The sequence below is a fragment of the Zophobas morio genome, unplaced genomic scaffold (genome assembly GCF_036711695.1).
Source record: "Zophobas morio isolate AGI-343-1 ecotype UQ-CSIRO unplaced genomic scaffold, CSIRO_AGI_Zmor_V1 ptg000026l, whole genome shotgun sequence".
Classification (NCBI taxonomy): domain Eukaryota; kingdom Metazoa; phylum Arthropoda; class Insecta; order Coleoptera; family Tenebrionidae; genus Zophobas; species Zophobas morio.
The window spans coordinates 1,719,238-1,863,416 of record NW_026972131.1 but is presented as its reverse complement, the minus strand read 5'-3'; the positions used below and the strand labels follow the sequence as shown (position 1 = coordinate 1,863,416).

Below are 144,179 nucleotides of genomic sequence, written 5' to 3'. Positions count from 1 at the left end.
AAAAATACAAGAACTCGTTCTAGATTTGTGGAATTTGTATAATAATAATAATATCGAAAAATTGAAAAATCGAAAAATGAAAAAATTAAGAAATTGAATTGAATAACTGAAAAATCGAAAAATTGTAACACTGGAACATCAAAAAACAAAACAATTAAAAATCGAGTAACTGAAAAATCGACAAAAAGAAACAATTCTGCAATTTTTCGATATAAAATTTTTCAAATTCTCGATTTTTATTTCATTTTCTCGATTTGTCATTTTTTAATTGTTCAACAAAAGGACAAATTTATTCAAACCGAAATTTCGAATTGAATTGAAAAATCAAAAAATTGAGAAATCGAAGAATTGAAAAAATAAAGAAAGCTTGAAAAAAACGAAAAAATGAGACTTGAAAAATCGAAAAATTTAATAATTCAAATATCGAAAAATGAAAAAATTGAGAAATTGTACAATGGGATAATTGAAAAAACAATTGAAAAGTCGAAAAATTATAATATTGAAACCTGAAAACCCTGATTAATTAAAAATCGAGAAAGTGAAAAATTGAAAAAACGAAAAACAAAAACTTTTATAAATGAAAGAATCAAAAATACAAAAAAAATTATTTCAAAATCGAAAAATTTTAAAATGAAAACCGGAAAACTAAAAAATTAAGAAATTGTAAAAAAGAAACATGGAAACATTGTAACATCAAAAAAACGAAAAAATTAAAAACCGAGAAATACAGAAACTGAAAAATCGGATAATTGAAAAGCCAAAAATTGTACACTTGAAAAAAAATCCTAATAATAATAATTATTTGAAAAAAGTAAAAAATTAAAAACCGGGAAATTTAAAAATGAACAATTACAAAATTGTATATTTGAAAAAAAAAAAAATAATAAAAACGTAAATTGAAAATTTGTAACACTGAAACCTTAAAAATTGAGAAATTGAAAAATCGAAAAAAGATGGAAAATCGAAAAGTTAAAAAGCAACTTGGAAAATCACAAAATTAAAATATGTATCTGCAAATTAAAAAATCTAAAACAAAAATTTTAGTGAAAAATAAAAATCATAATGAAAATCGGAAAACTAAAAAATCGAGAAATCGAAAAATGTAAAAATTTAAAAATTTCGAATTGAGAAAATAAAAAATTGAAGAAACGAAACAACTTGGAATTACATACTTGGAAGTACTTAATTTTAAATTTTTCAACAAAAGGACAAACTTATTAAAAGTGAAATTTTAAAAAATCAAAAAATCGGAAAATTGTAAAACTGAAAAATAGAAAAATCAAAAAATTAAAAATTGAAAAATCGGAAAAGAAACATTGAAAAACCGAACAGTTTAAAAATTGAGAAATCGGAGAACTGCAAAACTAAAGAAACTCAAAATCGAATAATTAAGAGGTCAGCAATTGGAAAAGGAAAAATTGTAACCTTAAAAATGAAAAAACTGAAAATTTAAAAAATAGAAAAATCGAACAATTGCAAAATTGAAAATCAAAAATAGAAAAAACGAAACTTGGAACACCGAGAAATTTAAAAATTGTAATCTTAAAACTTGGGAAACTGAAAACTTCGATATGTAATTGAAACAACAACTGAAAATTTGAAAAATTTAAAAAACTGTACAATCGAGAAACTGATTAATTAAAAATCGAGAAATAGAAAAATACGGAAAACAAAACTTTCTAGAAATAGAAAAATCGACCAATTGTAAAATTCAAAAGTTGAAGAATGTCAAAATAAACATCGAAAAACTGCACAATTAAAAAATTGAAAAAATGAAACATTGAACAATAAAAAAATTTAAATACCGAAATGTTGAAAAAATAGCGAAAGTAAAAAATCGGATAACGAAAAAATCGACAACAAAAAAATTTAAAAATGCAAGAACTCGTTCTACATTTGTGGAATGTGTATAATAATAATAATATCGAAAAATTGAAAAATCGAAAAATGAAAAAATTAAGAAATTGAATTGAATAACTGGAAAATCGAAAAATTGTAACACTGGAACATCAAAAAACAAAACAATTAAAAATCGAGTAACTGAAAAATCGACAAAAAGAAACAATTCTGCAATTTTTCGATATAAAATTTTTCAAATTCTCGATTTTTATTTCATTTTCTCGATTTGTCATTTTTTAAATGTTCAACAAAAGGACAAATTTATTCAAACCGAAATTTCGAATTGAATTGAAAAATCAAAAAATTGAGAAATCGAAGAATTGAAAAAATAAAGAAAGCTTGAAAAAAACGAAAAAATGAGACTTGAAATATCGAAAAATTTAATAATGGAAATATCGAAAAATTAAAAAATTGAGAAATTGTACAATGGGATAATTGAAAAAACAATTGAAAAGTCGAAAAATTATAATATTGAAACCTGATTAATTAAAAATCGAGAAAGTGAAAAATTGAAAAAACGAAAAACAAAAACTTCTATTAATGAAAGAATCAAAAATACAAAAAAAAAATAATTTTAAAATGAAAACCGGAAAACTAAAAAATTAAGAAATTGTAAAAAAGAAACATGGAAAAATTGTAAAACGAAAAATTTAAAAACCGAGAAATCGATGAATTGAAAAAATACAGAAACTGAAAAATCGGATAATTGAAAAGCCAAGAATTGTACACTTGAAAAAAAATCCTAATAATAATTATTTGAAAAATGTAAAAAATTAAAAACCGGGAAATTTAAAAATGAACAATTACAAAATTGTATATTTGAAAAAAAAATAAATAAATAAAAACGTAAATTGAAAATTTGTAACACTGAAACCTTAAAAATTGAGAAATTGAAAAATCGAAAAAAGATGGAAAATCGAAAAGTTAAAAAGCAAAAAAAAATAAAAATCATAATGAAAATCGGAAAACTAAAAAATCGAGAAATCGAAAAATGTAAAAACGAAACACGGAAAAATCGAAAATTAACAATTAAAAAAAAACAAAAATTTGAAAATTTCGAATTGAGAAAATAAAAAAAAAAGAAACGAAACAACTTGGAATTACATACTTGGAAGTACTTAATTTTTAATTTTTCAACAAAAAGACAAACTTATTAAAAGTGAAATTTTAAAAAATCAAAAAATCGGAAAATTGTAAAACTGAAAAATAGAAAAATCAAAAAATTAAAAACTGAAAAATCGGAAAAGAAACATTGAAAAACCGAACAGTTTAAAAATTGAGAAATCGGAGAACTGCAAAAATAAAGAAACTCACAATCGAATAATTAAGAGGTCAACAATTGGAAAAGGAAAAATTGTAACCTTAAAAATGAAAAAACTGAAAATTTAAAAAATAGAAAAATCGAACAATTGCAAAATTGAAAATCAAAAATAGAAAAACCGAAACTTGGAACACCGAGAAATTTAAAAATTGTAATCTTAAAACTTGGGAAACTAAAAACTTCGATAATTGAAAAAACAACTGAAAATTTGAAAAATTTAAAAAACTGTAAAATCCGGATAACGAAAAAATCGACAACAAAAAATTAAAAAATGCAAGAACTCCTTCAACATTTGTAGAATTCGTATTATACAGGGTTTCTATAAATGACTATAGAGTCACAGTAGGTCATGTAAACGTGCCGCCTCTCAGATTTGAACTTTACTAAATGCCCAAGGACGCATGACAAAACTAATTCATTACAATAAAAAGAAACAAATGTTCATCACTTTTTTCAATTTTGTTCAAATCATCAACAACTTCCTGAAGGTCTTCCACGAGATTTCTATGTGTTGACACTGCCAATTGTCATCATTCTTGGGACAAACAAACAAGACTAAACAAGCTAATAAATAAACTTCGAACAGGAACAATGAGACACATAATACTAATAAAATTACTTTTAATTAACAAACTTATTCTTATAGAATTACTTCATTATTTACTTTCTATTTGTTTTTGCTCAACATTATTTACAGTTGCAACTTCGCGAGTTCCAGTTCGTAGTGTAAACACTACTAGAGCATCAGATAATACAGGATTTCCATCTTTCTCTAGATGACGAATCCACGATAATAACGAGTCCTTAGTTGACGTTCCAGTAGCACACACTGCTAAAATCACCCCATCCTCCTGTTCATGAACAGACTGCATTACTTGCACTTGTTTTTCTATTGGTTTTTGAAAACTAAATATGGGTGTTCTGATATTACTAACATCATCTAAGTCGTCTTTGATGGTTTTAATATGTTGCTTGGGTTGTCTTTTCAAAACGAAATAATTAACTAGCTGATCTTTAACCCAAATTCTAAAACTACCTTCAACATACAGTGGTTCTTTTAAATCGTGATTTTTTAATAAACCTTTTTGACTAGGTGCTTGTGCGCTGACGATCCAAGTATCATCTATTGAACTCTCTATTTCTTTAGTTTCATACACCGTAATTTGTGACTGAACATCAACGCTGCTAATACGTTGGATCGCGTATTTTGCTAATTCGTATATGTTGTCTGGCAGGGGGCTGGGTACAGGCCAAGGTGACGAATTCTTGAATTTCGGCATCCAATACATCATTCGCCAGTATTTACGTAACGGAAACCCTCTATTTCCGAAAATATTTGACAATAAATCTTCCATTTCGTAATCTGGCATGACTCCATTGTCTTCCATTTGTTCGAGTAAATCGATTACGCATTGTTGCTGTTTTGGATAATGCATAAACTCGGCCTGGAAAACGTTCGTTGGAATAAATTTCCCCTTCGGTAAAACGTCAATAAGAGCTTTGTACACTTCTAAGTCTTTTTGTACTCCAAAACTTTCCATATTTTTTAGAGCGGAGTAAATGAATTCCACATGACCTCTGCGATAGACGTGGTTCCTATTTATAAAAATGCGAATCATATCTAGGTATGTATCTCTGTTCTTATTTTCAACATTTTCAAAGGACGTGAGACGTTGTAGTTCTTTAGATTCTGGAGCATTGTTGCTAAACCTTTGAAGGAACAATGGAGTTGTTGGCTGCATCACCCGTTGAGGGCTTGGAAGCACCAACTTCACGATTTTTTTTAAAAACATGATTCTTAGAACACACTAGAGGACTTAATCGAAACGCATTTTAATTTGAATTTCGTACTTGTAGCTGTTTTAAGCTACAAAGTTAGGTTAGGAACAACATAACACAAGTTTGAGGTTATGTACTTTTGCAAACAGATTTTCTTTTTTACCTTCGTTCGGTAAAAAGTAATAAATATAAACACCACAAGTAAACAAATTTCTATTTCGCTACAGTTCAGTTTGTATAATGGCTTTAAGTATTGAACAGTGTGATATTGTGCTGGAGTAATAATTTTTTTTACATGTACTTACATACATTCAATAACACTTTGTTTTAGTATTCTGGATGAAGGAAAAGTAAGATCACACACATTTGAAAGTCTTTATAATGAGCTACATAAAAAGTTTGACCCTGCTGATTATTTTAAAGGTGTGAAATTGAGTTAGGTTGAAAGATTGCTAACTGTTGCTTTTAGTTGGAACATTTTTGGTTGTACTACTTCAGCAAGATCTTTTAAAGGAAGCTGAACAAAAATTGGTCGCTATTACCCTACTGCATGAACTTTACAGGGGAGAACCATTACCAAATACCCCATTTGCTAATGTTTTCATACATCTTTTGGTTTGTTATATTAATATTTGTTGTATTTTTGTCTAGTATTGACACTATTTTTAGCACCCTCCAGAACATCAGAGTAGTGTAGGAGCACCAAAATTGGAATATCCAGGCCAACTGCCTAGACTGTCTGCACCAGAAAAATATTTCCTAACACAATTATTATCAGATGTCCCAAAAGATGCAGTGAGTTATTGCAGTTTCATTTATATACAAGAAATATTTTATAATATGATTTTTTTGAAGATCCTTAAAAAAACAGCAACACAAGTTGTCAATGCAGATGTAGGCAATTTTCAAGCTGCTGATTTTTCCATGATTGAATTATTATTGGCAGAAAAACAATCAGAACTGCCACAAACATGCAAAACAGGCATTCCTATTATACTGTCTTTGCCAGAAAAGACAAATAAGTAATACATATTCGTACTTTATTGGAAAAGATGCTGCTCACTTATGATGTTTATTTCAGTTATAGTGCAGACACATTGGAGTATGAAGTCTTAGTTAAAAAAATCGCGTCTGGTGAAAATGCATACATGAATAAAGTTTACAGACCTGAATTTGTAATACTGGCACCTCCTTTGTTAGATACACAAGATGAAGTAATTTAATGTAACTTACATTTACTGGAATGTTAATTCAAGTCATTTTAAGCTTGTGTGGTTAAACCCTACAAATCCTCAAGAACATACCATTGCTTATGATGTCACCATGTGTGTACCTGATACAGCTGGTCAGGAAGCCAGGCAATTAATGAATAAAGCTTACAAATCTGCACTCTCAATTCAACAACAACAACAATTGCTAGCTGAATTGGAAAGTGATTCTAAACTTGTGTACCATATTGGACTGACCCCATCAAAGGTAAATTTCCAAACCTTACTGTTCACGCTATTAATTTATTTTTTATAGTTACCTGAACTGGTGGAAAACAATCCACTGATTGCAATTGAAGTTTTATTAAAATTAATGCAGTCCAAACAGATCACAGAATACTTCAGTGTCCTTGTGAACATGGAAATGTCACTACATTCCATGGAAGTAGTAAACAGACTTACAACAACAGTAGATTTACCCACAGAATTTGTACATTTGTATATTTCAAACTGTATATCAACATGTGAGACAATCAAAGACAGGTACATGCAAAATAGGTTAGTCCGCCTAGTTTGTGTCTTCTTACAATCACTAATACGGAACAAAATCATCAATGTGCAAGAATTATTCATCGAAGTACAAGCGTTTTGCATTGAATTTAGCAGAATTAGAGAAGCAGCCGCTTTGTTTAGGCTTCTCAAACAGTTAGAATCTGGAGATATCGGACTGGTTTCATCACCCACCATCAACAGCAAAAGCAAACTAGAGGGATGACTATTTTGTATGACAAATTAAGATTCACGCTTTGTTTTGAATTTTTAATGAAATTGTATGTTACATCTCGGTAAATCGCTTCGCAACTGATTCATAACCTTTTCTTTGTCTTTAACATATGGTAAATTCACTAAAATTAACTCCTCTAAATGTCTTAACACAGTTAGATAAAGCAAACCCTTCTCTGTTATATTCATACATTCACTAATTCGTAGAGACCTTAACGAGTTTTCTAGCGGCGACAAACCTTTAAGAGCCTGATTTTCCAAATAACTACATTTATGAAAATTAATTTTTCTTATGTGTTTACATCCAACAAAATGTTCAAAACCGTAATGCATTACGCTGGCTTCTGTAGCGTCAACTTCAATGATGTATACTTTTGTTTCATCACACGGTAACTTATTATAGTCTGTTATAAAATCGTACTCGTTGACCCATTTGACGAAAGCCCCGTTCCTCAACAACCATTCCGCACAAGTTCGATCAGGTCCCACTTCCTTCCGTCTATCTTCATCTACTTGATTGAAAACTTTATTTAACCAATTGTAAAAAGTCTGCCGTCGTAAGACAAGAGGCGTGTAAACAGTCTTTATGTAATTTTGAAGCATATTCATAAAAGTGTACACTATTTTCTTATGTCAACGTTTCTCCTTTGGTGACCTTGAAAAATGTAAATATCAAGATTTGGACGTTCGAATAAATTCCGCCAGCTTACACAAGCTTCCAAGTAGTCAATTTTTCTTTCCAAAGTTGTTAACTTTTCATTCAACACTGCAAGTTTTGATCGACAAGATAGATCTAAAAACAAATAACTGTCAAAGTGAGTCAACATTGCGTACTTACTTACCGAACGAGTTAAGGAAATCGGTGATTTTTTTTATACTGACTGTAATTACTTCAATGTACTCCCTGTTTACCCAATCTTGTTGTATTGGTTTTGGCACTGTGTCTCCTCTTGGCGTTGCCATTTCCAGAAATAAACAAAGCACATGAAAGTTCAATGAAACGAGTTTTCAACGTTAAAAACAATGATACATTCACGACTTTTTAACGCTGTCAAAATGGAATTCCGGTCTGGTTATTTTATTTTATTACTAAATTTAGTAAATTTTAATATATGGGGTTTTTTCGTTTTTTATTCGATAGTGACAAACAGTGTTGCCAGGTGTCATGATTTTTTATGATCTCATGAATTTAGCACCAAATAGACCAACGTGAAATAGACTAATATATCTCATGACTTTTTATTTTATTTATGGTTGTGTAGTTAATTTAAAATATTACGCTCCGTAATACATTGTAATTTCTAATGATGTAAAAACTGTAACACAAACCCAGTGATTAGAACAATTACTTTTAAAAAGTAATGCATTACAGTTTATATTTTGCCTCTTTTTTCTTAATATACATAGCCATCTTTTCACAACAAGAAACTTAAAACTTGTTTAAAATGGTACTTTTTTGCAAGGAAATATGGGGCGGAGCCTAATTGCAAAATCAATATTTCCTTATTCAAATTTTCCATTTTTAAACATGTTTTAAGTTTCATGTTGTGAAAAGAAGTCTACACATATTAAAACAAAGAGGCAAAATGTCCATTGTGCTGATTTTTTTCCATTCGCCGTGAACCAACGGATTTTGCAATTAGGCTACGCCCCTAGGTCTGGTAACGAATGAGAACTTCGTTACTATTTAGATATATATTTCTTTCAAATTCTTCTAAAAATAGAAGCACCCGAGGCCACAGAGAAATTTTTTAAAATTCTATAAATAAAACACTTGAAGCTCCCGATATTCTTTCAAATTTTTCTTAAAATTGAACACCAGCGACACCCGAGATTCTTTAAAACTGTATCAACAATAAAACACCAGAAACTACCCGGGGCCACCGAAATTTGTTATTATTATTTTTGTTGAATAGACGATCAGGGACTCCGGAGATTCTTTAAAACTACACCAAGAACCCCCAAGATTCTTGAAAATTCTTCTAAAAATATCTTGCTATTGATATCCACACCCACGTCATTTATGAAAACTGAAAACAGCAGGGGTCCTAAAATTGATACAGATGAGCATATAATTAACCGCGCCCCCCACCCCGCCACCATTTCAATGATTCATTTTATCTGATCTGAATTAAATGTGGATCTTATAGTGAACAGAAATAAGATCGTTAGAATGAGAACAGCGCGGGTAAGCGGAGCTAGTACATGCTAGAATAACACTGATTTTAGCAAATGACACCTTCTAAGAAAATAGAGGGTGGGTGGGCGGGGCTAGTACCTGCTAAGATAAGACGAATTTTGGCAAATCACATATTTTATAAGGAAATAGAGGGTGGGCGGGTGGGGCTAGCATTTGCTAAGATAAAACTGAACAAATTAAAAGTTGGCACTAGCATGAAGAGGAGCTATTGCTTGCTTATAAAAGTCACTCCAGGAGAAAGTTTAAACTTAGCCCCGCCCACCCACCCGTTCTTTCATCTTTCTTCTAAAATAAGAAATAAATTTAAAGTAAATAGTAGGTACAATAAAAAATTATGGTTAGCTATTTTTTTTTCTTTTTTAACAGCCGCATTCCCATTCTATAGAAGAACATATAATTAAACCCACCCACCTACCCCGCCTCCGAAATACGGATTTTGCAATTAGGCTCTTCCCTAGTAACGAATGAAAACTTCGTTACTATTTAGATTTATATTTCTTTCAAATTCTTCTAAAAATAGAAGCACCCGAGGCCACAGAGAAATTTTTTAAAATTCTATAAATAAAACACCTGAAGCTCCCGATATTCTTTCAAATTTTTCTTAAAATTGAACACCAGCGACACCCGAGATTCTTTAAAACTGTATCAAGAATAAAACACCTGAAACTACCCGGGGCTACCGAAATTTGTTATTATTATTTTTGTTGAATAGACCATCAGGGACTCCTAAGATTCTTTAAAACTAGACCAAGAACCCCTAAGATTCTTGAAAATTCTTCTAAAAATAGATCCACCAGGAACCCCCGAGATTCTTGAAAAATCTTCTAAAAATAGAAGCAGCAGAGGTTCCCGAGATTCTTTAAATTACTTCTAAAAATAAAACACCAGGGGCTCCTGAGATTCTTTAAAACAATATCAAAAATAAAATACCAGGAACCCCCGAGAGTCATTAAATATTTTCTTAAAATACATCAGAGGTCCTCGAGATTCTTTAAAACTATATCAAAAATAAAACACCATGGGCATATTCTTGAAAACCATTTCTTCTAGAAATAAAACCACCAGGAGCCCCAGAGATTCTTTCAAATTCTTCGAAAAATGGAACTACCAAACCTCCGAGTCTTTCAAATTCTTCTAAAAATAGGAGCAGCAGGGGTTCCCGAGATTCTTTAAATTATTTCTAAAAATAAATTTTAGCTGCTCCTGAGATTCTTTAAAATTGTATCAAAAATACATAAAACACCAGGAATCCCCGAGATTCCTGGAAATTCTTCTCAAAACAGAACCATCAGGGGCCCCTGAGATTCTTTCAGATTCTAATATAAAGAGAACACCAGAAGCCCTCGTGATTCTTTCAAATTCTTCTAAAAATAGAAACATCAGGAGCCACCGAAATTTCTTAAAATTCTATAAATGGAACACCAGGAACCCCCAAGATTTTTTAAATTTTTTCTAAAAATAGAAACACTTGTAGCCCCCGCATTTCTTTAAAATTTTTCTTAAAATAGAACACCAGGGACCCTAGAGATTCTTTAAAACTATATTAAGAACAAAACACCAGAAACCTCTGATTCCTGGAAATTCTTCTATAAATAGAATACCAGGAGCCCCCGAAATAATTCCAAATTCTTCTAAAAATAAAACAACCGGGGACCACCGAAATTTGTTATTATTATTATTTTTTTAATAGAACATTAGAGGCCCCGGAGATTCTTTAAAACGATAACATCAGGAACCCTTAAGATTCTTGAAAATTCTTCTAAAAATAGAAGATCCACCAGGAACCCCCGAGATTCTTTAAATTACTTCTAAAAATAAAATACAAGGAACCCCCAAGATTCTCTAAAACTATGTAAAAATAAAACATCAGGAACCCCCAAACATTTTTGATAATTCTTGTAAAAATAGAACAACCAGGAGTCCCCGATATTCCTTAAAACTATAAAAAATAAAATACCATGGGCCCAGATTCTTGAAAATTCTTCTTCTAAAAACAGAACCACCAGGAGCCTTCGAGATTCTTTCAAATTCTTCTAAAAATAGAACCGTCAGGGATCCCAGAGATTTTTTAAAATTATCACAAAAATAAATCAGGAACCCCCGAGATTCTTTAAAACTATCGCAAAAATAAAGTACCAGGGACCCACGAGATTCTCGAAAATTCTTCTAAAAATAGAACTACGAGGAGCTTTCGAGACTGTTTCAAATTCTTCTAAAAGTAGAACACAGAGGCCCCACGGATTCTTTTAAACTTCTCAAAAATAAAACATCAGGAACCCCGAATATTCTTAAAAATTCTTCTCAAAATAGAACCATCAGGAGCCTTTGAGATTCTTTCAAATTCTTCTGAAAATGGAACCACCAGGAACCCCCAAAATGTTTTAAAATTACACCAAAAATAAATCAGGGACCACCGAGATTCTTGAAAATTTAAAATTCTTCTATAAATAGAACACCATCAAACTCCGAAATTGTTTCAAATTCTTCTAAAAATAGAATCACCAGGGGTCCCCGAGATTCTTTAAGTTTTTACTAAAAACAGAACACCGGATTTTAAAGCTATATCAAAAAAGTAAAATACCATGGGCCGCCAAAATTCTTCAAAATTCTTCTAAAACAGCAAAAACTCCGATATTCTTGCAAATTGTTCTAAAAAGAGAACCATCAGGGGTCCCCGAGAATCTTCAAAATTCGTTCAAATATAAAAACAGTGGCATCTGCCATTCTTTCTTCTTTTATAAATAGAACACCAGGAGCTCCCGAGATTCTTTCGATTATTTGTTAATAGAACACCAGGGGGATTCTTTCAAATCCTTTGGAAATGGGACACCACAAGCCACCGAGATTCTCAAAAATTATTTTAAAATCCAACACCAAGGACATATTAAAGACCCACAACCCGGAGATTATTGAAAATTCTTTTAAAAAATAAAACACCGGGCACCCCTGAGATTCTTAAAAATTACTTCTAAAAATAAACTTTAGCTGCTCCTGAGATTCTTTAAAACTATATAAAAAATAAAACACCAGGAATCCCCGAGATTCCTGGAAATTCTTCTCAAAACAGAACCATCAGGGGCCCCTAAGATTCTTTCAGATTCTAATATAAAGAGAACACCAGAAATTCTTTAAATTTCCTCTGAAAATAGAAGTCCCAGGAGGCGCGAGATTCTGTCAAATTCTTTAAAAATAAAACACAACGAGCTCCCGAGATTCCCTAAAATTACTTCAAAAATGAAACACCAGGAACTCCCATATTCTTGCGAATTCTTCTAAAAGTAGAACCATCAGCCTCTGTTATTCTTTCAAATTTTTCTATAAATAAAATATCAGGCACATCCGAGATTCTTGAAAATTCTTCTTCTAAAAATAGTGTCACCAGAAGCCCTCGTGATTCTTTCAAATTCTTCTAAAAATAGAAACACCAGGGGCCACCGAAATTTCTTAAAATTATAAAAATGGAACACCAGGAGTCCCCAAGATTCTTTAAAATTTTTCTTAAAATAGAACACCAGGGAGCCTAGAGATTCTTTAAAACTATGTCAAGAATAAAACACCAGAAAGCGCTAATTCTTGGAAATTCTTCTATAAATAGAATACCAGGAGCCCCCGAAATAATTTCAAATTTTTCTAAAAATAAAACAACCCAGGAGCACCGAAATTTGTTATTATTATTATTTTTTAATGGAACATTAGGGGCCCCGGAGATTCTTTAAAACGATAACATCAGGAACCCCTAAGATTCTTGAAAATTCTTCTAAAAATAGAAGATCCACCAGGAACCCCCGAGATTCTTTAAATTACTTCTAAAAATAAAATACAAGGAACCCCCAAGATTCTCTAAAACTGTGTAAAAATAAAACATCAGGAACCCCCAAACATTTTTGATAATTCTTGTAAAAATAGAACAACCAGGAGTCCCCGATATTCCTTAAAACTATAAAAAATAAAATACCATGGGCCCAGCTTCTTGAAAATTCTTCTTCTAAAAACAGAACCACCAGGAGCCTTCGAGATTCTTTCAAATTCTTCTAAAAATAGAACCGTCAGGGACCCCAGAGATTTTTTAAAATTATCACAAAAATAAATCAGGAACCCCCGAGATTCTTTAAAACTATCGCAAAAATAAAGTACCAGGGACCCACGAGATTCTCGAAAATTCTTCTAAAAATAGAACTACGAGGAGCTTTCGAGACTGTTTCAAATTCTTCTAAAAGTAGAACACAGAGGCCCCAGGGATTTTTTTAAACTTCTCAAAAATAAAACATCAGGAACCCCGAATATTCTTAAAAATTCTTCTCAAAATAGAACCATCAGGAGCCTTTGAGATTCTTTCAAATTCTTCTGAAAATAGAACCACCAGGGACCCCCGAAATGTTTTAAAATTACACCAAAAATAAATCAGGACCACCGAGATTCTTGAAAATTTTAAATTCTTCTATAAATAGAACACCATCAGACTCCGAAATTGTTTCAAATTCTTCTAAAAATAGAATCACCAGGGGTCCCCGAGAATCTTCAAAATTCGTTCAAATATAAAAAACAGTGGCACCTGCCATTCTTTCTTCTTCTATAAATAGAACACCAGCAGCTCCCGAGATTCTTTCGATTATTTTTTAATAGAACACCAATCCTTTGGAAATAGGACCCCACAAGCCACCGAGATTCTCAAAAATTATTTTAAAATACAACACTGTAAGGATCCAATTCGAATTTTTAAATTTCAAATGAATTTCGCGCGCACAAGAAACGGTTGACAAGAAGAAGAGGTTGGCAACCAACCACCCCAAAGAAACAGAGATGCGCAAAGCGAGGGTGGTATTGTCTTGAAAAACGGTCACTTCCTTCTGATCGCTTCGAACAAACGGTCGACTTCTTTTCGAGCGCTTCGAGCAACAGGTTGTATTTTTAATTGTGAATTATTCTGTGCCTTTTGCTGTTGTGTTTTGTTTTTCCAGTGTTGATCTGTTCCATTGGAAAATCTAGCAGTCCCCGTTGAGCCATTGGGTGTTCCTGATTTCCCATCGTTCTTACGACGAGGTTTTGTGTTCCTGTTGGCGGTAAGCCGTGTCGAAATCTTCGCACCTTTGGAGAGGTATGTTTTGAACACGTTTTGGACTGGATCCTGTTTGGCGGCGAGTTTCAAGTCCCGACGATACTTCTGACCTCGTGACGTAGCGACGCGTGCGCTTGTTTTTCCACTAATCTCGTTTTTTTATCTTTCATTTAAAATCCATCGCAGTAGGGCTTTACAGGAAGTGATTTTTATTTCGGGCCATGCTTTATTTAGCTATATTTGTGAAATCTGTATTTTGGATGGCGGCAAACGAGTTGTTATTTTCACCGTTCTTTGTTCAGGCAGCAGCCATTTTGAAGCGTCCATTTTCTTTCTTTTAACCGAGCACATGTTTTAACTGAACCTATTGCACAAATTAACAAACATTGTGGGTCATGGGGGGACGTGCCTTTTATTCCTTTTATTTAGCCCATCGTTTATAACAACGCCACAGGATTCATCGTATTTTTGCATCGCATATTTTCGACGCCTATTATTTGGAATGACGAATTCGTCCAACGCCATTTTGCAACTGCAGCTTGTCTGCCATGTTTGTTTATGTGTTTTGTTTGGGGAAATGTATGTGTAATAATGGCCCACAATGCAGCTAAATAATTTCACGTTTGAATTTTAACCAATAACTTGACTGGACACGAATTAGTATTAATCACATGTAAATCTGTTAACTTTACAATCTTTCACCTCATGCAATTTGTCTTTGTCTCATAATTTTAGCTTCAGTAATTTTCTTTGCTGTATAATTTGAATTGAACGTAAATTTCCATGCTCTGCAGTTCTGACCTAACATGATATTTAATTTGTACAAGCTTATTTCACACCAGATCTTTGTTTTTATAAATCTTTGCTAAGTTTTGATCTTGTAAATGTTGTGTTGATAAATGTTTCTATCATGTAAATTATCTGATGTCCAAATTTAATCTCAATTAAGAATTATTTGTTGTTGAATTTTCGTAAGAGTGTGTGGCGAATTTAAATGTTGTGTATTGCTCTTTGTTGAAACTTTAACACTTGTTCGGTTGTCATTTAATATTAGAGTCATAGAAATTGAACATTTAAATGAAATTGAAGGTAAATAACACATAACTCGTAGTGTACGTGGGGCGCGCGACTCCTTCTCAAACTGACGGGATTAATCGCGTCACCTGCACAAGTCCGCGGGTTTTGTATAGCTTCAGGGGGCGATCGCGGGTTTTTAACGCTGCCGGTTTCGTGATAGCCGGGACCCCACTACGGATCTGCGATCGTAACCGCCTCGTTTCGCAGGGCACGTTCGTAATGGAGAGATGCGTGTGAGCAGGCGTTGGTGTAGATAGAATCACCGTCGTGGGGGAGAACAGTGACGATCAGGAGTCCCAACCTCTACTTGCGCTACAACGCCCCCTCTGGGTATTTTGCTGTGCTCGTAAATGAAATTGATATATTTTGTTCTATATTTTGTTCGATCGCCACACTCTCATAATGATTCGGTTTCTGCCATCCAATTTACATATGTGTAGGTCTTGTGTTTGTTCGGTTTTCATATGTGTATGTCTGTCAATTCGCGAGTGTTTTTCTTTCACATATCTTAAGGTGTTTGACATGTAATATGTCGGTGAATAAAACCCCAGGGGGTTTTGGGGAATGAAGACCGATGACACCTTGGCCCTGCGGACTCGCCAGAAGGGCAAATCGAGCGTCTGTCGTTCTTCGTTTCTTTTTCCTCCTTAGGAAGGCTCCTAATTTTGTCTATTATTTCTTGCGCTCTCGACAGTGTATGCACTTGTATGAAAGAACGTCTTCCCGCCATTTTTCAAAAACAAAAAAAAAAAAAAAAACACACAACGTAGGTTCTCATTTGTTAGACGATCACAGCCAAGGCCAAACTTTGAATTTTTGAATTTTTCGCGGGCCTTTCAAACTGTTTCAAGGTCAAATTTTGAGGCGGGAAGCTTGGGTTATCACAACACCAAGGATCTCTGAGATACTTTCCATTTTTTTCCAAAAATATATTAAAGACCCACAACCCGGAGATTATTGAAAATCTTTTAAAAAATTAAACACCGGGCATCCCCGAGATTCTTGTAAAGTCTTCTAAAATTAGAAGCACCTGAAGCCTCCGAGATTCTTAAAAATTATTTCAAAAATAAAACACTTGGGTCTCCTGAAATTCTTTCAATTTAAAAAAAATGGCCAGTCATCTTTTCAGAACAAAAAACTTAACATGTTTAGAATGGTAAATTCTTGTAGACAAATATGGATCTTGCAATTAAGTCCCGCCCCTCGATCTGACAACGAATGAAAAATTCATCACAATTCAGAATTGAAACCGAGGCGGGGCTAATCTTTGGTTTTATTTTTTTCTTAATACACGTAGTATTCTTGGAACAACACGAAACTCAAAAGCATATTTTTAATTTCTTGTAAAAATATAAGTATTTTGCAGTTAAGCTCCGCCCTCTTGATTCACGGCGAATAAAAAAAATCATCACAATTGAGACAGGGTGGGTGGGCGGGCTTACATTTTGCCTTTTTGTTTTACAATGTGTAGACTTCTTTTCACAACATGAAACTTAGAGCATGTTTAAAATGGAAAATTGTATAAGAAAATATCGATTTTGGAAAAAAATAACCTCGACCTTCCGTCATTACCACTTTATTAAAATAAAAATACAGCACATGCATGTATTACATTAACACTCCAGAAGTACTTGGAGAATTTGTAAGAGTCGGAAAATTTCCCTGAGTCCACATAATCAAATTATGTTCTGACATTTGTGATGCTTGAAAATGATCATTCAGTAACATTTGTGAAAAATTAACATGTCGCTGATATGCTTCATTTTCACTTTGTGGGTCACTACACATCCTGTACAAATCTGAAAAATTGTTTTGAAAAAACTGATTATACAATAAAATAATATAAACCTTTAAGAATTGCAGAAGCCCACAACTGCACATGAACGTCTGGTATTTTACTAGCTAATTGCATTGCTGGGGTTACCATATTCATACTCTCTCTACTATTACCCAATGACAAAAATATATGACCTAAAAGTACCAAAGAACATGAAGTCAAACGGTTCAAATCCTCCGCGTTTGCCATTTTTAGAGTTTCTCTTAAGTAGCGTCTACAAAGAAAATGATAAATGTGTGAATTTTGCGGTAATTAATTACAACTTTGCTTCATTGTATCTTCCTTGAAAGAACGCCTGCAAACCCTGAACATAGTAGGCAGCGGCACGTAAACTGTGTGAATGGGACGGCAGGGATTCTGGATTAATTCTCTCATGGAGGGCATTAAAATCAGCCTCTCTTTTACCGCGCAAATAAACAATGGCCAGATTTAAATTAGCAAAAGTCCATAGCTCTCTCTCCCGCGAGGTCTACAAGTTTTGGCGAATTAAAACCTGTATTGATACTTTGTAGTAATTTACCCACATTTAAAGCAGCCATGAACTGAGCTTCTGCTGCTTCCATGCAGTTCATACTCATTGAGTATAACCCAAGAAGAGTATGTAGTTGGGGACCATGTGTTTCTAGAAGTCTTGGATTTTGGCGACATAAACCCACTGCAGATGAGATTTCTTGAAGCGCCTGTGTTTTATTGCCCATAACAAGTCTGCACATTATTATATGTTCAAGTAACATTAGTTGAAATACAGAGAGAATTGGTTTGTTGTCTACAACTTAAAAACTTTATATGAAATAATTAGTTATAAATTGTGTAAATACACACTTTTTAATTTTTCAATCTGCATTAATGCCTTATCAGTGTATTTCTGCGCTTTTTCCATATAACCTGCCTGCATGCTATGCATCACTGTTACTAGGTATACCAAAACATAGAGATGTTCTTTAGGCATCCATAAAAACATGTCTCCCACACTTGGACCTGTGAATACTAAAAAAAAAAAATACATATTGACAATTTACTTTCCTCTGATTCAATAAATACCATCATCTGTTGCCATTATTGTTTGTATACTTTGTTGCAATTGTTTCAAACATGGTTTGACACTTTTTACTTGGCCAGCCATTAAACAATGGCATACCTGCAATACTAGAAAATATACACGTAAATACTCCTTCTGATATGGTGTAGCACCCCAAGTTTCAATCAAATGTCCTGCTTGGTTCAACACAGGCTGGACTTCTTGAAGTTTTTTGTCAATTAACAAGAGCTAAAATATCTACATTGAGTGTCTTTCACATCAGAAATTGTTTACCCACCATTCCTTTGCTTAGCAAAAACAAAACTCGTGTATATGATGCATTAGAAATGTGAGCATAGTCCACACCAACCCCAAGTAAACTACTTGCCAATTGGTAATCTTTTTCAGTTGCATGTATTTGCTACAAATAAGATACTAATTAATGAAGAATGTCCATCAAAACTTGATACTTACCGCAAGCTGGAAGATTAATCTACAATGCCAATAGACATTATGTTGAGATAATTCAATTGCTTTCCTTAGAATCGGTTTTGACAATGAAATTTGTTGTTGTTGTTCATACAGTTCAGCCAACACGCTAGCTGCTTCAAATTTAACATCATCAAAAGTGTTGATCATTTGTGATAGAAGCCACTACAATTTTAATAAATTAGCAACGTATTCGTGTTTATATGTACTTAGTCCACATACTGCTTGTTCAAGATGGTTCTTCGCTAGGTCTGTGTTTTTTGTATGTGTTAGAAGAATATTGCCTAGCTGCAAGTGTGTTCTAGCTTCAACACGAGGTGGTGGTTTGAAATTGAACACCGCTTGTAAACACTGAATGCACAGTTTTATCATTGGCGGGCTTGAAGTCCTAAAATGTTCTGCTAAACCTAATAATGACAAATACCAAGCATCTTGGGATGAAGCCATTTTCCAGTTGCAATATTACGTTGAAGTATTAAAACAGTGAATAAGGGTATAATGTAAAACTTGGAAAAGTATCATCGAAATGTTTAATTGATGAACTGAAATTAACTCTTTTGTTGGATGTCAGTTAATTATAATATCATGTTATAAACGTAGGTTATAAAACATATACCGACTGACACACAAATGTCACTGAACTATGTAAGTCATTTTTTGGTGGTGTTGCCGGTATTAGCGGTATTCTGTCATTGGTTTAGGTCGGTTGGATTTGACGTCATCGGATAAAAGTAGATCAGAGTGGGACAACGTTAGGTTAATTTTAGCTGCCGTAAATGAACTATTAGCAACGATTAGAATCCTAACATGAACTGTAAATTTAGAAACAATAAAACAAATTTACACCACGGGTTAGCGTCGGTCGATAATTCAGTTACTTCCGCTTGGAAAAACCACAAGAATTAGCTACGCGTGTTAGAAAAAAAAAAAAACTAAACGTGCACATGGTTGCCTATGTTTAACGATTTTCTTGACTGATTTTTTTTTTCAAATTCATATAAATATATTCATTATAATTTACATTTTTTTAATATACGTAGCCTTCTTGTCACAACAAAAATCATAAAACTTGTTTAAAATGGTAAATTTTTGATAAGAAATATGAATTTTGTAATTATGCTCCGCGCCTCGATCTGACAACGAATAAAATTAATTATTGACTCTACAAGAAAATTCCATGTGGAACATGTTTTAAGTAACGCGTTGTTTATAGGAAACTGCACATGTTAAGAAAAAAGGGTCAAAAATGAAGCCCCACCCACCCGCCCCGATCTCAATCGTGATAAATTTTTTATTCGATGTGAGATCGGGGGGCGGAGCTTAACTGCAAAGTCCATATGTTTGAGGCATGACTTTTCATAACAAAATACTTAAAACATGTTCGATCTGACAACGAATAAAGATACACCACATTTGAGATAGGGGCGAGTGGGTGGGGCTTAAACTTTGGCTTTTTTTCTTAAGATATATAGCTTTCTTTCATCAATAGAATACTTAAAATATTAATAGGTGAATTTGAGGTTAGAATTATGTGCAACATTTTGTATTTTCACCGATTTTTTTATTCGATGCATCTGGCAACATTACGCCATACTTATAATGAGGTCAAAATTAATACAGTCCTTATAAACGAAACGAAAAAACGCGACAAACTTCTCAAAATTGATACAGATGAACATATAATTAACCACGCCCACCCACCCCGCCTCCATTTCAATGATTCATTTTATCTGATCCGAATTAAATGTGGATCTTATAGTGAACAGGAATAAGATCGTTAGAATGAGAACGGCGCGGGTAAGCGTAGCTAGTACATGCTAGAATAAGACTGATTTTGGCAAATGACACCTTCTAAGAAAATAGAGGGTGGGTGGGCGGGGCTAGTACCTGCTAAGATAAGGCGAATTTTGGCAAATCACATATTTTACAAGAAAATAGACGGTGGGCGGGCGGGGCTAGTATTTGCTAAGATAAAACTGAACAAAATAAAAGTTGGCACTAGAATGAAGAGGCGGATGGGAGGAGCTATTGCTTGCTTATAAAAGTCTCTCCAGGAAAAAGTTAAACTTAGCCCCGCCCACCCACCCGTTCTTTCATTTTTCTTCTAAATTAAGAAATCAATTTAAAGTAAATAGTATAACAAAAAATTATGGTTAGCCATTTTTTTTCTTTTTTAACAGCCGCATTCCCGTTCTACAGAAGAACATATAATTAAACCCACCCACCCACCCCGCCTCCATTTTAGTGATTCATTTTATCTGCTCCGAAAGTGGATCCTGTACAGAACAGAAATAAAATTAGTCTTTGGAATGAAAAGAGCGTGGGTGGGTGGGCGGGGTTAGTACTTGCTAAGATAAGACTGATTTTGGCAGATGAGATATCCTACAAGGAAAGAGAGGGCGGGTGGGCGGGGCTAGTAACTGCTAAGATAAAACTGATTTTGGCAAATGACATACCCTCTAAGAAAAGAGAGGGTGGGTGGGCGGTCTAGTCCTCTAGGAGTCCAGTTGGCCTTAAGTAAATTTAATTTAACTGTATACTAGGAGAATGTAGATTTTCTAAATGAAATGATCTACTTATTTAATAATATTAAAATTGGAGTGAAAATTATAATAAAATAATAAAAATTATCAATACGTTTTCGCCTTACGATTTTCGCAAGATGTGCTTGAGAAATGGAAAAAAAAATGTGTTTTTCAGTTTTTGGATGCTAATATTTCGGAAACGGATTATTCAGATCAAAGACGATTGTAATCTTTTGAATTGTAATGTCTGTGGTAATGTGTTATTAACTTATTAAATGGAAGCATTGGGAGTAATTAAATTAAAAAACGATGTACAACAGGATTCTTTATATACATAATTCAGAAGGATATATTTTGAAAAGAGTTAAAAGAAAATCAAAATTTGCTAGATGTTTGAAATTTACGTTAAATAAACCTTTTACAAAATTTGTTAGGTTAAATGAATACCGTTGACAGTGTCTAACTTTTCCAAACGAATCAACATTTACATTTCTTATACGATTTTTTTTCCAAATTTATGTAAACATTTACCTGAGAAGAATGTAAGTAAACTTTATTTTCCTTCATCATATCATAATATAAAACACAATATTATAATCAAAATGTTTTGCTTATATATAATTAGGATATATCTAGGAAAACACTGAAACAAAAAGTTTGAGGAGAAACTGGAAAAAGCAGTTTTCTAAGAAATTTTTATTAATTTGGTGTTTTTTATAACACTTGAGACGATTATTGTTACGCCACTGTGCTGTCAAAAATAATAACCTACAAATTTGTTTTGACTTATTTGGAATTACCTTGTGGATCAGCAATGACTGAGTCTGTTGGCAGTACTTTTGTGTGAACTTGTTTGCGTTTATATTGGTTTTGTTTACATTATGCTTAAATTTTACAAATTGAAAAACGTAAGCCATCTGTCAATCTTGACAGTAGCTGCCAACTGGAAATTGTAGAAAACATCATACCAATTTCAACTAAAAATCCAGTATTGCCAACAGACTCAATCATTTCTGAACACACGGTATTTACAAAGTTAAATTGTAAAATATTATTATAAAATTTTGATTTTTTTCCAAAATCTAGAGCTAAGGGTAAACCCAACATGTATTCATCATATTATTCAAATGAGATTTCGCGCCGCTGTTTTTCAGCCCGAAATTTAAATTCAAATTCGGTCACCACAACGATTTCACTTTTGCTTTGTGTATTAAATCTGTGATATTTAAATATTTATATCTGTGGAGACGGTCGACGGGTTTTAAATATTTCAATACACTCGATTTTTATAACTATCTGTATTTAACGAACACCAGAAACAATCAGTGTTGCCAGAGCTAAATTGTAAAATTCCGCTATAAACATGTCGTCGAAAATTTCGCTTTTATTAGAGCTGAAAATAGTTATTTATAAACTACGTTGTTAAGTTGCCGTTGGTAGTAATTTTGATGTTCAACTTTTGCCGTATTTAAAGGGGTTGTATGTAGAAGAAAAGTGGCGGATTTAAGATGATTACTACAAAAATTTACCATTTTAGACATGTTTTAAGTTTCTTGTTGTCAAAATAAGTCTACACCTATTAAGAAAAAAAAGCAAAATGTAGCCCCGCCCACCCGCCCTGTCTCATTTGTGATGATTTTTTTTATTCGTCGTTAGCCACGGGGGCGGAGCTTAACTGCAAAGTCCTTATTTCTCTATGAGAAAATAAAAATATGTTTTTGAGTACCGTAAAAAAGGCCAAAACTATTCAGTTTTGTCAGATAATTGTAAGATTCGATTTAGAGATTTTTTTGCTGATAACGCAGTAAGAAATTCATCTGGCGAATGACTAATTTTATGTTTTCTCGACGTTTCTCGATTTTATATCACAATTTTTGGTTTCTTTATTTCCTTTATTTTTTTGTCGTTTCTTTCGATTTACAATTTTTTATTTATTCAATTTTTCAAATTTTCAGGCTTTGATTTTTCAATTCCATGAATTTCCACTTTTAAAATTTTTCAACTTGCAGTTTTTCAATTTCTTTAATTTTCAATATTTTGATTTTACAATACATATTTCTTTTTTTTATTTTTCACTTATTCAAATTTTAAGTTTTTCAATTTTTAATCTTCCGATTTTTCAAATTTTCGTTTTTTCAAATTTTCATATTCGATTTTCACTTTTGACATTTTTCAAGTTTTCATTATATACTTTTTCGTTCTTTTATTTTTGATTTTTCAATTTTACAGTTTCTTGACTTCTAAATTTTTCAATTTTTCGAGTTGCAATTTTTCGATATTATAGTTTCTCATTTTTCGATTTTTCACATTCAATTTTTTAATTTTTGTCATTTTCAATTTTTCGTTTCCTCAATTTTTCAAGTTCTCGATTTTTATCTCTCATTTTCCCGATTTTTTTAATTTTCATTCTCTCGATTTTATGTCACAAATTTTCATTTTTTCAATTCCTTTATTTCTTGTTGTTTATTTCGATTTTTCTATTTTTCATGTTCCCGATTTTTATTTTTCAATGTGGCGAATTTTTAATTTTTATTTTCTCGATTTATATCAAAATTGTCCGTTTTTTCATTTCCTTTATTATCTGTGTTTTTCTTTACGATTTTACAATTTTTCGTTTGTTCAATTTTTCAAATTTTCAGGCTTTGAATTTTCAGTTCGTCCACTTTTCAATTTTTAAATTTTTACTTTGCAATTTTTGGATTTCCAGTCTTCCGATTTTCCAATTTCTTTAATTTTCAATATTTCTATTTCATAATACATATTTCTTTTTTTTATTTTTCACTTTTTCGATTCTTAAGATTTTTCAAGTTTTCATTTTGTAATTTTTCGTTATCTATTTTTGATTTTTCAATTTTACAATTTCTCGACTTCCAAAATTTTCAACTTTTCGTTCCTTCAATTTTTCGGTTTGCATCAGTTTTTCAATTTGGCAGTTTTTCAATAGTACAGTTTTTCATTTTTCGATTTTTCAGTTTCTCAATTTTTAATTTTTCCTTTTTCCAATTTTTTGTTTCCGATTTTTATTTTTCATTTTCCCAATTTTTTAATTTTCACTTTTCATTTCCTTTATTTTTTGTTCTTTCTTTCTATTTTACAATTTTTCGTAAATACAATTTTTCAAATTTCCAGGTTTTTTGCAATTTTTCTTCAAATTTTCAAGTTATATTTTCACTTTGTACATTTTTCAAGTTTTTAGTATACACTTTCGTTATTTATTTTTGATTTTTCAATTTTACAATTTGTCGACTTGCAAATTTTCCAATTTTTCAATATTACAATTTCCCATGTTTCCATTTTTCACATTCTCGATTTTTAATTGTGCCCTTTTTCAATTTTCCGTCCCCTCAATTTTTCAACTCCCCGATTTTTATTTTGCTTTTTCCTGATTTTTTATTTTTCATTTTCTCGATTTCATATCACAATTTTTTGTTTTTTTCCATTTCCTTAATTTTTGTTGTTTCTTTCGATTTTTCGTTGATTTAATTTTTCAAATTTTCACGCCAATCGATTCTAATTCGTCGATTTTCGAATTTTTAAAATTTTTCATTTTGCAGTTTTTGGGTTTCCACCCCTTTTTTACTTTTTGGATTTTCAATTTTTGTTAAACTTTAGATTTTTCAAATTTTCGACAGTTTTATACTTCGATTTGTCAATTTTTTTTTCAACTTTTCGATGTTTTAACTTTTCTTTTTTAAAATTTTTCAATTTTTTTCATTTCTCGATTTATGGAATTCAGATGATTGGAAGTTTTGATTGTTCAATTTCTCAATTTGTTTCTATTTCTCGATGTTTCGATTTTTGGATTTCCCGGTTTTTCGATGTTTCGATTTTTCAATTTTTTTAAATTCTGAACTTTCGATTTGTCGATTTCTCCATTTTTCAATTTTGCGATATTTCAATTGTTCAATGTTCCAAATTTTAGATTTTTCGATTTCTGGATTTTTTTGATTTTCCAGTTCTTCAGTATTTCTATTTTCCAATTTTTCAAATTTTGACGTTGCTAAATTTTCAGTTTTCCGATTTTTCAATTAATATATATTTTTTTTATTTTCTCGTTTCTCGAATTCGCAGTTTCGATTTTTCAGTTCTTCAATTCTTCGATTTTTGGATTTTTCGGTTGGCTAATTTTTTAATTTCTCAATTTTGGATATTTGTTTCAGTTTTGGGATTTTTCAATATTTCTATTTTCGACTTTTCGATTTTCTATTTTTTGGATTTTCATTTGTTCAATTTTTCAAATTTTCAGGCTTTGAATTTTTAGTTCGTCCACTTTTCAATTTTTAAATTTTTACTTTGCAGTTTTTGGATTTCCAGTCTTCCGATTTTCTAATTTCTTTTATTTTCAATATTTCTATTTCATAATACATATTTCTTTTTTTTATTTTTCACTTTTTCGATTCTTAAGATTTTTCAAGTTTTCATTTTGTAATTTTTCGTTTTTTATTTTTGATTTTTCAATTTTACAATTTCTCGACTTCCAAAATTTTCAATTTTTCGGTTTGCAACAGTTTTTCAATTTGGCAATTTTTCAATAGTACAGTTTTTCATTTTTCGATTTTTCAGTTTCTCAATTTTTAATTTTTCCTTGTTCCAATTTTTTGTTTCCGATTTTTATTTTTCATTTTCCTAATTTTTTAATTTTCACCTTTTCGATTTTATATCACAATTTTTCGTTTTTTCATTTCCTTTATTTTTTGTTGTTTCTTTCGATTTTACAATTTTTCGTTTATTCAATTTTTCAAATTTTCAGGTTTTTTTCAATTTTTCTTCAAATTTTCAAGTTTGATTTTCATTTTTTACATTTTTCAAGTTTTTATAATACACTTTTTCGTTTTTTTATTTTTGATTTTTCAGTTTTACAGTTTGTCGACTTCCAAATTTTCCAATTTTTCAATATTACAATTTCTCATTTTTCCATTTTCACATTCTCGATTTTTAATTTTTCCCTTTTCCAATTTTTCGTCCCCTCAAATTTTCAACTCCCCGAGTTCTATTTTGCATTTTCCTGATTTTTTATTTTTCATTTTCTCGATTTTATATCACAATTTTTTGTTTTTTCATTTCCTTAATTTTTGTTGTTTCTTTCGATTTTCGAATTTTTCGTTGATTCAATTTTTCATATTTTCACGCCAATCGATTTTCCAATTTTTAAATTTTTCAGTTTGCAGTTTTTGGGTTTCCATCCCTTTTTTACTTTTTGGATTTTCAATTTTTCGTTAAACTTTTTTCAAATTTTCGACAGTTTTATACTTCGATTTCTCATTTTTTTTTCAACTTTTCGATGTTTTAATTTTTCTTTTTTAAAATTCGTCAATTTTTTTCAATTTCTCGATGTTTCGATTTTTGGATTTCCCGGTTTTTCGATTTTAAATTTTAGATTTTCGAATTTTTCTTTTTTGATTCTTTGATGTTTAGATTTCTCCGTTTTTCAATTTTGCGATATTTCAATTGTTCACTGTTTTAAATTTTCGATTTTTCGATTTCTGGTTTTTTTGATTTTCCAGTTCTTCAGTATTTCTATTTTCCAATTTTTCAGATTTTGACGTTGCTAAATTTTCAGTTTTCCGATTTTTCAATTAATATATTTTTTTTATTTTCCCGTTTCTCGAATTCGCAATTTCGATTTTTTAGTTCTTCAATTCTTCGATTTTTGGATTTTTCGGTTGGCTAATTTTTTAATTTCTCAATTTTGGATATTTGTTTCAGTTTTGGGATTTTTCAATATTTCTATTTTTCGACTTTTAGATTTTTTATTTTTTGGATTTTCATTTTTCGTTTTTTAAACTTTAGATTTTTCAATTTTCGACTGTTTTATGTATATTTCGATTTTTCGAGTTTTCAGTTCTTGCATATTTTAATTTTTCTTTTTTCCGAATTTTTTATTTTTCGATTTTTCAATTTTTTGAGAATTCTATTTATCGAGATTCGGATGTTTCGATTGTCTCAGTTTTTGAATTTTTCCATGTTTCGATTTTTCGTTTTTTTACTTTTCGGCTTTACGATTTTTGAATTATCCAGTTTTTCAATTTTCCAATTTTTGACGTTTCTGAATTTGCAGTTTTCCGATTTCTCAATTAATCTGTTTTTTGATTTTCCCTTTTTCGACTTGCCAAGGTTTCTATTTTTCAGTTTTTCAGTTCCTCAATTTTTCGATTTTTCAATTTTTCGATTCTTTAGGTTTGCAATTTTTCGGCTTTTCGATTTCCCAATTTTCGGAAATTTCGTTCAATTTTGTGCGTTTTCTCAGTTTTTCGATTCTTCAATTTTGGGATTTTTTAGTATTTCGACTTTTGGATTTTTCACGTTCTGGATTTTTGGCTTTCTCGACTTTTTACTTTTTGGATTTTCAATTTTTCGTTTTTTGAACTTTCGGTTTTCACAATATTTCAAATTATCGATATTTTAAGTTTTCAATTTTTAAAATTTTAGGTTTTTCGATTTCTAGGGTTTTCAGTTTTTCTATATTTGAATTTTTCAATTTTCGAAATTTAAAGTTAATTATAAGTTACTTTTTTAAAAGAAGTTTTCATTCGTTGCCAGACTAGGGGTGGAGCCTAATTGCAAACTCCATATTTACTTTCAAAAATTTACCATTTTAAACGTGTTTTAAGTTTCTAAGAATAAAAAAATCATCACAATTGATATGGGGTGGGTGGGTGGGGTTTATATTTTGCCTTTTGTTCTAAATATACATAATAAAACGTGTTCTTAATTTCTTGTAAAGAAATAAGTATTTTGCAGTTAAGCTCCGCCCCTCCTTGGTTTACGGCAAATCAAAAAATCATCACAATTGAGACAGCGTGGGTGGGCGGGCTTACATTCTGCCTTTTTGTTTTAATATGTGTCGACTTCTTTTCACAACATGAAACTTAAAACATGTTTAAAATGAAAAATTTGTGTAAGGAAATATCGATTTTTAATTAGGCTTCGCTTCATAATTACAAAATCCATATTTCCTTGCAAAAATGTACTATTTTAACCGTACTTTAAGTTTCTTGTTGTGAGAAGATGGCCATGGATATTAAGAAAAATAAAAGGCAAAATATAAGCCCCGCCCACCCACCCAATCTCAATTCTGACGATTTTTTTATTCGTCGTAAGCCGAGAGGTGGAGCTTAATTGTAAAATCCTTATTTTTCTACGAGAAATTACCATGTGAAATATGTTCTTAAGTAAAGAGAAGCCCCACCTCTTGATCTCAATCGTGATGAATTTTTCATTGGTTGTCAGACTGAGGGGCGGAGCGTAATTGCAAAACCGATATTTTCTTAGACAAATTTACCATTCAACAGAGATTTAGAAGTGTTATATGCACTGGGTTTATTTCATTTTGCAATTTTGCATACATTTCTTAACATCTTGTGTAAATCTATACAACTTTAAAAGTTGCACAATATACAGTAAAACTAAAGTGTTTCTTGTTTGTTACAGTTAACTTAGTTAACAACATTTTTGCAGTATTTATAAACATAAATATGATTAATTAAATTACAAGTTCTAACAAAATTTATTAAATTGCGCAATTGTCATTCACGTTTACTCCCTAGTGGGATAGTTTAATGGAGTATTTGGTGATTGATATAATGGTCTATTTTGCGCTGTATACAAAGAGGCTGGGGGAGATTGTTGATACTGCTGCTGACTCCTTACAGGATAACCAGCGGTAATGCTACCAGTTTTTGCTGCTGGTTGAGCTGGACTAAGGGGTATAGAACTCCCATGAATAACATGCGTATGTGATGATGGGGCTCTTAATGAGTAATGTTCTGGTAATTTCTGCTCAAGGTGATAAGCTTGTGGTCTAGGAGGTTCATAAACATTTCTCGTGGGCTCTCTTGATGCTATTGATCCTATAGGATAGTACATGGATATATCTTGTGGAGGCACTGAGTAAAATGTAGCTGGTTGACTGGGATATTGTGGCGTCTCTGAAATAGAATATGAATTGTTTTCAATGTACAACAATTAAAGTTGGATGTTTCTGACAAAAACTAGAAAATGATAGATAAAATGAACTTACTGTTCCATAATACGGCCCTCACTAACTCGCTGCGTCTACCATCATCTTCTAGAAATGAAATAAAAGTTTATTATACATTAAAAGTAAAACTAATAACTCACTTTGTGGAGAATTCTGATATGCTGTAGTTCCAACTGGTGATGGTTTATACCCATAACCTTGATGATATGATGAAACAGATACTGCTGGTTGTGGGCTAGGACTGCGAGGTCGCTTAATAGCAGTCTTAAAAGTGTTCTGTTGTTGTGGAACAGCTGCATTTCTGGGCACCGTTGGCGAAATGTACAGCTGTTGGTGAACGATTCCAGCAGGCAGAGCTTGTATTGCTAAAACATCACTACAATTGGAACTAGTACCACATTCCTTTACATTATACTACATACTTATTTTCTTTTTGCCGCCTTCTGTTGTCATCTTCATTTAAAACTTTTTTCAGCTGCAAAAATAACTGATGCTTCTCTTCTTTCAATTTTTGTAGCTTCGTTTCAAGTTGTGAGATTTGTTCGCGTGTTTCGCCCAGTGTCATGACATCTTGTTGCTCCCGGGCTTCTCGCTCTTTACGAAGACGTTCTTCTTCGACTTCGGCTTCCCTTTCTTGTTTCTTACGTGCTCGTTCCCGCAAAATGTGGGCTTTTAAGACTTTCCACATTTGTTCCGAACGATCGGGTTTGTTATTGTCCACGGCGGCAGGCATTGTTAACAGATTTAACGTTGTTTGTCGCCTCTTTTTTGCAGTTTTTATAAAACTAACGCTATATCACTGAATTAACCTAATTTTACGTATTTGCAAACACTTGCAGATAATTAAAAGATTAAAACTGTAGAATATGATTAACAATCATAGAATAGCCCCATAATAGACCACGGTCTCCAACACAGAAGTCACAGAACAGGTCTTGACTTGACAGGGTTGACAGTTCTCCAAAGTACGCCTCTAGTGATGCGGTATGGAACTAAAACCGGCGCAAAATTTGAAAGGAAATGTTGCTGATGTTTTTTTTTTTATAATTAAAGGGAGAAATATTGTGCATTTTTTATGCTAGTTTCAAAACGCCAAAATAGGGTTTTGAAAGCAACATATAAAAAGATACAAACAGTATAAAAAATGTGGAATATTTTACAGACAGTATAATAATAATAATAATCTTTATTTGTCCAAAAGTAACCTATTACCATTGTTTAAGTATATTATAGTTGGACAACCTAATACAAATTTTACTTCGCCTAAATAGTGAGCTTTAGGACAAGGAATCCAGGGGGCGTGGGACAATTTTTTCGTCAACGCGCATTTTCACTACAGTGAGCGAACGTTTTAGGTTTATTTTACTCTAAATCAGATGGCGCCATCAAACATTGGCAAAGGCAAACACCCTTCACTCTGCTCTTATACGAGGAGTTATCCATAAATACATAATTAACATTGTTCCGTAAACAGTAATGTGTATAAACATATATGTACAAAATATGAAAATATACTTGACATAAAAAATATGAAGCAACGCGTTGTAACGTGATAAGAAAGAATTGAATTTAAATGAATTTGACGCATATTTTTATTTGACTATATCTGAAGACTGACAGAAACTTTCCAAGGGTTTTTAAACTGGTATAATTGTTTAGTTTTACAAGATTAAAGTAAAATAAGATTTTAAGTAAAATTTAGATTCGTGGTGTTACAAAAATATTAACACAAAATGAAAATATATGTTCAAAGTAAATAACAGAATGACATAAACTTTCGGCGTTAAATTACAAATAATAACAAGAGAGAAAAAAACGCATAAAGAACTTAAGAGGCATGTTTGTAGTATCGGGTTGTTAAAGGCTGCTTTGAAGACTGTTTGTTTCTATGAAAAACAATTGCTGTTATCGGACATTTTGGTAGATTTTGTGCCAAAAATACGAGATAACTAATTGTTTCTTGAACTAGTTTCCGTAACTTCTAAAATTTAAAAAGGATACGCCGTTCTGCTGTAATAAAATCTAGAATAAGGTCAAAATCACACTAATATTACATCTGATTTTGTTAACCACATGCATATAATTTACATTAAAATAAGTTACAGACATTGTTTGAAATGTTTATTATAGTTCGAAAACAAGATAAAATAAATAAATAAATAAAAAAAATGTGCAGTTTATAAACTTCAGAATTTTAGTATAAAAATAATCATGTTTGAAGCTTTATTTTGTCTGTTCCATTTTATTGGGTGTATTGGGCCCCTCTCGGGATATAACACCGACATCAGTGCACCGACCCAACGTTCTTCAACCGATGGGATGATTTATTACTTCCGTTATGCTGGCCCTACACACAGCGATTTGGTTTTCGGATTTTCGGCTAGATCTGCACAGTTAACTCTTTGCGCACTGCACACTGACATAGAGTATTTTGTTCACGCGCGCATCAAAAATATTACGCCGAAAGCACTTCTTCAAGTGTTATTTTTTTTAAGATGTCATATTTGTCAGCGTTTCCAAAATTTTCTTCTTTGCACAGGTCAACTAATTTTTCGTAAACCGCATTTTAAAATTTTTGTTATTGTATTTTTTACTTTTTAATTTTCTAAGGCATGAAAAAATCCCATATAGGTTTCTATGAATTTATTAACGAAATCAACTGATAACTTGCGCGCGATTTTGTGTTAATTAACACCAATAGTGATTATGATAATTTTATAATTATCATTTTAATGAAATTGTGTTCTTCACTTCGCGAACGACAGCAAACAATTTAAAATTACCGCTGGTCAAGCACCTGAAAATCCATCTCTCCCAAATATGTCTTTCTTGGCACGATTTGTAATCCGAAGTCTCCCTCCACATGCAATTTTTCGTCGCCTGAGAACTTGTTTGATCTACAGACCAAAGCACACTCAGGCCAATATCGGCTTTAAGCGATTTATCTATAAACCGATATTCGTTAGAGTTGATGTGATACACATCCACTACGAAGAACTAACCCATTTCGACCATTGGACTTTACAACGAATAAGTGAACAAAGTTCTTGAACATCTTAACGATTTAATACATAATCTTCCCGAATGCCAAAATTTACATTTCAAATTGTATTATCAAATTACACTCTCCAAAATTTGTCACGAACAATGAAATGACGCAATCTCCAAATTTTACAATAGTAAAATTGTAGTTTCGCCCCGTTTACGGTTTATGCATCCGTGTCGAGTTTTCACCTTAGACGTCAAGATTTTTGGAAAAAAAAATCAACATTTTCCAATTTATAATGTTATGTACGTATTTAAATTTTAAAAGTAGAATAGTCCTGATCTTGTGATTTATACCTAAATACGCTATTGGGATTTTTCGGCTTGATGATTTCTCGATTTTTCAACTTTAAATGTCTCAATTTTTCAATATTTCAATTTTGGGCTTTTCCGATTCCTCCATTCCTTAAATTTTCTATTTCTCAATTTTTTTATTTTTCGATTTCTCAATCTTACGATGTTTCAATGATACGATTTCTCAATTTTTGTCCTCTTCAATTTTTGCCGATTTCTAAAGTATTTTTTTTATTTGTCCATTTCTGGATTTCCTAAAGTTTCGATTTTTCACATCTTCAATTCCTCAATTTTTCGATTTTTTAAGATTACGATTTTTCAATTTTGCTTTTTTAGATTTTCGATTTCTCAATTTTCCAATTTTTTAATTTCTCAATTTTTTGAATATTTCTTTCAGTTATGAGATTTTTCATTTTTTCAATTTTTCGACTTTTCGATTTTTGAATTGATGGATTTTTTTTGATTTCTCGCTTTTTTCCTTTTTGGATTTTCAATTTATTGTAAACTTTAGATTTTTCAATTCTGGGACTGTTTAATGCTTCGATTTCTCAATTTTTAAACTTTTCGATGTTTTAATATTTCATTTTTTAAAATTCTAGGTTTTTCGATATCTCGAGTTTTCAGTTCTTCTATATTTCAATTTTTCAATTTTTCCATTTTTTGAATTTTAATTTTTGATTTTCCAGTTTTTCTTTTTTAAAATTTTTCGATTATTCAATTTTTTAATTTCTCAATTTATCGAATTCAGATGTTTCGTTGTTTTGATTGTTCAATTTCTCAATTTTTCAATTTTTAACTTTCCTTTTCGGCTTCCGACTCCTCAATTTCTCGATCCTCCGATTTTTCGATTTCTCGAAGTCTCAGTTTTTGAATTTTTCGATGTATCGATTTTTGGATTTCTCGGTTTTTCGATTTTTTTCTTTTGAGCTTTTCAATTTCTGGATTTTCCAATTTTTCAATTTTTCAAATTGAATTGGATCTCTCGATTCTTCAATTTTGCGATATTTTAATTAATCATTGTTTTAAATTTTAGTTTTTTCGATTTCTCGATTTTTTGACTTTTCAGTTCTTCAGTATTTAAATTTTTGAATTTTTCAAATTTTTGCGTTAAATTTTCAGTTTTCTGATTTCTCAATTAATCTATTTTTGATTTTCCCACTTCTCAAAGTTTCCATTTTTCAGTTCTTCAATTCTTTGATTTTTCGACTTCGCTTTATTGGTTTGTCGATTTCTCAATTTTTGGATATTTCTTTCAGTTTTGATATTTTTTCAACATCTCGATTCTTTCATTTTTCGACTTCTAGATTTTTCTATTTTTTATTTTTGGATTTTCAGTTTTTTGTTTTTTATTTCAATTTCTCAATTTTTCAACTTTTTCATATTTTAATTTTTAAATTTCTAGATTTTTCAGTTTCTCGAGTTTCCAGTTCTATACTTAAACAATGCTATTACTGTGCCTATTATAGGACAAACATATAACAAAAATACAATATCTATATTTAAACAAACAAAATTTATAATTCTTGGTTTTCAGCCACTTTTTCCTATAGTATTCTTTCATTTTCAGGGAAGATTTAATCTCAACCGAAAACCATACTTTTTTTTGTTTTAGGAACAAAATCGTTTAATATTTGATGTAATAATGCATAGAAGGAGTCCTCAGCGTCATCATTTACAAAATGTGCTAAGTAGGACCAGTCAGTATTGCAAAGAGTGTTATATGTACTTATAATGATACAAAGTCAGCCTTCCTGAAGTTATAACTTTTCTGGTTATTTGAAGGAAAAGAATGAAATTTAGTAGGACCACAAATATTTACATTGACATTCAGAACAGGATGATATGGATCCTCAGCAACAAGTGGAAAACGACGTGAAACAGAAAGGTCAAAGTTTGTTTTAGACAGAACCAAGTCCAGTAGTTTATTATCACAATTCTGTATATGGTTATACTGAGTAGAGTGAAGAATATTTATAAAATGTTGCATACAACTTGCTTTACTAGTTAATGCTATATTGGCATTCGAAATACCAGAAGCAAAAGAAACAGAAAACGAGACAGTTGGGGGATTCCTTTAGTTTTAAATTTATTTATGACAGTAAACAGTAAGAACATTATGTTTAGAAGACAGCTGTACCTTAATTGGACGAGAAAGGGACTGCGTAGTCCTATCGAATTTATCTAATCTTATAAGGTTTATTTCTTGTTCTTTTATGTTCAAATCAGCAAGCATTTTTTTGACCAAACAAATATCGTGCTCAATCGTATCTCGTGTTGAACCAAATTGGTCTTTAGAATGATATAAAATAAAGTTATTTGCTCTTTTATTGCGCGTAGATATTTCACGTCTTATTTCCTCAAAAGCGGTTGTTGAAAGAAGATTATTATCCTGATTAATAGTGGTCAAATTTGCCGAACTAGATTTATTTAAGTCCTTAAAGACTGAGATATTTCTTCTCTTAGTTGTTTCACCAGAGGTAGTAATTTCGGCAGTTGATGAATAATATACAGAACAATAGATAAAATAGATATATATTTATACATAATTTTTCAAAAACATTTAAGCTTTAGCCGCTACATTAAAGTTACAAAATAAAGTCTGTGACTCTCTAAAAATAATTTAATTTTTCATCTCTCACCAGTAGAAACACAAACTGCCTTTGCACTTATTATCCATACTGACCTGTTTTTGAGTTAATTTTGAGACTCAGTTTTTTTTTAAATTTAAAAACAATCTTGAGGAAAGAATTTGAAAGTGCTTTGGAGCCTCTAGTGTCCTTTTTTATAATAATGTAATTACATTTCTTAGAGGATATGTCATTTGCCAAAATCAGTCTTATCTTAACAGGTACTAGGCCCACCCACCCACCCTATATTTTAATGGAAAATATGTCATTTGTCAAAATCATTATTATCTTAGCAAATACTAGCACCGCCCACCCACCCTCTTCTCATTCTAACTACTTATTTTGTTTCTGTTCAGTATAAAATCATTCATTTCATTCAGTTCGCATAAAATCAATCACTGAAAAAGGAGACAGGGTGGGCGGGCGGGGATAATTATGTTCTTCTCTCGAGTGGGAATGGAAACTAATTATAGAATAATGGAACAAAAAGTAATAATAATTTTCTTTTTTATCTACAAAATTTTTATAGAGAGGTATCTTGACGAAAGTCTAAAAATTGTTGTATTTCAGTTAGTGATTTTAGATAAACTATAGAAATTTTCGAAGAAACGAAGGCGAAAATGACTTCTGGATATCGAGATCTACAAAAAAATGTCATCAACTAATTTTCGAACATAGTTGAAAAATGGACCAAAAAGTCAAAATCTGTGTTATCTCCTCCCCCTCTCTTTTCTTAGAAGATATCTTATTTGGCAAAATCCGTCTTATCTTAGCTGGTATTAGCCCCGCCCACCCGCCTTCTTTTTTCTTAGAAGATATGTTATTTGCCAAAATCAGTTTTATCTTAGCAGGTATTAACCCCACCCACCCACCCACCCACCCTCGCTTTTCTTAGAGGGTATATCATTTGCCAAAATCAGTTTTATCTTAGTTCTGATGACTAACTTTCATAAAAAATAATAAAAATTTGGTAACATTACGAGCTTACCTATATACACAAAGCAGGAATTTTAAACATCTTCTCTAGTGTTTAGTTGGTTATGCTTTAATCGATTTTTCTTTTGTTGGTTTTGCTTTGGTTTATAATTTTCTATCAATTTTTTTTTTTTGGTTTATTTTGTGATTACCAACACTTCCCGCCTTAAATTGACACTTGAAAAAGTTTGAAAGACCCGCGAAAAATTCAAAAATTCAAAATTTGGCCTTGGCTGTGATCGTCTAACAAAATGGAACCCTACGTTGTGTTTTTGAAAAATGGCGGGATGCGTTCAGATGCAAATGGTGGACCCCAAAGTTGGAAAAGTACCGCAAAAGAAAACACAAAATGTATGGAGGATACAAAATTATTTATTCCTCTACTAACAAAAAAAAGAAAAAAGCTGCGAGTAAGTTGTGTCGGGTGAGGACACCCCTTAATGCTCAGCCCTAAAAAAAAACTTTGAATGAATTTTAAATGAAAGTAGTTTGGGGCTCCCGGTCGTGGCTGTTCTCCTACCTACGACGGTGATTCTATCTATCGCAAGCACTGCCGCCCAGCACGAAGAACATGCCAAGACGAACAGGCCGGCTATGGGGTAGAAGCCGACAGCGTTACGTCATCTCGACCGTCCCTCAATTCTATTCTAACCTGCATCTTTTGTGCAGATGGCGCGATAAATCTCGCCAGCTCGACTAGAAACCGTGCACTCAGCTTCCACCACGTGTTTCTGTGTTATTTAACCTCAATTCCACTTAAATGTTCAACTCTTATAACTCTGATATTAAACTACAACTGAACAAGTGTCAAAGTTTCAAAAAGAGCAATAAACATAATTTATATGATGGAAACATTCATCAACAAAATATTTACATAAAAAAACTAGCAAATATTTATAAAAAACAAAAGATCTGGTGTGAAATAAACTTGTGCAAATAAAAATATTATTTATTATTATTTTTAACGTTGCGAGGAAATGCCTCGGTGATGTAATGATGATAACGGTGATAAAAACGATGATAACTGTCTAAGAAGAGAAATCTTTAATCCCCCCCCCCTGTCAGTTCACGATATTATGAATTTTGTTAATTTAACTGCCGTTAATGAACTATTAGCGACCTTGTGTGAGAAATTAAGAATTGTTATAATGTAACCTTAGTCATAACTAGACAAATAAAATTAAATGAGTCCTGATCCGTGAATTTCATGAAATCTCCTAGCGAGTGTCCGTTAAATTGTGTTAGCACCGGTTAACTATTAAAATCCTAACATAAACTGTGAATTTACAAACAATGAATTAAATTTACAAGTGTCGGCGTTGGTAAAAAAAAAAACACTTTTTTGCGTTAGAACGCCGCATGAATTAGCTGCACAGAAAGTCAACTAAACTAACCCAGTTACCAGAAGTGACGCTTTGGCCATCTTGTCCCCTACCAACCTTCTAACTAGAATCCCCTAAGAGCTACCAACTACCCACAAAGCGTTAACGTGCACATGGTTGCTATGTTTAACGATTTTTTTATTTGAAAATTTGATTCAAATTCGGTCACCATAACTTTTAAAAATTTGTCGATTTAATTCAAGCACTTGAGCCCAAAATCATGCTTGCAGTGTTGCAAATTTTACTTTTATAAAATTAGATTTTTTTTGTAATCTACATACATCATAAAGATTTTTTTATTATCTTTTTGGGATTCCCGAAACCCTCGTACATAACGTGAAGAGTTAATCCGTCATTTTCCAGACACCGGGTATTTCGCAGCTGGTCAAGTTTTGACAGTGCTGTCAAACCTGTCGTTCCATTACCGCGATGGCGCAGATTCGCTCTGTGGATTGAGTGAATTCGCTGGGTTTATATTATGCTGTGGTTTCGAAGCGGCTTGATTGAAAAAAGAAAACATAACCCTACTTATGACAGTTCTTGCAGTGATTCAATAATGGTTAATAAAAACATTTGTTGAAATTATAAAATTTCGAAGCCTCTGCGTACCGGGTTTTTTTTACTTTTTTTTTTAATTTAAGGACAGTTATTTAAGTTTTTTTACATGGCTGATAGCGAAAATGGTAGTTCTAGTCAGAACTCACTTGTAGTTAAACCAATAAATTTGGAATGTAAAAATTTATATGATTACCTAAAAACAAGATCAAGATCGACTTTAGAAAAACTCTACAATCACCCAACGATTTGTTTAGCTGTGTACAGGTAAAGTGTGAATGATCATATTCCGGAACTATGTGTAAAATCCTGTCTTTTTTGCAGAGAATTACCAGAGCTGGCAAGACAGTATGTAATACGTATCTTATTTGTTGAACAACCAGTTCCTCAAGCAGTTGTAGCTTCATGGGGTGCTCAGGCTTTTTCAAAGTATGTTAATGAATACAAATTAGGTTTCATTTTAAAAAGATTTGTAATTAAGGAAAAAAATAATCAGTTCTTATTTTATTGTTCTTGCAGAGAACACATTTATGTAAGCAAAGTTCTAAGTGAACTTTCAGTGTGGCAAGAAGCAGCAATTCCTGGTGGATTGTTAGGTTGGATTCTCTCAGTAACATTTAAAAGAAATCTTAAACTAGCTTTACTTGGAGGGTATGTGCAAACGTTCATTTATGGTTGCACATTTTTATGCAATTTTTTAGTGGAAAACCATGGAGTATGTCTTCAGCTTTGGAGGTTGACAGTAAGGCTAGAGACGTATCATTTCTTGATGCTTATTCATTGGAAAGATGGGAGTGTGTGTTACACTATATGGTGGGATCACAACAACAAGAAGGCATCTCAGCAGATGCTGTACGAATTTTATTACACGCGGGTTTGATGAAAAGGTATAAAAATTTGTCTGCGCCTCTTTTTTTTACCCAAGAACATTTTTTTCACAGAGACGAGGACGATGGAAGCCCTGTGATAACGCGTCAGGGTTTTCAGTTTCTTTTGTTAGATCGCCAGGCACAAGTGTGGCATTTTTTACTTCAGTATTTGGACACCGTCGAACAACGGGGACTAAATCTTGTCGAATGTTTAACGTTTTTGTTCCAGCTGTCATTCAGCACTTTGGGTAAAGTAGGTCGTTTCATTTAGTAATAATACACTTGTATTAGTATTTAACTGTGACGTAGGACTACAGCACGGAAGGTATGAGTCCTGGACTTCTAATATTCTTACAACATCTGCGCGAGTTTGGTTTGGTGTATCAGCGAAAAGTTTGTATCACGCATTTGTGTACTTGTAGTTCTCTGATTGGTCGTTTTTTAGAGAAAAGTGGGACGGTTTTATCCAACGCGCTTAGCTTTAAATATAACATCAATGCAGAACAGTGAAGGTCCAGTTTTAGAAGAAGATACGCCAAAAGGTAATATTGTTGTAGAAACTAACTATAGAGTATACGCATATACCGATTCCAACCTTCAAGTTGCTTTGATTGGCTTATTTACAGAATTGTTGTATAGGTAATTGTAAAAGTTTTGCTAATCAAGAATATAACATGGTTATTTTTAAGATTTCCAAATTTAGTGGTTGGGGTAATAACACGCGACTCCATAAGACAAGCGTTAAAAGGCGGTATCACTGCCGATCAAATAATAGGTTATCTTAAACAACATGCGCATACGCAGATGCTACAAGGTGAAGTGAAACAACCTTTGCCACCTACTGTGGTTGATCAGATTAAACTGTGGGAAATCGAGCGTAACCGGTTGGCCTATTCAGAAGGAGTTTTGTATAGTCAATTTTTATCACAGGTATTTCTGATTTACAATTAATAATCTCCACTGCAAGTCATATTAGTAATTTTTGACACTGTTCCTAGTGGTGACACAGTGGGGATTGTTTTTTTGTTTAACAAACCGTTGTATGTTTTTGTTTTATTTATTAATGTTTATTTCAGGCTGACTTTAATATATTGAAAGAATATGCAGAAACAAACGGTTATCTGATTTGGTGCAACAAGGAGAAAAGAACGTTAATTATTAATAAATCTGCACATGATGATGTGAAGAAATTTTGGAAAAGATACTCCAAAGGAAGTTAATTTATTGATGAACTATATGTAAATATAGTTATAAGTTACGCATGTCTATAATTTTATGCAGTTTGGTACTTTTCAATTGCTACGACTGTACTATAAGATCGAAAAAAAGGGCTCGAGTAGACCATGGAATTTATTTTCTTGTTACGACCTTGTGACTGTGTTCCTTGTTTAGTTTGATTTTGACATTTATGATCAAGTGAAGTGTCAAATACGTACGATGCCAAAATCATTATTTCAAAATAGTTATTTACTGTACTGTTGTTCATGTCCTCATTTTTATACTGCGGGTGAGTAATAAACGGGGTAATTCAGAAATTTAAACTTTATTCCAACACATTTTCCCAGTTTGGGGTAACTCCTGGAGTTCCCTCTTCAGTTCCTCACCTAGGGTACGACGTCAATGGAGCATATCATCGAAAAAATTACCACTCTAAATGTGGTGATTGAACAAAACTTATTGTTTTGTCCACATTTTGTAGCTCCTAAGATATAAAAAAGTGGGTCCCGCGTTTTCGAAACCACTGGACTGATGTGAGATTTTAGGATCATCAAGAATTTGATGATGCCATCTCAAAATTTTACATTGTAAATTTATTAAATTTTTAAAATATACGCTTGTGCTTTATGAATTCGTCTTGATTGTTTATTCTAGGTACAGATGTCAAGATTTTTGGGAAAAAGTCAAAATTGTGTAACAACTTTTAACAAATTAACTTAAGGGTGCCCAGTAGCAGACCGAAAAATGAGCTAAATACATTTTCATTTTACGGGCGTAATTTCAACTTTGAAAAAAAATCGACATTTCAATTGATAGATTATGTCTAAATCTCTGCGGAAGACACAATATTTTTTAAAATAAGTGATTGTTTAGTGTTTAATTAATGGTTCATTCTTCGAAGGAAATTGCATTTTTAGACGAGGAGAGAGCATGTTTCGCTTCAACTTTTATATCAGTGCAAAGACAACATTGAGCTCTATGGGGAAGACCCGGTCATTTTTGTTTAAAATTTATATTTATCAAAATATTTGCTTAAAAAAAAAATACTGACTAATGAAAATAAAGTGAAACTAGGCAACCCTATTTACAAAGTTTTCCGTTTCAATAAATGGCTGAGTTTTACACAGCAGGGAGCCTTGCCGTCCGACCCTTACAGGTAATCAGTCCAGGTACTGTGGGTCATAAAACTCATAAATACTTTTAGCTGACCAACATTGTTGAAACTCTTTTACAAGTCGACTTCTTTCATTGCTGACATAAATTGATTTAGTGTATGCAAATTTTTATAATTTTATATATTCTACTAAAATATTTTCTTTGAAAAAATTATTCAAATATTTTTTATTAATCTGTCATTTTATATATTAATCAATACACACAACTGACAAGATTTAGATACTCATCACTTCACGAACCACTTATTTACCTGAACAATCATATTCATTTAAATTTAATTTTTTGATACTCTTTTCCGCACCACCTATGAGGTAGAGTATTAAAGGCACGTTTTTTACGTGGTATCTCCAGTAAACCTATTCCATTAATACTATTTATTCCTGTGTGTGTTTATACTAGAAGGGGAAAAGATTTATATGAACTACACATGACGCGAATGCAAATAAAAAATCTTAATTGTACGTACAATCTTTTCTTTACAATTTGTCTAATGGGTTGACTTGTTTAATAACGAGAATCTACTCTCTCCGGAAGCAAGGCATATAAATAAATTTTTTCTAGGGCTCTATCATATTATTTTACCAAAATTTATCATCTCGTTGAATTAGGCATTATTTAAATTGGACATTTTGTATATTTCTACGTAGCGTTTTTGTTTGTTAAAACGTCTGGGGATGCCGCTAAAAATGTACAAACCGCATTGTATTACTTGTTCTCTCATTTTGCAAATTTTACCAAAATAACGTTCGGTTAGTCTAAATTATTAGTCTGGATTATTGCGTTCGCCAATTGTGTTTTGTTCGATTAGAAAAGACATCAACGTTTGAAAATTTTTTGAGAAATACTTTTTGCGCTGTGACATATCAGATATTTCAACTGCCTCGTTAGATATACCGTCGCCCGAGAACTTGTATGATCCACAGACCGGAGCGCGCTCAGGCCAATGTCGACTCTATAAGCCTCCAGAAATTCTGCGGGAAATAGTTATTATTTAGATGCTTTTGTTTACACACGTCTCACATGTTTCACTCGATTTTGACACTCAACTATTTTTTTGTTTAACTAAGAATTAATACTTTCATTGCGTTTGATACTAACGTCCTAAATTAGCAATACTAGTGGAACAGTAATCATGCAATAGATTTTTTTGGGAAAGTACAGTTATTTTTATGTTTTAGCAGCAATGTCTATTTTCTATTAATTTTTGCATATTTTTAGTCACAATTTTGGTAGTTATTTTTTACTTTTATTTTTAGCAATAATAAATATCCAAACATGAAAAAATAAAAAAAGATTAAAATTGGAAAATCTAAAATTTAGAAATCGAGAAATTGAACAATCGTATAATTGAAAAATCGAAACATCGAAAAACTGGAAAATCGAAAAATTAAAAAAAAAATGGAAAATCAGAAATTTAATGAATTCCGAAAATTGAAAAACTGAAATATGCATAGAAGAACTGAAAACTCGAGAAATCGAAAATCTAGAACTTTAAAAATTGAAAAATTAAAATATCGAAAAGTTGAAAAATTGCGAAATCGTATCAGTGAAACATCGGACAATTGAGAAATCGAAAAATAAAAAAATGGAGAAATCGAAAATTTGAAGAATGAAAAAATTGAAAATGTGAAAAATTAAAATACTGAAAAATTGAAACATCAAAAGTTGAAAAATCGAAAAACCGAAAAGCCGAAAAATCTCAATAATATATTTATAAACCACAAGTTCAGGATTATGCTACTAAAAAATTGATAACGTCATCTCAAAATTTTGCTGAATAAATTCTACTAAAAATGTGCAAAATATGATGAGTTGTTACTTGTAATTTATCATTGCATTCATATTTTTTTAAATTTGCTTATATACCTAGGTGGCTCAAAAAAATTAATGAATGTGTCAATTTATTCTATTGATTAAATCAGTCTCGACTCACTCCATTTTCCGAGAAATTTTTGGAATACTGTTATTTTTAGTCTAATCCACATTGACTGACGTGTCCTTGCAAAATGTTGATTATTTCATCACAAAATTGTGTACCTAAAGTAAAAATTTAACTCGAAAATGCTGGATATGTTTCATTGTATTTTAGGTGCGAGGGAAGTTCTGTCGAAACAACTTTCCACCAATTTTTTTTGCTGTTATATTTGAACATAAACAGTTTATCTTATATATTTTTAAAACATTATAAAGAAAATAAAAAGTTGTGTTAGACTGAACCTTGTGGGTTTCTCAATCTATTTTCCGCAGCATTTTCAACTTTCAACTTAATTTCTTTCAAAATACATAGAAATGGATTTCGATGGTTATTTCCCTGTACCCTTCATTCGAAAATAAATAAGCTTATTTGCATTTTATGACGAACTCCCTACAGTGACCATAATCTCTCCTCTCTTGGGTCGCTACCTGCCGTGGATCGGTACTTTGGGTTGCATAGTTACAAAAAATAATTCTTCTCACTGAAACCGATTTTGCTATCGTTTAAAGGTTATTAACAAAGCCATGATAAATGGTAAATCGCTAATCAAAATTTATCTATTTATAACTTCCAAAAATTGGATGATGTCTCAAAATTTTGCTGGATAAATCTCATCTAAAGTATGAAACATATGAGAATACACTTGTGTTTTAAGAATTGTTGTGTTCTGATTTGAGGGTTCTGGTGTTCTGAGGATACGAGGATTGAGGTGTTCTGAGGATTTGGGGATTCTGGTGTTCTGAGGATTTGAGGATTTTGGTGTTCTGAGGATCTAAGGATTTTGATGCTCCGAGGATTTGAGGATCATGGTATACTGCGGATTTGAAGATTCTGGTGCACTGATGATTTCAGGATTCTAGTGTTCTGAAGGGTTGTGGATTTTGGTGTTCTGAGGATTTAAGTATTCTGGTTTTCTCAGGATTTGAGGATTTTGTGGTTGGCGGGGCTAGTAGCTGCCAGGATAAAACTGATTCATTTCTTCGATCGATGGTGTTTTGGTTTTCCTATTTCTCGATTTCTCGAATTTTTTATGTTTTGATTTTTCAGTTTTCAAAATAAAATATAAGTTCAACTTTAAACACATCAAAAAAGAATATAAATTCATCTTTAATTTCCAAAATTGATATTTTATTAAACTACTTCTTGAAATGATTCTTCTTTTCGATTTTTCCGATTTTTGATTTCCCGATTTTTCAATTTATATTTTTTTCAATTTGATGGTTACCCACAATATATTACTTTGAGAGCTCATGAAGATTTTTTTTTGTAAATTATTTAAAACTATTTTGGGAGACTTTGGTACTCTGTTTTTGGAAAATTCTGACCTGACCTGTTTTTAAGTTAATTTTGGAACCTCGTTTTTTTGCAAAATTTAAAATAATCTTGAGGTTCTCGTAGGTATCCCTGTTTGGTAAGAATTTGAAAGTGCTTTGAAGCCTCTAGTGTCTTTTCTTATAATAATTTAATTAAATTTCTTAGAGGATACGTCATTTGCTAAAATCAGTCTTATCTTAACAGGTACGAGGCCCGCCCACCCGCCCTCTCTTTTCATAGAGGGTATATCATTTGTCAAAATCAGTTTTATCTTAGCAGGTACTAGCCCCGCCCACCCACCCTCTCTTTTCTTAGAAGGTATCTCATTTGCCAAAATTAGTTTTATCTTAGCAGGTAGGTACTGGCCCCGCCCACTCGCTCTCTCTTTTCTTAGAAGGAACTCATTTGCTAGCTAGTAGCTGCGAAGATAAAACTGATTTTGACTAATGACATACCTTCTAAGAGAAAAGAAGATGAGTGGGCGGGGTTAGTGGTTGATAGGATAAGACTGATTTTGGCAAATGACATACCTTCTAAAAAAAGAGAGGGTGGGTGGGCGGGGCTAGTAGCTGCCAAGTTAAAACTGATTTTAGCAGGTACTAGCCCTGCCCACTCGCCCTCCATTTTCGTAGAGGGTATGTTATTTGCAAAATCGATTTTAGATTAGCAGGTACTAATCCCGCCCACCCGCCCTCTATTTCTTTACGTTTACTTTAACATTGCATGCATATCTTTATTTTAACTTATAGGTTTTTTTTAAATATAAAATTCGAAAAATCTAATTTTCTAATTTTCTAAAAAAGCTGAATATGTTTTATTACACCTACTTTAGGGGCGAGGAAAGTTCTGTCGAATTAATCTTCGACTAATTTTTTTATATAACTTTGTTATTTATCAAATTTTTTCAATTTACGTAGTAGCACCAGCACCAGTTTAAAAAATGTGACGGGTTCTGAAGGATGGACGTTTTACTGGACACATAGGTAATAACTGGGATCGCCCCTAGTAGATATAAATACATAAATTTGATTTAACCTTTTGGATAACTTAATATAATAACAATATTTTCTTGGACACAAGAGTTAATCATTTGTGGAAAGCCGTAAGTCTCTATAGTTATTTGATTATTAAAAAAATATTATCACTATATGAAAGAAGTAAAAAAAGTTATAGTCAACGATAAAGATTTATTTAGTTTTCTGTTAATACAAACTTTCCAACTAAACAACAAATTTGCGAAATTTGTAACTTAACAAATATACTGCGAATTATTTTATAAAATTAATAAGAGAGAACTCAGGTTTAAAATATGCTTAATGTTTTTTATATTTTATACTTGTAACGTGTTTAATTTAGGCTTACCAATTAGTTAAGAACATTGAGTAAAATGATTTTGATCGAAAGAGAGCGGTATTTTTTTATTAAAATCCTAATTACGTTTTGTTTAAAACTATTTTTCAAACATATTACAAAAAGTAGTTTCAGTCGATATATTTAGTAAAAAATATACAACAAAATAAATATAACAAATTTTGAATATTGATTATTAGTTTCTGGGAATTTCTGAGTAGATATGTTTTTTTTTGGTGATAGGTGTTTAATTCGTGAGAGTAAATTAAATGTCAATGCAAAATTGAATATAAGTATGGTACATTTTGTAGACATGAAATGAAATGTGGGTCCACTTTACCAAAATGTTACAACCAAAAATAAACAATTTGGGATTGTTTAATAGGACATAATTATATCTGTATTTTTATACGTTATAAATCTCTCATTGGACAATTTTATAGCACATCAGTAACTCGGAACATAGTTGTTGTCGCATTATACAAATATACAATGGTAATACAGTAAAATTATCTAATAATTAATTGAAATCTGAAATTTATATTTTTCAGGAAGTGTATACATACAATAAATATTTTTTTTAGTTTAAATAAAACCATAAGGTAAGGTAATTACAGTGTTTTTTAATGAACAGTTACAACATTTCCGAAACCGAGAAATCATGAAACCTGAATAAGATATAAATGTAACTAGACTTATCTGTAGTACTATAGAGTGTCGTACAAAATTTTAAATCGTGAACACAATCATATTTTTTTAGGTATACATTAGACAAATAATAAATTTAATTAATTTCGCAGAAAATTATTTCACCGCACTAGAGACCGAATTAGTTTCTACTCTTCAGCTTCGTTTACTGCATTTTCTTGATCGTCTGGGTTTTCTGCGGTTTCCACAATTTCCGCAACTACGGTGTCCTCACCTGTAGCAGGAGCTTCGGATATTACATCTTCCTGCTCTGTCACGATAGGTTCTTCAGTTTGCTCAACTTCAGCAGGTTGTTCTTCGTCTTTTGGTACCTCAGCAGTGTCTTCGACAATTTCTGCTTCTGGTTGTTCAGTGGTTTCTTGCGTGCTAATTTCAGTATCCTCGGCTGCTTTTGCAGCTAATTCTTCTTCTTGCCTTTGTAATTCAGCTAATTCAGCTTCTTGCCGTGCTAGTTCGGCTAGTTCATTTTCTCTACGTTCTTTTTCCTTTTGTTCACGTTCAAGGCGTTCAGCTTCGGCACGTTCTGCTTCTTGTCTGGCTAATTCTGCAAGTTCCTCTGCTTGTCTTGCTAGTTCAGCCTCTTTTTCTTCTTCTGCTTGTCGTGCAAGTTCTTCTAAACGTAGTAGCTGTTTGCGCTCTTCTTCTGCTTTTAATTCTTCTTCTATACGTCGTTGCTCTTCTTCCTGGCGAATCCTCTCCTCTTCTAACTGACGTGCTTTTAAAAGTTCAGCCTGTAATTATAAAGAATGTAGTAAATTTATGAAAATATAAGTATATAAGTGTGTGAATATAAAAATTAAGGGCATGTTCCATTATACGACCAATACCCACATAAAGCATAAACTGTATAAGAAATTCTAAAAATATTGGATTCTGCAGTAACAAAATTGAATTATAAAATGTTGTTATACAATTTTGATTTTTTTCCCAAAAATCTGGTTGTCTCGGAAAAAAAGATCACAGATTCATAAACTATTTGTGCAGAACTAATTTACTATGTACAAGTTTCAGGTGACGTCATCACATTGTTGGTGGGGATGATTAGCTAAATTTTGATTATCGCTTAACTACCTACCTACATGTTATTCTTAATATAAGTACATACAAAATTGACCACAATCGGTCCACTAGTTTAGGAGATTATCTGTGTAATAAAAATCCAGATAAACGGTAGACAGACAGATAGACAGCCGGAAACGGAAGACCTATTATTTTGTACTCTAGGAGTCATGACGGCTTACGCTCGGGAAGTATTCTAATAAGTCTATCGGGCAATTGGCGACTTTTGTATTTTCCCGACGTTTTGTGACCTTTCCTGTTTTCGTCTGCTCGTCTGTCGTCTGTGTCGATTTTTAATAAACAGATAATATTCGAAACTACCAGATGCTTTTGTCAAATATGCAAAATTTGTCTAATCATCCCCTCATAATTTTGAGGCTCAAGGTTATCTAAATGTTAAGAAATAATATACCCGTCTACTCGTGGTTTAGGAAATCTTAAGGAAGGCTTAATTTGTATCACAATTACATTACAGAAATATATACTATTGGTACGAATAAACGGCATACATTTCCGCACCCGTGCCGGCCAATCACAACAAAGTACATCGGCGCTAAATTCAAACTGGCCCAAAATCGAATATTATTACTTTCATCTGTGTGGTTTGAGCATTTTTTAATGTTTTGTTGTCGAGTTTTCAGTTTCTCGATGTTTATTTCGTCAGTTTTTTCAGGTTTCAATGTTATTTCTGGAGTTTTAATCAGTTTTTCGATTTTACAGTTTCTTTTTTTTCAATTTTTCAAAATTTCAGTTGTTTTTTCAATTATCGAAATTTTCAGTTTCTCGAGTTTTAAGATTACAATTTTTAAATTTCTCGGTGTTTCAAGTTTCGTTTTTTCTATTTTTGATTTTCAGTTTTACAATTGTTCGATTTTTCTGTTTTTTAATTTTTCAGTTTTTTCATTTTTAAGGTTACAATTTTTCTTGTTGACCTCTTGATTATTCGATTTTGAGTTTCTTTATTTTTGCAGTTCTTCGATTTCTAAATTTTTCAATGTTTTTTTTTCGATTTTCAGTTTTTAATTTTTTGATTTTTCAATCTTTCAGTTTTACAATTTTTCCATGTTTCAGTGTTACAATTTTCCGATTTTTTGACTTTTTAAAATTTCACTTCTAATAAGTTAGTCCTTTTGTTGAACAATTAAAAATTGAAAAATTGAGTAAATGAAAAATAAAGTAGGTACTTACTTCCAAGTATGTAATTCCAAGTTGTTTCGTTTCTTCGATTTTTTCTTTTCTCAATTCGAGATTTTTAAATTTTTGTTTTTTTTAATTGATAATTTTTCGATTTTTCCGTGTTTCATTTTTACACTTTTCGATTTCTCGATTTTTTAGTTTTTCGGTTTTCATTATGATTTTTATTTTTCAGTAAAATTTTTGTATTTTTCGATTTTTTAATTTGCAGATATTTTAATTTTTCGATTTTCCAAGTTGCTTTTTAATTTTTCGATTTTCCATTTTTTGAATTTTACAATTTTTCGTTTTCTCGATTTTTCAATTTCTCAATTTTTAATGTCTTACTTTTTTGGGTTTCAATGTTACAAGTTTTTGATCTCACGTTTTATTTTTTTTGCAAATTTGCAATTTTGTAATTGTTTCATTTTTAAATTTCCCGATTTTTAATTTTTTACTTTTTTCAAATAATTATTAGGGTTTTTATTATTCAAGTTTCGGCTTTTCCATTTTTCGATTTTTCAGTTTCTGTATTTTTTCAATGTTACAATTTTTCAATTTTTCCTTGTTTCTTTTTTACAATTTCTTATTTTTTTAGTTTTCCGTTTTTCATTTTAAAATTTTTGGGTTTCAAAATTACGAATTTTTGTATTTTTGATTGTTTAATGTATAGAAATTTTTGTTTTTCGTTTTTTCAATTTTTCACTTTCTCAATTTTTAATTACCTAATCAGGGTTTTCAGTTGTTTTTACAATTATCTAATTATTTTTTCAATTATCCAATTGTTCAATTTCTAGTTGTTTCATTTTTCGATTTTTCAGTTTTTCAATTTTTCAATTTTTCGATATTGCAAGTTTCATTTTCATCATTGCATTCATATTTTTGTTTCTTGGTTTTTTCATTTTTAGACATGTTTACAATTTTTCCTTTTCCAATTGTTAACCTTTTAATTTTCCGATTTTTCAGTTTCTGTATTTTTTCAATTCTTCGATATCTCAATTTTTAAATTGTTGGGTTTTTCAGTGTTTTTTTTTCGAGTTTTCAGTTTTGAATTTTTTTATTTTTCAATTTTTCAGTGTTACAATTTCCGATTTTTTGATTTTTTAAAATTTCAGTTTTAATAAATTTGTCCTTTTGTTGAAAAATTAGAAAACGAAAAATTGAGAAAATGAAAAATTAAAAATAAAGTGTTTCTAAGTAGGTAATTCCAAATTATTTTGTTTCTTCGATTTTTTGATTTCTCAATTCGAGATTTTTATATTTTTGGTTTTTTTAACTGATAATTTTTCAATTCTTCCGTCTTTCGTTTTTACGTTGTTACATTTTTGGATTTTTCCATTTTTTAGTTTTTCGATTTTCATTATGAAATTGTTGGATTTTTTAGTAAAATTTTTGTATTTTTCAATTTTTTAATTTGTAGAATTTTAATTTTTCGATTTTCTAATTTGCTTTTTAATTTTTCGTCTTTCTGTTTGTTGAATTTTACAATTTTTCGTTTTTTCGATTTTTTAATTTCACGATTTTTAATTTATCACTTTTTCGGGTTTCAATGTTACAAATTTTCGATTTTACAGTTTCTATCTTTTTCTCAGTTGTTCCATTTTATAATTGCTTTTTTCGTTACCCAATTTTCAGTTTGCCAATTTTTTCAATTTTTCGATATTTCAAGTTTGGTTTTTCAATTTTTGATTTTCAATTTTTCATTCCTTCAATTTTTCCATTTTTAATTTTTTTTTTCAAATTTACAATTTTGTAATTGTTTCATTTTTAGATTTGCCGATTTTTAATTTTTCACTTTTTTTAAATAATTATTACAGTTTTTTTGGTTTTTCAGTGTTTCGTCTTTTCGACGTTACAATTTTTTAGTTTTTCCATGTTTTCTTTTTACAATTTCTTTAATTTTTTAGTTTTCCGGTTTTCATTTTAAAATTAAGAAGTTTTGTATTTTTGATTATTTAATTTATAGAAATTTTTGTTTTTCGTTTTTTCAATTTTTCACTTTCTCGATTTTTAATTAATCAGGATTTTCATGTTTCAATATTACAATTTTTCGATTTATCAATTGTTTTTTCAATTATCCCATTGTTCAATTTCTCAATTTTTTCATTTTTCGATTTTTCAATTTTTAAATTTTTCGATATTTCAAATTTCATTTTTCAGTTTTTAAGTCTCATTTTTTGTTTTTTTTTTCAAGTTTTCTTTATTTTCTCAATTCTTCGATTTCTTCATTTTTTGATTTTTCAATTCAGTTAAAAATTTTGGTTTGAATAAATTTGTCCTTTTGTTGAACAATTAAAAAATGACAAATTGAGAAAATGAAGAAATAAAAATCGAGAATTTGAAAAATTTTGTATCGAAAAATTGCAGAATTGTTTCTTTTTGTTGTTTTTTCAATTTCTCGATTTTTAATTGTTTAGTTTTTTGATGTTTCAGTGTTACAATTTTCCGGTTTTTCAAAAGTTCAGTTTGAATAAATTTGTCCTTGGTTGAAAAATTGCTAAATTTCTTAGTTTTCTCGATTTTTTAGTTTCTCTATTTTTAATTAATCAGGGTTTCCAGGTTTCAGTATTACAATTTTTCGATTTTTAATTATCCAATTCAATTTCTCAATTTTTTCATTTTTCGATTTTTCAATTTTTCGATATTTCAACTTTCATTTTAAAATCTTTGGATTTTGAAACAAAATTTTTTTGTATTTTTGAAATTTTTGTTTTTCGTTTTTTCATTTTTCCAATTTCTCGATTTTTAATTAAACAGGGTTTTCAGGTTTCTGTATTACAAATTTTCTATTTTTCAAATATCCACTTGTTTAATTTCTCATTTTTTTCATTTTTCGATTTTTCAATTTTAAAATTTTTCGATATTTCAAGTTTCATTTTTCCATTTTTGATTCTCATTTTTTCGGTTTTTTCAATTTTTCTTTATTTCTTCAATTCTTCGACTTATAATTTTTAGACGTTTCAGTGTTACAATTTTCTGCTTTTTAAATTTTTAAATTTTTCGAAATTTCGGTTTGAATAAATTTGTCCTTTTGTTGAACAATTAAAAAATGAAAAATCGACAATTTGAAAAATTTTATGTAGAATTGTTTCGATTTGTCGATTTTTCAATTTCTCGATTTTTAATTGTTACATTTTTTAATGTTTCGGTGTTTCAGTAATTTGATTTTGCAAAATTTCATTTTGATTAAAATTGAAAATCAAGAACTTGAAAACTTTCAAATGGAAAAATTGCAAAATTGTTTCGTTTTTCGATTTTTTGATGTTTCAATTTCGAGATTTTTAATTTTTTCGTTTTTCCAATTTTTCAATTATCCAGTTTTGCAGTTTTATTTTTAATTTTTTCATGTTTTTACAATTTTTCAATTTTTCGGTGTTTCGATTTTTTAGTTTTTCGATTTTCATTTTGAAATTTCTTCTATTCTTTATTGCTTCAATGATACAATTTTGCGATTTTACAGTATTTTAGTTTGGATAAAATTGTTCTTTTGCTGAAAAAGAAAAAAACACGAAATTGAAAAATTAAAAAACTAAAAGTTTAAAACTCAAAAAATTGTAAAATCGGAGAACTAATAAAGCAAAAAATGGAATAATTAAAATCGAAAACTGGAGAATCTGTAAAATTAACGAATCGGTGCCGATTAAAAAAAATGGTTCCACACAATAATAAATATAATTTTTTTTATTATTTTGGTCCTGTATATTTCTGGACAATATTTTTTTTTCTAATATTTTAAAAATAAATGTGAAAAATTATTGTAATATTATCTTAGAAGTACAAGTTTAATTTTTTTCTACAGTCTTTTATAAGCAAGCAACCACCCACCCCTTCTTCATTCCACTGACTATTCTTAATAGTGTTCAGTTTTATTTTAGCCCCACCCACCCACCCTTTATTTTTTTAGAGGTTATGTCATTAACCAAAATTCGCTGTTCCCATAATTAAAGACTGTCCTTCAACACACCACACAGAGACGGACCCGAATCTTCCCTCTGTAGTGTACGCAAAATTGATGTCGTTTAATATGTAGACTGTCCGGAATTCAACTCTCCGAATTTTTCAATAAATTCATTTTTCGATTAGATTAGATTTTTGAGTTTTCAACTTTCGGATTTTTACTTTTTTCGTTTTTTCAGTGTTTCGAATTTTCCGTTCCTCGATTTTTAAATTTTCCTTTCTCCAATATTTTGATTTGCAATTTTTTGAGTTTCCAGTTTAATTTTTCGATTTTTTAGTTTTTCGTTACTTCATCTTTGAGATACCACATTTTTTTTATTTTTGAATTTTTCGGTTCTTCAATTTCTCGTGTTGCATTTTTTTTTGAAATTTCAAATTTAAAATTTTGCTTTTTCAATTTTTCACATTTTCAGTTTTTTGAATTATAATTTTTCGTTTTTGCAGTTTTTTGATTTGCAATTTTAAGTTAAGTTTCCAGTTTTTAAATTTTTTAGATTATTTCGTTACTTCAACTCTTAGATTGGTTCTTTCTATCATTAATTTCAGGTTTCTCAATTTTTCAATATTTATTTTTTTCGATTTTTCAGTTATTAAAAAATTTAAAAATCCTGATTTACAATTTTTCAAAATTTCAGTTTGAATAAACTCGTTGTTTTTGTCCAAAATTTAAAAACGCAAAAACGAGAACTTTGTTATTTGAAAAGACCAAAAATTGAAAACTAGAAAAACTGCAATTCAAAGATTGAAGACATGAAAATTTGAATTATGTTTAAATTCAAATAAAGGGAAATTAAAATATCTACAAATTGAAAAATCGAAAAATCGAAGGAACGAAAAATTCCAGACCGAATAACTAGAGGCACGAAAATTTGCAAGATCGAAAATCTAAAAATGTGATACATGGAAAACTAGAAAACTTGAAAGCGAAAAATTGCAAAATCGGAAAAATTAAAAATCTGAGAACTATAAAATCGAAAAATTGAGAAATTCAAAAGTTGATAAAGTAAGGAAGAAAGAAAACGTAAAACTAAAGAATTTTTATAAATTCAAAAATGGGTGCTATTAAAAAAAATCTGAGTCAACACAATATAGATAAGCATTTAAAAATTAATTAGTCAAGAAAAATTTAAAAAAACTGGAAAATCGTGAAAATTTCAGTTTTAATAAATTTGTTCTTTTTGGATTAAATTCAAAATTAGAATCTGGGAAAATGAAACATTAAACAACTGAGACCTTGAAAAACGTATTAGCTAAATTAAAAATTTGAATCTCGATTAATTGAAATAAGGAAAAATTAAAATATTTACAAATTGAAAAATTGAGAAGTGCAAACTTGAAATATCGAAAAATTGCAAAAATTGTAAAGTTGAAAAATTAAACATTGAAAACTAGAAAACCTAAATTCGGAAAACTGTAAAGCCAAAAAATTGAAGAAACAAAAATTCACAAATGGAAAATTTGGAAATCGAAATATTTAAAATCGAGAAACTGCAAAATGCAAAAACTGCATAAACCATTTAAAAATGTTGATAAATCAAAATTTTGAAAAACTTAAAATTAAAACTCAGAAACTTGCAAATCGAAGCATTGTACATTTAAAAAATTGCAAAATAAAAATCGAAAAACTGAGAAAATAAATGTTTATACGTAAATAAAATTATGTTACCTGTTTTGCTAGTTCTTCCTGTCGAGCTTTTTCCGCTTGCCTCTCTAATTCCGCTGCACGTTCTGCAGCGGCCTGAGCTGCGAGCTGTTCTTGTCGGGCTAATTCGGCTTTTCTTGCTGCTTCCTTCGCTGCTTCTTCTTTTTTAGCTTGGGCTGCCTTTTTCGCTTGTTCCTCCGCGATGGCTCTACGCGCCAAGTAATCAATTATACGTCAAACACGAAATAAACTAACTACCTTTCTTCAGCAAGACGAGCTTCTTCCTCCTTCCGTTTCGACTTTAAGTTAGTTTCAACAGCGGTGGTTGACTTAACGTCAGAATCATAAATTTTTGCAAGCCGCGCTGCTCTTGCTTCCCTCAAGTCTTTAATTTCCTGCGCAACAGGATCTTCGATAGGTTTCTGTACAGAGAAAATCCGCGAGGGGCGCGATGCAGATAACGGCACTGAAAATACGTAAACATGATTAGATTCTGTTGTGCTCTCAATAATTAAGCATATAATTTTAAACATATATTTTAACATTATTAGAATTAAAAAACTGATTAAAAGTATAGTTACTAGTTAATTAATCATTTATTTTTAGTAGGTAATCATTATTTATAAGTTTTTATTTAAACTTACATAAAATGTATATCGGAGCTCCTTTTCTCTAGTCCGTTGATTTATAAATTTTAATTACTGTATCATTTGTTTAAATAAAAATTTATTGTTAGAAAAAAATCATTGTTGCTAAAAATTAAAATTGTCGAAAAAAATATGTCAAAAAAACACATCCTTATCCTGAAAGAAACTATTAGAAAGTAGGCTGTGTCTCAGCTGCAACTGGTTGAAAAGAACACAGAAGTAAATAAAACAAACACAAAGAAAAATACATTTATTTTTCAAGTGTATGATGTGTGCAGGATTTAGTTACATGGAAAATAGTATTTCACAACATGTACGTTCAAAGCGGTGCTAGAGTGTTACGAGAGGCAGATTTGGCGATATTGCTAGTTGAGCGTACATTTTGTAGTTTTATTCAAAATCTACTGTTAGTTTAGTAAGTCGAACGATAAAATAAATACATAGGTTTGCAGTCATTTCAACTTTTTTTTTTTGGTGTCCGCATGTCAGGTTAATTTCTCTGTTATTGTCCAGTTGAGTTAGATTATCTAACTTGTTCATAAGAAATTATTATTGTTAATTTGGGGTTCATACCTATGTAGCTCGTGAGTGTTTAGATATATTTTGAATATTGAGACTGTCTAACAATTCTGAAAAACGAATTTGCAAACCTATGTATTACTATTATATTAAAATAAAGAAGGATAAGCTTTTTTAAGCAATAATTACACTTTAGAAATACGCGAAAGAAATGATCTTCTCAGTCGGTATTTAATATGTGTGAATGACGAGATGAATAAATGACGAATTTGCATTTTTAAAATTAAAAAAACTGGAGATGTGTTATGCGAAAACCAAATACAATTTTTAGTAATTGTTGTAAACCACTTAAAAAAATATATATATAACTCGTGTGTGCGTCGCAATACAAATATATAACTCAGCGGGAGATTATTCGATAATTTCGATTTTAGGTTTTTCTTCTACACTTCCAGCTGCAAGTAAAACGAATAAATTGAATGAAATTAAGTAACTACAAATGTGTTTAAAGCTAGTATTCAAGCAAGTTAAGTTCTCTAGAACGTTTTCTTCAAGCAATAATAATAACAATAATAACGATAGTATCATGCTTAATTGTGGGTACTAAGTATAAGTGAAAAAAGTGTCAGATGTGCATAAATTATAAGAGAAAGAGTGCTCATTATGTTTTGTTTTGGAACTATGTAAGGTATAAAAATAAATAAATAAAAAAAAACTAGTCCAAGTAATATATTGCTTGCAGAAATATTCGAGAACACCCGTTGTGTGTGTAAGATTAATGCAGCTAACTTCCTTTTATTAATCTAAGAATTTTATGAAAACACATCTTTATGAATCCATACGTTTACGTCTATTATTTTTTGTTACTGCTTATTTCTTATTTATATGATAAAATAAGTTTATACGCATATTGTTAATAGAAGCAACTACATAAAAAGAAGGCTGATGTGCAAATCTATGACTAGAGAGACAAATTGAAGCGTGCGTAACTAGAACTAGGTCCTAGGCTGATCTTTGAACTTTTATAATACCTTTAATTTCTTTTGGCTGAGCTTTCTCTTGTCGAAATTTGGTTATATAATAGCTCAGCAACTGGATATCATTTTTGAGAGCGTCCTCATACATTGTAAGTGGACGACGACGGTCGTAAGGTTTGCCCCCTGCATATGAGACACAGGATAGATGGCCTTGGCCTGTAGTCAATTTCAACCAAATTAAACACACAATATAGAGCGAACAGTACACAATAATGGAGTTAATGGTGAATTAGTAAAAACAGCGGTAAAGGGCTGCTTGACAACGTCATAGTGAGAGTTTAAGGAGTTGACATACATGAAGCAAATACACATGGAAAAAGCTAAAATATCGCTTGAATATTGGAATAATACATTTTTCAATAAGAATAATGAGAAAAATAAATAAATAAGGTATATACACAATCGCTGCTTTATTTTATTACTTCGATTTTTTTAGTGATGACGACCCTCAAGATATACAAAACACAAAATCATTACATCACATCACACTAAACAAATTTTATAATGTAAAATAAAATAATTGGTTTTTGTAAGATCCCTCTAACCCATCGACTCTCATGGAGACTAGGAAATCAGATTTTGCTCCTCGAAATAGGGTTCGTAAATAATAATTGTCCTAACTTGACTTCCGTAACAGAATGAAACTGTTTGAAAACTTGAAAATTAAATACTGTTTTATAGTCAAGAAGTGTCTATAAAGAAATAAAGGTGCTGAAGTACTGATATTTTAGTAAAACTTGAACATTTCGAAAATTAATTTGTCTACATTTATATCACCATAATGTTTCATATTCTAAACAAGAACTTTTTCATTTATATTATAATAAGTTCATTCAATTTTCGAAACGATTTATTCTAATTTTAGACAAACAATGAAACGTTTTAATTAAAATTAAATGAAATTTCAGTTACAGTATAACTCGATAATCCGAATTAATTCTGAATTTAATCAGAATTTTTAGATGACTTTTTCAAAAATGAAATTTCCCATTATGTATCTCCGTTATGCAAATTTCGTCCCATTCTCGACTATTTTCAAAATTTAATTAAATTCTTCCATGTAGATTTTGGGCCCCAGAAGTCACTTCTGGCTCCATTTCTTCGATAATTTAAACCGTTTTTCCAGAATCGTCCATTAATATAAGTGTCGCAATTTTTAATAATTTAAAAAAAATCGAATTTCACACCGAATTTTCCGAAAATATTGTTCCGTTATCATAAACATGCTGTATTTTTGGAACCAGCACGTCGGGAGAGATATATCTCTGAATTTTTTCAGAATTTTTAGAAATTTTTTTCTAAAATGAAATTTTACACTATGGTAGTACTTGCCAAATAATAATAAAAATAAGACTTATTTTGATAAATGACCTACTCTTCTAAGAAAATATACTAGCCCCGCCCACCCACCCTTTATTTTCTTAGAAGAGTAGGCTATCTGCCAAAATCAATCTTATCTTGATAAAGGATGTCATTTGTAGTCTCATACTTGCCAAGATAAGGTTGATTTTGGCAGATGACCTATTTTTCTAAGAAAATAAAGGGTGGGTGGGCGGGGCTAGTACTTGTCAAGATGAGACTTATTCGGCAGATGACTTATTCTTCTAAGAAACTAAGGGAGGGTAGGCCCGGGGGGGCTAGTACTTGCTAAAAATAAAAAAACTTAAAAATCAAAACATGACAAATTGAAAAATTGCATAAATGAGAAATCGGAAAATTGTACAAGTGTTTAATCGGAAAATCAAAAACTGAAATATAGAAAAATTGGAAAAAAAAACACATTTTATAAAATCGAATTCGAAATTCCAGTTGTCATTTTTTTTTTTAGTTTTTTTTAACTTTTGAATATTTCATTTGATAATTTGTTTGACATTTTTGCAATTTTGGAATTTTTTAATTTTTAATTTTTCAAGTTCTCAAGTTAAAATTTTTCTTTTCACGATTTGTCATCTTTCGATTTTTGAACTAAAAGAACAAATTTATTCGAACCGAAATTTTGAAAAATCGAAAAATCCAAAAATTGAAAATTAGAAAGAAAATTTTCAGATGTTTTAAAGTTACGGTAAACTTGGCAATCGCTGATCAAAATTACTTTTTACTCCCTTCCAAAAACTCGGTGACAAAAAATCAAAAATCGAAAATTTATAAAAATAAACATCTATTTTGTCGATGTTTTTAAAAATCAAATAATTGAGACATCGGGAAACTGCTAAAATCGTAAAATTGAAAAATCGAAAGTTTTTTCAGTTGCCCAGAGAAATCAAAAATCGAAAGAAAGATCAAAAAATTGAAAATTTAAAAAGCGAGAAATTGAAAAATTCGAAAGTTGAAAAATCGAAAACTGAAAAATTTAGTAGTACTCGCTACGATAAGACTGATTTTGGCAAATGATCTACTCTCTAAGAAAATAAAAGGTGGGTGAGTGGGGCTAGCACTTGCTAAGATAAGACTGATTTTGGCAGATGACCCACTCTTCTAAGAAAATAAAGGTTGGGTGGGTGGGGCTAGTACTTGCTAAAAATAAAAAAAACTTAAAATTCAAAAAATGACAAATTGAAAAATCGGATAAATGAGAAATCGGAAAATTGTACAACTGTTTAATCTGAAAATCAAAAACTGAAATATCGAAAAATTGAAAAAAAAACAAATCTTATAAAATCGAATTCGAAAATTCCAGTTTTTATTTTTTTTTAGTTTTTAGATTTTTCAACTTTTGAATATTTCATTTGATAATTTGTTTGACAATTTTGCAGTTTTTAATTCCGATCTTTTGATTTTTAAAGATTTAACTTTACAATTTTGAAATTTTTTGATTTTTAATTTTTCGAGTTCTCAAGTTAAAATTTTTCCTTTTCACGATTTGTCATTTTTCGATTTTTTAACTAAAAGAACAAATTTATTCGAACAGAAATTTTGAAAAATCGAAAAATCCGAAAATTGAAAATTAGAAACAAAATATTCAGATGTTTTAAAGTTACGGTAAACATGGCAATCGTTGATCACAATTACTTTTTACTCCCTTCCAAAAACTCGTTGACAAAAATTCAAAAATCGAAAATTTATAAAAATAAGCATCTATTTTGTCGATATTTTTAAAAATCAAATAATTGAGAAATAGGAAAACTGCCAAAGTTGTGAAATTAAAAAATCGAAGGTTTTTTTAGTTGCCCAGAGAAATCAAAAATCGAAAGACAGATGAAAAAATTGAAAATTTAAAAGGTGAGAAATTGAAAAATTCGGAACTTGAAAAATCGAAAAAGTGAAAAATTTAGTAGAACTCGCTACGATAAGACTGATTTTGGCAAATGATCTACTCTCTAAGTAAACAAAGGGCGGGTGGGTGGGGCTAGCACTTGCCAAATAACCTACCCTCTAAGAAAATATAAGGGGGGTGGGCCGGGCTAGTATTTGCCAAAATAAGACTCATTTTGGCAAATGACCTACTCTTCTAAGAAATGGTACTAGCCCCGCCCACCCACCCTTTATTTTCTTAGAAGAGTAGGTCATCTGCCAAAATCAATCTTATTTTGGCAAGTATGAGAATGATTTTTGTAAATGACATCCTCTAAGAAAATAAGGGTGGGTGGGCGGGGCTAGTACTTGTCAAGATAAGAATGATTTTGGCAGATGACCCACTCTTCTAAGAAAATAAAGGGAGGGTGGGCGGAGCTTGTACTTGTCAAGATGAGACTTATTTTGGCAGATGACATATCCTCTAAGAAAATAAGGGAGGGTGGGCGGCGAGCTAGTACTTGCCAAGATAAGACTGATTTGGGCAGATGACTTATTCTTCTAAGAAAATAAAGGCTGGGTGGGTAGGGTTAGTACTTGCTAAAAGTAAAAAAAAATAAAAATCAAAAAATGACAAATTGAAAAATCGGATAAATAAGAAATCGGAAAATTGTACAACTGTACAATCGGAAAATCAAAAACTGAAATATCGAAAAATTGAAAAAAAAAACAAATCTTATAAAATCGAATTCGAAAATTCCAGTTTTTATTTTTTTTTAGTTTTTAGATTTTTCAACTTTTGAATATTTCATTTGGTAATTTGTTTGACAATTTTGCAGTTTCTAATTCCGATCTTTTGATTTTTAAAGATTTAACTTTACAATTTTGGAATTTTTTGATTTTTAATTTTCGAGTTCTCAAGTTATAATTTTTCCTTATCACGATTTGTCATTTTTCGATTTTTTAACTAAAAGAACAAATTTATTCGAACCGAAATTTTGAAAAATCGAAAAATCCGAAAATTGAAAATTAGGAACAAAATTTTTTAATGTTTTAAAGTTATGGTAAACATTGCAATCGCTGATCAGAATTACTTTTTATTTTCTTCCAAAAACTCGGCGACAAAAAATCAAAAATCGAAAATTTATAAAAATAAGCATCTATTTTGTCGATATTTTTAAAAATCAAATAATTGAGAAATAGGAAAACTACCAAAATTGTGAAATTAAAAAATCGAAGGTTTTTTTAGTTTCCCAGAGAAATCAAAAATCGAAAGACAGATGAAAAAATTTAAAATTTAAAAAGCGAGAAATTGAAAAATTCGAAAGTTGAAAAATCAAAAAACTGAAAAATACTCGCTACGATAAGACTGATTTTTGCAAATGATCTACTCTCTAAGAAAACAAAGGCCGGGTGGGCCAAATAACCAACCCTCTAAGAAAATAAAGAATAGGTTATCTAGCAAAATCAGTCTTGTCTTGACAAGTATGAGACTGATTTTTGCAAATGACATATCCTCTAAGAAAATAAAGGGTGAGTGGGCGGGGCTAGTACTTGTCAAGATAAGAATGATTTTGGCAAATGACCTATTCTTCTAAGAAAATAAAGGAGGGTGGGCGGGGGGCTAGTACTTGCCAAGATAAGACTGATTTTGGCAAACGACTTATTCTTTTAAGAAAATAAAGGGTGGGTGGGTGGGGCTAGTACTTGCTAAAAATAAAAAAACTTAAAAATCAAAAAATGACAAATTGAAAAATTGGATACATGAAAAATCGGAAAATTGTACATTGTTTAATCGGAAAATCAAAAACCGAAATATGGAAAAATTGAAAAAAAAAACAAATCTTATAAAATCGAATTCGAAATTCCAGTTGTCATTTTTTTTTTTAGCTTTTAGATTTTTCAGCTTTTAAATATTTCATTTGATAATAATTTGTATGGCAATTTTGCAGTTTTTAATTCCAATCTTTCCATTGTTGAAGTTTCAACTTTACAATTTTGGAATTTTTTCATTTTTATTTTTTCAAGTTCTCAAGTTAAAATTTTTCCTTTTCACGATTTGTCATTTTTCGATTTTTTAACTAAAAGAACAAATTTATTCGAACCGAAATTTTGAAACATCGAAAAATCCAAAAATTGAAAATTAGAAACAACATTTTTAGATGTTTTAAAGTTACGGTAAACATGGCAATCGCTGATCAAAATTACTTTTTACTCCCTTGCAAAAATTCGCTGACAAAAAATCAAAAATCGAAAATTAAAAAAAATAAACATCCATTTTCTCGATATTTTTAAAAATCAAATAATTATTGAGAAATGGGAAAACTGCCAAAATTGTAAAATTAAAAACGGAACGTTTTTTTCAGTTGCCCAGAGAAATCAAAAATCGAAAGACAGATCAAAAAGTTAAAAATTTAAAAAGTCAGAAAGTTCCAAAATAAGACTCACTTTGCCCAAGGACCCACTTTTATTTTTGCAAATGACATATCCTCTAATAAAATAAGGGTGGGTGGGCGGGAAAAATACCTTTCCCTAGAAGAGTAAGTAATTTGCCAAAATGAGTCTTATTTTTGCAAATACTAACCTGGCCCACCCGCCTTTTAATTTCTTAGAGGGTAGGTTATTTGGCAAGTACTAGCAAATTTCGATCTATTTTCGACGATTTTCTAAATTTAACTAAATATTTTTTCTTGTAGATTTCGGGACGCAGAAGTTACTTCCGGCCTCATGTCTTCGATAACTTCAACATTTTTTTCCAGAATTAGTTAATTAATTCAGGGCATTGAAATATCACAGTTTTTAAAAATTTCAAAAAATTCAATACAACACGTACAGAAAGGAGATCTTGCGTCATTTTTGCAAGTAGGTGCATGTTTTCAAGTTCAGTTCGGATTGTAGAGTTTTTGTTCGGATTAAAGAGATATCGAGTTCAACTAGCCTCTCTTCGGATTACTGGATGTTCGGATAATCGTGGGTTCGGATTATAGAAGTTATACTATATTTGAATTACTGAATTTATGAATTAAAAAAATGTCGCATTGAAAGGCACAAGGAAAATTATAACGGGTGTCTAATTAAAAACCTGAGAGTTGTCTTGTACTTAAATTTTTTTTTTTCCATATGTCGATGTGACAAGCGGCTGACACCTTTCCATATTCATTTCGGAAATGACATACAGAACACAACAAAATCTGGTGACATAGCACTCTTGATCAGGTTTTTATTTATAATTATACCCCATATATGGTTTGTCCGAGTTTGTCGTTTGCTTATATTGTAGTCTCATGGTACTACCATTTATGTCGGTACAACATAAGATATAAATGAATAATTAAAACGAAAATTTCTTTAGCAATATAAACCTGAAAACGATAAACCACCTTAAAAGGATGATCGACAATAAATGCGTATAAAGAATTTTTTTTTTCTTTTTTTTATTTATAAAAAAAGCAAATATGTCAACACCCAAAAAATATCTTGAAAGTGGTCACGAAATTATTGGTAATTACTTAATTAGGTACTAACTGAACTTGCAATTTGCCTAGTACCTAAAGTTTTCTAGTAACATTTGGAGAAAAATGATACAATATACATATAAAAAAACTAAAAAACAAATAAATGTTTGTAGAGAACGAATTTTTAATTACTTGACGAAAAAATTTTTCAAAATAGTCCTTAGTAACACGTTTGTATGAATATGATCAAAACTGTTTTAGTGTTCTCGTATTTTATATGAACTTAATATATCTACCAGTGTTCAACGAATTTCAACGCGGATTTAAGTAAAAATCAAACTTCATGTAACATTTTAGAAAAATGGTACAGATGTTGCAATTTTATGAATTAAAAAAAAATTGTTTTGATAATTTGCGGATCTGCGCTTTAATTAAAAACATATTTTTTAATGACACCATAATGTACGAAACGAAGATACATAATATACCTCGTGGCAGAAAACAGTGAACAGCATATAGTATAATTTACGATATTTTATCAATCAAATTTAATTCCATAATCACATATGATTAAAAAACCTTTAATCTTTTTTTACTGCCCAACTTAAATCGAGACATCCGGAATATGACGAAACTATCAAAAAGACAGTTTATTTATTAGTAAAATAATAAACCTTGGCAATCCTTTTTAGCGTGCGTAGATGCTGAATTTTATGAGCGTCTTGTTTTTCAAACTTAATTAAATGCAAAATGCGCTTTATTAATTTTTAAGCAAAACGTTTTGAAAACTCACCAATATATTTTTTGACTGGTTCTGTATAATATGTGGCATACTGAATTTTAGAATTCGGTGAGAATGTCAGTAATCTATGGATGTAAGTGTCATTGCTGTATTTAGCTGGCAGGGAGACGAAATCACCATATCTGAAAAATATGGAATTAAATTACACCACACATATGAAACACTCAAAAAGGAAGCGCAAAACCAGCGTTGTCTTGTTCGCTTGAAAAAAGATATGTTCCATAAAATCATCAATTTTGTATTAGTCAGAGGTAGTAATACACCGTATCGTAGAAATGTTGTATAAATTATTAAACATAATAAGCAAATGCAGAATTATTGGCTGTGAAAAAATTCCATCAGATGCAGAAAACAAGAAATGTGTCAAATCTCCATAGGCATACACAACACTTTAAAAAACGTAGGCAAGTACAGGATTTCTACAAATAATTATAGGGTCCAGGTAGGTCACGAAAACGTGCCGCCTCTCAGTTTTGAACTTTACCAAATACTCAATGACGCATGACAAAGACAAAAAATAAAACTAATTCATTATAACAAAAAGAAACAAATTTATTGGAGTTAAACATCACAATAAATGTTGAAAATGTTCACCATTTTGTTGAAGGCACATGTTCACTCTTTTTTTAATTTTAGAAATGTTCTGTAATCCTTTCGTCAATACTTTGGGCCCATTGGTCAATTGTTCAATTCTGCTCAAGCCGTCTCAAATCATCCACAACTTGCTCAGATGCTGAATCTCTTCCAGGAGATATCCCTTTGTCGACACTGCCACTACGTAAGCACCCAGTGTTTTGGAAACGACTATTTTGTTGTTTTTTTTTTTAACTCGGTCAACATAATATATCCGTAACGAACAGGCGATTGATTTTCAGCAATCAATCATTCTTTGACATTTAACAAATCGTAGAAGTATACAGGGTGTTATGGAATTGAATGAAAAAAATGTAACCGGTAATAGAACTCATTACACTAGTTTACAAGGTTTTATATCCAAAGATAAAAATGATTGAATCCAAAGGATTTGGGGGTTATAATATAATCTTCCGACATATTTTCGTCACAAAAACCTTGATACCTTTGCTCAAAATGTTTTAAATCTTGGTGATCGTGGAGAAAATCGTGTTTGTAATTTTCATTGTTCTTGTTTCCTAAGAATTCTTTCACCACTAATTTGAACGATCTCCAGGCCGCTTTTTCAGTTGAAGATAAACAGTCTTCAAACTTCACATTTTTAAGAACTTTTTTTATTTGTGGGCCTATAAATATATCTTATTTAAGATAAAATAAAGATAAAACTAGGAAAAACATCCTGTAAATACTTGAATGCAGTTGAGCCCAAAAACTCAATTTACACGGTTTCAACCCGGAAAATGATCATGTATTGATTTCGACCGTGCAAGCCTCCGAATACCTGCTAAGATAAGACTGATTTTGGCAAATAACATACCCTCCAAGAAAAGAAAAGCCGGGTGGGTGGGGCTAGTACCTGCTAAGATAAGCCTGATTTTAGCAAATGACGTATCCTCTAAGAAATTTAATTAAATTATTATAAGAAATAAAAGGTCAGGTCAGAATTTTCCAAAAATAGAACATCAAAGTCCTCCGACGTAGCAAAATAACCAATTTTAAAATCATTATAACCCCACCAAAATGTGCTAATGACTTTTTTACTATTTTTCCCAGACTCACCAGTTTTATGTTAACAGCGTAGCGTAGAGTCAATCCGCCATTTACAGACACCCGGTATAGCAAAGTTTTATATATTGATGAGTTCTACTACCAGTTAAATGTTGTGCATTTAATTCCATAATAGGCTGTATATGTTTGTAGATTTCTAGGAACGTTTAGGTTTATACGATGCTGAATTTGTTGAGGAAAAACACCACTATTGTAGTTAATTTTATTTCCCAAAGCTTCGAAGATTGTTCTTTCGTTCTTCTTCACGATGAATCAGAAATCAAACAGTGGTGTTTTTCTCAAGAAATTCAAATATAGGTATGTCGATTATTTAGAGACTAGATGGTTACCGAAATTACCCAATTGATCACTTCGTTTTTTAAATTTTCGTTTTGTTGTAACAAGTCACAATATTGCCAACCAAACTGTCAGATTTTCATAAACAGCGCGTATTTTAAACAATCGTGAACTTACTTAGTTATATGTACTATAAATTGTTGAATACTTAAATTCCAACATTAGTAAGTTATTCAAAGTTGACAGAAAAAATCAATTAAACAAATAGGTTAACTTATTTTTATATTTTTTACCTGTTCAAGGGAGTGATGGGCCAGTTTCTAATTCTAGGTACAGGAAGATGAATTTGTTTCAAAAGAGACGCCGTCTGTGCCCTTATTAACCTCGTTTCATCGTCAAATATCTGAAATTATTATTAACCTAAATTAATATTTGCTACAAAATTTGTGAATATATTAAAAGCTATGCGACGGTGCCCCATGTGATATTTCAGCTGATTTTTGGTTAAATCATTTTAATTAGTAATTTTACTTATTAAATAGAATGTTATTATATTATTATATAACAGATTAAGGGTTATGTGCCATATTTATATACCTCGTTCACGAATAACATGGTTCCATAGTCCTTTAAACTAAACTGTGACGTCATTAATAACACAGAAAATAACAACATATCGTGAACAAAATATAAACGTTATTAAATATACATAGACGTATAAATACATACCGGATGGCCAGCTGAAAACTATCCACCCTTATTATGTCCGAAACTATGTGCCACATAAAAATAATGTAGGCACGAATTTATTTTCTCTACCATTAACCTGTCTAAAATCTTAAAGCAAAAAATCACTTTCCTTTCCTAAATTCGGAAATGGTTTTTTATATAATATATAGCTAACTTTTCCTCGTTAACGTTTCTGTTGTGTGTTTATTATTATGCTATCGACGTTGACGGGAAAACTTAGCTAGACATAAATACCTAAATCGCATCAAAATTGACTAAGTGCAAGTACATATATCGGACTTATTGAATTCAGAATAGTAGTCTTATGGCACTAACTGCATTTTGGTCCAGTCTTTTTCAAATTCGTTTTTGGTTTATGAAAATATCAATTATGACAAAATAAACTAAGTAGAGGTTATGCAATATTTTACATCGTTTTTAGTCCTTTAAAAGTTTTACAATAATTTTTATAACCAAAAAAATTTTAGCGTAAATACTGTTGGTCAGATAGATATTAACATTAACCGATCCTTTATAAAATGAAGTGAATATTGCTACTTGCAAAATAATAATTATTACCTGAAAACGCATTTTTTGAGCAAATTATTATAATACTCACCCTGTATAACATGACAAACCGCATTTGCCATTATAGTCAATAAATCGATTATATCAAATTAATTTACTGTTAAAGTGTAGTGGGATTTTTATGTAATTTGTTCGCAAATCGAGAATAATTTTCTATAAAAAAAATATGATGGGGTGTATCATTCCGCGTATTGGTAAAATAAATCCTAAACTGAAATATTTGTATATGTTAAAATATATTCTTGCTTTGCTATAAAAACGTATTTCGTTTGTATACTTCGGTCTGTTTCAGAAATTTAAGGGTGAATTAGTTTCGATGGATCACCCGGCTAAGTACAGCTAAGTAAGATCGCTTCCCAGACAATTTGGACAAAAGATCAACGAAACTTAGTCACCACTGCTTAATAGTACAAATTATCTTGAAAGCTGCGAAGAAATAGGATAGGTATCTGTTTTATTTTATAAACAGGGTTGGGATTGACTAGGTATGTATAAAGTATATAGAAAAAATATCTCTGCTTTACATTTGCTAAAATCAAAATTCTATATGTGCTAAATTCGTGCTATGAATTTAGACCGGTCATGGTTAGTTCTCATTTAGTCTAAGCAACACATACAATAGAAGATCCTACACTTAAACCAATTCAAGCCTTGAAATGTTTCCGAAGATGCAATAACCAAAAATAAGTAAATACACAGGTTAAATATTAGCATGAAGAAAGAAGATCACACACCCTCTGATGAGTTGCCAACTCGAAGAATTGAAATGAAAATTTTCTGTTACCTACCATGCACTAAAAAGCATGCATTGCAGTGAGTTATTTACAAACTGCAGACTGAAAGAAATGTGGATGACAGCCAGATTTATTTGAAATGATGCCAACAGGAGTAAAATAACAATAATTATTGGGTTAAACATTTACAAATATTTCTGGAATTCCAAATATCTTATACAACAACAAATATAAGTACGTAAATATATTATGATCGCCCCTGAGTGTGTAACATAATACCCAAACAATAAGGTTGGATGAAAAAAATGCGAAATTACAGATGCAACCAGTAGAGTTGCAAAAAAATATAAGGTTATGTATATCATTACATTTTCTGTTTTCCAATAAACAGTTTTCGTATCTCTAATTACTGGTTTTACAGAAATTATAATTTGCCAGATAATTACGACATAAATCTGGCACATCTCATTTGCCATTTTGCTACTAATCTGATAATTTCTGGTTTAGTTGGAGTGGGACATCAAATCTGATCATCTACAGGTTGATATAAAAATTTTGTTAACCATAGTTCTTTAAATTATTTTGGGATTTCTGGTATTTTTCCGTAATGCAGCTGACCGAAGTATACATATAACAAACATATGTATTAAAATAATTATACTCTGCAAGTATATCGGGTGAGCAACACAATTTGTAATCGAGTCATCATTGGAACTGAATCCGTATGTTTTCTCTGAAATCTTCTCTAAAGGTACGTCATAAAATCTTTTTAACAGAATTAATTTTAATTGCCGATAATAATTTTAATAACTTCACACTTGTGTTATTAAAAATCTTATTAAAAAGTGTCCTCCATTTTTTCATGTACAGTTGTAATTTTTTTACATTTATAAGTGTAGTTTAATCAACGACATGGTAAATGCTTTCCAATGATGACTCAACTAGAAATTAAGTTGCCGCCTGATAGATAGCCCGAGAATTAATCGATTTTGGCTTTCTCTTTTTTATGTACTTAGTAGTAGTATTAATTTATTAATTGCCTACAGGCTTAATAAGATTCCTAGTAGGGGTACAAAGTAACTTAATCCACATAATACAAATAAATCAATAAAATAAATAAAATATTGTTCTATTTTTTCAGCTTGCCCACCTTGGTTCCCTTATCTTCCGTACTTCTTTCATCCAGTCCAGTCCTCTTCCATCCTCGTTTAGCACTTCTTCCCTAATTTCTTCCGATTCTCTCAATCCTTCACATTCTTCCAGCATATGCTCTATTGTTTCTCCCTCTCTCCAACATATCCTACACCTTTTGTCAGTTTCATCCATCCAAAAATTATTCTCTTTCTCTTCATTTCCACTCCTAAATCTCGCCATCATGCTTTTCTCCTTTATACTCTCTCTCTGTGTACTTTGGTATTTCATCCTTTACTATTTTTCTATACTCTGCATTATATCTAGACACTTACACTCCGTTCTTCTTTCATACTCCTTCCCATTTCTCTTATTCTCTCTATTTCTTCACATGCATATCCCTTTCCTTCATAATATTTGTCTCTTTCCTTCCAAACATGTTTTCCTCCTTCCTTCCTTTCTTATTTCTTTCCAACATTCTTTCAATATTTTACAATCACCTCTCTCACGAAACTTTTTGTTTCTTCTCTCACTGTATACCCCAGCATATACTTTTCCAATCCCAAACAGCACCATTTTTGTTTTTTCCACATTCACTTCCAATTCCTTTTTTTGTACGTACTTCTCGAAACTTTTAATCATTGTTTTCATTTCTTCTGGTTTCTTTGCCACACTCACCAAATCATCTGCGTACGCCAACGACCACACTTTCTCTTTGCCCACTACCACCCCTCCTGTCTGTGCTTTCCTGAACATTTCATCTATATCTCCTAGATAAGCTGCAAACAATGCGGGGCTGAGTGGACATCCCTGTCTCACCTCCAGGTGCCTTTCCTCTTTTTAGTCTTTCAATCTGTCTTCCTATTTCATCGTCTGTTATTTCCGAACCTCTCCACATTTCTTCCGTCGTTGTGATTCCTGTGTGTCTTTTCCATTCATGTATTTTGATTTTCCTACTGACTTCAGTCTTCCTTCTCCGTTCCTTGTTTATATATCTCCATACTTCTTCTTCTGTTTTCAGGGACTTTATTGTCTTCTCGTCTTCTTCCCGTTTTTCTCTTTTTCTTTCTTCACATTTTCACCTTTCTCTCTTACTTTTAAATACTCTTCTTTCCTTCCCCTGTTATTCTTCCATTTTCTTAATTTTTGCTTTGCTCTTCAACTCACTACATTCTCCGTTCCATCCATTATTCCTCTCTTGCCATAAGTATATCTTTCTTTTCTCCCTAGCTTCTACAATTAAGTTGATCAGATCTGCTATCATAACTTCTATATCTTTTTTTACTTCGAATTTCTTTTTTTCTAGTCTATTTCTGTATCTTTGAATTCCCTCTTCATCCCATATTCTTGTTCTGTTTCTTTTCTTTCGTTTCTTCTCTCTTGTTTTTCGTACTCTTGCTCTTTTTTCTTTGATTTTTATTTCTAGTGGCATGTGGTCTGATCCTATCCTTTCCCCCACTGTGAAACTCTTTGTTTCTTCCCATACCTTTATTGGTGTTAAAAACTTACAAATACAGTTTTACACAAGTCAAATAATAAATTAAACCAATAAACTATTAAAATTTCTACATCGAAGATAATCCTCAAAACTATAAAAACAATTTATAATAAGAAAAGTTTTGATTTTTTTTTTTAAATATATTAATAAGCTTACTACGAAATTCTTCGGGTAATATATTAAAACATTTCACAGCGAAGTATCTTGTGCCTGTTTGTACCCTCTTCAAATGATTTGAACTGGGAACTAAATTTTCTTTGTTTCGGGTGTTGTACAAATGAATGTTAGTGAACGTAGAATAATTGCCAATATTGTCTTTGAGATGTAATAAACAATGTAGGATGAAAATTGAAGGCACAGTTAAAATTTTAAGTTCAACAAATGCAGATCTCCAATCATCACGGTACTGAAGTCCAGCTATAATCCGAATAAGTTACCATACTCAATTGAAAAGTGAAAAAATGCAAAATAGGCAACTATTAATGTTTTTTGTGATACATTATTACTTAGTTGTCTCAAAGGGTATGTGTTCTTATTTAGTTTCTTAGCTAATGTATCTCCACGGGCATTCCAGAAAAGCTGGTCATCGATGGTAATGCCAAGAAAAAGTGCATTATTGGCTTGACCTAAATTTAACGTTACGCTGGTTTTAAGACTGAGGAACATGTACGCCGATTTGTCGACATTCATACCTAAACTGTTGGTATCAAACCATAGTTTCGCCTTAGATTGTGCTTCCAAACTTTTATCAATGCAGTCATTTAGACTGCTACTGCTGTTTAGTATGGTGGTGTCATCAGCGTATAGAATAACTTTTGAGTCTTCTATATTGGATGGTAAGTCATTGATGTGGACTAAGAATAAAAGAGGGCCTAAGATAGATCCCTGAGGTATGCCATATTCCACAGGAGAATTAGAAGATGTTCCATCAACCGTGACTTTTTCGATTCTATTGGAGAGATAGGATGACAATAAACGACAACTAGTGGGATGTAAATTATAGAAATAAAGTTTACGAATCAGAATCGAATGGGAAACACAATCGAAGGCCTTGGTAAGATCTAGAAAAGAAATTGTAGTTAAAATACCTTTGTCAAAGGAATTTGTGATTTCATCAACAATATCAGTAATGGCTTTCGAGGTGTTTAATCTGGGCCTGAAACCGAATTGGTTGTCACATAACACATTCTTTTCCACAAAATAATTACATAATTGACCCATCAAAATTCTCTCCAGAACTTTCGATAAAATGGGCAATAGCGATATCGGTCGGTAATTGCTGATCTCATTGGGTTCCCCCTTTTTAAAAATTGGTAGGACATTTGAAATTTTCAAGCAGTCGGGGAAGTAAGTGTTTTAATACTTGAATTAATTAATTTCGTATTATGACATCCAGAACGGTTTTGACTATTTCAACGCTAAGACCATAGATATCTTTGGTTTTACTATTTCTTAATTTTTTTAAAACATCACGAACTTCAGCGCAAGACACTTCGCTAAACTGAAAATACATTGAACTATTATCACAGTTATTATTGCACATTAACAGAATGGGATCACAGTTTGAATGAGGAAGCATATTAATCACATTTTTTGCGATGTTACAAAAAATAAACATTAAAATCATGAGCACTTTTATTACAACCGCATATTTTATTCCTTTTCTTAACACTTCGTTTAGAATTAAATATAGACCACATTGCTCGCATTTTATTATGAGATTGATTTATATATTTATCGTTAGCACTGATTTTTGCGTTTTTAATTGCTTCTCGATACATTTTGTGATATGAGTTTCTAGCTTTTTTGATATCAAGACGATTTGTTAGAAGATAACTTGGATAAATTATTTTTCATAGTTTTTAGATGGTAAGAATACCAATGAATGCGTTTACAATAAGATGGTTTAATTACTTTTTCTGGGAACGAGATACAAACATAGTGCTGCAAAACATTGAGAAAATCTTCAAACGCTTTGTTTATGTCATATGCGCAGTTACAGGTGATAGAATTCCAATCAACCCCTTCAAGATGTTTATACAAACAAAATTTCCCAATTTCAGTGATTGGTCTAATGATTAAAGAATTCTCATTAAATTGATGGACTGGAATATTTGTTTCAAACCATATTCCCAAATGGTCCGAGAGGCCTAAGTTTATGGGTTGAACATGAACAGAATGAGTTTGTATATTCGTGAACACATTGTCTAGACGATTATTCCCAATAGTATTAAAATTAACTAACGGCTTTAAACCATATCCTAGAAATAAATCTAACAGATTATTTTTCCTTGTGTTGTTAGCATTAAATACGATATTGAAATTGCCACCTATGATAATATTTTTTGTAATATCCAAACAGGTAAGCAGTCTATTTACAATAGCTATGAATTCGTCAAAGGCACTAGATGGAGGTCGATATAATGAGACAACTGTTAAATTCATGGAAGGTATTAGAATAGCAGATATTTCACAAATTCTGCTGAAGGAGAGCGCTGTTAATTTGGGAAAACCATCCGCTTCAAATTGTTATTGGGCGAATATAATCGATCCCCCATATCCGTCATTATCTCTTAAGAAGCAAGATTTTATTACATACTCATCAATCGTCACAGTGTCACAATAGGCACTCGTCAACCAGTTCTCAGTGAGACATAGGATGGAAGGGTAAAATTTATGCTCCGCAAGGAATGCTTCTATTTCACCAATTTTGTTTCTTAAAGACTGGACATTAAAAAACAAGATTCTGATTTTGTAATTATCTGTGGTGGGTCGGATGTGGTTGCGTATCAGTTTTGGACTTTTTGCCGTTGTCCTTAAAAAGTTGTCATATTTGTCTCTTCTCTTTTGTATTGGGAAAGATCGTTTGTCTGTTCTTTTGGAAAATAATACCGATTTAGTACTATTCTATTAGGCCAAAAATTTTCTTTCAATATTTTGTCTTTGTCCTAAAGTCGGATCGTAATTTTGAAAGATGCTATTCTATCTTTGTTTTTGAGAGAGAGCTTTTTCACTTTCAAGTTGCAAACTGTCCCAATTTCTTCTATTATCTTCCACAATATTTTCCCTGCTTTGATATTTGCCTTATCTTTTGATCCTCTTTTCTCTCCCTTTTCTTTGTCTATTATTTTTGTTTCCTTATCGCCCAGTCTTGCGTTAAAATCCCCTCCTATAAGTATTTTTTCATCTCCTTTTTCTTTTGTTTCCTTTTCTATGTTTATCTCGGTTTCCTCAATTTTCTTTTCGAATTCCCATTACTATTCTCTCGCTTGTTCTCCCCTTTTTCTTTGCCTTTGTCGCCCATTGACACTCCCGCATTCTTGTGGTAGTGTCTCTTCAAATTTCTCTTTTTTATGTGTTTTTGATTTTTTTGTTGTTGTAATAATAAAAACAAAAAATAAACAAAATATCCATTTATCCATTCCAACAATCACAGCTGCTTTTAAAATATTAACATTAGATACTTTGTCAGCGTTGACGCAAAGTAGATGAATAGTTACTAAACTTATTATCTCAAAAACTATTCAATAAATACATTTACTCCATGTTAGTATCGCAAACTATAAGCGAGATATTTGTTGCAAAACAATATTTCAAGATATTTCTTATTTTTAAATCATACTGTCCCAACACTGGATACAAATAAACAGATTTAGATCACATACTTACACTTTGCAAATACTCAAGTACATTAGGTGATAATCGACCCATATACATAGGGTGATATTTCAGCCAATAAAGTGACCTTCTTGGGGAAAGAGCAGTCAAAGTTACGTAGTTTCTCCAGAAGTCGTTATATAAAGTTGAATATCTATACTCTGGCCGATAGTGAATGTAGTAATTAGAGTAAGGCCAGTAAGATAGCGGCCAAGAGTATTTATAATAATCTGGGTAATATCCCGTTAAAGAAGTATATTTCTGAAAATAACGTGATTTGTCACAAATAAAGAAATATAAAATTATGTATAGATGACTCGGTTTATGGGTTTTCTGAGAAAAGAAGCTATGGCAAAGTTACTCACATACATTTATGATGAAACGTGAAATTTTGGTACATACATATTCTATATAAACACGTATTAATTTGATTCACTTTTAAAATTCCTATATTTTTTCGTTAAAGAAAGTGAACTCTGAGGATTTAGTACATCTCCATCACGAAGTGAAATAACTGAATAGGTAATTAAAACTCATATTTCGTTAAAATAGCTGTATTTTCGTTTTTAGTGTAGCGAAAAAACTATAAGAATATATCTCTACAATCTTCACACATAGTGCAATGCTAGTGTCCCCGAATAACCTTGTATGTAAAAATTTGTAACAAACCTACGTACATTAAATCAGTTTTATCTTAACAGACTCATCAAAATTACTAGGACACAAATTAACACTGACACTGAACGTAGCCCTTCCGGTTTCACTGGAAATAAAGACAGTTTTAATTTTCAATGGAATGACTTCTGCTTTCTCACCCTTTTTTTGAAAAACTTATAGTTTCCTCAAAATAGTAACACAATATTTTTTTACTCAAATTTTTTAACCTGATATAAGTTTTTTGTTACTGTATCGAGGAAACAACAAACTTTCCAAAAAACTATGAAAACGCAATTAGTTGCAAAAAGCGCTTAAAACACAAAAATTATATTCATTTTCGTGAAAACGCGAAGTGCTACGGTCAGTCACATGATGCGCTAAATCGGCCTTTATAAAGCTGTTATCATATTTGTAATTTGTTTCCGAAATAATAATTTCACCGAATAAGTTGAAAATGAAACATCGTGCATAGTATATTAAAAATTACAGACTTGAAAAAAACTAAAAGTGAGACAGGAGCGGATCTCAAAAGACAAACACAAAGAAAAAATAAAATTAAAGAATGATTAAAAAGAAACCAGCCGGAAAGAGGATACTAATTATTCGAGAAGTTCTAATAACAAAATTTTACAAAATATCCAGAAAGAATTGAATTTAATGCAGCCTGGGTGGACCATGAACAGAGTCAAAACATACAAGCAGCTTTCGATCAGGAAAGTCTTTAATAAAATTGTAGGTAAACATTTTTTAAGATGATTTCTGAAATATCTTAGACTACCAAACAAAACAGTTTTAAAGAATAAAAGCAACGAAAAAAGTATGAAGAAAAAATAGAGTATATATCACGTTACGATAGTAATAAATTGAATATATGGAAGAGATATTTGGAGGAAGATGAAAACTGGACAAAAATGTATGTTGGTAATTAAATTGCATATTACCTATGTGAAGATATCAATGTAAAATAAAAAATACAACAAAAAACAAATATATCTTTTTGATTGCACCACATGACAATTTTTACATATATATATTCTTAAAAATCTGTACCCACTTAACACTTTTTCGTTTGAAAATTGCACGAAAAAAAATGCTTCGGTAATACGTAAGGCGCAAAACTATTTTATTTTTAGAGTAAAGCAGTTAGTAAAATGAAAATTTATGATCACATATACATATGTATTTAACTTTACGAAGAAATGCATTAATTTGAGTGAAAAACTTTGTAACCAAATGCTTGCAAAAATTATGAATTTTATTATGTAATAACACATAATGCATACTTACACGTGCTAATTTAAGAGGTCGATAAAGTGATAAATCATCAAGATTGCTATAAGTTTTATAATAACTTGGCCAATAATGATAATAATGCCTATAAGTTGACCAATAATCATCGTATGAACTCAACGGGCGAATTATCCTGTAGTAGTTGTAATATTCAGAGGGTTTATATGTAACACGATAGTTTAATCCTCTTAATGGGTTATTAACATAAACATATCTCTGAAAAGGCAAATATCATTAATGATAATAATTACTGCTTTACGTTACAAGCATTAATTACATTAAATTTTAGATAATATATGGAATATATATTTAGTTTTAATTTATCTCCAGAATTAAGTGCAGTATTATTATAATATTTAATCTTGTCTCTCATAATTATAACACATTAATCCTAGAGATCAAACTAACTTTAGTTTTTACTGTCCAGCGAGAGACTTTTTTATAATTTTCTTGATTCATTTGGAAAAATAAGTTTATTCACAATCTTTCCAAACTATAAATTTCAGATAACTCGATTTTATTTTCAAGCTAGTTAGAACGATTGTGAATAAAATAGTACACAAACCTTGAGGAAAGTTTCATTCCTTGCTCGAAAGTAATGAATGACTTTCCACCTCGGTATGTAATAGTACACTATTCTTCCGAAATGGATTCTACATGATTTAAATTAGTACTTACTATTTACATATATTATATATTTTGTAATCTAAAGCTGAACAGAATTTGCTGTTAATGTAGCCATTCGTGGATTTTATTGGTTAGTAGTTTGATCGGACCTAACTTAACCAGTTAAGTTATAATGAGAAAAACAAAATAATAAAGGTTTGGTCAGTTGGTTCATTGGACAACATAAGTGTGGTTGTCCTATTTTATTTGTAAATAAAAATACATACGCTCTATTAGCATCATATAAAAAAAATCTTATTAAATCAAACATTGTCAATTATATGACGTTTGAAAATAAACCTTTTTTTTTAAGTACAAAGGTCCCATAACTTAACTGGCGCAGTCGGCAGAATATTGGGAGTTTTCGATCGTAAAAAAAAATCACTTTTAAGTGTTCACCCAGTATTCAATAAGTATACTACGGCATTGTTGTAAGTGTCAGAATTCCCAACTACCGAAAAGAGTAAAAGTCCTGAAGTAATTTTCTAGAAAATTCTTAATTAATCCCTAATTTTCTTCCTGTCCCGTTTTTCTATATAATAAAAATACCTGAATTACAAGAGTTCATTCTGACATTATTCCAATATTTGATGGCAAATCCACAGAACTGAGTTTCTTTATAAAAACTCTGGACAATATTACACGCCAATTCTATCTACGACAATGCAAACGCTGATAATTTTCAGAATAAGTTTCCATTTTCTACATTCACTAATAAGTTACATGAATTAATAAGAAATTTTAGTGACCATCGCAATGAAACAAATTTAATTTTCCGTGGAATCAAGAGAAGTCAATAAAAAAATACTTAAAAAAAAGGTTTTTCTATGATCCGGAGTTCGTCTTCACTATCACAAGGTTCTACTAGTGAAATACTGTAATAACAGGTCGTCATTACGTATTCATATCATTGGGATAGCCTTTTTTTCTCTTTGATAGAGCTCTTGTGACAATATTCAAAACATGAAGAAGATCATAAGAACCTCATTTACCCAGATTTTCGGTACAACGAATGAACTTCTCACTAAAGAAAATCCAGACATGAATCAAGTAAGAACCAATATACAAGTCCTCGAACAGAAAATGAAGAATAATAGTCAGTTAAATCAGAGATACCTCAACTTGTTATTTGATCAAGACCCTGAAGATGTCGATTTCGATTCTGAGATGGCAAAAATGGATGAGGACATGTGTAAATTCTCAGCTCTAAAAATGAAAGTGGAAACGCAGGTTAATTTATCAGTACTAAAGTATTCTCAGATAGAATTTAGAAAATTTGGTAGTGACATTCGTGACTAGTTGTCATTTTGGAGTCAGTTTAGAAGAACTCCGATCTTTAGAGACTCTAGGTGTGCAGTCCGTTAAGAAAATAGAGGGCGGGTGGGCGGGGCTAGTATTTGCTAAGGTAAGACTGATTTTGCCAAACAATATATCCTTTAAAGAGATTTTTCTGTACAGTATGACTTCCAGAATTAATTTTCCCTTCATTTCTTCGAAAATTCCTGCCATTTTTCCAAAATTGTCAGGATGAAATATGACAAATTTTTGAAAATTTAGGAAAAAAGCTTTTCAAACCGACATTTCCAAAATCTTGATCTAGAACTTTCCACACGCTGTGTTTTTCGATTCAGCTTGTGGAAATCTATATCGCAGGATTTTTGTAGATTTTTAGGCAATTTTTCTAATTTTTATTTTATTTTATTTATTTTGATAATTAAAAAATTACCCTTCAAAACGAATATTTCCAAAATCTTGGTCTGGAACAATCAATACGCTGTGTTTTTCGATTCAGCTCGTTCAAAACTATGTATACCTCAGATGTCATTTGGATTTTTAGCCAAATTTTCAGTAGGTACTCTTTATGAAGTGTTTGACCTTTTTTCACCAATTTCGAAATTTTCCCAAAGAGATTTTTCTGTAGATTACAATCTTCAGAATTTATTTTCGGTTCTAATTTGTAAAAAATTCCTACCATTTTTCCAAAATCGACAATGTGAAATGGCATTTTTTGAGAATGTAAAAAAATGTCTATCAAACCGAATATTTCCAAAATCTTGATCGGGAACTCTCTGTGTTTCTCGATTCAGACTGTGAAGTTATACATCCCAGAATTTTTTGGGAATTTTTAGACAAATTTTCAAAAATCTCAATTTTTCATTACCTGAAGAGATTTTTCTGTAGATTACGATCTCTAGAATTTATTTCCACTTTATTTCGTCGAAAATTCCTACTACTTTTTCAAAATCGTCAAGATAAAGTATGTCAGTTTTTGGAAAATTAAAAAAAATATATATCTTTCTTCTTGTTTCAGCTATCGGTTACGAAATCCTTAGAACAGAAGAACTTATTCATGCTATAGTGTCTATTTGGAAAATCACACTTGTCATTTTGAAGCCTTGGACTAATGTATTGGGTGTACGAAATAGTCCATAGATGAAAGAACTGCAAGACCTTAACATCAAAATCAACGACAGAAGCCAAAAACCCATCGATATCTTAATCGATGCCCATATATATAGCAGGAAAACTCTTCTGTGGTGAACAACATATTCTAAAATGTGGTTTAGTTTCCATGAAAACTAAACTAGGCTGGACTGTGATGGGTAAAGTTGCCACTCCACGAAGAAGCTAATTTTGTTCATCACCAACAAAATTTTGACCCACTTGGGTTTGTGTCACCTGTACTTTTACTGCCGAAAATGTTACTTTAGAGAACTTGGATGATACAGTTGAACCCGACTACATCACTTCCCGAAGACTTAAAAGAATCCTTTTTACGATGGTTGAATGATTTGAATTGTCAGTTTGTTTTTAATAACTTATATATAACTTTGTTTATAGTCAAGTTAGGTCCGACCTTATAAGCTCAAGTGTGTTATTACACTTTGAACCATCCAAATGTTAATCAAAAATTTATCCATGAAAATTGTAAAAAAAAAACGAAAAATGCAAGTTATTGATCGATTTCAATGAACGATTAAGTAACTTCAAAATTATTACTTGAATAAAAAATTAATTACACAAGTAAATCGACAAAAATAAAAGTCGTTTAGCTAAGTTCAGAATAAAGGCAACTTTCCTCTTTTATATAAAATTTGTGACTTTTTAGATATAAGTACAATAAAACAACGTATAGTTTCACTTAGAAACGAAAAGTTGTCTTTATTTAAAGATAATTGAAAACGGCGGTGATCAAAAACTAATTTTATCGGCAGATAAAAATAATATTAAAATTGAAGTACTATAAAAGTACTAAAAATATTTTGTTTTGTAAACAAAACAACGGTAATATCACAAATATTGCATAAAAATATTTTAAAAAATATGTCACAATTTTAAAACTTGAATGGATTAATAATTCCAAGCATTCAACTTACCACAGTAGAATCAGAGTTGAGGTAGCGATTAGTTGGTGAATATGCAACCCAAGGCCTAACTTTGCTTTCTATCCAATCATATTCCCTTTGAAGAACTGAAGACCTTGTGGAGTAAATTTTTGGTGGCAGTGTTACAACTGTCAGTCTCTTGTGACCAACATAAGGTACTATTCGGTCGTATGAATGCACGACATGAACCTGAAACCAAACAGAAAGAGGTACGAGGTTATTTGTAAATTAAACTAATAATGTACTTACTTTGCCAAGCCCTGGAAGAATCCTCACTTGTCTAGACAATGCAGGCTACCTCGGAAGAAAGTCCAAGAAGATGACATAAAAGAAAGAAAAAAAAATTATTATTACAATGTACACACATAAACAAAATACATGCGGGGGTGAAAGTTTACCCATTTTATGCAAATTTTTTAACAAAATATAACTCGTTTGGGGTCATAATTTAGGGCTATTTTCAGTTATGCAGGTGTTTAAAAGTTATGCAACTCAGCTGCATAATTTGAAATTTAACACCCTAGATTTTTTTGACTTCTTGCCAAAAAAGTTGCCAAACTACGAAACTAAAAGACAAAAATACTCTTCTACGTCGTCCACTCTTCCCTTCTATTGCCAGTGTCATAAAAGCACTACTCTTAATTGAGAAATTAAGAAATAGTATATTATACGACATCACCAGGGCAAATATTTTTCGATAAAAATGCCAAGGTTTAGAAATGATATCTTGTTTTTGTAGTAATCTAGTATTTTTCAAAGACATTGAAAAACACAAGTGTGATAAGTCGTTAAATTTAAAGGATATTGAACTTACAAATCTAAGCCAATTTGTTTTGCATACCGATGCCAAATTATGAGCATGGAAAAAGTGACCTATAAAAATATAAGTTTTCTAATAAAAACTGTTACATATATTATACATACATTTAGGCAGACATCCAACGAATAAAAAGTTCTAACATAAACAATCATCATTTTAGATTATTAATAATATTTTATTTTAGCATATGCGAAAAATTTCCTGAAATTTCCAAAATTATCATAACTTCAGTGTAGTTTTGTTCCAAACTTAGGAAATCGTAGTTGGATGAGTGCAAAATTTTACGCAATCGCGTAGTTTTAGAGTAAAAAAATGGATCTTTACATATCTGTATCAATTAACCTATATATTTTTACAAAAAAAACATTTCAAATCCTACTTAATTTTCAACTTTCAACTTTTGCAGTGGGATTCCATATTGAATTTAGATTTATTTGTATCCCAGAACGTTAAATTAAGAAGACGGAAGATGGTTATTAAAAATCCAGGTTATTTTATTAGGACACCCTATCTTTGCTGTGCTGACAAAGTGAATTACTCGTTCACATCGCAGTTCAGTTCCCATTTTACAACCTATTTTTAAACAGTCCGCCGACCAAAACGATGAATTTAACCCCACTCATGTCTCTTAGAAGATCAGTGGTGTCAATGTGCCCAGTTGGCTCAGTATGGTGAGGGTTATCTATGGGTATCATCTTATCGTAGCTTTGGCCACTGATGGCGTCATCTGTTTTTTTTTTCTACACTGATAGAGTTCATAAATAATAAATACATTTTGTAGTGTAATAAAAAACCCGGATTTTTGAGATAAGTTTTATGTTTTAATTCCAAACAAATTTTAATTTTAATTTGGCGAAGTACACGGCTAGTCATTGCTCCATATCCTTTTCCTTTAATTAATATTTAGAGACGTTCGTTAAATTTTTTGCTCTTTGTCTGATAGATGCTTTTATCGTATTTTTCGCTCATTTTAATCAAAATTTTAGATAATAAATGACGTAACAAAAGGAAAAACATACGATCCATTATTGCTAAGACAAGACTGATTTTGGCAAATAACATACTTTCTAAGAAAATAGAAAGTGGGTAGCCGGGGCTAGTATTTGATAAGATAAGACTAATTTTGGCACTTTTGACATTTTTGATTATTTTTCAACTATTTTTGAAAATAGTGCAAAAAAAATTACGATTAGGTCTTTTTTTTACTTTTGCACATCCTAGATTCTATTATTAGTTGTCACTCCCATTCAACAGAACATATATAATTAGCCCCCGAAGAATCTAGCAAAATCTAGAAGAATCTGGAAGAATCTGAACGGTTTTTACAGGACTCTGAGGCAATGTGGAGAAATTTGAAAGCAAATATTATTATTATTATTATTATTATTAAAATCTAGAGAATACTAGAAAGTCTGAGGGAACCTAACAGAATTTGAGAGATTTGTAAAGAAACTGAAGGAATTTGAAAGAATCTAAGTCAACTTGTGAGAATCTAAGAGAATTTTGAAGAATTTCGAAGAATTTAGAAAAATCAAATAGAATCGAAGAAAAAACTGGAGGAATCTGTAAGAATTTGGAAGAATCTTGAGGATTTTTGATGGTGTTTGATAAAATCTAAAAAAATTTGATTGGAAACAAACATACGGAATAATCAGAAAGACTAAAAAAAATTGAAAAAGTCTGAAAGAGAGAAACAGAAAGAAAATGAAAGAATTTGAAAGCATTTGTGAGAATATGGAGGAATTTGAGGGAATCTGAGAGAAATTGCTAGATCGGCAATCTAGAAAAATCTGGAAGAATTTGGAAAAGTCTGCAGCGATCTGAAAGTATCTGCACGGTTTTAAAACCACCTGAATACAATTAAAAAATTGATGAAACAATCCGAACGCGTCCGGAATAATCCGAAAGAATCCAAAAGAATCCGAAAAAATTAGAGGGGATAAGAAATAATCTAGACGAATCTAAGCAAACCTGGCAGAATCTGAAAGAATTTGAGAGAATCCAGAAAAATGTAGAAAAAACTAGAAGAATCTGAAACAGTCTGCAGGGATATGAAAGTATCCACAGCGATCTTGAAGAATTCTGAGAAAATCTGAAGGAATCTTTAGGGATATTGAGAGAATCTGAAAGAATAGAATAAATTTGTAGCAACGTGTGTTTTTTGTTGAAACTTTCGCATTAATTTTTCAACATATTGAAACTAAAATTTATGGAAAACTTGATTAACAGGAATTAAGACAATTTTTTTCCGAAATTCTTATTAATATTGAAATTAATCAAATACGAAGTAGAATAAACAAGAATTATGTACGAAGATACTCCAACACTGTTATTATAACTCACCATTAGGATATCAAAAGCTAACAATCTATTAAAATCATTATTCAAGGACTATAGATTGATCCTGTACGAATTGATTTTGCGCTAAATATGACAATATTTCATTATTTTTTATCTCAAAATTTGTCAGTTAAATAGTTTTAATACAAACTTAAGAAATTTCGGACAACGAAACTGTTAGTCTTTATTTTTTTTTCAAATTTTTGATTTGCATTTTCAACAAAATCCCTCATTGCATGGCTTTTGCTGGACCATTTTATTCTTTGTTTTTTTCTTATTTCTTCTTTAGCTTTTATGGTATGGATTTTCAGACGATAAACTATCATTCTTGCACTAAATTTTGTTTTGCTGTTGCAGCATGTTGGAAATTGTATTGAATGATAAATCGAATTTTTCCTAAAATTATTATTCTTTAAATAATCTCTCAAATTATAAAATATTTGCTCTACTAAAATTGCTATTTGGAACGCAAAGCACCAGTTTTATATTCTTTGAATGCTACAAATTTTGCATAATTTTCATTACAATTGTTCTTAGAGACCAAAGGAACAATACATTTTTTGCAAAAATTTTGATTTTTATCAAGCTTTTAACAACGTAACCTGTGCAACTGTACAAAGCATTTTTTTCTCTCAAAGAAAGTTCTTTTTTCTGCAAATTCCAATTTCTAGGTAAAGCTAAATTTTCTTTTTCTTAAGGAACATCGTTTTCTTTTCTGTTATTGTTTTTAATAAAACCAAAAAACCAACTAAAGGTGTTGTTTTGTCGGTTTCGTAACTTGAGTTATTTGAAACGTCCAAATATTGAGAAACTGATAAAAGTTTTAAGTCATATTTAAATTGATTGGCCGTATTTGGGAAAATATATTTTCTAAACAATCTTGAGAAAATCTCGATGTTGATAAATGGGTTTTTTTTTGTCGTTCAAAAACAAGTTTTTCAGGTCTAAAATTGATATTGTAGTCAGTATATCACCTGTTTGAATAGGCTTCCAAACTGTTTTTCCAAATTTGTCAGGGGCGACTTTTAAGTTTAAAAATAACTTGAGGAATCCTTGAAGGAATTTTATATTTTCTTTATAGACAGCCATATTAAACTTGTTCAAGGCCAAAATAGTTGATCTAGAACTAATCAACTGGAACCACCTATGTACAACATCAATAAAAACAACTGTCGTTAGAGAAGATTTGTCTTCTCTCTCCTCTTCCGCATCAAATTTTATTCCACAACTAACATTTCGATTCAAAACGTTTAGAGAATTTGACACCTTCATTTTGTTAAAATTGTTAGACTGTAAAAGATCCACATTTAATTTAGACGCAAATTGCAGCTCAAATTTGCCTTCTTCTTCACAAAAATCTTTAATGTCTTGCACGTCAACCAAATCAGAAGTTAAGGCCGTTTTTCACCATCAATAATCATTGCCAGAATTGTGGCAGTAAATTTGTAGATAAAATTGTGGGTCGTGTAATACATGAATTGTCGTTATGGCCCATTTTGTGTTAGTAAAAGTAGAACGTGTTCTAATTTTACGAACAGAATTTCGCAACACAAAAGCTATCAGAACTTTATTTGTGTATTTGCGTATGCACTCAAAATTGGCATTTCCATTGAAGAAAAAAGCGTTTATGAAATGGACAGAAGTAAAGGTGCTGGGAGAACTCGATTTACGCGACTTGAGATGAATTCCGGGAAGGATTTCCCAACAACATCGATGACAAAGTTCCAGGAAACCTCCTCTCTACAAAAAAAAGAAGAAACGTGGTAGGTTGAAAGATAAGAAAACTTCAGAAAATATTGGAAAGCAAATGGAATTGCCGAGCAATATTGCGAAAAAATTTAGCACTGTTCTGGTGGTTTTTGGATAATTATTTGATGACCGACTGTTGGAGAAAATCGTTTTCACAAACGACATCTGGTTTTAGTTGAGCGGCTATATTAATTCTTAAAATATGAGAATTTGAGACAGCCAAAATCCACATGTTTCTGTTGAGAACCCTCTTCATCCTCAGAAATTAGTATTTGGATTCCAAGGAGTCAATGACAAATAGTAGGGCTTATATTCTTTGAAGGTAATCATGACAAAATTATCATGTGATTAAATGGCTTATTCAGTGTAATCCTCTTCACGACATCACGACAAGACGGGGCTACAGCGCATTCGGCCACAGTAGTAATAGCAATACAGAGAATATCTGTCCCCGGACATCTTGTGATCTTACAACTGTTTCCTGCACACTTTGTGTGGTCCTACTTAAACACTATTTTCAGCACTTATTTTCTTAAAAATCGTCATTTGTCATTTATTGACATTTAGCAGTGTGGTTTCGTCACCGACATGCTAAATCCTTTCCTAGGATGACTTGATTACAAATTTTAAAGGGTTTTAAAACTTTTAAACGTGCAACAAGAGAAACACAAGGAGTATTCCAGACGAAATAATGAATCAAAATCACCGTCTGTCGAATTTTGAAGAAATTGTTTCATCCTACCATATCCGCCATATATATGTAAACTTTCTAAAAGAACAATAAAATGATCGGCTAGAATGGATTATTTTATTAGTAACTTCATTAGGTCTATCGAAAAAAGGTATAATCAGCTATAAAGCATTAAAAGTGTTAACAGAAGCATATGGAAAAAAAATCAGTACTATAACGAAAGACTCCATTCTGTGAAATATGTTAAAAATATGTAAAAAGCAACTTATAATTCCATTATAAATCGAGATAAAGCAGCATATTAGATGACTATAATGAAATAGGTTGTAAACTGTCTTACACTTCTTTTCAAGTCTTGTTTTTAATTTATTTCGTATACATATAGCCTTCTTAAAAATATGCAATAACAAGCAGTGTTTGATAGCATCGAACTGCATGGATAAACTTCAATAAACGTATATGTTCGCTAATCGTTTACTCATAAAATCCAGGAGTTATTACTGATCATAAATTTATCAAAATGACGAATGCACGGTTTATATTTACAGTTAAGTGACAGCTAAAAATAATTCAGACCTTTATTTATACGCAGAGTTAACTGTGAGTTAAAAATTTTTAAAATTAACAGTGGACCACAAAATAATTTTGACTTCAGTTTGTTCTTTATATTACTACATTCTTCTAAAACATCACTCTCAAATTGTTTCGGTGTCTAGCTTCTTTTTGTAAGAAATATTTCACTAATTTCAAGAATTTTTTCGTACTACTGAGTACATATTTAAAATTTACACTTTATTATGATAAGAGAGAAAAATAAAAAAACTTTTTTTTCATTAGTGTTAGCAAAAATTCTACAGTGTGCTATGTTTGGTGTGTAATCAAACCTTAACTGTGGTAGACATGTATCATCTTCTGCCATTCTTCACTACAACATCTCTAATAACGTTTTTCTGACCTCTTCGATTGTATATTTTTTGCAACTAATGTCTATTTTCTACCAACATTAACAAGGAAGCTTACCTTAGCTTATTCTTAAAAACAAATTGGCACACCACGCTTATTTTGTAGAGAAACTTAGTAACGGTATACTTTATGGTAGATAAAAAAAAAGTATCCGCCAAAGTAGATTTCAATTAAAGAAAATGGTGCCAAATAACTGTACAATATGACAACCTGAGTGTAGTATCGAGAAATCGGAAAACTTAAACATAGATTTGAATACTGGATACTTGAAAAAACACAACACATCTGTAATAACACATTACAAAATACGTAAATGTTTCTTCAGAGATCAATTGTTTACGAACAGCAGTTAAATTTACAATACCATGAAATTTTGTATTTGCATGTTATGTAGACCATATTTCTTATACACTTGTTTTTATGTCCACCTTCTAACTAAATAAGTTTCAAACGTACACAAATAACAAAAAAATATATGTTTACTTGTTCATAAATTTTATTATTTAAAACTGACAGCTATACATTTCTAAAAAATCTGTTATATAACATGCGCTATAATTAACATACCAAAATCTTAAACATAAACATAAATTTAGTACTCATAAAAATAAAACATGGTTGATCAATCGCTATAATTAGTTTTAGAAAAATACTGCAGGAATTGCATAGACAACAAACATGTTAATTAGACTGCGTAACACGTTGCGATTAATCAACTTTAGAAGATCTTATAAGCACTGAATACCTACATATCGTCCAAAACTACTTTATATTAGATATGCAGGTGTTACTAGTTACACTGAATTTTTTTTGTGTACATTTTACTGGCTGCAGAAGTTAGTAAAAACGTAATATATATTTTTTTAAATAGGTTTACCCTGCGCTGGTTTAGACACGGTAAGAATAATGACGATATGAAGTACCACCAGGAAGTCTTCCCGAAGTAGTAGAACTGTAGCTAGAGTGGTATCCTCCAGGCCCGTCACCACTGCTACGTGACGAACGCTCAGTGCTATACGAATAAGAACCTGGTCCAGAAGACGAACTTCGATTTACCGACTCTGATGTCGAATATGAATGACTTGCCGGACGAGAGTAAGGATCGCCAGAACGACTTGATGCTACGTTGGAAGAATACGAATAGGCATAGACCTCTTCAGCAGATCTGCGACTACGATCTGGCGAATCGCGCACCAGGTAGTGTCGTGGACTCTGAGGACAATAATAGCCACTCGTCAATAATCTTCAGGAGGCCCAGTTTACAAGGAACGATTACAACAGAAAACCTCGAGTCATATCAATTACTAGTAGAAGTGCACAAATCTTCAGCTTAATTTTATAAGTTTTTAATATAATAAGTTAGAATAATTTTTTGTATTTTTCGTTTGTTCATGACATCATTAACTTTTTGATAATTAATAATTTTTGCAAAGTGATAAAAATTATTGTCAGAATGAACGGAATTATGAATATCTGAAGAACCATTTAAAAAAGTATTTTTTAGATTTTTCTTACTTTGACGAATACAAGTGAAGTGAAGTTAAGCTTAAAAACTTAACAGCAGAGACTTTGTACAGATCAATTCCACACTGTATCTAACCTAACACAACACTTCTAATTTTGTTAGAAATAAAACTCTGTGTATGTATTGTATATTACGCAAACTTTTCGTGTTAAAAATTCTCATGATGCTACAATGACGTAACAGGTATTCAAAAATAGCTTAGTAACCTGTGGACAATTAGATGCTAAAAAATATATTAGAGTATTTACTGCTGCTCACTATTGGTCAAAAGCACCTCCTACTAAAAAAGCAACAGCCAATCTTGCACATGCAACTAAAATTATACAACTAGTCGTCTATTTTAAACACAGACGTAGACAGATCCAAATTATCAGGGAAAATCAAAAGAGCGTAATAATCTTTGAGATAACAAACAAAAATATCGATTAAACAACGAAAGCAAAACAAAATGCAATAACTGTTTGATTCTAAAATTATACCTTCGCCCAGTGTCGTCAAATTCTGTTTATTTTTGAAGCGGACGTAAGTATTGTTTGCTAGATTTTCTTTCCTATTTTTAACCTTCATGATATTTTTTTTCAAAATTTAAATTATAGTTATTTATTTACCGAGGGAGTTACAAAGGTAATAATGCCCGAGAGTTTGTAGTAGTCATTACGACTCTTTTGTTTTAGTTTCACGATTTCGCTAAAATTTTTGCTTTTTGTAATTTGAAAAATATGGTCCTAACTCATTGCGGTGAAAATATTCAATTTTGGAAGCTAAACCACTGATTAATTTTTCACATTTCGAACACATTCCGAAGAAGGCTGAATACCCAAGATCAGTTAACTTCATTGTCGATTTTGAATGATGAAATTGTGGAGAAATTCCGTTTTCATGTCACTGTTGTTTCATGTGGTTAATTATATTGTTAAATATTGGAAGAGTATTAGCAACAATAAAGTTATGTAAAAATTAAAGACTATTATGATTTATAACACCCTGTCATAACGCCCTGGTTGTTATGAGGTTGTTTATATACCGTATCATAGATATTATAAGCTAATAATGACTGAGTGAAATATAATACTAATTAACGTATTAAAAGGGGTAAATTAGGCTTAACATTCGAGCATGTGTTTACCACTTTGATAATTTCAACACTAAAAGTAGACGTTTTTGTAATTAGGAAAAAAAACTTCGTCACTAAGGCAACATTCACTTTTAATTATAGGATTTAAAAGTCAAAAAGCTAGGATTAAAAACCAATAATATATTATCCGTTCACGATCTTTATATAGTAGGGTTGGCCATGAAAATCTAGTGAGTTTGTTGGTATTCGATGCAGAAGAATAAAAATTCCCTGAACTTTCTTCGTTAGGTTATGTTTTATTAAATTAAAGGTCAAAAAATCTGCCAGAAATATAAGCATTGTTGCCGATACTTTACGTTACTACACGCCTTCTCCAGGTCCATGGAGAATTACAAAAAAAATTAAAATGCTTAAAATTTGGTGCAAAGTAACAAGGTGAATGATCTAATTAAAATTGTACTTATTTTGTTGTACGTCAGGTAGTTTTTCACATACTACCTTAGTAAATTTGGAACGAAAGATGCGTAAAAATATCACCCCCCGACAAGCTACAATTCACTCCATTTCCATTATTTCATTATGAAAATTTGTATCATCACCGTCATTTTCAAATGCAAATTCTGAATCAGATTCACCTAACGAAATAATGAAAGGAGGTATAGATTCGTACGAAAGATTTCCTATATTTTTTCCCAATCTGCCAAAATAAGTTTTTCACAATGTTTACAAAAATTTTGCCACATGCTTGGAGTACATTTAGAAAGCGTCTCAAGCCATAAATTCTCCACCCTATTTTTTAATGAAGGTTGAGAATTTATATGCTTGTTGTAATAGTTCTTACAAAATCCCCACGCCATTTCAATTGGATTATATTGAGAACGGTACGAAGGTAATCTAAGAACTTCATGGCCACTTTCTCTTAGTGTCTCGTCTACCAAATATCTTTTTTTTCTATTGTTTCTGAAGGATTTAATTAAATCCCACAACTGTTTTTTCAAAATTTTTTTGTCAAATTCAACACTATGTTTAAAGAGTCATTTCTGCATTTCACATTTTTTACTAAAAAAAGTGGGTGGTTTATCCAACTGAACCGAATGATACCACCACACATTTTTGGTTCAACTTTGCCAAAGCAGGAATGAGCTGATTAACCACCCAATTTTGAAAAATTGTCCAGTCCATTGTTTTATGATAGTCTCTATCGTTATTTTTTGAATTTAAAAAATTGTTACAACCATCCAAGAACCCCGTTGAACAACCCGGTAAACCTTGATCCTTCACTTTTAATTTTGGTGGGATTGCTTTTTAGACCATTTTGATAGATCCATGGTTCATCCAAATACACGAAAGTCGAATTTTCACAAGAATTTAAAAACTGTAAATATGTTCTCAAAAAAGTAGGGGAAAAGTGCCTAAAATGATCCCCTCAGGTCAAATGATTCCCATCAATTGTAAGAAAATTTGTGGCTCCATCTACCAAACATAACTGTCATTTGATTAAGCGCTCTGTAATTAGTACCTTCTGAAAGTTTGATGGCGTTCTGTGTATTCTGCACAGTTTTGTGCCAAAATATGTAAAATAAGCACCTCTGATCTAAGGTAAGATATATTTTAAAAGCCCATTACTTCCATTTGAAAGGTCTTATAGCGGTGGTAGTTGTTTTGACAGAATTAGATACATTTCAGTCGTAGGTTAGTTATGATCTTTTTACCGCATGTAAAAATTGAAGGTTAGTTTACAATTTTTGAATGCGGATATGCTACTTAAGGCGAAATGATCCCTTTTTCTTGAGGCAAAATGATCCCGGATCATTAGGCGGGGCTAGTACCTGCTAAGATAAGACTGATTTTTGCAAATCATATACCCTCTAAGAAAAGAGAGGGTGGGTGGGCGGGGCTAGTAGTTGGTAAGATAAGACTGATTTTTGCAGATAACATATCCTCTAACCCCGCCCACCTACTCTTTATTTTCTTTGAGGGAATACCATTTGAAAATATCAGTTTTATCTTAGCAAGTACTAACCCCACCCACCCGCCCGTTATTTTCTTAGAATGTATGTTATTTGCCAATATCAGCCTTATCTTGCCAAGCACTAGCTCGGCCCATCCGCCCTTTATCTTGTTAGAGGGCTAGTACCTAATAAGATAAGACTGATTTTCGCAAATGACATATCCTCCAAGAAAAGAGAGGGTGGGTGGGCGGGGCTACTACCTGCTAAGATAAGACTGATTTTTGCAGATGGCATATCCTCTAACCCCACCCACTCACCCTTTAGTTTCTTCGAGGGAATACCATTTGCCAATACCAGTTTTATCTTAGCAGTTACTAGCCCCACCCACCTACTACCTGCTAAAATAAAACTGATTTTCGCAAATGAAATACCCTCTAAGAGAGGAGAGGGAGGGTTGGTGGAGCTAGTACCTCTTAAGACGGGGAAATTTAAATAATTTAAAAGAATTTTAGGGATTTTCGTGTTCTATTTTTGGGAAATTCTCAGTCTTAAGAGGTACTAATCCCAGTCACCCGCCGTCACTTTTCTTAAAGGGTATCTCATTTGCCAAAATCAGTTTTATATTAGCGAGTATTAGCCCCACCCACCCACCCTCTCTTTTCTTAGAGGGTATATCATTTGCCAAATTCAGTTTTATCTTAGCAAGTAGTAGGGCCGCCCACCCGCCCTCTCTTTTCTTGGAGGGTATCCCATTTGGCAAAATTAGTCTTATCTTAGCACGTACTGATGACTAAAGTATTGTCTCAAACTCTTCCAGAAATTATACACCCCGCATTTTCGGTGCTTTTCAAACTTTTTTTGTTTATTGTTTTTTTAAGAATTTATTTTTTTGTTAATTATTGAAATAAAATATTTATCAGTTATGTCATGATTTGATTTTTCTTGTTGATGCTGTCCCCTTATGGTCAAAATTCAAAGGGATCATTATGCCCATGCCGAGGGATCATTTTACCTATGGGGATCCTAAAATGATCCTTTTGTAAGGTCCTAGAAAAACGTTAATAGCTTTTTTTATAATTATCGAATCACCAATTGGCTTATACTGTTACCTAGATAAATCAATGTTCTTACAAATAATGCTACAGTTTTACATGAATAATAATAATTTGTATTTTTTAAAGAATTTCTCCCTTAGGGGGATCATTTTAGGCACCTTTCCCCTAATTTTGGCTGCAACGACACGTTTTTGTTCACATAGAATTTTGCGACCATTTACTTCCCTGTGTTTATAACCCATTGACTTAAGAATTTTGTATAATGTGGTTCGCCCCCCTTTAAATTCCAACTGTTCCCTAGAATAATGTCAAAAGAGTATCTACAGTGAAATATTCGTTTTTTTCATTAAGTTGCCAAATTTGTCGTTGCAGGTCTTTCCGAAACATATAATTTGTAAAAAAATCCGTTGGTTTTCGCTTGCCAGATAGTGATGTTTTTAAATTTTGGTCCCCTGTTGATAGAATTTTCGCCACAATTAATGTTCCTACCTATGAGAAAAAAAAAAATAAAACCTGTTTTGCAGCGTATTTTTACATTACAGAAAATATGTTCGAGACCCTCATAGTTACTTCTTCGAAAGAAAGATCGGGCCTGTCTTTTCGAAACTGTAAAAACATCTTTTTATTGAAATTTTTTGTTGCAGTAAAACTATTTTAGGCATTTTCTTTTTAAATAATGTCGCAATGATCTGTGAATCTGTCACAATGATAAATTATCTATGCTAACAAAATTAAAACATTTGTGTGCTTGATTAAAAAATTGCATCTAATAATTCTGATCTAATAAATGAAGTAGAAAAGTGGCAATCCAGCTCAAAGCAAATGTCAATCAGACTACTACTGACAGACAAAAAACAAAATCATCAAATCAGTTTATCCAACTTAAAAAAAATGCCTACTTTGCGAAAAATCGCTAGTGTTCACAATATTTTTTTTTAGTATCCAGAAAATAGAAAATATTTAAAAAAAGTTTGATTACTTTATTTTATTAAGACGTGTGCTTTTGGGACTTTCAGACCTGAGGCAACACGGCTAACACCCTTTTTTTGTTATTTTTGGTCGCAAGATGATGAAGAAGTCCACCTAGCATTCATAGAGATTGAATATTTATTTAAAACATTTCCATGGAATTTCATTCATTTACTTGGCTAGAAAAAACAAACAAAATTTTCTTGGCTAGGCAGTCAATTTTGTCCTTTCCCAGCTCTCTTGAAGTAAGAAAATCTTATTTAACTTGGTGTCAAATAAAAAGGATGTTTTGTCTCATTTTTAAAGATTTGGATAATTTCTAAACTGTGCCTAAAGATGTCTTCACAACCACATTTTATTATTGTCTATTAATAGGCAGTCTACCATATTTAAATCAAAATATTCGAAGTGTTTATTTTTTTATTCTAAAATATTTAATATTTACGCTCAGTAAGAGCTAATGTTCTGTAAGCAAAAAATATTCCAAGCAGATCCCTGAGCTGAAATCTTTGACTAAAGTGTTATAGACATAATCAGTTAATCACAGATACTAAGCCGGTTAACTGTCATAAAATGCTATACTTAGATTTTTTTTTAATATTAAAACATACTTAAGCAGGTCTTTAATTGCTAAATTTCAGTAAAGTCCACATATTCTCGCAGGAATATTTCCAAGAATTCATGGACCCATTGTGTGATCTATTTAGAACCTATCATCAGGTTTATTGAAATCGCAGTAGTAATTTAGAGACATCCACACCACTTTTGGAGCGCACAATTTCTGGAAAATAAATATTTCAGAAACACTTGGCGCTGAAGCCACTTGGTGGGTGTTAACTGTTGCAATTTCGTTGCGAAACTAGAACATGAAACTGAGCTGAGCTCCGCATGCAATCTGGGTCATTTAAATAGCAAATTATTTATTTTGAGAACAACGCATAAACGATGCGTCTGGGCTCATTTTTATCACATCAGCGACATATTCCCCAGAAACAATTTTAAACTCAGGAAATTTAAACACATTGATGAAAATATAGTAAAATTGCGAAGATATACACTATGCGTTCTAGCAGTATGGTTAGCAGCATCGAGACAACTAAAGATAGAGAGCGAACACAGATTGTCTGCTTGAATTTATGATTTACCCATATAATTTTTAATTGCTTTTAAAATATTTGCAGTTGCAACAGGACCTGATAGAAAATAGCATTTTAACTTTTAATTTTTTTCATCTGTGAACTGGCAACAAATCTAATGATAGAAATTTGAAATTTGGAGAGGATGTTCATCTTTAAATAAAAATAAAATAACAGTTGGAAATATTTAAAACACTGACACTAGACAGAGAAAAATTTTCAAGAAATAACCAAAGAATAGAGATTATGCAATTCTAAGATATTTTAAACATAAACTTAAACAATTGTTAGTACAGGAAATATACTACATTTCATGTTGGAGAAGTATATTTATATTTTTAGTAATAGTTTGTACTATTTTTTTTTCTGTGACTTCCTCTAGATATTTATGTCATGTAACGTAAAGGAAATAAAACTTAAATAAATTCTTCCAAAAGTTGCTATCTTCTAGTTTTTTATTAGTCTTTTTTTGATGTCATTTATTTTTTCACTTTAATTATTACTCTTTTTTCCTTAACTCATTCATTGCGTAAATAAGAATTTTTCGTTGATTTAATATATATGAACTAAATAATCTGAATTAATGTAAAAAAAATCCGCACAGACGGAATACAAACAGACAGACAGACAGGCGGACACTGGAGACCTATTTCTTCGTAATCTATAATTCATGAAAGCTCGAGAAAACGTAAAAATAAATAATATATAATATGCTAGTTGTATTTCTAGAACAGATCTCGGTTTGTTTGTCCGTAAGCGTATATTATGACATGTTATATTTGCTAAGAATAAAAATAAACCAAAATCATAGCTACGTCATTGACCATCTAATTCTACCTTAGAACTAATAAAATCTGAAGAATGTTTAAGTTATCTTAGAAATATTTTGTAGAAGTATTTTACGGCAGTTTTTCATCACTGTTTTTTTTAATTTGTTGATAATACTAATTAATGCATACACTTGCATTATTAATAATCATTTTATGCCGTGTAGATAGAGATGTTCAACAAGTTTCGCGTTTACTTTGCTAAACTAATGCGTAGTAGTACTTGACAAGATAAGACTGTTTTATAAGACATCTTTTCCATGAAAATAAGAGTGGGTGGGCGGGGCTAGCATTTTATAAGAATATGACTGATTTTGACACTTTTCACATTTTGAAATTGAGCCAAACATTTTCTTGTAGATTTCGACATCCAGAATTCATTTTCGGCTTCGTTATTCGAAAAGACTTTTTTTTCCTTTTTTAACAGCCTAGATTCTATTATTTTCCACTCCCACTCCACAGAAGAACACAATTAGCCCCGCCCACCCACCCTGCCTCCATCTGAGTGATTAATTTTATCCGGTCTGAATGAAATGAATGATCTTATACTAAGCAAAAATACAATTAGTCCTTAGAATGAGAAGACTGGTGGTGGGCGGGGTTAGTATTTACTAAGATAAACTGCTTTTGGCAAATAACATACCTTCCAAGGAAACAGAGGGCGGGTGGGCGGGGCTAATCCTTGATAAGATAAGACTGTCTTTGGCAGATGACATATCTTCCAAGAAATTAAGGGCGGGTGGGCGGGGCTAGCATTTTATGAGATATGACTAATTTTGACACTTTTGACATTTTCGACCATTTTTCAAACATTTCCGAAATTGAACTACACATTTTCTTGTAGATTTCAACATCCAGAATTCGGCTTCGAAAATTCCCAACGTTTTTCCAGTATCGCAATTGTATTTTGTGGGAAATAGTTTAACAAAAAAATTACGTATAGAGTTTTTTTTCCTTTTTTACAGCCTAGATTCTATTACTTTCCACTCTCACTCCACAGAAAAACAAAATTAGGCCCGCCCACCCACCCTGCCTCCATCTGAGTGATTAATTTTATCCGGTCTGAATGAAATGAATGATCTTCAAAGCTTCTTTCTACTGAATATTTAAATATTAGATGTCATGAACTAATTGAGGACATGGGGGTTTAGCGGGAAATTTACAAAGTGGGGCCCTTTCCTTTCTTGGAAGGTATGTTATTTGCCAAAATCAGTTTTTCTTAGCACGTACTGACGACTAACTTTTAGAAAAAGTGATCAAAATTTGGAAACATTTCGAGCTTATTTTGCACAAGGCAGGAATTTTGAACATCTTCTCAAGTGTTTAGTTATGCTTTAATGGATTTTTCCTTTGTTGATTTTGTTTTTGTTTATAATTTATACTGTTTAAATGATTTTTTTTTGGTTTATTTATTAATGGAAAAAACAGCTTATTTTAAGAACAATGCACAACCGTTAACGACTACTCGTTGTTATGGTTATTATCCTAAAAAAAAGGTGGATTTCAGTCACCATCGTTACTAAGAAATCAGAAAGTAAGCCGCATTAGGAACGTGCAGTGTTGCCAATTTTACTTTTATAATTTTTTTTTTTTATTATTGACGTATTGAAGAGTTAATCCGCCATTTTCCAGACACCCGATGTTTAAACTAACGGGAAAATTCGTCTCAATTTCTCAGTATATGTTTAACTTCGACTGTTTATGTTTATACTTCGACCGAATTCGATTTTTAGTACGTTCAGATTACAAGCATTGGCGGTTAAAAGAAAATGAAATTTGGTTTATTTTGTGTCCTCAATGCAGAGGAAGGGACACAAAACACTCTTAAAATATCCTCAGGATTTCACAGTTTTCGGTTTTTGTAATTTCAAAGTTAAATTATAAAATGTTGTTATACAATGCTGATTTTTTTTTAGAAAAATCTTGACTCTAAAGGTAAAAAGTCAACACGGATTCATGAATCACACATGCACGAGTATGCAATCCTATAAAATTATTTTATTATAAGGTGCTTTATAATTTTTTGATGTTGAAGAGGTTTTTTATTTTGTTGTAAAAATATCAAAGTCAGCAGTTTCTATATGGATCCGCTGGAATCATAGTCAAAATCTTTAGAAATCCACAACTTTTTAAAAAATACCCCTAAAAATGGGGTGAAACTTTTCGATTTCCAGATTTTTTGATTTTTCAAGTTTTGTATCTTCCAATTTATGGATTTCTCAACTTTTCGACTTTTCGATGTCTCGATTTTTCGACTATTTATCGATTTTTAATTTCCGGTTTTTTCGATTTTTCTCGTTATGGATTTTTTAATTTTTTGATTTCTCACCTTTTCGACTTAACGATTTCTCAATCATTCAGACGTCCAGATTTTCCGATATCTCGATTCTACGGTTTTTCGATTCTTTCATTTCCCAATTTTTCCTTATACAAATTTTCGTTTTTTTCAATTTTTGCATTTTTAAATTTTTTGATTTTTCGATTTCCCCGTTTTTCGACTTTTCAAATTTTGGATTTTTCAATTTTTCAATTTCACAACTTTTAGAGTTTTCGATATCCCTATCTTTCGATTAACCTATTTTTTGGATTTATTCAAATGTTCAATTTCTCCAATTCCCAATTTTTCAATTCTTCAATTTTTGCTTTCTCGGTTTTGTCAATTTTTCGATTTCTCGATTTTTAGATTTCCCGATTTCTCGCTATTCAGTTTTTCGATTTTTCGATTTCCAACTTTTTTGGTTTATTCAAATTTTTCGTTTTTTTCAACTTTCAGAGTTTAGACTTTTTCGATTGTCAATTTTTCAATGTTATCATTTTTCAACTTCTCAATAATTTAGTTTCTCGGTTTTTCGATTTTTCAGGTTTTTGAATTTGTCAATGTTTGGATTTCTCAACTTTTCATCTTTACGATTTCCCGATATTTCGGTTTTTCGACTTTTCCATATTTTGGTCTCAGGATTTTTTGATTGGATTTCAAAATTTTTGACTTTTTCGGTTTTTCAAATTTTGGGTTTTTCATTTTTTTCGATTCGTCGACTTTTCGATTTCTCGATTTTTCGACTTATTGCTTTTTGAATTTCCCCATTTCTGAGTTTTTTCATTTTTTAGATTTTTCAGTTTCTCGAATTTTCGATTTCTTGAAATTTCGACTCTTCGATATTTTGAGTTTTCGTTTTTCAGTTTTTCGGTTTTTCGATTTCTAGATTTTTCGATATTTCGATTTTTCAATTTTCCGACTTTCCAATTTTTCAGTTTAAAACTATCATCTTTTTCAAAATTGTAAAATCCAAAAATCGAAAAGTCGAAAAATTGGTTTTTCGTTTTTTTTTTAGATGCAATTTATTTTTTCAATTTTCAATTTTTAAATTATAATTTTTTCAAAATTGTGAATTTGAAAAGTCGAAAAATCGTTAAATCTAAAATATTGAAAAATAAAGGACGCAGTTTAAAAAGCCAAAAAATCGAAAATCGAAAAGTCCAAAAGTTTGTAAATCAGGAAGTCAAAGAGTGGAAAGGTTGAAAAATTGAAAAATCGAACAGTCTAAAAAAACGTCAATATTTTGATTGCTGGATTTTTCAAATTTCCAATTTTTAGATTTTTCAATTTCTCGAATTTTCGATTTTTTCATTTTCCAATTTTTCGACTGTTCGACTTCTCGATTTTTCAATTGCTTGAATTTTCGGCCCTTCGATTTTTTGAGTTTTCGTTTTTCAGTTTTTCGATTTTTACATTTTACGACTTTTGAGATTTTTCAATTTTTCGATGTATCTTTTTTGGATATTTCGATTTTCCGATTTCTGATTTCACAACTTTCGAATTTTCAATTATTCAATTTTTAAATTGTCATTGTTTTCAAAATTATAAAATGAAAAATTCGAGAAGTCGAAAAATCGGTTTTTCGGTTTTTCAATTTTTAGATTTCTTGATTTTTCTGTTTTTCGATTTTTCAATTTTCGATTCATCGATTTTTTAATGTTTCGATTTCTCAATTTTGGTTAATTCGATTTCTTGATTTTTCGACTCACCGATTTTTTGATTTTTCGATTTTTCGATTTCCCATTTTTTTGGATTTATTAAAATTTTCAATTTTTCGAATTCCCAATTCTTCAGTTTTTGCTTTCTCGGTTTTCAGACTTTTCAATATTTTGATTTCTCGATTTTCCGATTTCTGATTTCCCGCTAAACAAACGTTGGTTAATTAAATAATTAAACAAAAGAAATGCCTAACTTCAACTGTTTATAATAATAATATTTACAATGGTGTTTTATTTTCAGCAAGATATACCCAACAATAAAATAAGTACCAAATTTATTAAAAACTATGATGCACAAGTTTGCTATATTTGCATAGGCAACATATTATACACTCCAGAGACGATTTCATCCAATTTATTTTTTTTAATAAGCTATCATAGCAATTACAGAAAAAAATGACAAAAATGTCCATGCCAACTAATGACAAAATTGAAAAAATTAATACTCAATTTATTAATGGATCAGATTACAACGAAAACAACAACAATAACAAATGTTCAAAATAATTTCGGAGGCTTCACGGTCGGAATCAATACATGATCGTTTTCCGGGTTGGAACCGTATTAATTGAGTTTTTGGGCTCAACGCTTCGCACACTTGCGTAAGTGACATCTTCAGGAGCAGGGTTAAGAATAAAAATTAATCAAAACTGTTTACGAACCGTTGACTTTGAGATTTTTTGTAAAAGTACCCTTAAAAAAAAACTTCACGAAAAAAATTTGCTTTATATTATGTGTCTAATAAAAATTCGGACAGACAGATAGACGGAAACGGGAGACTTATTATTTTCATTGGCATTGTTGATTGGAAGCTAAGAAAACATCAGTGGACAAATTATTTTTCCCGGAGTTGTAAACTTTTAAAGTAATGATTATCTAAAAACTTAAACTAGTGATCATTTAAGGAATCAAGCCGTTTTGGATATATTTAAAAGGCAATATTAGTTTAATTACTTTTTATTGATTTCGGAGTTTTCACTTCTGAGTTAACAGATAACTAATTATATGAAATAGCAATTGAAAAATCGACGAAAACATATACTAGTTTCATCAAACACGAACAACATTTATTATAATTAATTCAGCGAAAATATAGTCGCCCATATTTCAAAAATCAATGAAAGCAATTCACGACTAGCGTTGCATTGTGGTCAGAAAATGTTATATGGGCGTCCATGTTTTGAAGCGCGCGTCGTAATGATGATACTAATGAAAAAATATAACTATAATGTTAACTATAAATCCATGCATTGACTAACATACGTATTCTCTAATAACAAATACACATAACAGAGGAGAATAATAAGAGTAGTTATTAATAGTGGACTGTTTTGTAACTATTTCATATCACTGTAATCTAATACTAGGTATAAAAAATAAAAATATGCTTCATCATCATACAAAAAATTCTAGCAAAAGCTTAAACTTGTTAGCAAAAAAATGCCATCATAATGGAAATACTATGCGTTAGAATTAAATGCAGGGAAAGCTACAAAAGCTTTTAAATGTCTTCGTTGCCCGTTTCGCTCATCAGTATCTCATTTCGCTACTAGAAATAATTCTACGTTTGTACGGTAAATTCGAATTTTCAGCCACTTTGTGAAGCCGAGGTAAAATCACATCGATCGATTCAGCCGGATTGGTAATTTGTTGTTGTAATGTCACCATAATTTTCTCCCTGTTGATATCGCGTGCCGACAAATACGGCTTAGGTGGATCAATAAGTTGTTTAGGTTTGATTTTAGCCTTTTCCGATGGCGACAAAATGTTTTTACGCGCGGGCTTAAGTGCTTCTCCAGAGGATTTCTTTTTGCCAAAGGCTGTAATCGGATCTGGCACCAGGCTCGGTCTTGGGACAAAAGGTACTTTCTCCCACGGAATCTCGCGTTTCTGGAAGTATGGAATATGGAACCATTAATGCTACACCGTTGTTAAAAGTCTAAAGATAAACAAATGTTTCATTTCTAAAGGCATTGCTATGTCACTGTGATGCAACAAAATGAATCAAGTTTGCGGAGCTGACGCGCGGGCTAAATTTGGTGAGAACCGAAGGAGTGCTGAAACGTAATCCAAATTGAATTCACCGTGCGCAAAACCGAGTTATAAATGTTTACACTTTTACAGACTTCGGTATTAAAATTATTTATAAAGATATTAGTTAAAAATAAATGCTTTATCTTCGTATTCTTTCTGTTTTTGAAGATGGTTGCGTTCAATGAAAAAGACATTCATAAGCTTTTGTTAGTTAGTAAGGATGTTTTTTTGGAAGTCGTATAATGCAAAAATACGTATTATCATTCAGAAAATCTAAATGACTTACCGATGTAGTGTATGTCGAATACGCTGGACTAGAACGATATGGTCTTCTGGTCGTGTAGAAGTCGGATTCGTATACCATTTTGGCAAGTAATTTCGAATTTACGGTTATCAGGAATACAGATCGGCGTCTCGTCGCCTGATGAACTAGACTGATTTAAAATTGCTCGGAGCAGGATTTTAACGTTACAGTAACATAACGTTCCTCACAAGTTATTTATAAACCGTGAATCGGTATCTAATTGTATGCCCATTTTTTATATTTTTGTTATTTGTATGGGTAGATATTGCTCAAACAGGATGTAGTAATTATAGGCAGTTTGCAAATCACGATAAAAAATTATTTTTTTAATTAAATTTTATAACACTAAATAGATATAGTTTTGCAGTATCTGTAACATTGGCAACAATAAAATAAATATATCCATAAATTTAAATCTTAATTACACCCTGGCATTTACTACAAATTTCCTTCATGTTACTTTTACACCATCCAAATCTATAATCTAGATTGCAACAAGTTTTGAATATTTTACGGTTGCTGTTCTAACGAAGTCATTTCAAATGTGCAAACGATAGTTTCAAATGAAAGCTAGAAAAATTCATAAAGTTCTTTCCTTTTATGATCAAGAATTCAGAATTTACATAGAAGGAAATCTCAGTCACGAAGATACCAAAGTGTGGGCCAAGTTTATTGATATTTTTAGAATGAAAACGTAGTATACGTTCCAAATGAATGATGAACATATCACGTCTCGCCAATTAATTTGTGAGTCACTTAAGTCCGTCATACTAAAATTTACTCAGATTTACGACGTTACAAAAAATTAACGCGTTGTCTCATAGATTTGATTTAAAAAATATCAAAAAAATTGTTTTACCTTTGCACACAACACGGACAATGTAAAATATGTTTAAAGCACACAACCAACGAGAAAAATGTCCTTTCAGCACTAATAACAAGCTTAAATTCATGTGTTTAGTACAAACATATACATCGAAAGAATGTCACGTAGAAGTTAGTTTGATTTAAATGAGTTTGTCACCTCAAAACAGGACTAAAATTATTATTAATTAAACCACAATCGAACAAAAAGTTCTAAACATTATAATAATTCTTATTTTATCACTATTAAATAAAAACGTAGGTATTCAAGCATTTTCGAGAAAATAGGGTGACTCGTTCTGAATTTGATAAAAAAAAATTGTGATGACATCATCGACATCATCGCAGGTCGCCCTTTTTCCAATTGACTAAAATGTTATTATACTTTGAAAATCGAAATATCAAAGTAAATTATTCCTCGATTCCATAGAATATCTCCCACTATATGGTTTTCTATGCTCGATTTTCATTCGTCTCCGACTACACCCAGGCCGTATCCAAGAAGAAGAGATGAAACCCTTCGAGCAGTTCGTCTTCCTCAACATCGGCAACTCAACTTGAATTATTTTATCCAGTCTAATCATAATTATAGGACAATTTAAACGCAATAAATTTTAGGGAGTTTTTATTAGCTACTAAAATCTCATTAAAATGCAATGATCTACAACCATTAAACGAAAAACCATTAAAAGAACAACTGACAGTTTTGAAAAGGATCTTTTAGATAGTGACACTCCCTTATGTTCGGGAAGTAAAAAAAGAAAGTTTTACTTTTTTAAAAAAGAACATTTGAGCCCCCCGACAAGGTTTTACATTATTAAATAAAGAGGGGCGAATTCTCATCATTTCGAGAAATTGGAATAACGTCATAACAGTAACATAGACCTCGATCAGGATGTCTTACGCTAATCGTTTTGATTTCGGTCTGGTGGCAGGAACATCCGAGCATTGGGACCTCCGTTTCGGCTTAATAGTACGTGTTCGCGATTTTTTAATTCACTGTTAATAAATATTAGTGAAAATGTTTTGCGTTAGTGTTGCGAACACGAAGAAAAGTAGATATTTTTCATAAAAGGTTCGAAAATGTGGTAAGTACGATTTGAGTTTTAATTTATCCGAGTCCGTGATTCGTATTTTGACAAATCTCGAAATTTTTGGAAAATTTTGCAAGACTAAATGATATTTAAACCTAATTAATATCATTACTGTTTGACTATGTTAAACCGAAACCCGTTTTCCTACAAACATGAAGTTATTAAAAACAATTCAAATTGTTTAAACATTGTTGAATTAACCCCCGATAATTTTCCGGCCAAAATATGAAAAATAACTTTTGCAATCTCATCGTGACTTACGATGATGTCACTGTCACGTGAGCTACCTAAGCAAAGATCACATTTTTCGGCCCTTTGCGTTCAGTTTTGATTTCGCTCTGATGGCAGCAGCATCCGGAGCTCCGTTTCGGCGTAACAATATCACGTGTACACGAATTTTTAATTTACTGTTAATAAATATTAGTGAAAATGTTTTGCGTTACTGCTGTGAACACGAAGGAAAGTGGATATTTTTTCACAAAGGCTCGAAAACGGGGTAAGTACGATTTGAGATTTAATTTATCGGAATCTGTAATTCGTATTTTGACAAATCTCTAAAATATTGTCCGGTGTCATCACAAATTTCGGACTATTGTTCAATATTTTACGAATAATAATACTTAAGTGCAGAAAAGTTTTTAGATTTTTATTAAAAATGAATTATGCACAATTTAAAAGAATAACAATACATATAAATTATTACATGTCAGCACATTTAACCATGCGTAAAGGCCTTTTTTTGTGTTTCCTCGAATCTAGAAGTTCAAGTAGTGATGATGATAAATAAATTTTTTTCTAATTTTAGGCTCATATGATTTTCCCAAAAATTATCGTATTTTCTGATGATTTCCCAGTAAAGATCTACGTTAGTATAAATAACGAAAATTTTGGTCCTTGAATTTGATAAAAATAATAATGCTGCTATTTAAACCTGATGGTATCAAATTTGTCAATAAAACAAAAAAGATTTTAAAGGCTCTGAGGGGTCTAAAGACTCTAACGACCCTAAGGGGTCAAAAGCTAAAATTCTGTTTCGAATACTACGAAGATTCTAAAGGTTCTAGAGAAATTCCCAAAGCCAAAGTTTCTAAAACTTGTGAACTCTTAAAATGTCAAAGATTTAAAAAATTCAAATGACTAAAAAACAAAAACCTGAGAGACCGAAAAATCGTAAAGATCGGAAAAATATTTTCTGTAATTTTTATAAATCCTAGAACCACTGAAGGCCTTGAACACCCTAATTATTATCTTATAAATCTTGCAAACTGTAAAGATTCCAGCGATTCCAAAAATTTAAAAGATTTGGACTCTTGAGATCTATTAATTTTAGAAAATCTTAAAAAACTTAGAAAGAGTGGGGAAAAATGTGGCAGACCTAGAATTCTGGTGTAACTGATAATTTTAGACATTTTGGAAAATATGGAAATTTAGGTCATTTTATGTAATTTGGAAAATCTGAAAAATTGGGTTAATCTGGAAAATCTTAACATTCTAGAAATTTTGAAAATTTTGCAAATTACCAAGATTCCCAAAAAATAAAAGAAAATAAAAAAATATTAAATCTCAAAATTTTAAAAGTTTACAAAATCTTAAGATTGTAGACATTCTAAAAATTCCAAAGTTTCCAAATGTTTATAATATTTAAAAGGTTTCAAACCTTTCAAAATTTCTAAAGACTCAACACATTCTAAAAGTTTTCATACACACTAGAATTTGCGAATTGTAAAGACACCAAAGATGTTAAATAAACTAATGTTTTAGGTTCTAAGTAGAAGAAACATCCAACAAAATCTTAAAAATTGTGAAAATCTTGGAATTATTAATGTTCCCGAAGAACTCGAAGATTCTAAATACTCTAAGGGCTCAAACATTAAAAAGATCTTTAAAATTCTGTTCCAAGTACATATTTCAAAGATTCTATAATTTGTAAAAAACGCATGAACTTTTAACATCACAACAATTTTAAAGATTCCAAAGACTCTAAACAAAACAAAAATCCTAAAAATCTAAAAATTGTAAAAATCTGAAGAATGCTTCCTTTATTTTTTATAAATCCTATAACTATTAGAGGTCTTGAACACCCTAATTATCATCTTATACATCTCAGAGATTGTAAAGATTCCGGAGATTCCAAAAATTTCAAAGATTTAAAGACTCTTGGGATCTATTAACTTTGTGAAAAATGTGGAAGACCTAGAAATCTTGAAAACTGAGGAAAATGTTGAATTTTGGCATATCCGAAGACTGATGTTTTTATAACATTTAGAAAATGTGGAACTTTTGAAACATTCAAAAATGTACTCAATTCTAGAAATTCTAAACATTTTACCGAATTTGTGAGAATATTCCAAATACTGTGAAAGTTCAAAGTCTTCTCTAAATTTCAAAGATTTCGAGGATTTCAAGGGTGTCAAAACTTTAAGGAGTCTATCAATACTAACTTGATATATATGCCCTTGCTAAAATGTTAATGACGTTATCAAAAAAAAATTATCCGGAAAAACTGACTATAAAGATCTAGATACAATGAAAAAAAAAAAAAAAGAATTCGCAAAGTTAAAGTTGATAATAATTTTTCGAACTTTGTTCGGCAATAATTTAGGGGCTAGGGAAGTTCAGTCGAAACAACTTTCAACCAATTTTTTTAACACTAACACTCTCGTACGACTCTTTCAACTACAGTGGTTGAAGATAAAGAAAGTACACCAAAATTTTGTGTACAAATTAGGTACATACTTGCAAATTATACTTCGAGATTACTTGACCGTAGTAATGCGCAACACCTCTCTCGACTTGAGGGATGATTTCATATTTTAAAATTAATGCAGAATGGGTTGCCTAAATTTAATAGACACGGTAGTAAAGTTTCAGTTATTTTCTTTTTTAGGTAAGTCATTAAACTTAAGGGTGCCGAGTAACAGACCGAAAAATGAGCTAAATAGAAGTTCATTGCACGGGCGTAATTTTAACTTTGAAAAAAAGATCGACATTTCAATTGATAGATTATGTCTAAATCTCTGGGGAAGACACAATATTTTTTAAAATAAGTGATTGTTTAGTGTTTAATTAATCGTTCACTCTTCGAAGGAAATTCAATTTTTAGACGAGGAGCGAGCATGTTTCGCTTCAACTTTGATATCAGTGCAAAGACAACATTGAGCTCTATGGGGAAGAACCGGTCATTTTTGTTTAAAATTTGTATTTATGAAAATATTTGCTTTTTAAAAAAATATTGAATAATGAAAATAACGTGAAACTAGGCAACCCTATTTACAAAGTTCAGGTCATAAAATACTCATAAAATTCAAAAATACTCTTAGACGATGAACATTGTTGAAACTCTTTTACAAGTCGACTTCTTTCATTGCTGACATAATTTGATTTAAAAATATGCAAAGATGTGATACATTCTACTAAAATATTTTCTTTCAAAAAATTAGTCGAATATTTTTTAATAATCTGTCATTTTATATATGAATCAATACACAAAACTGACAAGATTTAGATTCTCATCATTTCACTAACCACTTATTTACCTGAACAATCAGATTTATTTAAATTTATTTTTTTGATACTCTTTTCCGCACCACCTATGAGGTAAAGTATTATAGGGGCGTAGTATCTCCAGTAGACCTATTCCACTATTACTATTTATTCCTGCGAATGCAAATAAAAATTTTTAAATTGACTTCTTTCATAACGAGAATGTACTATCTTCGGAAGTAACGCATATAGATAAAATTTTTCTAGGGGCCTTATCATATTATATACCCAAAATTAATCGTCTCGTTGAATTACGCACTATTTAAATTTTTTTGTTTAACTAAGAATTAATTCTTTAATTGTGTTTGATACAAACAAAACGTCTATTAATTTTTGCATATTTTTAGTCACAATTTTGGTATTTAGTTATTTTTTATTTTTTCTTTCAGCAATAATATCCATAAAAACATGAAAAAATAAAAAAAAAAATTGGAAAATCTAAAATTTAAAAATCGAGAAATTGAACAATTGGAAAACCGAAAAGTTAAAAAAAGATGGAAAATCGAATATTTTAAAAATCCCGAAAATTGAAATATAGAAGAACCGAAAACTCGAGAAATCAAAAATCTAGAATTTGAAAAATTAAAATATCGAAAAGTTGAAAAATTGAGAAATCGAAATATAAAACAGCCGAAAATTGAAAAATATAAAGTTTAAAAAACGAAACATCGTAAGCTTATAAAATCAAAAAATTGAGAAATCAAAATCCTGAGAAACTGAAAAATTGAAACATCAAAAACCTGAAAAATCGAAAAATTGAAGAATTGAAGAAGTGAAAAATTGAAACTTTGGGAAGAAATGGAAAAATAAAAAAAAGATTACTTCAGAAATCGAAAAACTGAAAATTTAGGAACGTCAAAATTTGAAAAATTGAAAAATCGAAATATTTAGAAATCGTAAAATTAAAGAGAATAAAAATTGAGAAATTGTATCATTGAAACATCGGAAAATTGAAAAATCGAAACATAAAAAAATTAAGAAACCGAAAATTTGAAGAATGGAAAAATTGAAAATGCCCAAAATTGAAGTACTGAAAAATTGAAACGTCTAAAGTAGAAAAATCGAGAAATCTAAAAGCCGAATAATCTCAGTGATGTATTTATAAACCACAAGTTCAGGATTATGCTGTAGACAAAACTGTTGAACTTCCTTGTCCACTTTGTTTACAAAAATAATTTGCACATTTAGAATGGTCCCCTAATATGTGGTTGGGTCCATTCAGGATGTCATTTTTTAAATTAAATGTTTTTTTAAGCCAAGGAACGTTTTCGTTTTTTCTGTATCTTATATCTGGAAGTCTAACCTTGAAGCGTAATTTTACACGGAATTAACATTTACAGATGGCTATCGAAGTGATGACGAGTTCCACGAGTACTTTTTCTTTTTTCCAATGTGAAATAAGTAACTTTTTTTTCAGGGAAACATTGAGGGGTAGACCTTAGTACCGACCATTCAAGATGGACTTAGTTCATTTTTTCATACAATCTTGGAACACAGGATTAAACAATTGCATTTTTTTTACTGTTATATTGGGACATAAACAGTTTATTTTATATATTTTTAAGACATTATAAAGAAAATAAAAAGTTGTGTTAGACTGAACCTTGTGGGTTTCTCAATCTACTTTCTGCAGCGTTTTAAACTTTCAACTCAATTTCTTCCACAAAACATAAAATTTGCATTGACCATAATCTCTCCTCTCTTGGTCGGTATTTTGGGTTGCATAGTTACAAAAATAATTCTCACTGGAACCGATTTTGTACGCGACCACTGGGGATCCTTAAGGCTCCGCCACACAGTCATTAAAAGATGCCAAAATAAGGCAAAACGCCAACCCATTTTGCGCCTTTATTTTAACAGTTGAAGAGCAGGGCGATACATGTGCGTGCTCATGACATAAAAATCTTTAAGGAAGAGTCTTGTATTTTTTAAAAAACGTAGCAGTTTTTAAAATAAAAAATAAAGTGCGTAAAACCCCAGCGGATTTTTAGCGAAAACTATAACTCGGTGTGCTTTTAAAAAATATCGAGGTGATAGAGAATTTTTTTCTACTTTAGGCGCCATTCTTCGTTTTCTGTTAAAATTTTACTTCTTTTAGTTATTGTAAAAAAACTGCAAAGCATTTTGGGCAAATTTTGGTAAGTTAGGCAACCCAAAATATTAGCTGAAGCGGTAAGCTGTAATTTATGGCCCACACAATAGAGCACCTTTTAAATACCTTAAGCTTATTTGACCACCCTTTGAAGTACCTGACAATAGCATTAAGAAGGATATATATATATATCTTTTAGTTATATGCACTGGACCCTGTTATACCTGATACATACCTATAGTTGTGGTTCGGGTTCAAACTAGGTAATTGTAATAACTGCATTTATTGAACAATAAATTAATGATTTTATTTTTAATAGCTCTTTAATATTTTTACTGCAAGCCGCATATGAACATTTAATTAGAATTTATTAACCCATCTGGAGAAGCTCCTAAAAATTTTTTTCAAATTTGTTAGAGCTTCAAATTTTTCTTTGGCCTTTTCTTCATTGTCAATAGCAAATTGTATAGACTTGGACAATTTTTTCATAAAGTTTTATCGGAATGCACAATACTTTTAACGGTATTTGCGCTGTTAATTCCGTCTCTCATTTTGTCCTTTCTTTACTCCATTCCCTACACATTCGCTGACCACAAGTACCTTTTTCAATAGCATTTACGTTACTCTGTGACAGCTTTATTAATAAATTCGATTTTTTTCTTTCATACACTTCGTTTTCGTTTGTTCATCGTTGACGATATTATTTTTACCGGAATCCAGACTTCGGATACGCAATTTTTTAATAGAGGTTTTAGTTTTATTAATCATTTTTCTTTTTTTCAATTTTTGTTCCACAAACGCCTTCGTATACTAACATTGGCCTCCCCAATTTTTTTTTTTTGAATAACGGAATTAGGAACGTACCCTTATTATTATAACTTATTGCCGCAGGAAAGCATCGCCCTTGATACGATCCTCGTGCAGAAAAACTTATTCTTTTTCCTCCCACAAATTTATTAACGACAGAATTGTAGCATTCCGCAGCATTGTTCTCAATATCAAAAAGTAAACTAGACGACAAAGTTGCAACTCTATTTAAAAGTTGTTTGAAAGGTTCGTATAAAACACCATTTGCGAAAGTAGAAAATAATATATCATTTGACTGTCCACTTTTATTATAACAAAAATAACTTGCACATTGTTCGTGATTGCCAAATATATGCTGGAAAAGAAGGAAGAGGCTCATTTTTGCTAAATTTAATAGCACTTATAATAGCTGTTCTAAATTTTAGAATACTATTTTTAAAAACATTATTTAATAGTGATATCTGCTTTCGTTGTTTTAACTATTTCTCTAATTTTGGAACAATAATTACGAAGTATGTGATTCTACATTCAATTTTTTCTATAAAATAATATGCATCATTTGGTTTTGCAGCCCGAACTTTTTTTAATACGCTACTATCCTCGTCGCCTATAATTCTCCTATAAAGTATCTAAAGTAAATCCCTCTGAAACTTCCATGGACATAGATGTTTGCTCCTAGTTTTTAAAACAGGTATGTGTTGGAATTTCTTTTTTCTGTTTCATATAGATTTTACAGAAACTACAAAGTTTGTTTTTGACTCCTACATAAAGTATTTTTTTAGTTCTGGTACCAATTATACGTCCTACCCCAGACAGTGCATTGTAACGGTAGTATATGGGACGCAATCATTATCTACCTCCCTCGCCTTCACAGCTAATCGGTACTCTTCTTTACCTGCGTTTTGGTTTGTTCTTCGAAAAGTGCTTCGATGCTTTTTAGAACTCTAGCCTCGGCTTTACGATATGTCGCCTGGGGTTTTTGAGGGATATCTAGAGCTGAACAAAATTCTGAAATTTGAGAATAACCTACGACCGTTGATCTAGCTCCACAAATAGCTGCATAATTGACTTTGTATATATGATTTTCAGGTTCAGTACAAAGATTACCGAATATTCCGTACATATGAAATTTGTAGTAGAAAACAATTTTTAAACGATAACAATTTTCATGAGTTATTTCAATATTATCTAAAGTACTGATTGATTTCAGTGTTGTTAATAAGTGGCCTATGTCAACAATTCTACGTCCAGTACTAATTTCTCGACGTGTCATGACCTCTAGAGTACGAAAAAAATGGTCTCCCGTTTTCGTGTGTCCGTCTGTCTGTCTGTCTGTCTGTTTGTCTGGTGTCTGTATCCATTTTTTATTAGACAAGTGTTCTCCGAAACTACTGGATCGATTACTGCCATATTTTGTATGTATATTAGAAATATCATGTAGATGGTTAAACGCTAACTAAAATTTGGCAAATCATCTCCACCACCAATGGGATGACGTCATCTCCAAAATTTATAATACAAAGTTTTTTAAATTTGAAAAAATTAGATACTCCTGCACTTGTGGTGTGTAAATCCGTGTAGAATTTTCACCCTCGACATCTAGAATTTTTGGAAAAAATTTTAACTTATCCGGGTTCTCACAAAAAAATAAAATTTGCATAATCAAATTTTATAATTTTTCGAAAAAGCTGGGTTTGTTTTATTGTATTTCAGAGGCGAGAGAAGTTCTGTCGAAATAACCTTCGACCAATTTGCTTCATTCAAAATACATTCCGAGAGGTAACTAGGTATGTACCTACCTAAATTTCTTAGATTTTGGGTTGAAAAATTCCAAGATTACTAAGAAATACTCACAATAACGTACCTTCGTACCTACAATAAAATATTCTTGGAAATTTAATTTTACTTTTCTACCTACTTACAGAATATGACCAATGCGTACGAATTTTTATGGAAACAGGAATTTAAAAATAAGAGTAAGAATTATGGTCGGAATTATATACAGGGTGTTATTGAAAGGTACGTACAACAAAATGGACAGTTCTTCTCAAAGTCTAAGAAGTCGGAAAAACTTATTTTGTGTTATCAAAATTATACGGGGAAAATTAACCCTTATCCAACCTTTTTAGACGCTACTGAAGGATAAATAGGTAAAATTTATTTATTTTAGTAAATCCTAGCAACTGTAACAATAAAACTTTTGTCAAGACTAAATGTTGCTATAGAAACAAAAGATGATCTTTTTATCAGAGGCGTACAACGAATTTGGACATATATTTTAATAATTTTTATCTCTAAAAGGAGAACACTTTTACCTGAACTTTTTTTTAACTTTTAGCACCCATACTTCGAGACCAATTACCGATTTTATTTTGTACGTACCTTTCAATAACAGGCTGTATATGAACAAGCATTTTTTTTGTTGTGTGTATTGCGAGTAAAGATCTCAACAGTCTCTGATAATGATTATATTAATTTATTTTAAAACACACATTTGGCTTTTTTCTTTTCTTATGGCAGTAAATTAGGTTAAACCGCATATCAAAAATTCTCTTTCAAGGGACTTTATGCTAAAAAAAGGTAGGAGGTGCTATTTAAAAAATTATCGATGACGTCATACACCTGTCAAATATCGCTCAAAACTTTTGAAACTAATATTACAAAATGGCAATTTTTGTATACCAGTAGACGTGTTTTTGCGTTTTTACTTCTCGAACGTAAGCTAAGAAATATTGTTTGTTTTCTTTCATAGTAGATAAATATTTTAGTTCCTTACTCTGCTCTACCTGCAAGCCGGGATACACTTCCCCCGCTGACAATAGCAGTAATAAAACTAGTTAAGTATTGTAAACGAAGTGAACGATTTTAACCCTTAGAGATGAGTGGCAGCTGTCATAACGAGGTAGCATGGGTGTTTTACAAGTTGCATATCTTTTAAAATAGAAATTTTCTTGAGGTGTGGTACAGCCTTAATGAAACGTTGTGGGAGAGCAGAATATCATGTGCTTATATGAAAGATCGTATATTTCAACTCTGAAAAATATTGAACAGTTAAAGCGGTCTTGGTTTTTCGCTTATGTTGTAAATAGGCTTGAACTTTAAAAATTAATTTAGTTACCGAAAAATAACATTATTTTTATTAACTTCAATTTAAAAAGAATCAACTGAAAAGTGTTGAGTAAAAGCAAACAGAAAAAAAACATCAAGATAGAAAAATGATTTATTCAGCCACTGCTACATTAAAATTTTTTGAAACTTTTCTTGGAGCTACTTCCTTTTGTGACCTTTAATACGTTGAATCTCACTGTTTTTGACAAAGGCCGACATTCTCCAATAGTCACAACATCGCCAATTTCAACATCCCTGCAACAATACATTATATGTAGCAATCCTGATCCTAATAGGAGGGTGTATGAAACATATATTGAAAAACACCTACACAGAGATAGGGTGTGTTTATATATATATATACAGTATATATGATACAATACTTCCCTAGCTTAGGAAGTAATAGGTCAAACTGTTAACTACAATCATTGCACACCTCGAGATTTGATAATTTTGAAAGTTTATAAAATTTAACAATTTTTCTTATATTGGTAAATAACCTTACCTGAAGCAGGGAGACAAATGGACAGACATGTTGCGATGTCTCTTTTCAAAGCGATTGTACTTTCTGATGTAATGCAAGTAATCACGTCGAATGACAATTGTACGCTGCATTTTCATTTTTTGAACAACTCCGGTAAGAATCCTTCCTCTGATTGAAACGTTTCCAGTAAAGGGGCATTTTTTGTCAATGTAGGATCCTTCGATGGCCTATATCATAAGTTTGAAATAAACATGGGTCAATGGCAACATGAAAATATTGTGCATATTCCACCAAGAATTTCGCAAATTTTCACTACTCTTGATTTTTAACAAAAACATGAATTAGTTAACACGAAAAGTAGTTGCAAAGCTCAAAGTGGAATAGACTACCTGGACCTCAAAGCCAAAACAATTATTAAATACAGCTTTCGTTTTCCAACATTTACAAAAGCAACAAATTTTTCATGCACATATTTTATAAGTTTAGCTCTGAAATCCAAAATATTTTACTTATTTATAACTTAACATACTACATAGATACACCACACCATTCATGCAAAAATTAAATAGAAAATTTTTGAAATGTAATCCAAATTATCCCTCAAAAATTACAACCATTACCTTAATTCATTCTCTATTAATTGAGTATTTTTTAAATAAATTGTTTTAAATGGATGGTACGAAATATAAGAAAACTCTCCACCAAGATTTAAAGATTTAAATGAAATAAAAGCACCGCAAAAAATTTAAGCAAAACCGTCACCAACAAGAACATGCAGTTAATCCCATCATTAGCGATGCAGTCCCTTGGCCCTGAAAAGTTTAAAAAAACAGCAACAAACCTCTCGTGGGGTTTTAAACCCCAACCCAATGTTACGAGATAAGCGCAACGTCTTTTTCTTAAGGCCGCTCTTACGGTTCACATTGATGCAATGCTGCCTTTGGAAGGATCTTTCTGTCTATAGAAAAAAAAACACACATTAGCATGCTTCGACTAGTGCATACCTCTCGTGGGGTTTTAAACCCAAGTCCAACTTCACGATGGTAACGCAGAGACTTCCGTCTCTTACCACCTAAACCTTTTTTACGGTTCAGAAAAACTGTTGGTTGGCGTTGAAATGCTCTTTCATTCTGAAAACAGCAATTATTTGTTCTTTACACACAAATAACGACAGGAAAATGGCATCAACCACGTGCAACATAGGTTACGTGTAGCTTACTATCCACTGGAAATTTTTAACAGATTGATGATACTCAAATTATCCTCTAGCGAACCATGGTCAATATTGTTGTAAAACTTTCTTGGTTTTTTCTATTTGTCTCAAGTTATTTATAATTATTTTGCCCGATAAACTTACCTGATCAGCCATTTTGACGTTTGCACGCTAAAAAGAAGTAAAGAACCGTCAACGTTTAGCGCCCTCTGATCTTAATTCTCGTCTAAATTAACAGCGTCATCTGACGCCACTTCTAGTAAAGCTTAAGCGCGGTAAATTCAAACAACTTATAAATTGTTTTAGGACTTACGACGAAATGTGTTGTTTAAAAGAAAAAATTAACAGTTTGAATTTAACAAAATTAAAAATTAATGACAAACTGGTGATTGGAGGTAAATTTGGACTGAATAAAGAAGTAATTACAAATGCACTTAAATCAAAAAAATTGTGGTGTAGCCTCGAGACTGTAGAAAAAGCACTGTGGTTCTTCAGGATATGAATCTTTATTAAAATTAAACTATTTATTGCCATCTTTGCGTACATTACGTGGAAAAATAGAGCATATCAAATTCTATCCAGGTATATTGCAAGAAATTTTTTATTATTTAATTTATTTATATTTAAAAGTTAAAGATTTTAAAGACTATGAAAACGACTGTTGTTTGTATTTAGATGAGACGGTTTTAACGCCTGGAAAGCAATACTGCACAAACTCTCTACCATACTAGGATATTAAACCCTGGAAAACTTTTCAGCGATAGCCACTCATTCTTTAGTTATCATGATCATGATAGGTGGAATATTGCGGCGGTGGAAACAAGTAATTTCGTATCACTTTACAGGAAATTCCACAATTGGACAATCATTAGGAGATCGCATTAAAAAATTAATAATTTTAACCACAAAAATGAATCTAAATATTGTAAATATTACGACAGATATGGGTATACAGCAAATCAGGCGATGTGGAAATATTTTGGCATTAAATCTAGAAAAATTGTTCATCAAAATTTCATTTCTAATCCAGCTGATGAATCAAAAATAATATATTGCTTGGTTTATCAAAATTTTAAGTAAATGGTTCCGTATCATGTCGTCCCGATGTGACATTTCGGCTAATAGCAAATCTAATTTACGTGAATACAAAAACACTTTGAAATTTTTGAGAGAAATTATTGTTTTATTTAAAAATATCAATATTGGGAAGGGGAGCTATTGGAAACCAGTACAAACAGGTTTAATTTTATCAACAAAAACTATTTTAGATCTTCAGGAATACTTTTTAAAAGTTAGGGGTTATAAATTTTTGTGTAAGTTAAGATTTTCACATGATGCGTTAGAAAACATTTTTAATCAAATAAGACTGAGACAAGATATACCAAATGCACTTCAGTTTAGGTCACTTCTTAAAAATGTATGTGTAATTCAATGCTTCAAAAGTACCTACAGTAGAGGAAGTTATACAGTTTCAAATGATTAAAATTTATTAGGAGTAAGAGATTTACCAGCTTCAAGTAATGCCATTTCTTCTGCAGTCTCGACAGTTTCTCTTCTTAGGGGCTGGAACAGTTATAACCCAGTATTTTCTATTGTGACACAAAATTGTTTGCATAATGTTGCTGGCAAGATTTTGGCAAGAATTAGACGAAATTTAAAGTGTGTTAATTGTCTACAAGCAATTAAGTATTACAAAAAAAATTTCTAGGCCTTATACGAAATTCGTTTGTTTAAGAGAATTAAAATTTAAAATTCCTGAACAAAATGTTGATTTAAAAATTTTGTATTTACACGAAATGAAACTTGATCACCAAATTGCAAGTTTTAAATTACCAGTTTGTCATATTAAATTAAAAATTTTAAAACTAGTTTCTTTGTTTCGGGTTCGAATACATCTTAAAAAACAACAACGCAAAATTTTAGAAGAACAGGGTGCATGTAGAGAAAGTTGAAGAGATACTTTGTTCTTTGATAGTTAGTTCATTTTTTTAGTTTGTAATTTTGTAATATAAATGGAAATATAATAAATCGATTTTATTTTTGTCCAAATCTAGTTTTACTTCCAATAAACAATGGAGTCGTGTAGAATCAAAATCTATTAAATCCACTTTTTGTAAATTTTGAGTTACAACTGTTAATTTGTTAAAAATTTAAGCTTATTGTGTGAGGAAATTAACGCGTTTGATTGTCATAGTGATTTACTACTACTATTAGATGTTAAGAAAAAAAGGGAAAATGTGATGATTTTTGTTATTCTTAGAAGCTTAAAACATGTTTGGAATGGTAAAGGTTTATAGATAATTATGGATCTTGCAATTAGGCGCCGCTCCTCGGTCTGGCAACGAATGAAAACATCATTATTATTTAAATCAGGATCGTATGGGTATTCTTTGAGTAACATGATACTTAAAAACATGCCTTACAAGAAACTTAAGACACGTTCAAAATTGTATATTTTTTAGACAAATACGGATTTTGCAATTAATCACCGCAGCCCCGGCTTACGACGAACAAAAAAAAATCATCAGAATTGAGACAGGGTGGGTGGGCGGGGCTTATATTTTACCGTTTTCTTTAATATACATGGCCATCTTTTCACAACAAGAAACTTAAAACATGGTTAAAATGGTAAATTTTTAAAAGAGAAAAATGGATACAATTTCTTCAATTTTTCGACTTTAACAGTTTTCTGATTTTTGGTTTTCTAGTTTTCAATTTTACAATTTTTAGCATTTTTATTTTTTGCTTTTGTAATTTTTAAGTCTCCTCGATCTTTGATTTGCAATTTTTCGATATTTGAATTTTTCAATTTGTAAATATTTTAATTTTTCCTTATTTCAATTAATCGAGATTTCAGTTTTCAATTTCTCAGTTGTTTAATGTTTCATTTTCCCAGATTCTAATTTTGAATTGAATCCAAAAAGGACAAATTTATTAAAACTGAAATTTTCACGATTTTGCAGTTTTTATATTTAAATTTTTCTTAACTAATTAATTTTTAAATGCTTTCACCGCGTTTATCTATATTATGTTGACTGAGCATTTTTTATAGCACCCATTTTTGAGTTTTAAACATCTTTTTAGTTTTCCGTATTTGCAGTTTCTCGATTTTCCGATTTTTGTTAGATTTTATAATTTTTTAGTTTTTCAAAGCTTCCTTTTATCAACTCTCGATTTTATAGTTGCTCAGATTTTTAATTTTTTCGATTTAGAATTGAAGTAACGAAGTAATGAAAAATCGAAAAATTCAAAAACCCAAAACCTAAAAATTTTAAGAACTGGAAACCTAAAAAACTGCAAATCAAAAAATTGCGAATACGAAAAATTAAAATTAATAAAATTTTAAACTTGAAATTTCAAAAAAAATGCAACACGAGAAATTGAAGAACCGAAAAATTCAAAAATAAAAAAAATGTGGTATCAAGAAATTGCAAATATCAAAGTTAAAGTAACGAGAAACTAAAAAATCGAAACATTAAACTGAAAACTCAAAAAATTACAAATCAAAATATTGGAGAAAGGAAAAGTTAAAAACCGAGGAACGGAAAACTCGGAACACTGAAAAATAGAAAAAAGTAAAAAACCGAACGTTGAAAACTCAAAAATCTAATCTAATCGAAAAATGGATTTATTGAAAAATTCGAAGAATTGAATTACCGACAACCTACATATTAAATGACATCAATTTTGCGTAGTGTTTAATTATGGGAACAGCGAATTTTGGTTAATGACATACCCTCTAAAAACATAAAGGGTGGGTGGGGCTAGTACCTGCTAAGATAAGCTGATTGTAGCAAATGACTTACCCTTTACGAAAATAGTGTCATACCTTCTTAAGAAAATAGAGGTCGGATGGGCGGTGCTAGAATTTACTAAAATAAAACTGAAAACTTAAAAATAGTCACTGGTATGAAGGAGAGGTGTATGTGAGGAACTATTGCGTGCTTATAAAAGACTGTAGAAAAAAATTAAAATTAGCCCCGCCCACCCACCCTTTTTCTCATTAGTGTACGTTGTATTAGTTCCCATTTCCAATCTATAAAAAACATATACTTAACCCCGCCCACCCACCCCGCCTCTATTTCAGTGATTCACTTTATTTAGTCTGAATAAAAGGTGGATCTTATACTGACAGAAATAAATGCGTTAGAATGAAAACAAGGAGGGTGGATGGGGTTAGTACTTGTCAAGATTAGACCGATTTTGATAAATGACATACCCTCTAAAAAATAAAGGGCGGGTGAACGGTGCTAGAATTTGCTGAGATAAAACTGAACACTATTAAGAATAGTCTCTGGAATTACAATAATTTTTCACATTTTTTTATTTTTAAAATATTAGAAAAAAATATTTCCCAGAAATATATCGGTCCAAAATACTAAAAATTGCTCTAAAGAGTTTAGACAGTACTTCCCTCGCTGTCGGAAACGTGACGACGGCATGCCTATTATGTTTTTTTTTTGTCATTACGTCAGTTGATGATTTTACAATCCATCCGCACTTCAGACGGGTAGATAGGATGAATAAATTTCGACCGCTCAGCTTTATTTATAAATAACGACGTCATAGCAAAACGCGTCTGTGCGTGATGTTCGACGTCCCGCATCCTGGTGAATGCGCCAAGGTCATCAAAAAAGGTTATGAGTGCAAAAAATTTATTTACAGCACATTATTAACGGGAGTACATTACATCGGAAGAATGTCACGTAGACATTTGTTTGATTTGAATGAGTTTATCGCCCCAAAACAGATGACAAAAATTATTAATAAGCCTCCATTGAACAATATATTCTGAATGTTATTATTGTAATTCTTACCTTATCATTATTTTATTGTTATAAAGACGAGCGTATTCTCACATTTTCCAGAAAATGGGGTGGCTCGTTCTTAATTTGAACAATAATAAATTGACTGATTCATTTTTTTTTTTGAGTAATCTGTTTAAGCAAATCTAAAAAATATGAATGCAATCATTAAAAGTCTGTTCATATTTTGCACATTTGCGAAGGAATTTATTCGGCAAAATTTTGAGATGCCGTAATCAATTTTTTGGATACATTTTCATTCAAAAGTTATCATGCTTACAATAACTTCAAAATGTCAAGATTTCAAAGTATTCAGTTTTGCAATTCTTGATTTAATCAATAAAATAAATTGACTCTGTCATTAAATTTTTTCACACACCCCGTATAAGCAAATCTAAAAAATATTTATGCAGTGATAAATCACAATTATCGACTCATCATACTTTGCACAATGCACATTTAAGATAGCATTTTTTCGGAAAAATTTTGGGGTGGCGTGATCAATTTTTTAGGGGGGATGAGCAAATATGTATATTTTGATCAAAAATTTACCATGCCTATAATAACTTTAAAACATCTCCACGATTTCCAAGCATTCGGTTTTGTAGTTCCTTATTAAATAAATAAAATATATTCACGCAATCATTAATTTTTTTGAGTCACCTGTATATGCAAATCCAAAAAATATGAATGGAATGATAAATTACAAGTACAGACTTGTCACATTTTCTACATTTTAGATAGGATTTATTCGGCAAACTTTTCAGGTGACGTCATCAATTTTTTGGAGGGGACAAGTAAATATATTTTGAATAAAAACTTATCATGCTTATCATAACTGTAAACCATCTACAAGATTTCAAAGCATTCGGTTTTGCAGATTCCAAATTAAATGTCAAAACGTTGTTTCCTAATTTTGATTTTTTTTTCCAAAAATCTGGACGTTTCGGGTAAAAACTCAATTCGGACTATGTTATTTTATACAATTTAAGACCCCTTTACTATGTACAATTTTGAAGTGACGTTATCGCATTAGTGGTGGGGATGATTAGATAAAATTTGGTTAGCATTTTACCATCTACATAATATTCCTCATATAAGTACAAAATTTCGCAACAATCGGTCCAGTACTTTCATCTGCCTAATAAAAATCAGACAGACGGAAACGAGAGACCTATTTCTTCGTCTTCTAGGGGTCATGAAAGGTCGAGAAAATGTAAAAGTAGAAAGTCGGCCGACGAACTCGATTACAATACTTCCTTTGCTTACGCTCGGGAAGTAAAAAGGAAAATATAAGCCCCGCCCACCCACCCCATCTCAATTGTGATAATTTTTGATATTCTTAAAGATTCAAAATATGTTCAAAATTGTAAATTTTGTAGAGAATTATGAATGTAGATCAGGGCAGATATAGGTATAACATATCATTTTTGAATAACAGGATACTTCAAAACATGTCTTACAAGAAACTTGAGACATGTTCAAAATTGTAATTTTTTTAGACAAATATGGATTTTGCAATTAATCTCCGCCCCCCGGCTTACGACGAATAAAAAAAGAATCATTAGAATTGAGATAGGGTGGGTGGGCGGGGCTTATATTTTGTCTGTTTTCTTTAATATACATGGCCACCTTTTCACAACAAGAAACTTAAAAACATGGTTAAAATGGTACATTTTTACCAGGAAATATGGATTTTGCAATTATGGGGCGGAGCGTAATTGCAAAGTCGATATTTCCTGGTACAAATGTAGTATTTTAAACATGTTTCATGTCGGAAAAAGAAGTCTACATACGTGTATTAAAACAAGGTAAAATGTTAACCCGCCCACCCGCCCTCTCTCAATTGTGATTTTATGTTATTCGCCGCCCAATGAGGCGGAGCTTAATTGCAAGACACTTATTTCTTTACAAAATATAAAAAACATGTTCTGGGTATCGTGTTGTCGAAAGAATACTATGGAGAAGTATTAAGAAAAAAAAAAGGGAAATATAAGCCCCGCCCACCCACCCCCATCTCAATTGTGATGATGTTTGTTATTCTTAGACTCGATTTATAGAACGCGAAATTAAAGTTAATTGAACTTTTGAATTTTTCAGTTTTACGATTTTGTCGCTTTAGGTTTTCAATTTTTGTAATTAATATTTTTTTTAACTTCATGGTTTTTAATTGAGGGTATGTATTAATGTCACAATGACAACAAAGCACATCGGTGACATTCGAATGTTGTTGCTTTAGCCACATTTATTTACTTCGGGTTGACTGAACATTTTTAAATAGCACCCATTTTCGAAGTTTTGAAAATTATGTATACATTTTTTTGGTTTTACGATTTTTAATTTGGAATTTTTTAAATGTACAATGTCCCGATTTGCAAGTTTTTCAAAATTTTGATTTATCAACATTTGATTTTTATCAATTTTTTAATTTACAATTTTTCTATTTTATCAATTTTTAGATCGTTTATTCAGTTTTTGAATTTTGCAGTAGCTCGATTTTAAATAACACGATTTCCAAATTTTCCATTTGTGAATTTTTGTTTCTTCAATTTTTCGACTTTACAGTTTTCCGATTTTAGGTTTTCTTTCATTTTTCAATTGTTACAATTTTTGGCATTTTTATTTCTAGTTTTTGTAATTTTGTAGTCTCCCCGATTTTTGATTTGCAATTTTTCTTTATTTCAAATTTTAATTTAGTTTATAAATTTTTAAAGTTCTCAGCTGTTTAATTTTCCCAGATTCTAATTTTGAATTTAATCCAAAAAGAACAAATTTATTAAAACTGAAATTTTCACGATTTTGCAGTTTTCATATTTAAATTTTTCTTAACTAATTAATTTTTAAATGCTTTCACCGCGTTTATCTATATTGTGTTGACTGGGCATTTTTTTAATAGCACCCATTTTTGAGTTTTTAAAAATTTTTTATTGCGTTTCTCGATTTTCCGATTTTTGTTAGATTTCTCAATTTTTCGATTTTATAGTTACTCAGATTTTTAATTTTTTCGATTTAGAATTATTCAATTTTACAGTTTTTCGATTTGACAATTTTTCAAATTTTCATGCCTCCAGTTTTTCTGTCTGCAATTTTTCTTTCCTTCGATTTTTCAATTTGTAGAAATTTTAATTTTCCTTTATTTAAATTAAACGATAATTTAAATTTGCATGTCTTCAATTTTTGAATTGCAGTTTTTCTAGTTTTCAATTTTTGGTCTTTTCAAATTTTAGCTTTTAAATACATAATCAAGTTCTCGTTTTTGCGTTTTTAAATTTTGGACAAAAAGAACGAGTTTATTCAAACTGAAATTCTGAAAAATTGTAAAGCAGGATTTTTAAATTTTTTAACAACTGAAAAAATGAAAAAATAAAATATCTAAAAATTGAAAAACCTGAAGAACTAATAACAGAAAGAATTAATCTAAAAGGTGAAGTAACGAAATATTGAAAAACCCAAAATCTAAAAATTTTAAAAACTGGAAACTTAAAAAATTGCAAACCAAAAAATTGCGGAAACGAAAAATTCAAATTCAAAAAGTATATTTTGCCTGTTTTCTTTAATATACATGGCCATCTTTTCACAACATGAAACTTAAAACATGGTGAAAATGGTACATTTTTGCCAGAAAATATGGATTTTGAAATTATGGGGCGGAGCCTAATTGCAAAGTCGATATTTCCTTATACAAATTTACCATTTTAAACATGTTTTATGTTGCGAAAAGAAGTCTGCATATGTATATTAAAACAAAAGGGCAAAATGTAAGCCCGACCACCCGCCCTGTCTCAATTCTGATGATTTTTTTATTCGCCGTTAACCAATGAGGTGGAGCTTAATTGCAAGACATTTATTTCTTTACAAAATATAAAAAACATATTTTTGGTTATCGTGTTGTGGAAAGAATAGTATGGATAAGTATTAAGAAAAAAAAAAAAGGAAAATATAGGCCCCGCCCACCCACCCCATCTCCATTGTGATGATTTTTGTTATTCTTAGACTCGATTTATAGAACGCGAAATTAAAGTTAATTGAACTGTTGAATTTTTCAGTTTTACGATTTTGTCGCTTTTAGTTTTTGTATTTAATTTTTTTAACTTCATGGTTTTTAATTGAGGGTATGTAACATCCGTGTCATTCGAATGTTGTTGCTTTCGCCACATTTATTTACATCGGGTTGACTGAGGATTTTTTAATATTAGCACCCATTTTCGAATTTTTAAAAATTATGTATACAGTTTTTTGGTTTTACGATTTCTCAGTTTTTCAATTTTTAATTTGGAATTTTTTAAATGTACAATGTTCCGATTTGCAAGTTTTTCAAAATTTTGATTTATCAACATTTGATTTTTATCAATTTTTTAATTTACAATTTTTCTGTTTTATCAATTTTTAGATTGTTTATTCAGTTTTTGAATTTTGCAGTAGCTCGATTTTAAATAACACGATTTCCAAATTTTCCATTTGTGAATTTTTGTTTCTTCAATTTTTCGACTTTACAGTTTTCCGATTTTAGGTTTTCTTTAATTTTTCAATTGTTACAATTTTTGGCATTTTTATTTCTAGTTTTTGTAATTTTGTAGTCTCCCCGATTTTTGATTTGCAATTTTTCTTTATTTCAAATTTTAATTTAGTTTATAAATTTTTAAAGTTCTCAGTTGTTTAATTTTCCCAGATTCTAATTTTGAATTTAATCCAAAAAGAACAAATTTATTAAAACTGAAATTTTCACGATTTTGCAGTTTTCATATTTAAATTTTTCTTAACTAATTAATTTTTAAATGCTTTCACCGCGTTTATCTATATTGTGTTGACTGGGCATTTTTTTAATAGCACCCATTTTTGAGTTTTTAAAAATTTTTTATTGCAGTTTCTCGATTTTCCGATTTTTGTTAGATTTCTCAATTTTTCGATTTTATAGTTACTCAGATTTTTAATTTTTTCGATTTAGAATTATTCAATTTTACAGTTTTTCGATTTGACAATTTTTCAAATTTTCATGCCTCCAGTTTTTCTGTCTGCAATTTTTCTTTCCTTCGATTTTTCAATTTGTAGAAATTTTAATTTTCCTTTATTTAAATTAAACGATAATTTAAATTTGCATGTCTTCAATTTTTGAATTGCAGTTTTTCTAGTTTTCAATTTTTGGTCTTTTCAAATTTTAGCTTTTAAATACATAATCAAGTTCTCGTTTTTGCGTTTTTAAATTTTGGACAAAAAGAACGAGTTTATTCAAACTGAAATTCTGAAAAATTGTAAAGCAGGATTTTTAAATTTTTTAACAACTGAAAAAATGAAAAAATAAAATATCTAAAAATTGAAAAACCTGAAGAACTAATAACAGAAAGAATTAATCTAAAAGGTGAAGTAACGAAATATTGAAAAACCCAAAATCTAAAAATTTTAAAAACTGGAAACTTAAAAAATTGCAAACCAAAAAATTGCGGAAACGAAAAATTCAAATTCAAAAAGTATATTTTGCCTGTTTTCTTTAATATACATGGCCATCTTTTCACAACATGAAACTTAAAACATGGTGAAAATGGTACATTTTTGCCAGAAAATATGGATTTTGAAATTATGGGGCGGAGCCTAATTGCAAAGTCGATATTTCCTTATACAAATTTACCATTTTAAACATGTTTTATGTTGCGAAAAGAAGTCTGCATATGTATATTAAAACAAAAGGGCAAAATGTAAGCCCGACCACCCGCCCTGTCTCAATTCTGATGATTTTTTTATTCGCCGTTAACCAATGAGGTGGAGCTTAATTGCAAGACATTTATTTCTTTACAAAATATAAAAAACATATTTTTGGTTATCGTGTTGTGGAAAGAATAGTATGGATAAGTATTAAGAAAAAAAAAAAAGGAAAATATAGGCCCCGCCCACCCACCCCATCTCCATTGTGATGATTTTTGTTATTCTTAGACTCGATTTATAGAACGCGAAATTAAAGTTAATTGAACTGTTGAATTTTTCAGTTTTACGATTTTGTCGCTTTTAGTTTTTGTATTTAATTTTTTTAACTTCATGGTTTTTAATTGAGGGTATGTAACATCCGTGTCATTCGAATGTTGTTGCTTTCGCCACATTTATTTACATCGGGTTGACTGAGGATTTTTTAATATTAGCACCCATTTTCGAATTTTTAAAAATTATGTATACAGTTTTTTGGTTTTACGATTTCTCAGTTTTTCAATTTTTAATTTGGAATTTTTTAAATGTACAATGTTCCGATTTGCAAGTTTTTCAAAATTTTGATTTATCAACATTTGATTTTTATCAATTTTTTAATTTACAATTTTTCTGTTTTATCAATTTTTAGATTGTTTATTCAGTTTTTGAATTTTGCAGTAGCTCGATTTTAAATAACACGATTTCCAAATTTTCCATTTGTGAATTTTTGTTTCTTCAATTTTTCGACTTTACAGTTTTCCGATTTTAGGTTTTCTTTAATTTTTCAATTGTTACAATTTTTGGCATTTTTATTTCTAGTTTTTGTAATTTTGTAGTCTCCCCGATTTTTGATTTGCAATTTTTCTTTATTTCAAATTTTAATTTAGTTTATAAATTTTTAAAGTTCTCAGTTGTTTAATTTTCCCAGATTCTAATTTTGAATTTAATCCAAAAAGAACAAATTTATTAAAACTGAAATTTTCACGATTTTGCAGTTTTCATATTTAAATTTTTCTTAACTAATTAATTTTTAAATGCTTTCACCGCGTTTATCTATATTGTGTTGACTGGGCATTTTTTTAATAGCACCCATTTTTGAGTTTTTAAAAATTTTTTATTGCAGTTTCTCGATTTTCCGATTTTTGTTAGATTTCTCAATTTTTCGATTTTATAGTTACTCAGATTTTTAATTTTTTCGATTTAGAATTATTCAATTTTACAGTTTTTCGATTTGACAATTTTTCAAATTTTCATGCCTCCAGTTTTTCTGTCTGCAATTTTTCTTTCCTTCGATTTTTCAATTTGTAGAAATTTTAATTTTCCTTTATTTAAATTAAACGATAATTTAAATTTGCATGTCTTCAATTTTTGAATTGCAGTTTTTCTAGTTTTCAATTTTTGGTCTTTTCAAATTTTAGCTTTTAAATACATAATCAAGTTCTCGTTTTTGCGTTTTTAAATTTTGGACAAAAAGAACGAGTTTATTCAAACTGAAATTCTGAAAAATTGTAAAGCAGGATTTTTAAATTTTTTAACAACTGAAAAAATGAAAAAATAAAATATCTAAAAATTGAAAAACCTGAAGAACTAATAACAGAAAGAATTAATCTAAAAGGTGAAGTAACGAAATATTGAAAAACCCAAAATCTAAAAATTTTAAAAACTGGAAACTTAAAAAATTGCAAACCAAAAAATTGCGGAAACGAAAAATTCAAATTCAAAAAGTATATTTTGCCTGTTTTCTTTAATATACATGGCCATCTTTTCACAACATGAAACTTAAAACATGGTGAAAATGGTACATTTTTGCCAGAAAATATGGATTTTGAAATTATGGGGCGGAGCCTAATTGCAAAGTCGATATTTCCTTATACAAATTTTCCATTTTAAACATGTTTTATGTTGCGAAAAGAAGTCTGCATATGTATATTAAAACAAAAGGGCAAAATGTAAGCCCGCCCACCCGCCCTATCTCAATTCTGATGATTTTTTTAATCGCCGTTAACCAATGAGGGGGAGCTTAATTGCAAGACATTTATTTCTTTACAAAATATAAAAAACATATTTTTGGTTATCGTGTTGTGGAAAGAATAGTATGGATAAGTATTAAGAAAAAAAAAAGGAAAATATAGGCCCCGCCCACCCACCCCATCTCCATTGTGATGATTTTTGTTATTCTTAGACTCGATTTATAGAACGCGAAATTAAAGTTAATTGAACTGTTGAATTTTTCAATTTTACGATTTTGTCGCTTTTAGTTTTTGTATTTAATTTTTTTAACTTCATGGTTTTTAATTGAGGGTATGTAACATCCGTGTCATTCGAATGTTGTTGCTTTCGCCACATTTATTTACATCGGGTTGACTGAGGATTTTTTAATATTAGCACCCACTTTCCAATTTTTAAAAATTATGTATAGTTTTTTGGTTTTACGATTTCTCAGTTTTTCAATTTTTAATTTGGAATTTTTTAAATGTACAATGTTTCGATTTGCAAGTTTTTTAAAATTTTGATTTTTATCAATTTTTTAATATCCAAATTTTCCATTTGTGAATTTTTGTTTCTTCAATTTTTCGACTTTAGGTTTTCTAGTTTGCAATCTTTAATTTTTCAATTTTACAATTTTTGATTTGCTTTTTTTCGATATTTCAATTTTGCACTTCTCAATTTTTCAATTTGTAAATATTTTATTTTTTCCTTATTTCAATTAATCGAGATTTTAATTTTTAATTTAGCTTATAAATTTTTCAAGTTCTCAGTTGTTTAATGTTTCATTTTCCCAGATTCTAATTTTGAATTTAATCCAAAAAGAACAAATTTATTAAAACTGAAATTTTCACGATTTTGCAGTTTTCATATTTAAATTTTTCTTAACTAATTAAAGTTTTCACCGCGTTTATCTATATTGTGTTGACAAACATTCTTGAGTTTTTAAAAATTTTTTAGTTTTCCGTATTTGTAATTACTCAGATTTTTAATTTTTTCGATTTAGAATTATTCAATTTTACAGTTTTTCGACTTTATAATTTTTCGTTTTCAAGTTTCCTAGTTTTCAATTTTTCAAGTTTTTAGATTTTCGATCTTGCAAATTTTCGTGCCTCGAATTTTTCCTTCCTTCGATTGTTCAATTTTTGGTCTTTTCAAAATTTTAGCTTTGAAGTTCTCGTTTTTGCGTTTTTAAATTTTGGACAAAAAGAACGAGTTTACTGAAATTCTGTAAAATCGTAAAGCAGGATTTTTAAATTTTTTAACAACTGAAAAAACAAAAAAATGAAATATCTAAAAACTGAGAAACCTGGAAATAACAGAAAGAATCAATCTAAAAGGTGAACTAACGAAATATTGAAAAATAGAAAAATTCAAAAACCCAAAATCTAAAAATTTGAAAAATTTAAAACGCACGAGAACCGAAAAATTCAAAAATAAAAAATTGTGGTCTCTAGAAATTGCAAATCTTAAAGATGAAGTAACGAAAAACTAAAAAATTGAAAAATTAAACTGGAAACTCAAAAAATTGCAAATCAAAATATTGGAGAAAGGAAAAATTAAAAACCGAGGAACGAAAAATTCGAAACATTGAAAAAACCAAAAATTGAAATAATTGAATTACGGATAGCCTACATATTAAAGGACATCATTTTTGCGTACACTACAGAGGGAAGATTCGGGTCCGTCTCTGTGTGGTGTGTTGAAGGACAGTGTTTAATTATGGGAACAGCGAATTTTCGACAATGACATACCCTCTAAAAAATAAAGGGTGGGTGGGTGGGGCTAGTACTTGCCAAGATAAGACTGATTGTGGCAAATCACATATCCTCCGAGAACACAGAGGGCGGGTGGGCGGGGCTAGAATTTGCTAAGATAAAACTGAACACTATTAAGAAAAGTCACTGGGATGAAGAAGACTGTAGAAAAAATGAAACTTGTACTTTTATGATAATTTTTCAGACATTAAAAAACGAAAGGAAATGGCGTAAAGGATGTGTAATAATATCCACAATTTCGATAATAAAAACGTAAAATTTTCATTTCTTTGATACAAAAAACAACACTCTAAGAAATAACGAAACAAACATTATCTATTACTTAATACTGTGCTTTAGTAAAATAGAATTAACATACTGGAGAACATTGTCCCAAAGGTGGTTAATTTCTGCATTGCACTCACCACCCTCAGTCATTTGGAAAATGTAATATTGATACATATTGTCAAGAGCTTCTTTACACATTTGGATGTCCATGGCTTGCCTGTAACAGAAATAAGCAATTAGAACTCTTTATCGTTTTGAAAGTTCAAACACGTACTGTCGTGAACAAGAAAATTCTATTTTAGTGTCTTTCAAGCTCAAAATCACCTCACCACTGTCGCCCCCAACCTGTAAAAAAATGAAATTACTTAAAATTAAGTACTTAAGTAACAGTCAACGTTACTTCTCGTATGATAAGATCCTTATCTGAAAATAATATTACTGCTACTGGGGTAATTTCACTACATTCCCGAACCACTGTCGTTCTTCTAATATTCGATCTGACTTCATTAAAATACAGAAGAAAATTTGAACAAAACGACGTTCTTTTAAAATTGACACTGTCTGAAGTTATTGTCGCTTTTTGATTATAGTTGGTCAAAAAAATATCAGCTTTTTTGTAGCGACCTTTGACGACGTCCCAATTACGATGCCTTAGGAGATTTCCAACACCCGAAAATAGTATAGCTTTGACTAACTCGTCGTTGTCTGAGTAACTGTCAGCTACTGGTAGCGCCTCAAGCAAACCATTGTGAAGATAATCAAAATGAATTTTACGCAGTTCTGCAAAAAAAAATAAACAATGTTATAAAAATTGGTATAGAAAAATTACTAAACTTACTACTTATGGTAACCAGTTTATGATGAACCAAATTCGCGTCAGTACAATATCGTGCGGCAGTTTCTTCATCGAAATCTTCCATTAATTCCAACCAGGCCTCAAACAGCCGCATCACTGCTAAATGGTCGCTATGCCTACTGCCTTGAGTTTTAATTTTCTTTATACTTCCTTTATCCACCAAACTGCTCCTAAACAATTCAGTGTCTGAAGAGAAAAGTGTAACAATGTCCACCACCGGCGTGACGCATTTATACACAACAGAATTGACTAAGATTTTCGCCAGTTTTGGTTCCAACTGAAAATTAGCCAATCTTTTTCCTAAAGACGTGAGATTTTCACAATCATCCAAAAGTTTCAGATCTTTCAATTCTCTGACAGCCCTTCTAGTTGAATTTTTTTCCGGAGGACTGGGTAATTTACTCATGAATTCTAACGCATCCATGTTGTTGCTGTAAACTTTTGAATTCAAAACGATTTTAGTGAGCGACGTTTTTAAAATCTCTGGATCCGTGAAATGCGAAAATGTGTCATATTTGGATTTTGTGTATAGGTGGAAACTTTCGCCTGGTTGGACTCGTCCTGCTCTACCTTTCCGCTGCGCCATACTCGACTGCGATATCCAGTAATTATCGATGCAATTAACACCTACGAAAATCTAGTTATTAGTCGTTCCTAAAAACAACCGAAAATTTACCTTTGTCATGATCAAATCGATTTTCTTTATGAATTCCTGTATCAATAACATATACGACATCGTCAATAGTAACAGAAGTTTCTGCAATATTCGTCGAGAGAATCACTTTCCTGACTCCAGGTGGTGTTCTTGAAAAAATCTTCCGTTGATCGGAATCTTGCAGACGAGAATGAAGACACAAAACACTCATATCGCTAGACGGAGACATTAGTTTCTCAACTTTAATAATATCCTCCCAACCCGGTAAAAAACATAAAATAGCGCCCTCTTTCTTTGTTTTGTGTATATGACGAATTAGTTTCGCCACATCTTCGTGGACAACGTTCGGCAATTCGTTATTATTCACAGCCATTTGGTAACTTTCGCTTAAATTAAGTGTGCTCAGATCGTCTAAGAAGTAAGACTTAACTGGGTATGTGAATCCCGGAATGTGCATAACTGGTGGATGATTTAAATAATTTCTGAATAAATCGACATCCACTGTCGCACTCATTATGATCAATTTCATGGTAGGGTTTGTCGTTAACACGTTTCTTAATAAATTTAGTAATAAGTCGGTGTTAACATCACGTTCGTGAACTTCGTCCAAAATAACGTGCGTAAATCTGGATAAATTTGTATCAGTTTGTAAGTATTTTAGGAGAATTCCTGTTGTGCAATAGAAAATTCTGCCAGTTGTTGGGTTGTAATTTGATTTCAGGCGAATTTGGTAACCCACGATGTGGCCACACTAAAACAACGAATGTTATTCAGTTTTGAATTTTTTACAAAAATTCTGGATGTTGGGTGAAAATTCGACACAATTTTTCATTTTTGCTTTTTTATGATTTTACAATTTTTGATTTTTTATTTTTTTTTAATGATTCAATTTTCCATTTTTCAGTGTTTCGGTTTCATAATTTTTCATTCTTTCAACTTTTTTTTTTCAATTTCCCGACTTCCAAATTTTCCGGTTGTTCGTTTCTTTAATTTTTCGACTTTTCAAATTCTCAATTTTTAATTTTTCGATTTTTCAATTTTCTGTTTCCCCAAAATTTCAAGTTCTTGATTTTTATTTTTCATTTTCATGATTTTTAAATTTTCAATTTCTCGATTTTATATCACAATTTTTCGTTTTTTCAAAGTTTCTTTTGGTTTTACAATTTTTCGTTTATTCAGTTTTTCATATTTTAATCTCCGATTTTTCATTTCCTCGATTTTCCAAATTTAAAATTTTTCAGTTTTGAAAGTTTTCGACTTCAGTTTTCCGATTTTTCGATTTCTTTAATTTTCCGTAGGTACTTCGATTTCACTTTTTTTTTGATTTTCAAGTTTCTCAATTTTTAACCTTTCCACTTTTCAATTTTTTGTTAGGTACTTCATTTTTTTCAGTTCTTGACTTCCAATTTTTAGTTCTTTGAAAGTTTTCGTTTTAGACTTTTTCGTTTTTACATTTTTGATTTTTCGATTTTTTTAATTTTTTGATTCGAAAAGTTGAAAAATCGAAAATTAAAAAAATTGGAAAATTAAAAATTGAAAAACTAAAAAAATCGGAAAAAATAAAAATACGAAGAATTGCAAAATCGAAAAAAATGGAAAATCCAAAATTTCAAATCGAAGATCGAAGAGCTGAAAATCGAGAAACAAGAAAATTGAAAAAAATTTCGTAAGTTGGAAAATTGAAAATCTGAAAAATTAAAGCTTCAAAACTCGAAAAATTACAAATCGAAAATCAGAAAAAACAAAAAAAAATGAAAAACTGATAATTACACGAACACGAAATTAGAAAAATTTTAAATTGAAAAAATGAAAAATTCAAAAATCTGGGGGTCGAAAACTCGAAGACTTGCAGACTGAAAAAATGAAAAAAAATAAAAACCGAAACGAAAAATTGAAAACTCGGGAAATTTTAAATCGAAGAATTGCAATAAGAAAAATGGAAAAAACAAAAGTACAAACCCAAAACATTGAAAAATCGAACAATTGAAAAAATAAAGACAAAAAAACAAAATGAAAAAATGCAAATCGTAAACTTGTAAAATTAAAATTGAATTATTTAATATCATAATTTTTCGTTTTTCCTATTTTTTGATTTCAGAATTTTAGTTTTTTTTAAATTATTCAATTTTTCCGTTTTCACTGTATCGGTTTCATAATTTTTCATTGTTTCAACTTTTTATTTTTTTCATTTTTGCGATTTGCAATTTTTCAATTTTGAATTTTTTCGAGATTACAATTTTTGTTTTTTCAGCTTCTCAATTTTTATTTTTCATTTTCACGATTTTTTAATTTTCACTTCCTCGATTTTCTAATTTTTAAATTTTTCAGTTTTGAAATTTTTGGACCTCTCAGTTTTCCGATTTTTCGATTTCTTTAATTTTCAGTACTTCGATTTCACAATTTTTTTTTTCGATTTTGAAGTTTCTCAGATTTAACCTTTCCACTTTTCAATTTTTTGTTTCTTCATTTTTTCAGTTCTTGACTTCCAATTTTTCAAAAATTAGAAAAGTCGGAAAATTAAAAATCCAAAAACTACAAATTCGAAAAAAAATTAAAAAGCGAAGAATTACAAAATCGAAAAATTGCAAATCGAAGATTGAAGAACTAAAAATCTGAAAAATTTAAACTTCAAAACTCGAAAAATTACAAATCGAAAAGAAGAATTAAAATTGGAAACTCGGGAAATTCAATACATTGCTTAATCTAAAAATTGAAAAATTCACAAGTCGGAAAATTGAAAAACTGAAAAATTTGAATTTGACAACTCGAAAAATTGCAAACTGCAAATCGAAAAATTGAAAGAATATGAAACTGGAAAAATTTAAAATAGAAAAATTCAAAAATATACGGGTTAACAAATCGAAATACTGAAAAACTTCGCATTGAAAAAAGAAAAATTATAAATTCATAACATTGAAAAACCGAAAAATTGAAAAAATAACAAAAAATTGATAAACTAAAGAATAAAAACCGAAAATTTAATGAAATGGAAAATTAAACAATCGAAAAATTGGAAAATTAAAAATTGAAAACTCGGGAAATTTTAAATTGAAGAATTGCGAAATCTAATAGGGTAGTATTTGAAGAAATAAAAAAAGGAAAACTGAAAAAAAAATTACAAATCGGAATATTGAAAATTCGAATAATTGAATAAATAAAGAAAATAAAAAACTATAACGAAAAATTGCACAATCTAAGAATTAAAAAATTCAGAAGTTGGAAAATTGAAGACGTGAAAAATTTTAAATTGAAAATTCGAAAAATTGTAAATCAAATTCTGACGAAACAAAAAAAATGAAAAACTAAAAATTGAAAGAACATTAAACTGGAAAAATTAACAATTGAAAAATCGAAGTTTTGATAATTGAATAATTGAAAAAATAAAGAAAAAAAAAACAAAACGAAAAATTACAAAGCGAAGACGTGAAAAATTAAACTTGAAAAATTGCAAACCGAAAATCTGAAAAAAAATGAAAGATTGCTAAACGAAAAATTTAAAAATGAAAAATTGAAAAAACATGAAACGGGAAAAATTTAAAATTGAAAAAATGCAAAATCAAAAATGGCAGATCGCAAAATTGAAAAATCCAAAAACTGGAAAATTTCACATTACAAAAAGAAAAATTATAAAATCAGAACATTGAAGAGCCGAAATATAAAAAATGAAGAAAATTAAAAATCGAAACGACAAGTTGCAAATCCGAAATTTGAAGAAAAGGGAAATTAATGAGTCGAAAATTTGAAAAATTAAAAACTGAAAAGTAGAGAAATTTTAAATATAAGAATCGCAAAATCTAAAGATTGAAGAAATAAGAAAAATGAAAAATTGAAAAAACAAAAAGGTACAAATCGAAACACTGAAAAATCGAATAATTGGAAAAATAAAGAAGAAAAACAAAACGAAAATTTGCAAATCGAAAACTTGAAAAATTAAAATTGAAAACTGAGAAAACTAACTACAAAAAATTCTTAGATTTTGCAACTCTTGTTGAAAATTCAAAAAGTTGGAAAATTGATAAACTGAAAAATACTTGAAAACTCAAAAAATTGCAAATCGAAAATATCAAGAAACAAAAAAAAACTGGAAAAATGCAAACCGAAAAATTTGAAAGAACATGAAACTGGAAATATCTAAAATTGAAAAAATGATAAATTAAAAAATCGAAAAATTGTAGATCGAAAAATTGAAAAATCTAAAAACTGACATTGAAAAACTTAAAAATTGAAAAAATAACAATAAATTGAAAAATAAAAAAAAATAAAAAACCGAAACGAAAAATTACAAATCGAAAATTTGACGAAAAGAAAAATTAAAGAATTGAAAAATTGAAAACTCGGGAAATTTTAAATCGAAGAATTGTCTAAGAAATTTAAAAAAAAATTACAAATCGAAACATTGAAAAATCGAATAATTGAATAAATAAAGGAAATAAAAAACCAAAACGAAAAATTGCATAATTTAAAAATTGGTCAATTCAGAAGTTGGAAAATTGAAGAACTGAAAAATTTTGAATTGCAAACTCGAAAAATTGTAAATCGAAAATCTGAAGAAACAAAAAAAAATAAAAAACTAAAAAATTGCAAACCGAAAAATTGAAATATAAAACTGGAAAAATCTAACAATGAAAAAATGCAAAATCAAAAATTTAAGAGTTGAAAAATCAAAAATTGCAGATTGAAAAATCCAAAAACTGAAAAATTTCACATTAAAAAAAGAAAAATTATAAAAATAAAGAAAATAAAAAACCGAAACGAAAAATTGACAGAGTTGAAAAACAAAAATGCAGATCGAAAAATTGAAAAATCTAAAAACTGAAAAATTTCACGTAAAAAAAGAAATTATAAAATCACAACATCAAAGAATCGAAAAATCGAAAAAAATAAGAAAATAAAAAATCGAAACGAAAAACTGCAAATCGGAAATTTGAAGAAAAGAGAAATTATAGAATCGAAAAATTGAAAAATTAAAAATTGAAAAGTCGAGAAATTTTCAATCGAAGAATTGCAAAATCTAAAAATTGAAAAAATAAGAAAAATGATAAATTGAAAAAGCAAAGTTACAAATCGAAACATTGAAAATTCGAAAACTTGAAAAAATAAAGAAAAAAACAAAACAAAAAATTGTAAAGCGAACACGTGAAGAATTAAAATTGGAAACTGGGGAAACTCAATATGAAGCATTGCTTAATCTAAAAATTGAAAAATTCATAAGTTGGAAAATTTAAAAACTGAAAAATTTGAAGTTGAAAACTCGAAAAATTGCAAACTGCAAACCGAAAAATTGAAAGAATATGAAACTGGAAAAATTTTAAATTGAAAAATTCAAAAATCTAAGGGTTAAAAAATCGAAAAATCCCAGATCAAAATATGGAAAAATTTCACATCGGAAAAAGAAAAATTATAAATTCATAACATTGAAAAACCGAAAAATTTAAAAAATAACGAAAAATTGAAAAAACAAAGAATAAAAACCGAAACGCAAAATAACAAGTCGAAAATTTAATGAAATGAAAAAACAGAAAATTACAAATCGGAATATTGAAAAATCGAATACTTGAATAAATAAAGAAAGAAAATAAAACACTAAATCGAAAAATTTCATAATCTAAAAATTAAAAAATTCAGAAGTTGCAAAATTGAAGAACTGAAAAATTTTAAAATGAAAACTCAAAAAATTGTAAATCGAAATTCTGAAGAAACAAAAAAAAAAACTAAAAAATTGCAAACCGAAAAATTGAAAGAATATGAAACTGGAGAAAGTTTAAAATTGAAAAAATGCAAAATCAAAAACGTAAGAGTTGAAAAATCAATAATTACAGATTGAAAAATTGAAAAATTCAAAAACTGAAAAATTTCACATGAATCGAAAAATTGAAAAAAAATTACGAAAATTAAAAATCGAAGAATTATAAACTCTAAAAATTGAAGAAATAAAAATGAAAAATTGAAAAAATTAAGAAAAAAAATAAACCGAAAACTTATAATAATAATTGCATTTATTAACGCCAATAAAGCTGTTACAGAGTAAAATAAAGACAAAAACTACAATAAACTACAATAAACAGAAACGCACAACTTACATTCTAAAATAAATTCCTAAGCTGGGACTTAAAAACTTTAAAACTCACACCTGTAAAATCAACCTCACTACGGCACAGACCACCCAACCATAAAAGTCTCTGTAAAGATGAGTGGAGACAGTAGTTGGTCTTAAAGCAATTAAATTTAAACAGAGATTGGGATCTTGTGCTGTAGTGAGGAGTGGCAAACAAAATCTGGCTCAGAATTTCGCCGGAGTCTACAAAATTATTTACAATCTTATAAAGAAAGCAAAGCTGAAGATGAATCCGTCTTTTTTGTAGAGGTATGAGTCCCAAATAATCACATAGTTGATTAAACGGCACAATAACATTACTTGACCTTAGCTTAAAGTCTACATATTTAAGAAACTTTCCTTGGACATTTTCAATTCGGAGGATATGTATGTTGTAAAAAGGTGACCAAATGACAGCGCAATATTCTAACACTGATCTTACAAAAGCATTAAATAGTAGTAACAAAATTCGCACATTTGCAAAGTCAGAGGTCCATCTTTTTATACATCCCAACATTTTATTGGCTTTGGCCACAATAAAATCATAATGTTTAGTAAAGGTGAGTTTAGTATCCAGAACAACACCTAATAAAGTCCTTAATGTTATCAACCTCTCTCAAAACTGAATTACTAATACTATAACATGGAGTTGACTTGTTGAGTTTATGACTAAAGTTTAGGACATAACATTTCTCCAGATTTAAAGACATAGCGTTATTTTCACACCATACTGTTAGATTGTTAAGATCCAATTGTAAGCTAGTGACAGTGTCGTTATTAACTTGATTAAAGATCTTTAAATCATCAGCAAACATTAGAAATTTAGATTTAAGGAGATATCCAAGGTCATTAATATATAATAGAAATAGAAACGGCCCTATAATCGACCCTTGGGGAACACCTGAAGTTACATGGATAACTTTTGAAAAAGTCTTCCTAATCTTGACCTGTTGGGTTCGGGAAGTTAAGTAACTAGTCACCCAAGAGAGTAAAGGATCCCTGATGCCATAGAGATATAATTTGTGTGCTAAATTAAAGTGATTAACTTTATCAAAGGCTTTGCAAAAGTCTGTATATATTGTATGAACTTCTCTAGCTTTTTCGAAATTACTTAGAATAAAATTGGTGAAAGAAAATAGATTTGTAAGCGTGGATCTTTGAAAAATTAAAATTGAAAACTCGGAAAACGCAATTTGAATAATTGCAAAATCTAAAAATTGGAAAATTCAAAAGTTGGAAAATTGAAAAACTGAAAAACTTAAAGTTGAAAATTTGAAAAATTGCAAATCGAAAATATGAAGAAACAAAAAAAAAAGAAAAACTGGAAAATTGCAAACCGAAAAATCGAAGGAACCGAAAAATTGAAAGAACATGAAACTAGAAAAATCTAAAATTGAAAAAAAGATAAATTCAAAAATCAAATGCATAGTTGAAAAATCGAAAAATTGTTGATTGAAAAATTGAAAAATCCAAAAACTAAAAAATTGAAAAAAGAACGAAAAATTGGAAAACTCAGAAAATAAAAAACCGAAACAAAAAATAACAAAACGAAAATTTGACGAAATGAAAAATTAAAGAATCGAAAAATTGAAATTTCAGGAAATTTTACATCGAATTGACAAAACAAAAAGTTATAAATCGAATAATTGAAAAAATAAATTAAATAAAAAACAAAACGAAAAATTGCAAAGCCAGGACGTGAAAAATTAAAATTGGAAACTCGGGAAACTCAATACGAAAAATTGCTTAATCTAAAAATTAAAAAATTGCAAACCAAAAACCTGAAAAAACAAAAAAAATTAAAAATTGCTAACCGAAAAATTTAAAACTGAAAAATTGAAAGAACATGAAACTAGAAAAATCTAAAATTGAAAAAATGCAAAATCAAAAATCCAACATTTGAAAAATCAAAAATTGTAGATCGAAAATTTGAAAAATCCAAAAACTGAAAAATTTCTCATTAAAAAAAAGAAAAACTATAAAATTAGAAGATAGAAAAACCGAACAATTGAAAAAATAAAGAATGGAAAAATAGAAAACTCGGGAAATTTTAAATCGAAGAATTGCAAAGTTCAAAAACTAAAGAAATAAGAAAAATTAATAATTTTAAAAACAAAAAATCATAAATCTAAAAATTGAAAAATTCACAAGTTGGAAAATTTAAAAACTGAAAAATTTGAAGTTGAAAACTCGAAAAATTGCCAACTGCAAACCGAAAAATTGAAAGAATATGAAACTGGAAAAATCCAAAATTAAAAAATTCAAAATTCAAAAATCTAAGGGTTAAAAAATCGAAAAATCGCAGATGGAACCTGAAAAATTGCAAACCGAAAAATCCAAGAAACTAAAAATTGAAAGATCATGAAACTGGAAAAATTGGAAAATTGAGAAAATAAAGGATCGAAACGAAAAATTACAATTCGAAAATTTGATAAAATGATAAATTAAAGAATCGAAAAATTGAAAACTCAAGAAATTGTAAATTAAAAAAAAAACAAAAAAAAAAACAAAAACTGAAAAATTTGACAATAAAAAAAGAAAAATTATAAAATCGAAACATTGCAGAACCGAAAAATTGAAAAAAATACCGAAAATTAAAAATCGAAACGTAAAATTGAAAAACTGAAAAATTTAAACTTGAAAACTCGAACAATTGCAAATTGAAAATATCAAGAAACAAAAAAAAATTGGAAAATTGCAAACCGAAAAATTGAACAAACTGAAAATTGGAAGAACATGAAACTGGAAAAATCTAAAATAGAAAAAATATAAATTCACAAATCAAATGGTTGTAAAATCGAAAAATTGCAAAATTTAAAAACTGAAAAATTCCAAAGTCGAAAAATAGAAAAAATAAAAAATCTGAACTTGAAAACTCAAAAAATTCCAAATCGAAAAATGAAGAACGAAAAAAGTATAGAAAATTGAACAATCGAGGAACTGAAAAATCTAAAATAAAAAAAATCTAAAAGTTGACAAATCGAAAAATTGAAAAAACAACAAAAACTGAATAATTTCTCATTGAAAAAAAGAAAAATTATAAAATCAGAACACAGAACAATGAAAAACCGAAAATTTTAAAAAATAAAGAAAATAAAAAACCGAAACGAAAAAATGCAAATAAAAAAATCGAAGAAATCAAAATTGAATAAATGCGTATAGCAAAATTGAAGAAAAAAATAAAAATTGAAAAAGTGCGAATTGAAAAATCGAAAAAACAAAAAATTAAAAAATCGGAACAATGAAGAAATGAAAAATTAAAAAAGAGAGAAAATAAAAACCGAAACCAAGAGTTGCAAATCGAAAATTTGAAGAAATGGAAAATTAAAGAAACGAAAAATCGAAAAAATTGAAATTGAAAAATAATGACAATTAAAAACCGAAATGAGAAATTGCAAAACTGAAAAATTAAAAATTGAATTCTTGAGAAACTTAATTGAAAAATTGCAAAATCCAAAAACTGAAAACTTCAAAAGTCGAAAAATTCCAAATCGAAAAATGAAACATAATGAAAAATTTGAAAACTTGAAAAATTGCAAACTGCACACCGAAAAACTCAAAAACCCAAGTGTTACAAAATCGGAAAATCACAAATCGATATTGAAAAATTCCACACTGAAAAATTGAAAAATTAAAAAAAATAAATAAACCAAACGGAAAGTTATAAATCGAAAATTTGAAGAAATGAAAAATTTAAACGTGAAAACTTGAAAAATTGCAAGCCGAAAAAATGAAGAAATGCAAAATTGAAAGAACATGAAACTGGAAAAATTTGAAATTGAAAAAATTAGTAATTCAAAATTCCAAAAGTTGAAAAATCGAAAAATTGCAGATCGATACATTGAAAAATCCAAAAACTAAAAAATTTCACGTCTAAAAAAGAAAAATTATAAAACCAGAACACTGAAAAACAGAAAAATTGAAAAAATAAAGAATCGAAAAATTGAAAAGGGGAAATTTTTAATCGAGGAATTGCAAAATCTAAAAATTGAAGAAACAGGAAAAATTAAGAAAAAAGAAAAATTGAAAAAACAAAACATTACAAATCGAGACATTGAAATATCCAATAATTTGATAAAATGAAAAAAACCGAAACGAAAAATTACAAATCGGAAATTTGACGAACTGAAAAATTAAAGAATCGAAAAATTTTAAACTCGGGAAATTTTAAAAAACAAAAAATTATAACTTGAAATATTGCAAAGCAAAAACGTGAAAAATTAACATTGAAAACTCGGGGAAACTCAATACGAAAAATTCCTTAATCTAAAAATTGAAAAATTCAGAAGTTGGAAAATTGAAAAACTGAAAAATTTGAACTTGAAAACTCGAAAAATTGCAAAGAAACAAAAAATTGAAAGAATAGGAAACCGGAAAAATCTAAAACTGAAAAATGAATAATTCAAAAATCAAAGGGTCAAAAAATCGAAAAATTGCAGATCGAAATATTGAAAAATTTCACATTGAAAAACCGAAAAATTGAAAAAATAAAGAATAAAAAACCGACACGAAAAATTGAAAAATTAACAATTGAAAACTCTGGAAATTTTAAATACAAAAATTGCAAATTCTAAAAATTGAAGAAGTCAAAAACTGAAAAATTAAGAAAATGAAGAATTACAAACCGAAAAATTGACGAAATGAAAAATTGAAGAAAGAGGAAAAACTAAGAAAAATGAAAAATTGAAACAACAAAGAATTACAAATCGAGCCATCTTTTTGTCTTATATTTGTTTATTTGAGAAATAAAAACACAATGGCGAAACAAAAATTTTTGACCATCTTTGAACTAACTTACTAATTTTTTTATATGGGTTATCATCAGAAAGAAGCAATAAAGGCATAACTTACATTTTCATTTCTTTCATCAGAAACACGATCTGCCAGAGATATAGCAGCAATGCGCCTTGGTTGTGTAACAGCTATCTGACATGGTTCCCCTCGTGCTAAACCTTCTTTGGCCCACAATTCCAACACATACTGTGGAATTCGTGTACTCTTTCCACAACCTGGCTCTCCTTTAATAATAACCACCCTATTTTCCTTTATAAGTTTCATAAAATCTTCCCTGTGAACACAAAATCATTATTAATAAACTCTTGAACATAAAACCAACACCACATACTTATGTTGTGAAATAGGTAACGAAATCTTCTCCTTTGCTAAATACTTAGCCACCCCAAACAACCGTTTTTTCCCACTCATGCTAAGAAATGAATCACCAACTTCATCAAGAGTAGGAGTAGGTACATGTTTTGCTTCCACACATTTCGTCAATTTAGGCACAAATTGATTTTTATAAATATCAGCTATAGTTTTCATTTGATTGACAGTGTTAGCATCCAGAGTTAAAGACGGTAATGTATGTTTTACAATTTCTTTCACTTCATTTTTTCCGACGACAATTGGAAATCCCTCCTTTGTTATTTTCTCGTTCTTTCTTAACCAAAGTAAAACACATATTGCGGCTTTATGCGACGCTTCCTGTTTAGTTTGTCCAATAGATACAAATTTTGTCACTTCTGGCCATTTAATGTGATATGTGCAACTCCAGGATGAGTTTTTACCTTTTCCCTTAATGATGTTGTAAACTGGTTGTAGTCTAAAATCACGATTTTTCAGCTGCTGTGCAACTACATCATACGCATTGTTTAAAATATTTTTTGGGGCGACATAAAGCCTGTCAACTGGGTCAGGTTTTTTACAATCATCAGAAGTCGTGATTGTTGAAAATCTTCTACTCAAAATATTCAAAGCCATTCTATTTGTATGCATCAAAGCAAAACTTATGTTTTGTTCCAACAAGCCATGTTCACTTATTGTTGAGATTTTAAACTTTCTAAGTGGTAAACTTGTTTTGGCAGAACTTCTATTATTTAATTTTATGCACCTACAAACTGTTGAAGATAAACGCGACTTGTGTGCAGCGATCTGATATTTAAAGTGTTTTGAACCATTTACATTGCTATTACTAGACATATGGGCATTTTTCGAAAAATTCGTTACGTGTTGGTTTAAAAGTGTGTGATTCAAAATTAAAGTGTCGGACGAACCTGTTGCTGCAAGTTTCGGTTTTTTGAATTTACGAATACTGACAAAGTTTGAAACATTAAGGTTAGGTTTCAAATTCCCGCATTTTTCAGCTTTATCACTTCTATAACGTTCACAAATAAATCGCTGTGCTAGGCATTTTGTGTTCCGAAACAGACGTCGTCCGGGTAGCAAACCTTTCGCGTTTAAGAACGATACTTTTTCCAACATTTCGTTTTTTTTGTAAATTCCGACCACCACACCGTCAATTTCGTGCTAAGGGAAATGTCAAAATGTGAAATGTCATTTACTGACCACCACGTGCTTCATAGTGGGTACTTTTTTAACTACCGAGTAGTTCTTGCTTCGCGTGAAAGAAATCTGGGTAATAAAACTACGAGTAAATTATTTTAAAATATTAGTTATTTTTAGGAAGGTGTCACTGCTAGTGGTAACAAGCCTATTATTTTCTACTCGTGTTACGCTCTCATTTATTTGCAGCAGTGTAGGTAGAAAAACTAAAAGCGAATAAAATGAGTGGTAGAATTTTTGCTCAGTTGAGTAGTTGTCCTAGAGTAGTAAAAAAAACGCACTTCTTATGAAGGTTTATTTCTCTTTGCTAATGTTAGTTTGGATACATGTCCGGTAGATGTCGACATTTCAGTCTTGACCGCTCAACTAAGGTTAGAATCGACAATTGCGCGCCAGTTTATAATTCAAAAATTCTACAGTGGGATTCTTATGGAAGCTTGATTTTAGAGACAAAATACGCCGCATTAGTAGAAATATTAACTACTTCTTGCTGCAAGCGATAAAAGCTGTATAATTATGTTACTTGTATTTGGTTAAATTTCGAAAA

The 144,179-nt window shown here is 30.5% G+C and overlaps 10 protein-coding genes across 19 annotated transcripts; 2 read left to right on the top strand and 8 right to left on the bottom strand.

Moving 5' to 3' along the window:
• Positions 1-3,824: 3,824 nt before the first annotated feature.
• LOC135136176 (evolutionarily conserved signaling intermediate in Toll pathway, mitochondrial) lies at positions 3,825-5,013 on the bottom strand. The gene has a single exon (XM_064065339.1). The coding sequence runs from the start codon at positions 5,011-5,013 to the stop codon at positions 3,877-3,879; it is 1,137 nt and encodes a 378-aa protein (XP_063921409.1). The 3' UTR covers positions 3,825-3,876.
• On the top strand, positions 4,759-8,047 carry LOC135136175 (CCR4-NOT transcription complex subunit 11). Of its 2 annotated transcripts, none has more exons than XM_064065338.1 (8): positions 4,759-4,845; positions 5,331-5,422; positions 5,469-5,614; positions 5,669-5,794; positions 5,855-6,021; positions 6,081-6,213; positions 6,266-6,475; positions 6,524-8,047. In XM_064065338.1, the coding sequence occupies exons 1-8, from the start codon at positions 4,829-4,831 to the stop codon at positions 6,980-6,982; spliced, it is 1,350 nt and encodes a 449-aa protein (XP_063921408.1). In that variant the 5' UTR covers positions 4,759-4,828; the 3' UTR covers positions 6,983-8,047. The 2 variants fall into 2 exon arrangements, with proteins under 2 accessions (XP_063921408.1, XP_063921407.1); XM_064065337.1 differs by lacking the exon at positions 4,759-4,845 and adding an exon at positions 5,192-5,277.
• LOC135136177 (ATP synthase subunit s, mitochondrial) lies at positions 7,013-7,599 on the bottom strand. The gene has a single exon (XM_064065340.1). It carries the CDS (start codon positions 7,597-7,599, stop codon positions 7,027-7,029), a length of 573 nt encoding a protein of 190 aa, XP_063921410.1. The 3' UTR covers positions 7,013-7,026.
• Positions 7,554-8,072, bottom strand: Hspc300 (Haematopoietic stem/progenitor cell protein 300). The gene is made up of 3 exons (XM_064065341.1): positions 7,833-8,072; positions 7,701-7,783; positions 7,554-7,645 (listed from the first exon to the last, which is right to left on the bottom strand). Exons 1-3 carry the CDS (start codon positions 7,951-7,953, stop codon positions 7,619-7,621), a joined length of 231 nt encoding a protein of 76 aa, XP_063921411.1. The 5' UTR covers positions 7,954-8,072; the 3' UTR covers positions 7,554-7,618.
• An 8,787-nt stretch (positions 8,073-16,859) lies between these two features.
• LOC135136489 (MAU2 chromatid cohesion factor homolog) lies at positions 16,860-19,411 on the bottom strand. 2 transcript variants are annotated; one of them, XM_064065785.1, is made up of 9 exons: positions 18,890-19,411; positions 18,653-18,832; positions 18,477-18,599; positions 18,202-18,427; positions 17,983-18,147; positions 17,685-17,926; positions 17,424-17,629; positions 17,172-17,374; positions 16,860-17,122 (listed from the first exon to the last, which is right to left on the bottom strand). In XM_064065785.1, exons 1-9 carry the CDS (start codon positions 19,112-19,114, stop codon positions 16,932-16,934), a joined length of 1,761 nt encoding a protein of 586 aa, XP_063921855.1. In that variant the 5' UTR covers positions 19,115-19,411; the 3' UTR covers positions 16,860-16,931. The 2 variants fall into 2 exon arrangements, with proteins under 2 accessions (XP_063921855.1, XP_063921854.1); XM_064065784.1 differs by having other exon boundaries at positions 17,685-17,932; positions 18,890-19,409.
• Positions 19,412-28,497: 9,086 nt separating this feature from the next.
• On the bottom strand, positions 28,498-30,127 carry LOC135136151 (uncharacterized). The gene is made up of 4 exons (XM_064065291.1): positions 29,596-30,127; positions 29,314-29,549; positions 29,213-29,260; positions 28,498-29,120 (listed from the first exon to the last, which is right to left on the bottom strand). Exons 1-4 carry the CDS (start codon positions 29,904-29,906, stop codon positions 28,729-28,731), a joined length of 987 nt encoding a protein of 328 aa, XP_063921361.1. The 5' UTR covers positions 29,907-30,127; the 3' UTR covers positions 28,498-28,728.
• A 7,816-nt stretch (positions 30,128-37,943) lies between these two features.
• Mrn (marionette) lies at positions 37,944-40,612 on the top strand. Of its 2 annotated transcripts, XR_010281673.1 has the most exons (10): positions 37,944-38,318; positions 38,376-38,480; positions 38,571-38,702; positions 38,753-38,938; positions 38,993-39,173; positions 39,230-39,313; positions 39,366-39,559; positions 39,610-39,850; positions 39,997-40,427; positions 40,486-40,612. XR_010281673.1 is itself a non-coding variant. In XM_064065273.1 (9 exons), exons 1-9 carry the CDS (start codon positions 38,161-38,163, stop codon positions 40,138-40,140), a joined length of 1,425 nt encoding a protein of 474 aa, XP_063921343.1. In that variant the 5' UTR covers positions 37,944-38,160; the 3' UTR covers positions 40,141-40,455. The 2 variants fall into 2 exon arrangements, 1 of the variants encoding a protein (XP_063921343.1); XM_064065273.1 differs by lacking the exon at positions 40,486-40,612 and having other exon boundaries at positions 39,997-40,455.
• A 5,158-nt stretch (positions 40,613-45,770) lies between these two features.
• On the bottom strand, positions 45,771-102,132 carry LOC135136700 (uncharacterized protein CG45076-like). Of its 5 annotated transcripts, none has more exons than XM_064066107.1 (11): positions 101,954-102,132; positions 80,746-80,790; positions 80,488-80,685; positions 76,442-76,660; positions 74,510-74,758; positions 66,454-66,563; positions 64,175-64,305; positions 56,690-56,851; positions 54,751-54,958; positions 54,517-54,700; positions 45,771-47,392 (listed from the first exon to the last, which is right to left on the bottom strand). In XM_064066107.1, exons 1-11 carry the CDS (start codon positions 102,029-102,031, stop codon positions 46,790-46,792), a joined length of 2,187 nt encoding a protein of 728 aa, XP_063922177.1. In that variant the 5' UTR covers positions 102,032-102,132; the 3' UTR covers positions 45,771-46,789. The 5 variants fall into 5 exon arrangements, with proteins under 5 accessions (XP_063922177.1, XP_063922178.1, XP_063922179.1 ...); XM_064066108.1 differs by having other exon boundaries at positions 56,690-56,818; XM_064066109.1 differs by lacking the exon at positions 56,690-56,851.
• An 11,441-nt stretch (positions 102,133-113,573) lies between these two features.
• LOC135136424 (small ribosomal subunit protein uS17) lies at positions 113,574-115,414 on the bottom strand. 2 transcript variants are annotated; one of them, XM_064065680.1, is made up of 4 exons: positions 115,321-115,414; positions 114,805-114,921; positions 113,985-114,190; positions 113,574-113,734 (listed from the first exon to the last, which is right to left on the bottom strand). In XM_064065680.1, the coding sequence occupies exons 1-4, from the start codon at positions 115,330-115,332 to the stop codon at positions 113,611-113,613; spliced, it is 459 nt and encodes a 152-aa protein (XP_063921750.1). In that variant the 5' UTR covers positions 115,333-115,414; the 3' UTR covers positions 113,574-113,610. The 2 variants fall into 2 exon arrangements, with proteins under 2 accessions (XP_063921750.1, XP_063921749.1); XM_064065679.1 differs by lacking the exon at positions 114,805-114,921 and adding an exon at positions 114,968-115,093 and having other exon boundaries at positions 115,321-115,396.
• Positions 115,415-116,574: 1,160 nt separating this feature from the next.
• Positions 116,575-143,595, bottom strand: LOC135136311 (ATP-dependent RNA helicase DHX30-like). 2 transcript variants are annotated; one of them, XM_064065528.1, is made up of 8 exons: positions 142,416-143,595; positions 142,142-142,358; positions 131,218-131,947; positions 130,524-131,168; positions 130,086-130,465; positions 129,960-130,030; positions 129,777-129,902; positions 116,575-116,739 (listed from the first exon to the last, which is right to left on the bottom strand). In XM_064065528.1, exons 1-8 carry the CDS (start codon positions 143,549-143,551, stop codon positions 116,733-116,735), a joined length of 3,312 nt encoding a protein of 1,103 aa, XP_063921598.1. In that variant the 5' UTR covers positions 143,552-143,595; the 3' UTR covers positions 116,575-116,732. The 2 variants fall into 2 exon arrangements, with proteins under 2 accessions (XP_063921598.1, XP_063921597.1); XM_064065527.1 differs by lacking the exon at positions 116,575-116,739 and having other exon boundaries at positions 129,655-129,902.
• Between the last annotated feature and the right edge of the window lie 584 nt (positions 143,596-144,179).

Bases quoted from the DNA above. Each gene is read 5' to 3' on its own strand.
- LOC135136176 (XM_064065339.1), bottom strand. From the start codon at position 5,013: ATGTTTTTAAAAAAAATCGTGAAGTTGGTGCTTCCAAGCCCTCAACGG.
- LOC135136175 (XM_064065337.1), top strand. From the start codon at position 5,240: ATGGCTTTAAGTATTGAACAGTGTGATATTGTGCTGGA. The intron at 6,022-6,080 runs GTAATACATATT...TGTTTATTTCAG, and splicing joins TTGCCAGAAAAGACAAATAA to TTATAGTGCAGACACATTGG. The intron at 6,214-6,265 runs GTAATTTAATGT...AGTCATTTTAAG, and splicing joins TGTTAGATACACAAGATGAA to CTTGTGTGGTTAAACCCTAC.
- LOC135136177 (XM_064065340.1), bottom strand. From the start codon at position 7,599: ATGAATATGCTTCAAAATTACATAAAGACTGTTTACACGCCTCTTGTC.
- Hspc300 (XM_064065341.1), bottom strand. From the start codon at position 7,953: ATGGCAACGCCAAGAGGAGACACAGTGCCAAAACCAATACAACAAGAT. The intron at 7,784-7,832 runs GTAAGTAAGTAC...ATTTGTTTTTAG, and splicing joins CGATTTCCTTAACTCGTTCG to ATCTATCTTGTCGATCAAAA. The intron at 7,646-7,700 runs GTAAGCTGGCGG...ACATTTTTCAAG, and splicing joins TTGACTACTTGGAAGCTTGT to GTCACCAAAGGAGAAACGTT.
- LOC135136489 (XM_064065784.1), bottom strand. From the start codon at position 19,114: ATGGCTTCATCCCAAGATGCTTGGTATTTGTCATTATTAGGTTTAGCA. The intron at 17,933-17,982 runs GTGTGTATTTAC...AAAGTTTTTAAG, and splicing joins GCAGATTGAAAAATTAAAAA to TTGTAGACAACAAACCAATT. The intron at 17,123-17,171 runs GTTTATATTATT...ACAATTTTTCAG, and splicing joins GGCTTCTGCAATTCTTAAAG to ATTTGTACAGGATGTGTAGT.
- LOC135136151 (XM_064065291.1), bottom strand. From the start codon at position 29,906: ATGCCTGCCGCCGTGGACAATAACAAACCCGATCGTTCGGAACAAATG. The intron at 29,550-29,595 runs GTATGTAGTATA...TTCCAATTGTAG, and splicing joins AGGCGGCAAAAAGAAAATAA to TGATGTTTTAGCAATACAAG. The intron at 29,121-29,212 runs GTAAGTTCATTT...ATTCTATTTCAG, and splicing joins GAGGGCCGTATTATGGAACA to AGACGCCACAATATCCCAGT.
- Mrn (XM_064065273.1), top strand. From the start codon at position 38,161: ATGGCTGATAGCGAAAATGGTAGTTCTAGTCAGAACTCACTTGTAGTT. The intron at 38,703-38,752 runs GTATGTGCAAAC...GCAATTTTTTAG, and splicing joins AAACTAGCTTTACTTGGAGG to TGGAAAACCATGGAGTATGT. The intron at 39,174-39,229 runs GTAGGTCGTTTC...ACTGTGACGTAG, and splicing joins CATTCAGCACTTTGGGTAAA to GACTACAGCACGGAAGGTAT.
- LOC135136700 (XM_064066107.1), bottom strand. From the start codon at position 102,031: ATGGTATACGAATCCGACTTCTACACGACCAGAAGACCATATCGTTCT. The intron at 80,791-101,953 runs GTAAGTCATTTA...CTTCCGAGGTAG, and splicing joins ATTCGACATACACTACATCG to CCTGCATTGTCTAGACAAGT. The intron at 54,959-56,689 runs GTATTATAAAAG...ACGTATTTTCAG, and splicing joins TCAGCCAAAAGAAATTAAAG to TGCCGTTATCTGCATCGCGC.
- LOC135136424 (XM_064065679.1), bottom strand. The intron at 114,191-114,967 runs GTATGCACTAGT...CTTATGATATAG, and splicing joins GGTTTAAAACCCCACGAGAG to GCCATCGAAGGATCCTACAT. The intron at 113,735-113,984 runs GTAAGGTTATTT...GTATTGTTGCAG, and splicing joins CATTTGTCTCCCTGCTTCAG to GGATGTTGAAATTGGCGATG.
- LOC135136311 (XM_064065527.1), bottom strand. From the start codon at position 143,551: ATGTTGGAAAAAGTATCGTTCTTAAACGCGAAAGGTTTGCTACCCGGA. The intron at 142,359-142,415 runs GTATGTGGTGTT...TTGTGTTCACAG, and splicing joins TTACCTATTTCACAACATAA to GGAAGATTTTATGAAACTTA. The intron at 131,169-131,217 runs GTAAATTTTCGG...AGATTTTCGTAG, and splicing joins TCGATTTGATCATGACAAAG to GTGTTAATTGCATCGATAAT.